Source organism: Glycine max, chromosome 11 (genome assembly GCF_000004515.6).
Source record: "Glycine max cultivar Williams 82 chromosome 11, Glycine_max_v4.0, whole genome shotgun sequence".
NCBI classification, from domain to species: Eukaryota; Viridiplantae; Streptophyta; class Magnoliopsida; order Fabales; family Fabaceae; genus Glycine; species Glycine max.
The window spans coordinates 1,967,349-2,107,624 of NC_038247.2; the positions used below are offsets into that span (position 1 = coordinate 1,967,349).

Here is a 140,276-nt window from a genome sequence, read left to right on the forward strand (position 1 = left end):
TGGGTGATAACTTTTGGATTGTTGTTTCCTTCGCTGTCGTATTATTTCCTGTGTTTTCTATTGCATTTCGAAAACTTCATTCTCATTTATAATGGGAAGAGAAATGCTAGTGATAATTTTTTTTTTTTATATTCTTTGTGATTAATTAAAGTTTATTGAAAATTATTAATTTTGATAAATTTTGTTTCTCATTTAATATAAATCAAGAAAAAGAAACATTAAGAAATAAAATCTACAAAATTAATGATTTTTAATAAATTTTAATCAATGGCCATAAATAATAAAATTGCATAAACCAAGCCCACATTTGAAAAATCATCAAGAGCGCCTGTTTGCATACATCTAAATTAAAAATTCTAGTGAATTTTACATAAGAAACAACAGATTAATTCTTGACATTTCTTATCGTTCCAAAATGTTTTGAATTTTAAAACAATTATTACATGTGCTGAAATCTCACACCCAGCACTTCCACATTAAAATTAGAAGAGTATAAGTCACATTCTCTCTATATTCTTTATGATTGATTATAATTTATTAAAAATCAATCATTTTGATAGACTTTATTTCTTATTTAATATAAATCAGGAAAAAGAAATATTAATTGAGAAACAAAACCTACCAAATGATTTTCAATAGATTCTAATAAATCACATAAAAAGTATCCAAAAGAAAGTATAAAAAAAAATTAAAAACTCAAAATAAAATATTTAGCATCTGTTTTTTTTTTGTATTATGAAGAAATACTTCTAAAGAATAAAAATATACATCCAAAATTATAATAATTATGAAATTTAAAAGAAAAACTCAAAATATATTTTAATACTTTTTTATAAATTAAAAAAAAATTGAAATTTAAAATTTAAAACTTATAAATAAAATTGTTTTTTTTTAAGTTTAAACAAATAATCCAACTGTCGTACCAAAAGAAAAACAAATAAGAAATTATTTTTAACAATATTTCAATGGCCTATGAATTAGTTTTGTGATTACCTACCAATACCATATAATTTCTTTAGAACCCGTGAATGGCATAATAATAATGCACAACAAAGGCCCCGACCAACCGATCTATTTTTCTTTAAAGAAAAGCCTTATGTTTTTCTTTTGAATTCGAAAAGCCACATGTTAAATATAGCCCTTGTTCTGAAATAGTATACGCTCCAATGAAAATTCAGTAGATCATTTACACTTGTAATTAAGGATTAAGGACGAGGAGAATAAAGTATAAAAATAAAAATCTTAAACATAATCATTTCAAGGTATTATTTACTTTATTTTATTTTGACTTGAACATTAAATTGCAAATATCTTTATCCTTTGCAGAACTTATTTGGCCATCATTAAAAGAATCAGCACACTCTCCCGAATCTCCAAGATACGTAATGACTTTCTTCTAAACTGTGCAAAAAAGGGTACTTGAGAAAATTATTTTCCAAATAGATGTAGCTGTTTAAGAGGGATATTTCCATGACACTACTAATTATTAAAATTTTTGTAATATTTTTTAGTGACAAATAAAAAAATGTAAGGTTTGAATGTAGTCAAAATTGTAGAATAAAGTAAACTACTATGATGAAAAATGCATTATTTGCTGCAAACTCGCAATCACCTTTCTACCCATAGTAAATTTTTGAGGAAGACAAGAAGACAGTAGCTGCCATTTTTGAGAGTCTTAAAAATAATTCATAGTTAGTAATAATATAACACGTAATAATAACCACAAAAGAAACGTGTACGAAAAGAAATCTAAATGAATTATCATTTGATTTTCAAGTTGTTAAGCTCCACTTTTTTTTTTGTTTCTTTTTGTTGTAATTACATTTTTTTTATGTATAAAATTCAAAATATGATACTTTAGTTAAAGAGATTAAATTTAATAATACTGAAATCAATTAATTGTTGATTACAAAACTGCACTCTACAAAGGAGATTTTTATCCCTTCCTTGTTCTTGTTCTTGAAAGGAAAATAAAACCAAAAAAGTCTGGTATACCCGGAAATTTGGTGTACCGCCAATTGGGGAAACCAAACCACGTGGGTAGCGCAAAGCATAAAAACGTGTCTATAAGAGGCGGAGCCACCATTACAAGCGAAAGTATCCAAAAATAAATAAATAAAATTGTAGCAATCACAACACAACCAAGGCTACGACTTAAAGCAACCGCAATCTTTTGGCCAAAAGTCACACACACATTACTACACGCATCTAAACACTCCTCCGAACTATAATACAGTTTTCTTATTTTCATTGTTGAAGCTCACAAGCAAAGGCTAAAGTAGATTCTATTCTCCTCAAGCAAAACCTATAGCTCCCCCACACTCCTCCAGTACTTGAATAAAAGCTAAATAAATATTAAAGCCTTTCCTTCATCAAGGTACTGTTTGATCTTTGAATTTCAGTCCTCAAAGATTGGAACAACAGGAACATGTGTACTCTCACAACTGTTCCTGTGCTCCCTTCTAAGCTTAACAAGCCTTCGCTTTCTCCGCACCACAATTCTCTTTTTCCCTACTGTGGAAGACGGGTCGGGAAGAAGAACAAAGCAATGGTTCCTGTATGTGTTTCTTTTCTTTTCTTCTGAGTTTTTTTTTTTATTTTTTATCAACATTTATTGTTGTTGTGTTTGTCTCATGGGTTTGTTTGGAATTGATCAGGTTGCAAGGTTGTTCGGGCCAGCCATATTTGAAGCCTCAAAACTGAAGGTTTTGTTCTTAGGAGTGGACGAAAATAAACACCCAGGAAATCTCCCAAGGACTTATACGCTAACCCATAGTGATATAACCGCTAAGCTCACCTTGGCAATCTCTCAAACCATAAATAATTCTCAGGTATGTGGTTTTGATCTTTCAATTTTGTTTTCCTATTCTTTCGGAATCGTTGTTAAGAAAAAAAATTGGTGGAGGAGAGGATGCAAATTTTGTCACAAAACAGAGGAAATCAGGGTATCTTACATTCTTGCGGTGTAAGAGAACATTTTTTGGGCCAAAAGGGTAGGAACTCATAATAGATGGTAACATGTGAATCATACTGCCGACCAAATTAACATGTTAGATGGGTGTTTGGTTGAATTCATTGAATTTATTCTGGAGAAATAGTCTTATTTTATTTTATTTTCAGTTGTTTGAAAAAATTAAAATAAAACAAAAAAGTGATTATTTTGCATAATCTGATACGAAACACCCACTACGAGAGAGGGGAAATAGGATCGGATTGCCCAACACTCCAATCCGGTAGAAAATGAATCTTTTTAAGTCCAAACTGTGTGTTTGACTTATGATTTGTAACCTCCCAACCTAAAATTGGAAAGTGTAAATTGTGTTTGTTTACCAATTATGATATATTTTAGTGACTCATAATAAAGTTGTATTTGAACTTGAATTTGGGTAAAATCATGGTTTAGAAGTTGTTCCATAAACCCAAATTGTGTTTTTTTGGGTTTTTGCAAAAGACATAATTAAGGAGCGAAGTTGTCATATGATTTAAGGAATGAACATGGGAATTGAATTGCAGCTGCAGGGGTGGTACAACAGATTTCAAAGGGACGAAGTGGTGGCACAGTGGAAAAAGGTGAAGGGAAGGATGTCTCTGCACGTTCACTGCCACATTAGTGGAGGTCATTTTCTCTTGGATATATTAGCAAGGTTAAGATACTTCATCTTCTGCAAGGAGCTACCAGTGGTAAGCTACTTTTGCTTGCAAGCATCAAATTATGGTTTGTTTCACTGACTGGTCAATGAATGAAAAATTAAACGCAACATGTTTCCTATTGCGTGTGTAAATTAGGTGTTGAAGGCCGTCGTTCACGGCGATGAAAACCTATTCAACAGCTACCCAGAATTGCAAGATGCCTTGGTTTGGGTCTACTTTCACTCAAACATTCCAGAATTCAACAAGGTGGAATGTTGGGGCCCACTGAAGGAAGCGTCAGCACCCACAGGTGGGGTCCAGGAGGAGGGGTTGGCAATTCCACAGCCATGCCAAGAAGAATGCCAATGTTGCTTTCCACCGCTTACGTTGAGCCCTATTCAGTGGTCTAAACAAGTTCCCAGCCGCCATTACGAACCTTGTGATGGGATTGGGACCCAACAAAATCTATAAACAGCCAAACTACTACAATTCACAGTTACGGGGATGCTGCCAAATTGGCAAATTCCCTGTATACAAATTAAATATTCGAAACCCATTTCAATGTAAATAAGGAAGCTCGTATTTGCAATTTTTTTTTTTTTATATATTTTTCTTTACTTTCTTTGTTATGATTTTTCTTTCGTAAGAAATTAAATTAGTTCATGTATAATATGTCTGTATGCATGGTTATTTCAAAGAATTAAACAGATTTTTGTAAGGAGTGGAATTTCGTGGTTGTAATATTGTTTTCTCAGTTTCGTTGTTTCTTTTGCGTTATAATTTTTAGAGATTTTAAGTCGAGAAAACTTGGTTGAAAAAGGACAACGACAAATGTTAGACACGCTAAGTTTAAAATATTTAAATTTAAGATTGAGATGTTTGAATTAAGATGCTATTCTGCCGTGGAAGACAACATTCAAAAATGCTGGTGATGATAGTAACCAACAAGGAAGAAAAGGCCAAAACAATGTACAATAACGTTATTTTGCAAGTTATTTTTTTTCCTACATATTTATCTACCTAAATGAAATATTATATTTTTTTCCGGTTTAAAAATATAAAATCAGTTATCTTGAATAAAAGAAAAAGAAATTGAACTAAGGGGTGTGTTCTTAAGACTATAAAGTAGAAACACACAAAAGCCCCTGCCTCGCATTCAGAGATGAGATGAGATAGTCTCATTATTAGTTCCTGACTTGACCAAGAAATGAGTGCATGGATTGACTTCATCAAGAACACGGCTAATGTAAAATTGTAAGGCGAGTGATATATATATATATATATATATATATATATATATATATATATATATATATATATAACATTGTAGATGACTGAAATATTTTTCTATCAAGTAAGGACGTTTAGAAAAACTTATATAACACAATTATATTTTATTTTATAATTAAACAGTTAAGTTGAAGTTTAAAGCTATTTAATTATCGTCATAAAATAATTTATAAGGTTTTTTTTACTTAGGTTTATGATGAAACTTATGAGAATAAATTTATTGAATTAAACAATTTTGACATAAGCTCTCAAGTTCCATTTTTAGAATAAATAAGTTCTTATTAAAATAGTATTTGTTAAGTTGTTTAATTAGGAACAAATTTATATAATCAGCCTTGACAATATGCTAATTAAAGAAAATAAGAAAATATGTATGTGTTTAGTTATGATTAGTTTTTTTTAACAAAAAATGACAGCTTTCTTTCTCAATAAAATTTGATTATAAAATTATTTGGAATACTAAATAAGCTAATTCAAATTCACACGTTATTTTAAAATTGGTATGGCATCATGGTGAAGGATAAATTTGTAGGTCGGTTGAGAGACTTCAATGGGCACTGCCACTCGCTAAGCAAAGACAATGAATTGAAATGTGCAGTCCTGCAGTGTAAACACTTGTGCTTACCACAAAATTGATAGCATATTATTGGTTATTGTTAAATGTATAGATAGATGCGGATATTATCGTTTCAATCGGTGTATATATGTGGCTACCCAGATTATGCTTTTGCTATCTAGAGGAATATGGACAAATTCACACTTACGAGTGTTTCCGTGCAAAAACACTTGCTCCAACTAAAAGAACCACGTTTCAACCGCGTTGAGGAATTCCAATATCAACCAGCAAATCAAGTAGCGATTTTTTTTTCTTTTCCCACTGCAACTGCAAAAATCACAGAGCCAGTTTAGCTGACACAAGTTCATGTTAATCTCTGTTTAACTAACACAGTTTATCTATCGGCATAGCCTATTAAGGCGGTTTGGTTGGTTGAAGCAGAGGATATTATTCTTGGATTGGATTGGATCGAATTTCTCATTCTATTTTGTTTGCTTTTCTATTCTTTTATCGTATTCGGTTGTTCTGTTCTGGGAGAGGCAAAGTGCCAATATTATTGGGCAGACAGAATTACAGGGCTCAACACCAATGACCAAACCACTGGACTAGCTAGTTCTTCAAGTGTGTGGTAGGTAAGTATTAAACAGCACGTTTTAGTTGTGACATTAGCAAAAGTCTCATTCCTTGAAGCAATGAAGAGTCAAGACCACTCTTGCCTCACCAATAATGGTTTACATAAGACACGGTCGAATGATGTCCTCATATTGCTGATGCCCACACTTGACACTTGAGTGAGGGGCAGTAGCCACTTTTCAGTAACTAGTAATTCAAAATTTAGTTTCACCTTCAATTCACAGTGTAGTATTAGAAGAGTACTTTAACCACCTATCAGGATCGGTCTAATGACAAATTTTAATAGTTTACATTAGATTCTAAGTTCAAATTTTATTGTTGCCATAGTACACAACACGAAAAAAAAAAAAAAAGTGGTTTTGAATTTCAACTGTCAATAAGAGCCTCATAATCCGTCGTCCATAGGACTTACTATACACAAAGCCAGCACATGAATTTCAGTTTGTTTGTTTCATTGCACTGTTCCCTGCTGACTGCTGAGCTTCTGCTTCAGAGAATTCAGATTTCAATATAGAGAACGGCATTTAGTTCCTTGTAATTGTTCAGGTTAGCATGCACACACTTACACTTCAATTAATTCACCCTCAATCCAATCAAAGGTGAATTACCAAGGAGCGATAAGGAATCTACAAGGATATTTCTTACATCCTAACAGGTGCTTACCACACTTTACGGGCTGATCAATAAGCAACAAATTAGCCTTGGATCCCCATGGTTTTTCCTCTGAATAAAAGTTTTAACACGTAAAGTCATTAAGTGGTCGAGTGTCAATGAGAAAAATAGCGTCAGTGACTAAGTTAAACTTTGTTGATGTACAAGTAATACTAACAAAATAAAATACCCACTAAATAATAAGAAAAATAATTAACCATATTTAATTATATCAATTTTAATCATAAAATATTTTTTTTAAAACTTATCCTTGATTAAAATTTGATATTAAGAATAAGAAAAAGTCATTAAAACTAACCTCTCTATTAAAAGAAGAATATTTTATAGATAATAACATTAAATAAATTAAAATTATTTGAAATTTTTTATATTTGAAAACAGAAAAAGTAATAAGTAATAAAATGAGAGAAAAACATCATTTTTACAAAAAATTGTAAAAAAGTATGTAGCAGTGACTAGTACAATGATAGTTAGATATCTCTGCTTAAAAATTTCAAATAACGCCTCTACCCATAATCATACTCATTAAAACAGATCACGTATCGAAGTTGGGACGAATTCAGGATTTTTTTGTCATATATCAGCTGTGGATTTATCAATCTTATCACGTATCACTCACTAAGATTTAACCATACGCTTACCACCATATGAATATGACGCATTAAAAAAAACCATATGAATATGATAGTCCACAAATCAATGGGTAAATCTGGGACTTTTGCAGATCTAGAGTTTCAAGCTTTATTTAAGGTTTGTTTGATTTTTTTTTGTTTTAAATACTATTTTGTAAAACAATTTCAGCTTAATTATCAATCGATTTCTCTTTTTAAGTTCTAAAAATTATTTTAAAATAAACATGTTAAAAACAAAACAAAAAAGTTAGAATCTAGATGACATTTATTTATCCTCGTTCTCTATTTTTTTTCAAGTACTTTATCCAAATGCTTAAAACAAATTTAGAAGAACAAAATTGAAATCAATAAACAGCAACGCCTTAGGTATTGTAAATTCTAACTTTAGTAGACAACTACTCACATTAGAATGAGATACACTTGAGTAGAAACACAATTTGGTATCCTTTAAAAAGGAGTGAAAAATTTACTTTAGCTGTTCAAGAATTCTAACTTTAGTAGAAACCTATTTCTCAACACGTACAGATCAAACACAAGTTCATGTAGAATTCATCTCTAAAATTTTTACCTTAATTTGAGGGGACACCAAACTTACCCTTATAAATTAACACCATCTCAAGAAAGTATTTATATACAAACACTATTCCGTTGTTACAGGCAAATTATTCAAATATAACGCAAGTCGCGTTAACTGGAAAGAACAATGGGAGAAAACCAAAAATGCCTCGACTCCCTCAACATGTACATATCAAAGTTCAATTAAAAAAACAGGTGAAAGGCGTGGATTTCCATTGTTGGCAGCTATATTGTAAATCATAGCATCCACGAACTTCCCCAGTTAGAAAAAACAGACCACGCCGATGCTTTTCTTTTACATACACAAAAAAAAAAATCTCCACCGTCTTCTAGCTGTTCTGAAATTTCTTTAGCCACTTGTGCGGCTGTCAAGAAATATGTCAGCTAGAGTCATCTAATGATAGTTCTCCCAAAAGATGCACCAATTTCACTCTCGGTATTCTGCACCATAGTCACGGCCACATATCAATATTCAGTGTGTAAATAAATAATAAAACGAATAAGATTATAGTCCCTTCAAAATATATCTAAAATCTTTAGATGACCTATCTCATGGCAACAACATCAAACATGAGTTTAATGAATAATTACCCGTGATTTCTGCAAAGGGAATACATCCCAAAACCTAAGAGTTTCGTCTCCAGCCCCACTGACGATAGTCTAAAACAATTGAGTAAAAGTCATCAACATAAGGAAAATAACATAAAAATAAAAAAATAGAGAAAAATATCCGTAATAAACTACTCATCATATGAATCATAGAAAGAGTAATAGGCAAAAAACCTGTCCATCAGGAGATATGGCAAGATAAAGAACTCTGTAAGTATGGCCTGTAAGAGTTGCTAGCTGCATCAAAAGAATAAAAATTAATGGTAAAACATGTTAAAATTAATTCTAAAAAACTGTACATCTATTTCGTTAACAGCATATCTTGTGTGTACCTTTGACATGGTGGGGTATTTCCAAACTATTATCTGGTTCTGGGAGTAACCATGTGTGCTTACAAGTTCATTCACATTTTTAGACCAAACAAGGTTACAAACCTGTCAAAGTCAAACATGAAGAAAATCATGTTATTTGTTATCAAAAAGAGAAAAGAGAGATAAAAGCCCTTGAAGACAAATCCGCGGATTCTAAAAGTAATTTATAAAACCAAAAGAAGCTTGAATAATCTAACGATCGTTGGTATGAATGTCGAATGACCACTAGAAGTAACATTTAAATTTAGTGATAGCGATCCATGATTTCATGGAACACTAAACTGATATTACTTTCTGTATAACTACTCATCATTCTTAAATTTAATTCTGATAATTTATTCATCTCATTTTCCATTGAGCATGATCTGAGTATGCTTGGCAGTTTGCTGTACTATCATGCTTTATCTGACGTAACATATTACCCTTCAACAGAGGACATGAATTGTGACAAATAAATTCAATTTTTTCATAGAGCCATCAAATAACATTTGATCGAAAAAATTAAACCAAGGTGAATACCTGACTACCAGTGTCGATACAGTTTAACTGTGTGTTTGTGGTTGTATTCCAAAATCGAATGTTTCGGTCCGCAGTTCCTCCTCCAGATGCAAGAAGTCCACTTACATGAGGAGACCACGCAATAGCTTTAACAGCTGCTGTATGCTCACAGAACTTCAGGACGGGCTGGGTTGACTTTTGATTCCAAACAAGCAACTGCAAACAAACAAAAACAATTAATAGACCCTCATGCCAAGAAGTAAAGACTAAAGAAGTAATGGTTAGTGGGGCAGTTCAAGAGGATGTTGCAATTGCATTGCATACCCTGTTGTCATTTCCTCCGGATGCTAGCTCACGGTTATCACAAGACCACTTCAGTCCACAGACCTATGAAGAAGAAGAGAGAAAAAAGAAATTAATAAATAAATATGCTGAATTCCATGTACTGTATGCTAGCGCAAAATAAAAAAACTAACCTCTGACTTGTGTCCAGACAGTTTACTGATGAAATCCTCCTGTGCACGAATATCTCGTTGATAAATACTTTTATCCCGGCCACCAGAAGACAAAAGAGAAGAACTCCAGGCCAAAGCTCCAACACGTAAACGATGACCCTCCATAGTTCTTATTGACTTGCCTTGAGATACATCCCAAATCTACATAAAGAATGATTAAGAGGCATGGGTCAAATTATGCTGGTCAGCAGCAACCAAAGCATTATCAATTGTATAAAAAATACTAAAAGGAATTGAGCAAGTTTAAAGGATGTGATGCAAAAAAATACTCAACAACACAAGACAAGAAAAAGAAAGTAGAAGTAAAAGATAACACTTCACACTGCCCGTGAAGCTGGTCAAAAGAAGACCAGAGTGTTTATAGTCCCTTCTTACCAACCTATCTTTGGGAGAGTTCTACTCTATTATTTAATTTTAATTGCATTAATTGTATTCAACTTTAATTTTAATCACATCAATTGTATTCAAAAATTGGTTTATTCCATGAATTGTAACATCTAATATTAGCATAATAAAAATCAAACTTGAAATATGAATTACATGACATATATTTGAAAGCAATCCCTTCGTCAACAATTAGTAATAATTTGGTCTCATCATAATTTCATCAATTCGAGCTTTGTACCCGATTAATTGGGTGCTTCGGTCAATAAAACGGAAAAGAAAAGGACCCATCTTATCGCGTGTTTGGTTAATCAAGAATGTACAGACAAAAAACACAAGATACAAAATTATATGCAGGGATATGTGAAGCACACACACATGAAAGCATCATAAATATATCAAAATATGTCTAAAATTGGGCTAGTGTGCGACAAAGTCACAAAACACATTTAGAAGCTAGCAAACAAGCAGAAAACATTAAAATTATCATTTTGTTAATAAGAATACTGTATAAAGGTGTCAGTATTAGCACGTGTCACAAAAGTTAAGGGCATGTTTTATTGCTGTTTGGATGTGTAATAATCAAGAATGTACAGACAGCTGAGCCATAGATATAGGCAACAAACACAAGATACAACATGACATAGATGTATATGTTAAAAATTATAGATACAGGGATATTTGAAGCACACACACATGAAAACACCATAAATATATTAAAAATATGCCTACAATTGGTTGAGTAAGCGACAAAGTCACAAAAAACATTTAGACGCTAAAAAACCATAAATATATTAAAAGCATGCCTACAATTGGCCTAGTATGTGACAAAGTTACAAAACACATTTAGACAATAACAATTGAGCAGAAAGCAATTAAGGTGGTGTTAGTGTTAACACGTGTCGTGAAAGTGTCCAACACAAGCAAAGTGTGCGATACATGTTGGACACAGATAAATGGAGTGAGATGTTCCCCATGAATGCATTTGTACACCAATATAGCTCCCTGACAAGGCTTAGTTGACATACAAGATGTCTATCAGCAAATTGGCTACCTTCATAGCTATTTTCCCATGGCTTCCCATCCACTTTAGCAAGTTCATATTAATTCCTTGAAAATATTTTCCCTAAGACCCCAACAAAATAAAATACAGAATTTCATCGTTTAAAATTAAAAAATGGTTCCTACAATCCACCAATTTTCGTCTTCTTTACTAATGGCATGCTTACCAAAAATACATTGCTATTGGAAAAACAAACCACATCTAGGATTCTTAACGGTTTTGGTGTTGGTCTTAGGTGTATGCTAAATAATGTGATTGGTACACAGACCTTCCCTAATCCCTAAGGTGTAAAAAACGCATGCCTTTGCTTCTTTGAGAATAATAGTACACAGCTAAGTATGGAAGACTCACTGCAGAGGGCACAAGTACTGTCATGAAAGAGGAAAGATACCAGCAAAACATCCTCAAAAGCTACGGTGTCATAAAACTACTAAAACCAAAAATAACTGACAAGAGATAACTAACTGTAGTTAATATTGCAAGAGATAGGTTTGGCACATGAACTCGTACCTGGACTTTACCACTGTTTGATCCAACAGCCAGGTAGGTACCAAGTGGAGCCCAGCCAACCGAACAAACTGAGTTGTCAATCCCCAAATCACATAATTTAGTTACCTGCAACGCATGTTGCATATTAAAACAGAATGACTCACGAGAGAGAATTTTTCAATTTACAGTTACATCACAAGCACATCGTCAAATAACCTATAACCCCCCAAAAAGATAAACAATTCAATCAATGAAACAGAACATCCCAAATGATATCATTGACTAAGGAGAGAGTAAAATATGCAATACATATTGAATGTAAAATTTGCAAGACTAGACATTTGAGGGCAATCCAATAATTAACAATCATTGCAATAGACTCTAATGTCACCTTAGAATTTGGGTTTACCCTTAAGTTAACTCCAAAAGCTATGGTTGTCCCTACTTATATACACTATTTTGACCATATCATTAGTCAATGTGAAATGTACAAGATTTTCATAGAAGAAAAACATTAGAAAAAAAAAGGTTATAAACCTTGCTGCTAGAAGCATTCCACAAATAAACAGAGGTCTCCAGAGCCACAGCCAAGACATTGTTGGAGGACCAATCCACGAGATTCAGATAAAAATCGTCTTGCAGGGCAGGGGCGTCCAAAACCTAACACCACAACACTGAAATTATACATAATATCCACAAACCCAAAACAATATAACCCAAAATAGGAAGAGAAAAACCTTAAAAGACGAAGGAGGAATCTTGCGAGGACGCTTAGGAGGTTTTTGATTGTGGTCATAACCAGGGAGAAGGTCATCCTGGAAAGTAAAGGGGGTGGGTGAGAGAGAATACAAGGACTTTCGAGTCTCCGTTTTGTAACGGAATATATTAGGGCTTTCAAATTTATCGGGAGTGTCTGGTCCGAACAAGGCACTTCGCAGCGCGGTGCTGTAGGGACTGCAACTGCAACTGTCCTCTGACGAGGACGACGGAGGTAGATTGAAGAAATCAAAATTGGAACCGGATCTGCTAGGAATGAACCTGTTGGAGTAGATTGTTTTGGAAGGTGACTTGTAGCGGTTCGACTTTATCAATCGTTGGACGTGGTCATGTTGAAAAGACGACATTGGAGTGAATGATTCGTCCATGATAGCCAAACCAAATTCCTTTCTCTTGAAATCCAAAAAAAGCTCTCAGAATTTTGCCGGGAAATACATACTTTTCGCGGGAAAACCTATCAATGGCGCCTACGCTATATATAATATTCCGGACCCGGACCCGGACCCGGACCCGGACCCGGACCCCTCTGTCTTCTATTTTCGTCCGCATCTCTTGCAATGAACCACACACAAGATTAGGGATATTAACTCAGTTTATCACTTTCCCTTTTGATTCCTTTCATTAATGCGTTATTCATGACAGTTGAAAATAGATTATGTTGGGATATATTATCTCTTTTGACTAATCTTTTTGCTATCTTATATTATAAAGTATTACTATTAAATAAAAAAAGATAAAATATTTTTTCTTTGACACACATATCTAGAAAATAAAACGCTTTTAATCTTTAAAAGAGAAATAAGATGATTAATTAAAATATGATTTTGGAAGATTTATAATTTTTCTTTATTCTATTACGCCATGGTGCGATTTAAAGCTTTATATTTTATGTGGTATTATTTGTAAAATATCTCGGTAATTGAATTACTGTGATGATTATATATTTTTAAAAATATTTCGAAGATATGAATGATTATTAAAAGTTCGTTAAAAATTAAGATTAAAAATTTCATGAAATAAAAAAAATTAATTATGTTTTTAATCTCCAAACTTGTTTATATTTATGATTTTAATTTATAAGCATTTTGACCATCGATCAATGTTTCTTAACTTTTTTATTATTATTTTATTTTATTATGTTTTCTACCTGTTGAAAACTATTAGACATTGTTGACTATATCCTAGATAAAAAAAAATAAAAAATGAGGTGGATGAAATTCAAAATTTGTTCCAGACTTTTAGCGGATTAAGTGACAAATCAAAGAGATTTGCAAAAACCAATCAAGGGTCTTATCGAAAGACATGCAAAGTTTCAGTTTTTGACGGGGACAAGAACGAAGGGGTTAAGGAATAGGTGGGTGGTGGACTGGTGGTTATGGTATGGAGGCGATTGACATTGAAGAAGGATTGATCTGTTGTTGTTGGTTATATTTTTTTATATACTTGAAATTAAAAGTGATCAGATTAATCTTTTTTAAAAAATAAAATATCATTTAAAGAAAATAATATCAAACTTTTATCACATACTTAAAAAAACAAAGTTACTTATCACTTGTGTTGTATCTTATAAGTAGGCATTCCAATATTAGTGTACATGTTACTAATTATGTGTCCATCCATATACCAACTATATGGATGTTGACTTAGGTAAATAATCAATACAAAAATAAAAGTGCTATAATAATTATTAAATAAAAAGTTAATGATTGATATTGTAATTAATTTTAGATTTATTTTTTACCACAATATTATAACAAGTTAAAATCTAAGAGCTCGTGTAAAGTACTCAAATCTCTAATCACTAGCTGAGGCCTAGTGCATTTAATTTTAGAATTTGCAATATATCAATTTAATTTTTGTCACAATTCTCAACTATTAATTTCTAATCAATAAGCATGAAGTCAGTGTAAATATTACTTTACCCTAAAATTGATTGATATAACAAGAGAGAATTAATTTTATGTGAAATAAAAGTCACAAATACCTCTAGAATACAAAAAGTAATAATTATAAATACATTTTATCCTCTAAAATACACCTCAACAAAAATATATTCCATCGATACATCATCCTGTATTTTGATAGTATTTTAATGAAAGTTTCACAATTTAACTTAGTTTTTCTATTATGTATCGAATAGTGTTATACCCTCTTGTAAATCTTGTTACACATCTGTCTATTATTTTATTAAAAAAAGTATTAAATAAAATAAGTATATATTTAATGAATTGAAAATTTTAAATACACTAAATACTTACCATATAAAGATTAATTGGCAACTGGTATCATAAAAACGTATTGAAATGTCTCCTATTTCACTAATTTTTAATTAACGCTCTTTAAACATCATATTTTAACTTGGTATTTTATATTTTGAAAGTGAGACAAAATGATTTTTGTAAAATAAGATCATTTTTAATTTTGAGACATAATTTTAAACCCATTTTTATTTATTAATTTAAGACGTAAAACTTGTATGATTAAATTTTCTCACATAAATATTATGAAACTCAACTCATGTTTAAAAAAAAAAAACAATAAACACAATGAAGTGATGAGCATAACATCATTGAAACAAACACATACATATTGAAGACCAATGAAGTATTATTCATTTGATGGAATTATGCTCATTTGATCGAATTAGTGCGTAAATTATTATAAATTTTTTATACTCACCTTACCTTACCTTTAGTTCTTATAATTTATATAAAAAAATACATTATTATTAAACTCCAGCCCAATGTGTCATTAAGGTGTATGAAAAGATGAACCATATGATGGTCCACTGGTTAGAGTTGGGTGGGCTGCATGACGGCTTGAAGATCATTATAAGTCCTTTTATTACAAAAACAAAACCCCGAAAACCATGCTTTCATCGATCGGTAAGTATTGAAGATATTAATTAAGTCTACTTGATTATACTTTACAAAGAGGTATAATTTATTAAATTGTGTTTCTTTAATTTGAATAAGTTTCGTAATGAAGCTTATGATGAAGTCTACTTTTATTAAGATTTATTATCAAATTTTCGTCTGCTCTTGAAAAACAATATTTTCAGCGAGTAAGAATTACTCTTGCATTGTTATATAATATAATTATGGAAAAACCACCAACAGATGGAATTCCTTGTTACCTTATATATATAATGACGACTACGATTACAATATTTTCAATTAAAAATATTCTACACTACTGTGTCAAATAATCATAAAAGTACACTACAAATTACAAACTGTAACTAACCTATGACACACACTAAAAAATCAACCAAAAAAAACTAGTTCATGCTCAAATATTTATTATAATACAAGGTATATATAATAAGTACTCGTGTTAATTAACTAAGCGTGTAAATTAAGATCGATTAAGCCATTATTGTAAGTTTGTAACTAGTTTTTATTGCAAAAGTTCCAGCTATGTGACAACTTTATGGAAAGATGAACTTAATTCACTGGATACGTTTAAGCTTGCCAAAGTAACAAAAAGTGACAATTTCTTTACATTTAGCTACATGAACCTGCTGCTCGATCTAGCACGAGGAGAACTCATTTGCAGCATACACAATCACTTAGTATTATGGTAGTTTTAGAAAGGAGTGGCCGCCACTGTGGTTGCGGTTGCGCACTAATTCGAATATGTTTAGCGGAAGTTAACGGTGGTGGAATAAGTTAGTCGAACGTTCCAATTGGAAGGAGCAACATTCCATGCAATAATAGTCTCCCTGGTGGTGTATGAAGTGATTCTGAAAGAAAGAGCTTGGCCACCCAGAGTTGCAAATGCTTGATAAGAAGCCCCCCAGTTGTGGCTCATGCTAATCCATCCACTTCTGCTTCCTTTCACAGACATGCTTGATATGTCTCCTCCACCTCCCACGTTCTTCACGTATACCAATAGCCAGTACCCATTTCCTTGGAAAGAGAATCGAAGCCCTCCCTTCCTTATGCATGGCACTCTGCGTTTTATAATTAAAAAGAGAATGAGAAAGAAAGAGACTGTGGTTTCCAATTCTTCACGCTAACAAAATAAAGACCTACCTGCGGTACATAACTGGGACGATGCCAGCTTTCCACTGCGCGATTTTCATGAAGGCGGGTTTTGACATGTCAAAATGCACTCGTGGTGGATTGCACCAGCCACCATTGTTTGAGGGTTGAGACCAATTAGGAGGGCAGAGATTGGTGGCGGTTACTGTGGTGAAAGCCACATTTTTGTAGCATGCGCTGGATTGGTAGCATTTTATCTGATAACAAGTTCCACACGCGTAACCATTGTTGAACAAGGTCGAACTTAAAGCCACTGTATCTGTTCCGTAACCATTTTGAAACAAATTTCCGTATCCGCATGCTCCTCCTATATATATATATATATATATAAAAGTCCATCCAATTTTCACTTTAATTAATTAATGACGACAGGAATGTTGAAATGGCTCAATGACTAGTGGTACTAATTAATAAGAGGAATTGAGATAAAATACGTACCCATAGTGGCAGAAGCAGTCTCATCACCATAAAAGGTGGCATGGGCAAGAGCCCACTGACTGGGTCGAAATATTCCCCCAGCTACTGCTCGCTCTCCCATGAACGTGAACATCATTGTAAAAGAAAGCATCAACAATTGAAGAATGGAGGCCATGCTTAAGTTTTGAATAGCTGATCGATAGTGTATAGCTATGTTCGTTTAATTAATTAGAGGAGAAGGAATGCAATGCGATTCTGATTGACAAGTACATGTATCCTTTATATATGAAGTACACTTCCTACAGCACGTCTTAATTTGCCTTAGTGATCCCCACGATCGACTCCACAGTCAACAATTAATATTGTTGTTTTGTTTTTTGCCCCGCAGCAATATGGTTAGACAAAGGTATATATATGTATGTAGTCGACAAGACAAATCCCTAGGACCAGATCCCTCTCACGATGAATATACTAATATTTTATTTTAGTTTTGTTTATTTTTTGCTTAAGAAACATATATTTAAGCGAGCAGGGGGAAAAGTATATATTTTGGGTGAACGTGCGGACAAGCTAGTTTCATAGTTTCATCCACCGAGCAGCAATTTGAAAATCCATTCAAATTAGTTATTGTAATGAAGAGAGATTTTAACCCTTCTTTCTTACATGTGCTTTCAATATATTGTACTTATTATTTATATTTTGTGGATCATGATATCTGTATTTGTATAAAAAATAATTATGAATCTTTGATGAGATCTATAAAAAAAAAATACCAGAAGTTCATTAATGCTTGTATAGTTCATTAATGCTTGTATACCAGAAGTTCATTATGAATCTTTGATGAGATCTATAAAAAATATACGAAACAATAGTGTGTGAACAATATACCAGAAGTTCATTAATGCTTGTATAGTTGTATGTCGTAGGCTGTTACCCCGCATATAAAGAAGGTTGGAGTTATACCATGTTTGATAAAAAAAAAATCATTAGGTTAAAGATTTCAAATACATATGAACTGAACCAAAAAATTTAATTGAAGTATTTGTTAGATTTTTATTTGATATGAGTTCGATTCAACTAACCTTTGTGGCATTTCTTTTGAAATTGTATTCCTCCCACACTACTTTATAGAAACTGTTTTAAAATACCCGTGTCTCTCTTATTGACTTTCTAAAAATAAGACCATCATCTTTCTAGCTTGTTCGCACTAAGTTCGGTTGTTGAACTTAATTGCCTGAGTTGGTCGGAACATGATACTTCATTTTATGGAAAATTAATAAGATGATTTTTTTTTATACAATAATATGATATTTTTCAAAGTATTTGTTAGAATTAAGTAATGAAAATTAAGTGAACCTTTTAATGTATTACTTTTTCTTTATATGTTTTTTAATAATAATTTTTTATTTTCTTTATCAGTATCCTAAATTAGCATTTGGCTTATTTTTCTGATTAGAATAATGTTGTCTTTACTCATGAGATTACCTTGTTTATTTTTTCTAGTCGAGGTGACATTAATTTCCTGGAGGAAATTATTTGAGTTGAATGTAGAAAATCCGCAATGAATGCAGTAAAGTAACCGCACGCAAAGAAAAGGCGTGTATGTACGTGGACTGAGTATGACTGGATGGAAGCTTGTAAAGGCTTCTCTAGGAGATTTTATTTTAGGTTTTTAATTATGTAGTGCTATATTATTTTTAAGATTTTTTAAATTTTTTATTTCAATAATAAATTTTATTTTGAAATTTTAAATTATTTTTTATAGATCTCAAAAGAGATCTACTTTTTAATATTTATTTATAAATTATTTTAATGAAAACTAAATAATGGAAATCATGGGAAATTAAAGTATGTTGTAATCAGTAATCTAAGCTGGGCTCCTTCTCATGCGACGAGGCCATGCCAATTGGGCTGGTATGACTCTGTTGGCTCAGAGTTGTCAACAATTACTTGGTCAGGTCCAGAAAGGTGTATTAGATTGTCACGTTATGTTTGATCATTTTTCAAATCTTAGGTAAAGACATTACTTCTAACTCTCACAAAATAATACTATAAAATAGTATTAATTGTAAAATAATAGAAAATAAAATAAATATTACAATAAAAAGCACTCTAACTCATAAGCTAGTAGAATTTCAGGTAAGGTTAAAACTACCGCGAGAAGTGAGTGAGTACTTAAAAAAACAGTCTAAAACACAAGCTAGTAGAAATCCCACAAAAAGTAATATGTATTAAATAATTATTTTTCACAATGACATTGATAGTGTATACAAGAGTTAGAGGTGGTATGAATTTCCTAGCACTAGCCCATGGCCTCTCATGGACAATGATATTTTTTTGTTCAAAAGTGTATCTTAGCGTTCCTGCTATGAATTTAATTTCAGTCAACACTGGTGATTTTGAGTTAGTTTTATTATTGGGCTTGGAAAGATCGTTATATAGACTGAACTTAAGCTTTAAAAAAATTGAATACATTTTTTAAAAAATTAATTTATCTTTAACAGTTACATATTAAAAATATTGTAATAAGAAAAATAATATAATTGTAAGATGTAACATACATAAATTTAATAAGAAATTAATTAAAAAAAAACATTGACAATGTAATTCAATAGATAATTTTAAGGTCAGAAACAAATTACTCTACTTCAATATTTGTGAAATTAAGAAAGAAATCCAAGACGCAGTCATTTTTACTTGAATATTAGTTAAAATTAATGGAAAAGAATACTGGTGAATGCTAATAGCATAATCCTCTCTGATTGAAGGAGGCAAAATTGGTTGAATGTAGAATTGATTTGATCGAAGCAAGTAAAATAATGATGAACTCTCGCAATGATCTTTTGTGTTTAAATCCATTTCCATTTTACGCAGTGTTTGAGGGGAAGTTAATTAAGGTTGATAGAATAGAAAAGAAGGGGACGGTTAGGCAGAGTCCTGTGCGGATCATGAGCTTAACCTCCAGTCAACTGAGCTTGAGAAGCTAGGCACGTGATAACCAACACATCACGTTGTGTTACATACTAGTACGTAGTAGTATTATATATACCCTAAGGACTGGAATGGGGTCTTCAGTTGAGAGTTGAAAGACATGGGTACGGTGGCTCCCAGAGTTGAAAGCTTGGCGAGCAGTGGGATAAAGTGTATCCCGAAGGAATACGTGAGGCCTGAAAAAGAGTTGAAGAGCATAGGGAACGTGTTCGAGGAGGAAAAGAAGGAAGGGCCAGAGGTTCCCACAATTGACTTGAGAGAGATAGATTCGGAGGACGAGGTTGTCCGAGGCAAGTGTCGCCAGAAGCTGAAGAAAGCGGCGGAGGAATGGGGTGTGATGAACTTGGTGAACCATGGGATCCAGGATGAGCTGATAGAGCGAGTGAAGAAAGCAGGGGAAGAGTTCTTTGGTCTGGCGGTTGAGGAAAAGGAGAAGTACGCCAATGATCAGGAGTCTGGTAAGATTCAAGGCTATGGAAGCAAGCTGGCCAACAATGCCAGTGGCCAACTCGAGTGGGAAGACTACTTCTTCCACCTTGTTTTCCCTGAGGACAAGCGTGACCTCTCCATCTGGCCCAAGAAACCCGATGATTATATGTAAGTTTACTTGACCCATGTCAATCTCAATCATGTGTAGCCTTTTTCTTAATGATGTTGGTACATGCATGCATGCAGTGAGGTTACAAGCGAGTATGCAAAGAGACTGAGGGGGCTTGCCACCAAGATGTTGGAGGCCCTCTCTATTGGATTGGGTCTGGAAGGAGGGAGGTTGGAGAAGGAAGTTGGTGGGATGGAAGAGCTTCTACTTCAATTGAAGATCAACTACTACCCTATTTGTCCCCAGCCAGAACTTGCTCTTGGAGTTGAAGCCCACACCGATGTCAGTTCACTCACTTTCCTCCTTCATAACATGGTGCCAGGTCTGCAGCTATTCTACCAAGGCCAATGGTTCACAGCAAAATGTGTCCCCAATTCCATTCTCATGCACATTGGTGACACCATTGAGATCCTGAGCAACGGCAAGTACAAGAGCATTCTTCATCGGGGTTTGGTCAACAAGGAAAAGGTTAGAATATCGTGGGCAATGTTCTGTGAACCCCCCAAGGAGAAGATCATCCTGCAGCCACTTCCCGAGCTTGTCACTGAGACAGAGCCAGCACGCTTTCCACCTCGCACTTTTGCTCAGCATATTCACCACAAACTATTCAGGAAGGATCAGGAAGGTCTCCCAAATTGATCACATTTGTATTTGTTTGCTTGTCTTATGAACTTAGTTCTTATGGGTTGTACTAATAAAATAGGTCATGGATGTCGGTGTGGCCTCATCAATCTTCATGCTAAGTTTGTTTTATCCTTTATTAAATACTATTGATATTATTCTTGTTTGAGTTTGTTTCTTGATTTTATCATATAACACGGCGTTCATGATCATTATTCATATCAAGTTGAAGTCCTTTACTCCTTCATGTCTCGTTTTTGTAAATTAAATTTTTGAGTTCATTTAAACTATTTTTTATATTGAGCTAATTCAACTGTATCAATCAAATATATATATCACGATCTCTGAAGGATTTTTTCTAATATGTGTGAATAGACTATTTAGCATTATTTCTTATAATTCTTAGACTACTTAAGTAGTTTTTCTTACTTTAAAGATCATTTAAGAGAGTAATAATTCAAAGATCCATTTGATGGTTTACTCTTTACAAAATACAGACCATTTTAAATTAGCGAAGAGAGGACTTTTTACATCAGTTAAAATGACTTTTTACATTGTACAATTGTTATTAAATACAGGCCGTATAGAATGTCACAACTTTCTACATCAAACACTAACAGATGTAAAAATAACCCTTAAAACTTTCGAAATCAGTCATGAAAATATCAGATGTAAAATCTTAGCTTTCTACATCAATCATAAAAATAACCAATATAAAAAAGTCATGTTTTAAAAATATATGATAAATTTTATCTTTTTCCCTCCCTGTAATTTGAAAAATAGACACACACAACAACCACAGACACAGCATAAACAGGTTGATCATAACCTAATATATTTTCTTAACTTAGTATAAAGACAAATGTTCTATTTGAATCTAAAGTAAACATTCTAAACAAACAACTTTACAAATTACTAATTTGAAGTAAAAATGCTGCCCAACGTTGTTGAATGTCTGCAATATCCTCCTCAGGGAATGGACCCGAACTGTTGAAGATCTGCAAGTTCAAATAACATACAATAAAATATTAGCTCATGAGCTAAAACAAAACATAATGAAGTTAACTCGTTGAAAATTGTATTACCTTCTTCCATGAATCAACAATATCTACTGTGACAACAGTGAGCATTTGCTTCATGACATAATACCCACACTCATAACCCTCAGTTTGTGTTTGACACTACAAATGAATATTGAATTTTATTATAATTAGTAACTATTAAAGTATTATTAATAATAATTGATTTGTTGGGTTATAAATTACTTACACGGGGCAAAATCCATGTAGGCTTCTTCCTTCTAGATCTTGACTGTGAACCCACCAACCTTTGATATTCGTCCATAGCTCTATCATAAAAAAATAATAATGCAAATTACATTTTAGGTTTCAGAGTTATAATACATATCAGAAAACAAATGTATTAGAAATAAAGGCTTACAAATCAACTGTAGTTTTCATTTCTCTGTTGATCGTCTTCTTGTGCAATGAACACAATAACACCACAACATTTTGCTTAGGACAAATAATAAGCAATTGCCAGTGGTCCCTGCATTGGAGAACAATTAGTGACTAGTGACACATAATTTGAAATAACCCTTAAACTTATACTTACGAATGCAAGTAAGGTGCTAGGTAACATTGTTTTTTGCTTTCATGTAACCTACTCTGCAAGTAGCCCTGAACTTCTGTTGCATTATTCCCAACACTTTGAATGGATTGCGGGTCCATGAATCCATAGATATGTGCATTCCCCTTATCAGTACATAAGTTATGCAGATACCTAAGATATTGAAATAAATATTAATTATAATAGTTTGATACTTAATTAGTTGACTGATTTACAAATCAAATGTACTTACATCAACCACAATTGCATAATTGAGATGTTTGGCATCTCGCTACCCATACATAATCTGAAAATATCCCTCCGATAGATATAAAATGGCATGGTAGAGGGCTTGCTTAGTACATCCGGATCCCAAGGTAGTTGTACATGATCCTTCCTAATTTTGCTTACTATTATCAACAAGCGTTCGAGCGGATCAAGTTGAGGTTCCAACCTTTTGTGTGGAGCATCTTTGCTAGATTCGACAACAGCCTAAACAACAAAGATAAAACAATATTAGTAAACACGGTTAGGTCATTGCAATTGTAAATAGAGAAAGCCATAAGTAAACAATTGATTGTGAATACCTTGGCTGACATAGACTTCACAAGTCTTCTTGGCCACTGAATGAATTGATTGGGGGCTTGTCCCACTGTATGAACCTCATCAGTGGGTAGAGGAACTCGAGCCTCTGCATCTCGAACCTCTTCAACCACCACCCTCACATTGTCATCCTCTATTGTCTTGTGGTGTATGGTTGACCCCAAATTGTACACTTTGCCAATTGCCACTAAACGTGGAGGATCAACATCAACATACAACTCACACTGATCACGGATATTAGTGTGATTGTCCTCCACCAATGGATCAGGAGTAGCATCATTTCCCTTTGTGCTCACATGTATAGGAGAATGAGGAGCTGGCTCGATATTTGTATTTTGTTGAAGAAGACCTAGAGATGCCAACTCTTGTCTCACTTGTTGTTGGAACTGTTGTGAAAGATCTGCTTTGAGCTTGTGCTCTAACTGCTCACTAAGCTGCTTAGTAACCTGCTCTTGTATCTTCTGTGTAATGACCTCCAAATCTTCCATGCTAAGAGGATTGCGGGAAGGTGGTCCGAAGTATTGCCTAATGCCCACACCTCGACCAGCACCACGTACACGACCAGGATGCTCTGGTTGTCCAATGGCAACAGTCAAAATATCTTCACGTCCAAGTGGAAGAAAAGATCCTTGCGTGCTCTGTTCAACGAGAGAATCCTACAACATATAATTCATAAGCAGGTGTAAGAATGTGCAAGCATAAGTTACAAGTAGAATAGAATATTTACTCACAATCTTTTCAGCAATAATGCGTGATTCTTCATTAATATAATCTCCCGATTTCTTTTGTCGGGCTCTCTTCCATTTTTCATGGCGTTTGAGTGGAGATGGAGGTTCAACAATAACTAACGAATGATCTAACTGGGATGCTTCTTGAACTTTTTTTGCCTTTTCTTGCATCATGTTCTCCTCAAGCTTCTGATAGCCCCCACAAGACAATGTGTGAGGGTAGAGATTATTTGCTTGGACCTCTTGTGCCTTTTTCCTTTTCTCCTGTTATAAATAATAACAAAACCACTCAATTCAGTAAAAAAAAAATGTTGGCTAAGTAAAAAACTACAAGTCCAAGTAATTAACCTGAAAGGCGGGGTCCAATCGACTCTCAACAAATCTTTGCCACGTATCCTTCTTGAGGAATGTATACTTATCACAAGGAGATTTGTCTTTGTACTTCCCATATATGTAAAAGCTAGAGAGCTGTGTCTTAAATCCCCTCCAACGTTGACCAGCATATGAAATTAGTTTCTTCTTGAGGAACTTGGAATTTGGAACGTCATAATTGTGCTACATTACACGAAAAAATTGAGGAGTTAGTGTTTCATAATTTCATGGTTAAATACAATGATACAAACATGGAGGGTAAAAGTGAAGTACCATGATAGTTTGCCAAATCATATTCTTCTCGCTCTCCTCTACATGATCCCAATCCTCATGTAGAATACTAACCTTGCTTCGAGCAAGGAAAGCCACATAATTGTTGAACTCTCTCCTGTTTGGCCCTTTAGCATTGCCAGTCGATTGATCAAACTCAACTGATATCTTCTGATCTCTAACACGTTTGAGTCTTAACTTCTTCAAGCATGTGGGACCTCTAACCCTTTTTTTTGTAGACTGAGAATTTGACTCAGCTTGTGAAGGAGTGATGTCTAATGAATCATCCATGTGTACCTGATTAGACAAAAATAATTAATTACAGGTTAATATCCTATTTATATAATGGATAAGTAACAAACATAATTTACAACAGCTAGCATGAACATAACATGAGGGAAAGATGCCACTCATTTTTTTATAAGTTATTTCTACTAATGTGCTTTTTTTTAATTGAGGGGCAAAGAAAATGAACAAAAAAACAGGAAATTTTTCTTTTGGTACAGGTAATTTGATTCCAGCAAAGAAAATATAGGATTATGAATAGGCTATTCAGCCACAAGTTATAGCAAAAATTGTATTCCTATATATATTGTTTCTAAAAGTTGGTAACCAGGTTTTTGCAATTTCCAAGGTTTTGTTTGTTAAGCTAGACTTGAAATGTGAGGGGAAAATAAATTCAACAATTCTTTTCACATACTTTTACAATATTTAATCCCTTTTTTATTTCATTATCTTTTATCTATCTTTCTTTCACAGAACATATATCACATTTTTTAAATCACCAAGGCCAAGGAGGACCAAGCAGTTGATAATAGAAAATACATCTAAACTACCCACCTTGCATATCTGTACATCTAAATTCTTCCCTATGATCACAAGTTTTTAAAGCACATTCTGTTTACGAGAGTCTTGTAATGGCTATGCACTGTGACTTCGCCAAAATTTCCAATCCAAAGATCATGGTTGCCAATTAGCCCTTTCTAAGAAGCATGCTGGAATTACCACGTAACCTTATTCTTAATCCTACTCCACACGTGGCCTTAAGAAATAAAACTATATAGCTTGAGAGTTTTGGGGCAGTTAATGATATAGCTAGTATCTAACTGAATTCTTCAATGTAGTAAATTATTTTGCACCTGAGAAATTCAATTTAAAGAAAGTAAAGGCTATCTATAAATCCTAGTCAATATTTTTCTGCTGTGTGAAATTGATTCTCTCCCATGCAAGGCCAAAGAACCTACCCTCCAGGCAGGTATTCAACCCAAAAAATGGATTCGTGTTAATTCACCCAACAAAATATCAGAATTAAAGTACAATTTTAGATCTTAGGTCAAAGAGAAAACGGCCAAAGCAAAGCAAAACAAAGCTTGAGGAAAGAGAGAAAAACACACAGAGCGAGAATGGCCAAATGCCGAGCTTCCCGAGCCCTACGCAACGGTGGTAACGCGGTGACAAACTGAGCCTGCCCCGGGCGCCAATGTGAACTTTGGGAGCGGTTGATAGTTCACTGGGGTTGGGAATGAAGTCATTAACAACGTTGTTACGAACTCAGCTGCGTCGGGCGCCAATGTGAACTTTGGGAGCGGGAGCGATGGATAGTTCGCTAGGGTTTGGAATGAAGTGATGAAAGAACCCCAACTTTTTAATCGGCTCCCTTAATAACCAACGAGATAACATTTTGATTAACAAAAGTTTTGTAAATGAATCAAAAACAATACAATTTTTACAACGGTTGCTAATACGACTAATGTAAAAATGTGACAAAAGGTGAGATTTATACACGAATATCATTTTTACATTGACTTGATGCAAAAATATCTTTTTTTACATCAATTATTAATACAATTGATATAAAAAATTCTTTGTAATCTATTCGTCAATCAAATTAATGAAATTGACATGAATAATATGATTGTAATGTTTTAATAATTTGATGACTCAATTGAACTTTTATAAATAATTAAGAGGATAATTATATAATTAAATCTATTTTAAGATGTCAGTAAATATTAACTTGAATCTAACTAAATCAATTGAATAGTTCGCAAGTTATTATAAACTTTTTAATACTTGAATTTGATTCTTATAAAATAAATATCAACTCTAAGATTTTTATTTTTTTTTATATTCATATCAACACTAACATTACCTAACTACATATATACTATTTAGCTAAAATTTTACGTGCGGGATCATGATATAATATCAGAATAATCCAACTAAGTGAAGTGACTAGGGGTGGACATAGATTTGGATCAATCCAAATTCAATGATATTGATTTGAGTACATAAAACTAGACGGGTTATAGCATGTAGATCCTGCATCATGCAAAAGAATTTTCGAGCGTTGGATATAAGCTCATAAAAATAAAAGGCACAGATTGGATGTGATAAACTGATCCCAACCGTAGGCGAACACTTTTTATAATTAGTTCGTTACTAAACTTTACCATCCGCGACACTGCGCCGCCTCCTTGCACGACGTTCCGGCGGCACCCTCTCCCCTTACCGTCTTGCTTTTCGTCGCAGCGCTCGTGCAGTGACATTCCGCAAATCGACGTCAACATCAAGACCGTTTTCTGAACGGAGTGCGGATCTGACGCGAATCCTGGTCGCGAAACTGAAGAGTTGGGTGTGGCCGCAGATTAGTTGGGTGCGACAACCGTGACCGCACATCCCCATCTTTTGGGTTGGTTATTTTTGGCGGCAACGCAGTGAGATCTCCTTGAACCGAGTTTTTTTTTTAAAGTACAGCACCGTGAAGGCTGACAGCTTGGGCTGCTTGGCCATCGTCACAAACACTGTTACTCAGATTTCACTTTTTAGATTTATTAATTAAAACATGTTCTTTGATGATTTGGTCTTGGTGTTGTCTTTGAAACCCACGGGGTTTGCTGTAACTGGCGTCACAATGACGCCGCATCGCAGTGGCGACCGTCGACTACCGCGACAAATTGAAGCAGCAGAGAGATAGAATCGTTGAGCACCGCAGTGGCTGCGCCAGAACTGCGAGGGAAGTGCTGCCCATTGAGTAACAGATATATCAAAATGCTGAAAAAACTTTCCTATCGTGCAGGACCTATGCCACTTTCCCATGAAACTAAGGACTAACTAGGATATCCCTTATTTAAAAGTTGTAGCTCAAGTAACTTGATCTCAATCCATGTTTGAGTTCATTTTTAAAAAATTATATTTTAAATTATTTATATTAAATAATAATGAAAACTAATATATATATATATATAGAGAGAGAGAGTTACATTCTATTTTTATTTCAAAAAATTAAAACAATCGTAGGTTGATTACAAATAATTCATCACATTTATTATTTGTAACTATAAGTATTTCTTAGAGATTTAAAATATAATAATAATAATACAATCATTTAATTTGGAATAAATGGATAAAGAAATAAAAAAAAAGGAGTGAGAATATATAATCATAAGTTAGACTTCCAAAAAGAAAGGAAAGGCAGTTCAGCATGGGCATTACTCATTTTAGCGATAGATATGGATAACGCGGCAGCTACCCCCACTCACTACCACCAGCGACGCCTCCGATACTCTTCTCTTTTGTGAGTCTTCAAACTTCGAATCCTAATTTTTTCCTCTTTATACCGTAATGAATGTGTTGAATCACGATTCAGTAGCTCTGCTTTCACTTTAAGCATTCATTAGCTTCTCAACTGTTGCTAGGTTATGTTATTCTTCGTTTACTTCACACTGCGGGGATATGTTGCTTATCTTTGCTTCGACTTTTCTAATTCATGCTGTAATTAATTGTAATACCTATTAATTAATTAACTGTGTTCTTGAGTGTGGGGAGAGAAATAACGAGATTATTCAGACAGATTCTCTATCCTCTCTTAAATTAATTATTTTAATACATGTAAATACCTAAGAACATGTATGTGGTTGTTTTGGCAACTTAGGTTAAAGAATATGTTTCTTGGTAAATTTAATCCATACAATTTTCGCCCCCAAACATAATCCTAGTGGTTGTTAAGATGTTGATTTTGCCATGACACCGGCAGAAGCAGAGTGATAGTTTGTTGTTGATTTTACCTACAACAAACATAATCCTAGTCTTTGTTAACATGTGTTATCTGTTTTTTTTTTTTTTTAAAACTATCTTACTAAGTTTAGAAAAACAGTTATTTATCAAAATTGTTGTTGCAATACAGGTTCTCTGCATAATTGTTTTACCGTTTCCTTCCTTTTTTTTTTTGGTATTGGGTGGTTGTAATGTCTACTTGCACTCTGATATTAACTATCATAATTTCATGACAGATCAATTCGGATATGTCTTCTGATAGTGCAAAGGAAAATGCATCAGTAGTTGATTCATCAGTCACTGAATGGAGGAATGACATTGGAAATTCAGATGATCCAGGTTTTGATAATGTTTCTCTTGTCACATGCGTATCATGTGAATTAAGGAGCTTACATTGCGGGGGAAGAAATGGAATTAGAAAAGTTATAAATGCAGAATTACAAAACATTCCAAATAAAGTGATTGGCAAAAAAAAAGTAAAGTCACAATTTTCTAATCAAAACACATTTGTTGGGCATGTATGGAGGGGTAATGCATATCCCTCCAGCCCAGTCCCTCCCTTCTGCTGTTTAGTTTACTTCCAATGGTGAACCACCTTCTCAATCCATCAAATCGCAGAAATTCAAAATGGCAAAACATACCCTTAATTAGCAAAATTTTCTTGTAGTGTGTCCAGATGATCATGACTTCAGCAATGATAGTGGAGCAAGGAATAGGGTGTTGATCACATACTCAAAAACATTTCATAGATGCATGTACATCTCTATTAACATAAATATATGCATGTGAGCTTTTTTCTTTTCATTTTTCTTTTGCATTAAGATTTAATTTTTTTCCTATTTTGATTTCTGACTTTGTTTTAAACCTTTTGTTAGAGAGCTCAGGTTACAAGTTTAAAGAAAACATTAATCCAACTAGGGCAGATAAAGGGGGACATTCTCATGGTCAGATAGGGCATCCAGCAGGAATTGGAGTGGAAAAATGTCACAATACAAAATACTTTGTCATCAAGAGTTTGAACCATCAAAACATCCATTTGTCGATTGAGAAAGGAATTTGGGCTACTCAAATCATGAATGAACCGATTCTACAAGAAGCTTATCATGTAAGAAACCTCTTTTTCTGATCTCAAATTATATTTATATATTCTTGAAACTGTTCTACAATTTAGTGCCTGTCCAGAATTAGGAAATGAATTACAATAAGACAAAAAGAACTTTCTTGAGAATTATTTGCATATTTGCAGAATTCAGGCAGTGTAATCCTTATATTCAGTGTCAACATGAGTGGTTCCTTCCAAGGGTATGCACAAATGATGACCTCCATTGGAAGGGGGAGAGACAATGCTTGGAGTGAGGGAACTGGTAAAAGTAATCCTTGGGGTCGCAGTTTTAAGGTCAAATGGCTGTGTTTGAATGATTTGCCTTTCCACAAGACTCTACATCTCAAGAATCCATTGAATGATTATAAGCCTGTCAAAATTAGCAGAGATTGCCAGGTTTTCTCTTATTTTTCCTCTTGGACCTTTGAAATTTCTGCATATATAATGTGACCGAGTTGAGTGCCTTTTCTAGGAGTTATCTCCAGACATTGGTCTAGCTCTTTGCAAACTTCTTGACGGTAAGAATGACACGGATGGCCTGCTGACCAGGTAAATTTTGCAGAGGTAAAATATTGTGTTTTCATCTGCATTTAGAGGAGGCTTGCTGTGTATTGGTTTTTTCTTTTGCAGTTTATCAAGGGATGAATTTTCTTTGAAAGGGCATTATGTGAGTACTCCAAGTTCAATGGGAGATGAAGACTGTAACTTTCCTCCATTGCATATGCTGTGGCCAATGCCCCTGCCTTATTCTTTCTTGTTTTTACCAAAATCAACCAGAAGTAAATAAATTTCATTCAACAAACCAAAGAATCAGTGGGACAATGTTCACTGAAATATTGCCAACTACTTCTGAGTCATCACAAGTGTCAGGAATTAAGCGTTCTAAGGATGTGGCTTCTCAATCTGATTTTTGGGGTCTGTCTTCTGAAAGCCCTTTAGCTAGTACCCTAACTGAGGATGATTTTCTTGACATGGTACTGGGAATTTATCTTTCCTCCTCTAATCAATTATTTTGTTTTTTGTCCTTTTTTATTTCTAGATGTTGTTTTGTTGCCCTTGAGAATCTTCTTAGGGAATTCCTACAATCATATGATTTGACAAAGTCAGCCAATATTAGAGGTTTTTTGTCCTGAAAAGAGGTGCTATATTTCACATGGTCTTAACCTGGAGGAAACTCTTACTAATGTCTATTTATGCAGTTAGAATGATATATAGAATCGCCATTTAGTCAGCCTCCTGATTTGTGAAGAATATTTAGAAGAAAAAAAATAATATTATGGCTTTGCTCTGTAATTATAATCACAATAAATGAGTATTTCTTAATACTGGTTTTTGAGGATACTGCTCTAATATAGATTGGATCAATTTTTCATTTGGATTGGATCATTGGACAGCTAAAAAGCATGTGAAGGCTGAACAAGCAAGTTCTCCACATTTTACCTGTCCTGCTGCAACCCTCATTATTATACTTGCTTATTTGAATTTTGGTGTGTTTGAGTTCTTTTGTTAAATTGATGTTCTAGAAGTGAGAATTTCCCAGTTTTAATTTCTTATTTATAGGAATCTCTTCTCTGTTGTGGCCCTTCAAATTCTTCCTCCCCTTGTTATCCCGAAGAAGACATGGAAGCCTCCTGCTGCACCTTTACTGGATATCGAATTCCTAGAAAGATTTAGGTCTTGGAGCTATTGATCAAAATTTGTTGCCTGAGGCTTACCATAGAAAGGATTTTTGTTGTTTGAGTTCTGCACACTTATATAATTGGTATAGCTGTATTTGTTTCTGCTGCTAATTTTGATTGTGTGTATGTTGTGTTGGTTGTAGTCCTATGAGGAATACCTGGAGGTTCATAGCAGATGCAGGAAACAGTTATGCACCAGTGTCAGTATTGAGATCAATATCATTTCACAATTTTTTATTTTTTATTTATCTAGACATATATCTATCACAGTCATGGGAAACCATAATCAAGCCATCAAAATTCTTTCAGGCAACTAAATCATCTTGCAAACAACTGGAATTGTTGAGAAGTAATTCACATGATGATGATAGGTGAAGATCTTTCCTTTTACCAAATTCCAAATCGTAAGTAGTGTTCAGTCACTTCAGTGATTTCATAGCTAGGATGTATTTTGCAGGAATATGGAAGACGGGGGTTGATAGAGACAGGAGCAACTCTCATGGGAAGATCCATCATTCATCTTTGCCATGGATATAACTGCTCCTCCAATGAGTGAACATGTTAACTTTTTGTCAGCTAAATTTTGCACTTGTGTTGTGGTGTCATCATCTGCAAGGAGGCCCCTTTCCTGTTATGTATAGCAAAGATGAAATGGAAGTTAATTGTAATTGACTAAAATCAGTACTTCATATTAATGCGATTCAATTCCAGTTAATTTGAGGTTTGTTTACCAATTGTACAAAATTTAGATTTGGATTAGAGTTAGATTGACCAAAACATACTTGTGTGTATATATAATATGCCCCCTATCCCTATGCTAAACTAGCATTTTTCCCCACTGGAAAATTGAAGCAAAGATGCTGATATTGGTTTAATGAGAGTAAGAATTTCTATTGTCTTCAATTTTATTAATGCTTTGAGATTGTTGGGGCCTTGATGATATTGAAATCTGCATTTCATATTTTTATGTGCTGGTGTGGTTTCATTTTTCTGGCATAGAACATTTTCCATCTATGTGCACTGTTTTTGTAGGTTTGATTCGTCTGAAGTTTGTTGAATTGCATGTGATCGTCTATGGGCCAAAATTTGATACTCGAAATCTGTAGAAAAGATGTAAATAACATTAACTAGTCTACTTGTTTCCTGGCTTTATGGTTTGTTATGTTTTCTCAAAACATTGAAACCGGGTTTGAGTCTTACATTTGCACATGATGAAACACCCATTAACTAGCCAACTTTAACAATGCATATATTGTGGATAAATATACTATACCCCTTTTCGAAGTAATTCTATTTGCCATTTACTAGTGTTACAAAATTGAGATGCAAAGTTTGTAAATTTTTGGAAGCTACAATGTGTAGCTAATTAATAGACGAGCATCTATCCTCTAAACTGGTTCAAAGTTCAAACCGGTATGTAACTATTTAAAATCGTTGCTGCAACTCAATAAAGCCTTAATCAGTGTATTTTCCCAGCTAAAGAAGGTACATAGGCTTTGTTGATCTCGCCTTGCTGTGCTGGTGTAAGACCAAAACTCATTTGTCCTACAGAAAAATAATCTCTTCTAAACTTGGTTGAACAAAATAAGACTTGATTGGTTCTACCTAGAGTCTCTTTTTTCTAATTAATTAAACATAAACACTAAAAAAGAGAAAATCAATTAGTTATATGAGCTTTGTTTTTTTTTTTAATGCATGGTGTCTTTGATTGAGATTTCTAAACTAATCTTTTGAAGTATGAGATCTATGTAAGATATTGCTAATAGATGTTATTCCAAACATAAATATGACATGAAATAATTAATTCATGGATAAGGGGACTTCTTTTTTAAGAAAAAGGTAAAAAAAAATTATATGCGTAGCATGAAAACTATTCACATTCCATGAGTGATTCTATTTTATTAACATTGGTTGAAGTTATAATCATTATAAAAAAGTGATTTCTTACATTACAAACATAATCAATATATAAAATTACTTTTTATACATCCGGGTTTAAAATATAACAAATATAAAAAAAATTATCTATGTAAATAATTTTCATACTACACCTTTTAGGTGAGTAATTTTTTATTTTCATCAAAAACTCGGTAAAGGGGCATGAATATCAGTCAACCATACATGTTATTTAAGACTAATAATTTCACATGATTAAGAGAGTTACAGTTGAGATGAACATTTAAGAAAGTAAAACAAGCTCCCAGATGCCATTGTACGGCTCGTTTGGAGAGTTGTGGTTCCAATCTTATTCCTTTAATACAAAACAACATGATGCTCCAACTTGTCCAAATTTTCACAGGAAGATGACAGCTATAGGGATGCTAACAGAATACTTGCCGTTGCTAGATACCCACTTGATAGATCCCTGAGCAAACGGGTGTTTCCTTCTATTGTTTTTCCCTTCAGGATAAAACCCAACCGAGTATGAAACCTTCTGCTTCACCTCCGTGAATGCTATCTCTGCAGGGCTTATGCTTATGCTTACAGCCGAAGGCGCATCAACTTCCACAGAGTAGGTTATGTTGGCGGGTCCAACATTTGTGAGTGTTCTGGTGTAGAACTGTGAACTAGACCCCAACCGAATAGAAAACGAGGGATAATTGAGTTGTGCTTCCGCTATGCTTTTCACCTCCAAGCACTTCACTTTCTGGTTCAAGATGAATCCAACTTCTTTGTCTGTGTAGTTCAAACCACACAAATAAGGAATGTAATCAGTTGGTTGAAGATCATAAACAAGGCCTGGATCATTGGCCTTCAAAGGGTTAACATGTCCAGCACCAGTGGCAAACACATCAGCTGGTAGAAGCCTTTGTTCCAATATAGGCTTCCCTCCAAGATTCACAGTGTTAGCACTTGTCATGATTGCTGATTTTATTGCAGCTGGAGACCAATCTGGATGAGAGTTTTTCAGCAAAGCAGCAATGCCACTGAGATGAGGACAAGACATTGAGGTGCCAGAAATGATGTTGAATGGAGGAAGATTGTTGTCCAATGACAAAGGCCATGCAGCTAGAATGTTCTGTCCCGGTCCAATGATGTCTGGCTTCAGAATTCCGGGGCTTTCCAAACTTGGACCTCTTGAGGAAAAGGAAGTAACTGCGGGTGCATGTGGATTTCCAATAACGGTTCCTTGGAACAAAATTGTAGCTGTTGGCGTTGATGTTGAGTTTATGTAATTTTTGATGGCTAACCCAGCCTTGTAACTCACGTGTGTAGCAGGAAGAACGTGAACATCAGCAAAGGGATTGAAGTCTTCAATTGGTGAGTTCATGAGGATCATGGCTGCACCACCAGCGCTCTTAACTTCTTGTCCTTTGTCTACTCTTCTAACGAATCCACCTATCTCACACAACACTACCTTTCCCTTCACATCCATGCTCTGTAAGGATCCCGGGGCACAAAAGGTAGAAGAGTCATTTCCATTTGCACCTGCATAGACAAGTGGTAGTAACGTGGACGTGAAGTTGTTGGGTTGGAACACCGATTCCCCGTTAAATGCTTCCCCGTTGCCAAGTTTTGCTGCTGCTACTATTCTTCTGTCAATGGTGCTGGCACCAACAGTGAGAATCCACGGAGCCTCATTAGACAAAGAGGAATAAAAAGGGCCAGCGTTAGCAGCTGAACAACTAACAAAAATACCCTTTTGAATTGCACTGAATGCACCAAGTGCAATTGGGTCATCAAAGAAAGGAGCAGGGGGTCCTCCAAGTGAGAGAGAAAGTATATCTACACCATCTTGAATGGCAGTGTCCATTCCAGCTAGTATTGCACTTTCGGAACAACCAAAGAGGTCACAAACCTTGTAAATTGCTAAGTGCGCATCAGGTGCCATGCCAACTGCAGTACCCTTAGCATTGCCAAAGACACTAGCACCCTGGACAAATCTTCCTGCGGCTGTGCTGGCTGTGTGGGTCCCATGACCAACATCATCCAGTGGAAGGGTTGAGTTTGGGTTTTTCACGAAATTTCTTGCACCAATGAGCTTGTTGTTGCAAGTTTTCTCCCCTGTGAATTCACAGTGGCCACTCCATTTTGCCGGTGGAAGTGGCATTCCTTCATCATTGAAGGAAAGGTGGTCAGGGGTTATGCCTGTGTCCAGAATTCCAATTATGATGCCTTTGCCAAAATTGGAATTGGTCCATAGTCCTAGTCCTTGTTGCAACCCCAAGAAGCTTGGAGTGTGAGTTGTGTGCAAAGAAAATGTCCTTTCGGGACGGGCTGACACAACCTCCTCTTTCTCTTGAAGAGCTTTGGCTTCTTCTGGGTTCAATTTCACGGCGAATCCATCCACCACGTTGCGGTATGAGAAAGTAATGCGTTGTTGGTTCTGATCAGTTTTTGTACTAGCTGGTAGAAGTGAATGGTACCAACTATGCAAGTCCTTATACTGAAGAGAATCATCACCCTGACTTTGAGGCTTTTTAACACGAACAATGTAAGTCAATAAGCTGCTTGGAACATCGAGTTCCTCTTTTGCATTCACGAATTCTGTATTTTGGTGTGCTGAAGTTGGGTATATACTAATTAGCACGAAAATAAGAGCAAGAGCAAGAGGCAATGCAAGTTCCATCTTGGTGAATTAAGAAACAGAAAATTGCTGGTTCTTAGATTGCTAGTAACAAGGCTATATCCATTTGGTTATATAGTACTGTGGAGTAGTACATGGGTGGGTGTCAACGATGACTATAGGGATATTATCCTCGACTATATCAAGGTATATATGCAGCTAGTGCCTAGCTGGGTAGAAAATATTATCAAGGTAAAAAATTATCACGTAAATTAAGGTAGTTGCATGGTGATGCCCGCTATCGTCTATTGGTTATTGTGGTCGCCAATATTGATGATATTAGACACAAAGTCAATGAACTTGGTTTAAAAATATTGCTTATGCTCTATTCTACTGCCAGAGATGCTTAGCTTCAGAAAAGCTCACCACAGCAATTAATTATTTGCATTGAGAAATCAGAGACTCTACACTTTCTTGTCAATATCCTCTTGTAAAGAAGGCTAACATAGGATTTCACCAAATAAAGAAATTAAAAGCTTTCAAAGGCATATTTCAGAAACCATAACAGATAAATTAAAATAGGCAAAAAAAGTCTCTTAAAAGTTATAACACTTTTTTTAACTCTTTATCTTTATCTATTCATGCATTGTGTCACTAATTTCATCCCACACTTTTTTATCCTTTTCTTTATAACCTCTCCTCTTGTAGTTGTAAAAAGTTTGGAAGGAGATGTCGTGTCCTCTCCAGACAGTGGTATAACAATTAACCCAAATGCCCGCTAACCGTTGTTGGTTTGGTCGCTAATTTGGTTACATTAGACACAACACACAGACAAGTTCAAGAACATCGTGAAAAAATGGTATCAGGTTACGCTCTATTTTACAACCAGATGTGATTAGTATCTGAGAACTGTCGGTGATTATTTGTATTGAGAAACCAGCTGGGACTGTCTTTAGAAACAAAACACATTTGACATAATCTGTGCGTGAGAATTACCTATACTTTCTATGGCCAATTCATCATAAAGGTACATCTTCAAACATTCACTAGCTAGTACTCGTCTATCTTTCTTGCTCTCGTTAATTAGAGGTTTAGAACGCTTTAATCTCATTAGAATTTATACATGAAGAAGGCCTCGCGATACGACTGTCTCTAGAATCCTTTTAAGTTTTAACCATTGCCTTTGTGACGTACCAAATAAATCTGTCTTCTCATGAGAAATATATGAGCAACGTCGATCTTCTTGTATAGTCATGGGTTTTTCGTCACTAAAATTTCTTTATATTATAATTGAATTTCATGCATGTACTTTTGTCAAAGAAATGTGATTTTGGACAGTTCTAATTAATGGTCAAGAAATCTAGCTAATTAAGAATATCTAAACTTGTGCTAGCTTCTAGGAGAAATTATTATATATGCTTCCGAAAATATAATATTTCCCTACTTAGAGACGACCTTTATGGATGTATTCGATCCAATACATTGGGAAAATCATAATTCTAAACAAATACTATCATATTCGGTGATTTCAAAGAGGTATATATGTTTGACTTATGTACTTAAGAAGATTACGACAAGCATTTGTATTATATCGATCTAAGGAGGGTAGACGACGTTAATTTTGAGTAAACACTATGTATATAATTAGAAAACCATTCCATTAAAAAAAATGTTGGTCGCATTTCAAACCATCTGATAAGATGATCTTAACACAACAAGTTATTTGTTAAGGAATTAATGAACTTTTACTAAGGGACATAACACATAGGACCAGGTAGCTAGCTCTTAAATCTCCGCATATATCTTAATTTATTTCTTGAGCATCACCTCACCTCTTGGCGTATGCATGGATCACTTGAAAATAACAGAGATGGGGATCCTAACAGCGTGTTTGTCAGATACCCTAACCCAGGTGAGAGAACCTTGAGCAAAAGTATGGTTGCCTCTATTTTCTTTTATTTCTGGGATAAACTCCACAGAGAATGTAACCTTCTGGTTCACCTCCGTGAACGTTATCTGACTAGGGTTCACACTTATCCCCAAGGCCAAAGGCACATCAAGTTGCACCGTGTAAGTTGACTGTGCAGGTCCAACATTGGTCAACGTTCTGGTGTAGTACTGTGAACTAGACCCCATCAGAATAGAAAATGAAGGGTAATTGAGTTGTGCTTCTGGTATGGCTTTCCCACCAGAGCATCTCACTCTCCTTTGCACTAGAATTTCAATCTCTCTGTCCTCATAGCCCAAACCACACAAATAGGGAACGTAATCCTCTGGCTGAATATCATAAACAAGCCCTGGATCATTTGCTTTATTAGGGTTAACATGGCCTGCACCAGTGGCAAATATGTCAGCAGGTAAATTCCTTTGGTCAACTATGGGTGTGCCTCCGAGGTTGACCGTGTAAGCAGTGGTCATAATTGCTGACTTTATAGCCGCAGGGGACCAATCAGGGTGTGCACTCTTGAGCAATGCAGCAACGCCACTAAGGTGAGGACACGACATTGATGTTCCTGAAACAACGTTATACGCTGGGATTTTGTTGTCTACGGACACAGCCCATGCAGCTAGAATGTTCACTCCGGGTCCAATGATGTCAGGTTTTAGAATCCCTGGACTTGCTTGGCTTGGACCCCTTGAAGAAAATGAAACAACCGTGGGAGCAAGTTCATCACCAATCACGGTTCCTTTGAAGGATATTGTTGCGGTTGGTGAGTAAGATGAGTTTATGTAAGACTTTATGGCCAAGCCAGCAAAGTAACTCACTTCCACTGTTGGCAAAACATAAGCAACAGCGAAAGTACTGAAGCCAAGAGGTTCTGGGTTGGCGAGGATCATGGCTGCACCACCAGCTTTCAGAACTTCTTGTCCTTTTCCAACACTTGGAAAGCCTCCACCTATGTCGCACACAACAACCTTTCCCTTGACATCAACGTTGTTTAAGGAACCTGGGAGACAGAACTCGGAGTTGTTGTTTCCGTTTGCACCAGAATACACTAGTGGCAACAAACTAGGGCTAAAATCTTGGGGTTGGAACAAAGATTCCCCTTCATATTCTGCACCGTTTCCAAGCACTGCCGATGCTGCTATCTTTCTGTCAATTGTGCTTGCACCAACGGTGAGAATCCACGGTGCTTCGTTGGATAGAGTGCTGTAGTCAGGACCAGAGTTTGCGGCTGAGCAACTAACGAAAACTCCACTCTGAATAGCCACAAATGCACCAATCGCAATAGGGTCTTCGAAGAACGGAAGAGAGCCTAAACCAAGGGAAAGAGAAAGAACATCAACACCATCATCAATGGCTATGTCCATTGCGGCTAAGATGGCACTTTCAGTGCAACCAACTTCGTCATTGCACACTTTGTACATTGCCACGTGAGAATTAGGTGCGATGCCAGATGCAGTACCCTGAGCCATGCCGAAAACGCTAGCGTTCTCCACAAATCTTCCAGCGGCTTCTGCAGCAGTGTGAGTTCCGTGGAAGAAGTTTTCAAAAGGAGGCTCTTCAATAGCGTTTTTTAGCAGGTTCCTTGCACCGATGAGTTTGTTGTTGCATGTCCTTTGCCCTGTGAATTCGCAGTGTCCGTTCCATTTTGCTGGTGGAGGTGGGATCCCTTCATCGTTGAAAGATGGATGGAAAGGGTATATACCTGTGTCTATGACTCCAATTATGACACCTTCGCCAAGGTTGGAGCTATTCCACAATCCAACACCTTGTCGCAGCCCCAAGAAAGATGGAGTGTGTGTTGTGTGCAATGAGAGGGTCCTTTCAGGACGAGCTGATACAATCTCATCTTTCTCTTGAAGAACTTTGGCTTCTTCTGGGGTTAACTTCACGGCAAATCCAGAGGCAACGTTGCGGTAAGAGAAAACCATTCGGTTCTTGTGGGTGGTTTGAGGTAGGAACGAGTAATACCAGTTATGTAACTCTTCTGATTGAAGAAAAGATATGGTTTCGGGCTTTTTGACGTGAACAATGTAAGTTTGCAAGTTGTTGTTGATGTCATGCTCTTCAGCCATTGAAGTCGGGTTGGCGCTAAGCATGAAAATAAGGCCGAGAAGAAAAGCAAGCTCCATCACGTACTTGCTTTTGTCCATAGTTGGAAATTTGGTAAAGAAATGCAAATTAAGTTACTTGGGTTGGGATTGGCCTAGTGCCACATGCATGTGTATATATATATATATATATATATATACATGCAGTGGAAAACAAAATGGGTGTGATTAACGATGCCAATTGGTCATAGTTCTACCACTTGGCAAACAAGGAAATGGCCTGCAATGATTGAGGAACATTATTGGTATAATATTATTTTTGATAACATTATTCTTTTACCTTTGTCTTTCATATTAACTATATTTTATCTCAGCTTCTCTCTGGTACAATATTGTGTATAAAAAAAAATACAAATGTAATTTCTCACAAAAAATTTGCTGGCCTAGGACGGTTTATTGTCCAACTACAACCTACTATATTTAGCCCTAACAAAATATTAAGATAACTAATGAGTACGTAAATTAAGGCACTCACATGCTAATTCCCGCTCTAACTCTTGTGCATTGATTTTTATGGACGAGGCCCGTCCCCAATAGGCGGAAAGGACATTCATTCTTCTTAGCTGTGTTTTATAACATATTGCCCCAACATTATCATATGTTCCTCTCTTGATGAACCAAAATGTTAAAACCAAAAAATTTATAGAGTTCAATGTTAGAATTATTTTTTACCTAGAAAAAGCATCTTATCTCTTCGCTATAAATAAAATTTTAGCCCTAATTATTGCTATTATTTTAGATTTCGATCTTTATATATATATATATATATATATATATATATATATATATATATATATATATATATATATATATATAGTTAACACACCAATCTTTATAAGATATTGGTTCCTGCGTCAATGAGAGATTAAAATCAAAATGAAAGAAAATATAAGGAATTGGAATCCTGATAAAAAATTACAAGGATGAAAGAATTGCAAGGAATCCTTTTAGGATGCTTCATTTATATATATAAAACCTATCCATCTTTTGTAGTACAAAGGTTAGTCTTATTGGAACTATCCTATTCATCCTTCAAAACGTATCACATCTCAAATATGATGAAATGGGATGAATTGAAATGATATTTGACAAGTACATTTATCTTGAATAAATTCATAATTTCTTTATTTAAGATTGTCAAAAATCGTAGGTGTGCTCATTAAATTTTGTATGATTCAAAATATACGGTTTAGTATTCTATGCTATTAATAATAAGTAAAACATAAATTATAATATAAATCAATGCAAACTTTTTTATGATATTTATTCTAAATATTAGAATAGACAATAGTACAGAATACTAAACCGTATATTTTGATTTATACAAATTATTATACTGAGGCTAATTAAAATGCAGAAAATAGGCTTAAAAATTATATATAATACACTTGCCTGCCTATTAACGATTTTATTATTGGATTATGACCCAGAGGGGAGTTGTACAAGATACAAGTGATGCAGAATTTTGTATGCTAACTTCTGTCCTAACAGTAATTTTCTAAGATTCTGTGTACCAATAAAAAAAATCTGAGAAAGTTGTTAGGCGACTGTTAGATTCAGCTATGTTGCTATCGAAGTTCAACTCTGGCAGAGAAACTATTTTCTATGTTGCATATTGGCCTTTGTCTGTATCGTCATCATCGAATTCCCAAGCTCCTGCACCATTTCAGTTGAAAGCAGATAATATAGCCAATGAAATGTACCAAACATGAACAATAGTAGTAGTGTCAATTATGCATACCTCCTTGCTGTCAACATAGTACCAGCGTCACCGTCGCAACCTTCCCTCCCACTGTGAATTTGCCTTCCCCCAAATACGAAAGGTGTTTCCTATTTACAATTTGTGCGATGAATCAGTAAAAGAAACACATTAGAAAATGAATGGGGGAAAAACAAAAATGGATATGAATGAAAATCATAGGCTAAATGTATTCTTCAGGCAATGCTATCTATACCTTCACATCCAGATGAAAAGAACTTCCTATATTTTCTTTTGAATCCTTGCACCCAGAAACAAATAACTCAGTATGATAACAAGACCAATAAAAATAATACGCGATAGCCACATTTAATTCAAAGTTACAGAAGGAAAACCTCTCTGAACACTCTGGAATGCCGAGGCAGTTTCAACTGAGATCCATTATTTGACTGGACTTCGGATGTTAGGGACATCTGCCAACATTTTACGATAGGAGAATGAATGAGAATAGTAGAATTAAATATCTTTTATAAACAGTAACAATACTGATTAAGTGAAGAACCCTCAATGCAAAATATCTCTGGATTAATTTAAAAGAAATTGCAGTTAAGAAAAAAATATGTAAGGAGCAAGAAAAAAGATCGGCATGAATTCACACCTTGCTAAAGAGTTCGCTTGGTGGGTTATGCTGAACCCTCTTTTCCGTATGGAAATTAAATTCCTGTATAAATTGAAGCAAGATGTGATATCATCATATTTTTTTATCCAGATTCCCGATATTATTAAGGTGAGAAAAAACAAGCAAACCAACTCACCATTGGCACCGTGGTTTCCTGCTTTCTGTTCAGGAAAACAGCAATATCTCCTTTACTTGAAAGAATCTGCACCGGCACTTTACAGTTGGTAGTGCAGCAAATAAAAAAAAATAACAGGGGAAAGAAAGGTAGAGCATACTGGATACATATTAGAGTATTGTATAGAGAGGTGCAGTATTCAACTGCACTCTCTCAAGTTAGTAGTTAGCACACTGTGTCAGTTTGTAAAGTTAGTTATTGACAGCTGTTGCATGACTAACTAACTTTTTCCTAACTACCTAACTGTATTGCAACTAACTTCATAACTCTATAAATAGTGTTGTAACTCAGGATTCAATTACCTCAATAATATTTTCTCATTCCTTCTTTGAAGTTTTATCTTCTTTTCTCATTTTCTATGATCTAAACAGAGTTCTAACATGATCTATTAGTTTTCTAATAATACAGATGACAAAATGACAACGAAGTATTGAAATAGAAATCCACCTTTTCATCAGATCAAACTACTTCTATACAGAAAAACCACAAGCAAAAGAATATTTCATAAGCAAATTAGAGTTACCATACTTTCATTCACATTATTTATATCAACTTTTGAGATTAAGTATAATAACTTGAGTTTTACAGGAAATTCTCTTGACAAATTGTTTCAGAAATAATTTTATGTTAATCCTAAGATTGGGTCATAAAAGTAAAATATGTTTTGAGTTCACAAAAATAAAAGCAAGTGAAAATGAAAATAAAAGTCTGAAAACTTGTATACCACGCAACAATTTTAATATGCAACTTCATCATAACTAAAACTGGCCAGTGAATGTATAATACAATGTCAACCAAACCTCCCACAAGGGTATGATGTGGTAGTGTCTGGCATAACTTGTTGCCAAACAGAATTTTAAGAAAAGAAACTTTCAAAAAAAGCAATTAGTTTTCATGAAAAAAACTTTGAAAAGAAAACCTCATTGTTTATGCAATTTGCTTAAATGTATTCATTAAAGTCATACAACTTGTACAAACTATTTTAATTTTAATTGGAGATAGATGCTTGGTTAAAAGTAAGAAATTTGAAAATCTTAACTCATACAACTAGAATATAGTTTAAAGTTCATTGTTTCGTTTCTTCATAAAACTGTAGTCCAGGTATCTTCATACCAAATTTATTGCCAATATCTCGTTACCTTCTTATTAAGAGGACGAGCTTTAAAACAATGAGCAAAATCCAATCCATCATGCTTTGGAGCACCCAGGGCAGATGGCCTATGCAAAGGGAGTATTTTGAAGTTAGTACCATTGTTTCATGATTTATGGGAATAGAATGTTAATTCTAACATTTATCATCGCATTTGCTACCTTCTCAAATCCCTGATTCTATTTTCTTGAGCAGAAACAGCTGTATGTTTGTCCAAATCCTGCAACCAGCAAACTTAAGTTCCCCAGAGATCACTAATCATATGTATCTTGTAACAACAAACTAAAGCAAGAAAATGCAGGTAAAAATCACAAGCATGAATCAGGTACAACCGTACAAGAAAATGAATGACATTTGACAGAATACAATTATGTGAAGAGACATTAATATTACTACTTAAAATTGTATGACCTAAATTAACCTTATCAAAATCATTGCAATGAAGTGAAGACGATGAAGTCGCAGATGTATGCTGCATGGCCCTCTCTTGTGTCCTGAGATGAAATTCCTAAGAAGACATAAAAGAACATGAGCTTCAAGATAACTGATGCATTGTCTGATTAATCATCGTGGTTCAATTCTTATGAAAGCAAGTGTCAAGAGCTTACTAGAAATTCTGGCAATCGTGGAGTGCTCCTCTTGGGAAGTGGAAACGAAGGAGCATTTAGAATCTAGATTATGAGCATAATTAGTTAGGGGAAAGGATGTAAAAGATAAAAATAAGATTAACCCAACAAAATAAATTCTAAAAACAGCAAGTACCGACTTTTCTGTTTAACGGGCGTGCTTTGAATCTGGGGACAGCCACTGTCACAACTTCTGCCTCTGCAGCAGGTTTAGGTCTGGAAAGCACAAGTATAATATGTTGACTTCAATTTTGAGGAAGATGAATCATGTTTGAAGAAAAATCATCTTCATTAAGATTTTACTACACTAAAATAACAAACCTAATCCTTTGTGCTCTGTGAGCTGTTTCTAGGTCAGGCTCTCTAGGAATAGTAATCTTCAGCTTGGAATGTCCAGAATTTTGATCAACAGTTGCAACCTGAAAGAATATGCAAATTTATAGTGCACCATTGTGTGAACCTACTCCCTATCCCTAATTAAAAATGACCCTTTGCCCAATGGAATTTAACTATTTTCTTTTTATTTTTTGCTATTCAAATTTGAAATTTAGATACTTGTCAAGATTCAAGAGTACCCTCTCCTTGGACATTATTTGATATATTTCCACCCATAACAACAGTGCTGTATCAGGAAAACAATAAGGACGGAATTTCTGTTCATTTGTTTATGAAAATCAAATAGGGAAAGCAATAATGAACAACAGAGGTGGGCAAAAATATATGGTACAGAATATGAGCATCATACAAGTCACATGAAGAATATATTTGGCAAATGGCATGTAAAATCTACTCAAGTAATCTGCATTATAATCCTTACCTTTTTAGGTGCCTTGTGGACAAAATTAACTTGCTGCTTCACATCAGCAACCTATCATAGAGAAGATACAGTAAGCAATCCAATTACCCTGTCTAAAAATAAATGGAATGCCAGCAATAGTAAATACACATTTAAATTTTCAGTTCATGGTTTCAAGTACTTCCATGATACCAGCCAAACATGGGGGGAAATTTTATTCTAATAATCTATGATCCATTAAATTGTTAACCTTGAAAAACATCAACTAAATTCTCATAACTACCTTAAACCATTTCTGATACAAAAAAGTGGAACACAATTTTAAGAGCAAATGCATCATTAGCAACTTATTAAGAGCTGCACAAAATTTTAAAGCACTAATGTTCAAATTTTATGATCAATTTCTGCCTTATATCTAAGCATTCAGACAGAGACAAAGAATAACAGTCACTTCTTCTGTTATCAGATAATCACAGGAAGAAGTAGAATAGTCAAATTTACAGACCTTGTGCAAGCTGCCACCTTCTAATTTCTGCCGTTTGGCAGCTTGACACTCTATCCCAGAAGAGGTAGATGAATTCATTTTTTTGTTATGATCTTGTACTTTCTGAAACCTGAGGACAATGGAATAGTTGAGTTGTAGATATATAAGGAAAAGCAGTTTTCTTGACATCCATGGATTAGAAAGCTAGATACAACCATAAAACATCGTAGCACCAAAGAGAAAAAGTAGGGAATAAATGCAGTAATACCACGGCAGTCCTACTTAATAAGAATCCATGACTTCATAAAGAACAGAGTAACCATCCAAGTAAGAGAGCATTTAAGTCAATGTACCATGCCGAGCAAACAGATATCTTATAGTAGAATGCAGTGACATGATTCAATTAAAAAAATGTTTGCCAACTAATCAAGTGTTGCAAGACTGTTTGATTTTCACTAATAATTCATTCCTTGAACCATGACAAAGGACAAGTTTCTTCAATGATCACCTTGAGCTAACAATTTGATGGGGCCGATTTTGCTTAGCCAACAGACTAGCAGTAGGTCTCATTAGTGTTGAACCCTTCATCACAGCAGATTTAACCTTAGAATTCAAATTGCTACCAATTGTCTTACTGCTAAAGGTCATTCCTGGAAAGACATAATTACATATCAGGCTCAGGAAAGAAAAACAAGTTTAGATAGAACGTAAAAGGAAAAATACATAAAGAAAATTGCAAAAACATACTGTTATAAATAATAAAAGCAAAATGTAATGAGTTATAAATTACCAAAAAAACTACAGTTCAGAACAAAAATCACTGTGGCACAAGAGATTAAATTCAACATACATTAGGTTCACAACTCAAACAATGGTATGATTGGGTTTAAAGAGAAACTTTGATGAAGCCAAAGTTGAAACTGTGCAATTAATCAGTTGATTTGTGGGGAAGGATCACAAGATGTATAAGCAAAAAATTTCATTAAAGACTATCCCTCCTTACTCAGCATCATCTATCATCACACTATCTATAAGATTAGTTACCTGAGGTTACTTGTAAAAGTTGCAAATTAAGATCGTACGGAATTCCACTCAGCAAGGCAGAAATGTTCCCACTCCCACCCCCTCCTTTTGAACCTGACAAGTAGAAAGCATCAGTAAGCCAAGAGCCATGCCCCTTCTAACATAACACGTAAATGAAAATTGGGGTAAAATCTCATTCTAGTCCCGAGATTGCAAGTGTAGGTCATTTTAGTCCTTTACAAAATTCACACATTAGTCTCCTAATCTTTTGCATAAAAAAATTAGATGAAAGTAAATGTCGATTTGTAAAATCAGGATTAAGATGAGCCTAATGTTAAGGATTGAGGTGACCAATGCTCACAACATTTGAGTTGAGAGAGTAAAATCAAGAGAACAGTGGAAGAGGATTGCATACCGTCATGGTGAAAAACTGTGCGAGAAAATCCAATCCCGGACGGAACATTAGACTTGGCAGCGTGAACGGTGGTTGCACATTCGCTAACGTCGTCCTCTCTCGCCACTAACTTCGCCACAAAAGCTGAAACAAAAAAAAAAAAACACAGTGATTACAAAATAATGCACGTTTATAGAAAAGAAGGAAAGAATAGAAGAAAAAGAGGGTTAAACGGACGAGAAGGAGGATAGCTTCCGGCGGAATGAAACCAGAGTTCGGCTTGGCGAGCCTGAGCGGGAGTTTCTTGTGCACCGAAATCGAAGAATCGAACTGCGTCGAACTCGTAATCCAAATCAATCTCGTGAGCAACGAACACTTGTGCCTCTACTTCCATATCTTCCTCTTCCATCATCATCATCACCTCTTCTTCCTCACTAAGATAGGTTTCAATTCAAATGCACTATCATTGATTATTATTATTATATTTAATGTAAGTGCAAACAAATATTTTTGTGTGCGTTCAAACTCTTGGCAGTGCCACTGTTGCTTGAAGTAGTGTTGAGTTCAGCGATGAGGTTTTGCAAATAAACGGAATAGAAATAGAAATAACAAATGATTAATTATGAATTACATGAGTAAAATACAAAATTAGTCATGTAATAGTAGGCTTACCGTGCATCGGTCTTCTAATTACTAAAATTGTATTTTTGATCTTTTTAGTTTTTTTTCATTTTGATTTTAATTTCTTTTAAATTTATTCATAAATTTAAATTTCAACATTAAATATGCATTTAAATGGATGATGACCAGAAGAAAATATATTAGAGTTATCCTTGGACGTATATTTTTATGTCTAATCAGAACATAATATCAAATATTTCTTTCTAATCGTCAACATTTAAATCTGTAAACTTAGAGACCAAGTTCATTAAAATCAAAGTTAGAGACAATAAGGAGATAAAAATATTAAAAATATAATTTGACCTTTTGTAATTTTGTTTGTCTGGTTGCAGTGGGACCCGCGAGGAGTAAGTGAGTAACGACCAACGATCTAAAATTTGAATTGTATGGGACAGTGTGTTTGGACGGATTCACCCTTGGGCTCTTTGGATTGGATACAATTTGAAGGGAAGTGGTGCTTTGGACTGCGTTATATTATGTTATGTGTGGTCACTGCTTAGACTCAGACTCTGCGATTTCGGCGCCTCCTCGTTTACCTTTCGCAATCCATTATATTTGCAAAACTCCCCCTAACGTAACGGCTCTCTTTCCTCCCTCTTGGGCTGGGCTTCGCTGGGATGGGCCGCGTAACTGATATTTTAAGGTAACGATAGGTTATATTTTCAAAACGAAATTACTTTTTCTGGTTTACTTTCAAACTCTCTTCGAAAAAATTATACAGAGCACTAAGTAAATAAGTATTCATTAATAAAACATGATATACATATAAAAAATTATATAATTATTATTTTTTATGTCTATCTCTCTATTACTGTGACAAAATAAATAATGTGTAGAAAAAAGATGAACACAAAAAATATTATTATACAAATAACATTTCTTTCCATTGATATACGCGTGCAAATAATCAGAAAAACTAAAAAACATGTTCAGGATTGGAGCTAAGACGAAAATGATCGGGAAGTGAAGGACAAAATCAATAAATATTTTTATCATCTAATGGCTAAAGAGTAAAACGAATTGAGATATTTTTCCATATAGGGGAAAAAACTCATCCTTATCCACCATTAACTTGTTCTTACATTCAGCATTCTTTCAAGAATACATCTTGTCCTTGCTTTCTGTTTATCCTTTTCACCAGAAGAAAAAAAAAATTAAAGTGTTAATGAATTAGATTGATATAAAAAATATCATCTTATGGACGCTTGAAGTTTTCAATAAAAATTAATTTATATCAATATCATCATCATGACAAAAAAGTAATCAACTATCAAGCGGATATCAATTAGGCATTTTATTGTATTTATTAAGTTTTGAAGCAGTTTATTAATTAAGTACTAGTATAATATTTTGTGGATTTCAAGTGTTTATTTTAATTTAAGTAAGTAAAATTAAAAATACATAAGAGACAAAAATATCATTATTGTTAGATAATGAAATTATGTATCTTAAAAATAAGGATGTTATTTTATCCTTTCTTTGATGACACTCTCGGCCATAAGTTGTATTATGTGTGTTTTGTTAGGACTGATTTTTTGCAAGGCTACTCTCCACCCGCTAGAAATGTAATAATACAGAGAGTCTAATCCCGTCGTAGCCTCCAGCCAAATCAGTTCATTTCACTCTCAGCAATCAATCGCTCTTCCTTTCATCTTTCTCCGATCCTGCAAAAAATAACTATTGACATGAAAACTATGCAGATATGTTTTCTGAATCAAGACACTATTTTCATGCCTCTCAAGTTTATATGATGAGTTAAATTTAAAATTTAAGATTAATAAAATACTATTAATATAACATTTAAGATAATTATTATAAAAATTAACAAGTATTTATAATTGGATGGTATTATAAAATACTGCACACTATCAATACATAATCTATTAACCCAAACCAAAATCAATATATAGTTTTTTTTCTTATAAATGAACTAAACCTAATTTAAATCAAACTTATATACACATATATAATTATATTTATGAAGACATTTACTATCTATTATGTATGTGCACTTTTAATATTGGTAGTTAACTTCATTAGCATAATTAAGATTAGTTATTTTCTTGTAAAAGAATTAATTATTTTACTCACTCTAAAAAACTTGGATCTCTTTTAATTTGATTGGGAGATTTAATTTAATATCATATTCAAATTCCCAAAGACATATATTTAATAATTCAAAACTGATATAGCCGACATTTTAAATTCTTTAAAATTAATTTAACAATTTTCTATTAAAAATTTATTTGTGTGGCATAAGAAAATTTAAGATTTCAGTCATGAAATTGGCAATGTTACATGGTTTGTTTGTTAGCATTAATTTTACACGCAACCGGATTCTCATCCAAGCCTCAACCTCAAACGTCCACGTCCCTGTTTTTATATATGAAAAATATAAATAAAAGATCTTATGCATGATTGAATGACTCAGTCTCGGACTCTTAAGTCTTAATATGAAAGTTTATTTTTAAGCTTTCTAATGTATGGAAAAATCGCTTCATAATAGCATATAATAATTTGCTAGTATGAAAGAGTAATCATACATATAATAATTTTTTTATCTCTTTTTTAGTACTTCACATATTTTTAGTCTTGTCGTATGAAAATTGTTGTTAAAAATCATATAAAAGTATCATCACTCAAATTGAAATGATCGAGTACATGAGATTCTGAATTTGATGATTTGAAGAGTTCTTTCCTCCACTCAATCGTGTTTTGTCTCTCTCTCCCATACATAGAATAATCGCATTGATTGTGCTCGAGAACAACCTTAGTCTGGGTCCAAATTTCAGCTTGTGGCCTATCTACTCTCATTTCTGGTTTTTTGTTTCCATTTGTGCTTCATTTTTACCGTTCATTTCGCTCATTGTTCTCATGATAAACTCTTTGACATACATTGTCGCATCTATCAACGTTCAATTGAACGGTGCACAAACCATTTGGCCCCTGCATGAACTGTGCATATGGCAGCAACGATGGGAAGCCACATGTATAATTTTATTTTATTAATTTAGCTTAAAGTATGAGTAATATTATATTACTTTTTCAAAATTTTATAATTTTTTTTATTATATCACTTGTATTAACTCTTCACTGATTATTTATATTTATTGTAAAATTATCGTGGAAAAAATAAAACATCATTTTTATATTATATTGAACAGTGACTTGAGCTTAGGGACACAGCTTGTGTTGAATTTCGTTGAAGTTAGCTTGGCTTAATGCTTTTACGCTATACATTAAATAAGAAACTGTTCTTTATATATGTAAATAAGCATTTGACATGCACGACATTATATTTTAGGACACGAGTTCTTTGTACATAACTTACACGACTTTACATATATTAAATGCAAAATTAAAGGCATAGGTGAAGAGAATTTCCTTTTTTGATCTAAGAAATTGATAAATAACACAAATTTGTCTTTACGAAAATCATAAAAGCTATCAGGTTTTTGGTTTCAAAATAATGATATTGGAATGAGATGAGAGCATTATTAATGATAAAACCTTGTATCCAAGATACATTGGAGGAAGAGTAAGAGAGCGATGAGATGAGAGTGATAGTGCCTCTACAAGGAGTTGTCCAAGGCACAGGGGGTCTTTTCTGGGGTTCTGTCATTCCTTGTGCTCTATTCTACTTTCTTCAGCTCTACTTCAAAACCAAGACACCTCACCACCCTCCACCTTCCCAAAACAACCACAAGGACGATGACTCCACCACCTTCCACCGCTCTCTCTCTTCCAATCACAGGCACTCCACTACCACTGCCTCCGCTTACGTGTCTCCTCGTGCCAATTCCATAACCGCTGCTAACTCCCCTTACTTCCTAGGCTTGCACAAGCTTGCAGATGATCCCTATCACGAGACTCATAATCCTGATGGTGTTATTCAGCTTTCTTTGCATCAAAGCACCGTGAGTTGAGTTTCTTCTCTCTTCACTCTTCTCTTCACAACCATACGTTAAATTGACTTGGTTCATTGTTGGCTGTAGCTGTCTCTCGACTTGATTCAAGATTGGATTCACCACAACGGAAGCACTGCTGTGTTCGGGACACCACTCGGCATTTCTAGGATTGTTCCTTACCAACCTCTCCATGGATTGATGGAGCTCAAAGTGGTAATTCCTATCATTTCCCTTCTCTGTGCTCTGTTTTTTCATATAATAAAGTGATTCTTGCTTGATGAATTCTCTAATCCTGCAGGCTGTGGCTGGTTTCATGTCTCAAGTTTTGGAAAACCTGATTTTCTTCAACACCTCGAGAATGGTACTAACTGCAGGTGCCACTTCTGCCATCGAGATTCTAAGCTTCTGTCTAGCAGATCATGGAAACGCATTCCTTGTTCCCACGCCTCTTAGCCCTGGGTAAAAATCACTTTCCCATCTCCCAACTATCCATTTTATGTTGCACACAAGTTTTTAAACTGCAGTTTCGTTGCAGTCTTTAAATTGCACCCATGCGACTACAATTGTGACCACAAAACACTCCAAAAATCTTCAAGTTGCGATCAAAATTGCAGTTGCAGTTCAAAACTTTTGCAGATTTTAAATTGGGGTTGTAATCACATTTTGTCACAACTGATGTGACTATAATTACAAATTTATAATTAAAAGATTCTAAACACTTGATGCTGTAATCACAATTAAGGTTACAGACTGTTTCTTTAAAACTTTTCCTGCTTTGACAGTTTTGAATACTTTGTGCAGCTTTGACGGGGTTGTAAAATGGCGCACTGGCGTGGAGATAGTACCTGTTCCCTGCCGCAGCACTGATGACTTCAATTTAAGTATAACTTCAATCGAGAGAACCTTCAATCAAGCAAAGATGCGTGGTCAAAAAGTTCGCGGAATTATAATAAACAACCCCTCAAATCCTGCTGGCAAACTATTGGATAGGGAAACACTGTTGGATCTTTTGGACTTTGCTAGAGAGAAGAACATTCACATAATCTCTAATGAAATGTTTGCCAGCTCTTCTTATGGAAACGAAGAGTTTGTGAGCATGGCAGAAATCATGGAGGCAGAAGATCATGACCGGGACAGAGTTCATGTAGTGTTTGGTTTGTCAAATGAGCTCTCGGTTCCAGGTTTAAAGGTGGGTGTTATCTACTCTTATAATGACAATGTCGTGGCTGCTTCTAGCAAATTGGCAAGGTTCTCCACTGTTTCTGCCCCAACCCAAAGATTGCTCATCTCCATGCTCTCAGATACAAGTTTTGTGCAAAATTTTATTGAGGTTAACAGATTGAGGCTGCGGAAAATGTATAATACATTTGTTGCAGGGCTGAAGCAGTTGGGGATTGAGTGCACTAGGAGCAGTGGTGGTTTTTGCTGCTGGGCTGACATGAGCAGGTTGATTCGCTCTTACAGTGAAAAGGGGGAGCTTGAGCTCTGGGATAGATTGTTGAATGTTGCTAAGATCAATGTTACCCCGGGATCATCATGTCACTGCATTGAACCTGGATGGTTTCGTTTTTGTTTTGCTACATCCACTGAAAAGGCTGTTTCTGTAGTAATGGAGCGGCTTCGGAGAATTGTTGAGGCCACAAATGGACATAGTTGATGTGGGGTCAATTAGTTCTGCAAATTTAGTTGGTTTATTGATTTTTTATTCTTTTGGAGAAGGCAGCATCATCCTAGGAGGAATAAATAATCACCAAGGGGTAGTTGGATGACATGGACATGGGTGTTATGCAATGGAGTTGCTTCAAAATGACATGGACAAGGTGGCACCACTGATGCTATCAAGTTAAGTCGCTTACAATGACAAAAGTGTATGAAAAGAAAGGAAAGATAAAAAGAAAAAACTCACTGCAAGAACCTAATTTGGTTATAGGCATGATGGCAGTTTTTATTTTTTATTCTTCACCTTCATTTTTAGCATTTGCTTTTATTTCATAAACTTATATTAGAGATTAGAGAATCACATATCCTTCAAGCTTTGTATATTTCAGCAGGAAGGTCCTATTGTATTATATATAACATTTGGTGTGATAATTGACAAACCCGAGGGCAGAATTTGATAAGTGTTCTTGATTGCTCAGCTGTTGAAGTTTAATGAGCTTTTGGATGACATGCTCTTTCTAAGGAATTCCTGAAGACCCTTTATCAGGGTGCTCCTCCTTCACGAGGATTGATCAAATTTAATGTTGATAGCAACTTCCCTAGACAACACTTTGTAAGAAGAAAAGCCAGTTTTGTGGGGTAGAATATGGGTAATAACAGGCATTCATTTGCTTTTTGGGGGGAAAAGGCAAAGAAAGAAGAAAAAGATAAAGATTAGAAACAGAGCCGTCGTATGGTATCATGCTTTCTCAACGTTTTCTCGTATCATCGTTTGTATTGTACCTCGTGACATTTCTGGAAAGCCAAAAGAGAAAAAAAGTTGGAAATGAATCATAGGAATCTTTTGTATTTCCCTTGTAAACACGCGTAGTAATGGAATAAACAAATGCCTTTATTTGCAAATGTTACAAATTTTATGGAAAAAAAATAATGGCAATGTAAAAATGAATACAAAAGAATTTTTATCCTTCATCTTTTTTACATTTTGAATGCCTAAGTAACATCCTTCCCCCATGCCCTCTTGTATACACAGTCGATCACGATCCAAATCTCCTTCCATGTATGCTTGAATGTCAAAATCTCATACGTCCATTCCATTAAGAATTTAACAAAATAAGCAATCACTTCAATTCTGAACTGTACTGCATGGAAAAGCTCTTACTGTCTAATGGGACTCCAATCCATTTCTAATGGACTCAAGGACCTGGACAACCTCAGCCATGCTTGGTCTCCTTAAAGGATCCTCCGAAGTACAAATTAGCCCCAATCTCATAACCTGAATCAATTCGTTCTCAGCAAAGCCAAGTAAATTTCTGTCAAAGCAATCTGAAGCTGAGCCAGTCTCCAACAAACCTGTTACATATTCACACAGAACCACCACCTCATTTGTGGTTGGACTTTCCACAGGCCTCCTTCCTGTAACCAGCTCCAAAAGAATGACTCCAAAACTGTAAACATCGCACTTCTCACTCTGCCTCAGGCCTTGAGCTAACTCTGGTGCAACATATCCCACAGCATTGTGGAATTTGGTCAGACCATAATTATCCAAAATGGGAAGTAACTTTCCTAAACCATAATCAGACAACTTGGCTTCATAATTGTCATCTAGGAGAATGTTAGAGGATTTAATGTTGAGATGAAGAATTGGAGGTCTACAGTCATGGTGGAGATAAGCAAGGGCTCTCGCGGTTCCCACTGCTATTTGGAACCTTCTAGACCAATATAATTCCCTATTGCCTCTACTAGTACTGGTTCCAGGAAAGCCAAACCCATGTAGATTATCATACAGATTTCCATTTGGGACAAACTCTGATAGAATCAACTGCATTGAAGATGACCAATAGTAACCTTGAAAAGCAACTAAATGAGGGTGTTGAAGGTTGCCTAGTCGACCAATTTCGTGCTCAAATTCCTCTTGGTTTCTGATCCTTCCCAGAGTCTCAAGCTTCTTCACTGCAATTGAGATGCCGCCTTCAAAATCAGTTCGGTAGACTGTACCAATTGATCCACCACCTATCAAAGACTCTTTGTCAAGCAATGCTTTGGTACCTGCCTCCCAATCTTCATATTTTGATGGTAAGCTTTTGCTGAAGAGAACCAGCTTTCCAATTATAACATTTGATTCTGTTGATCCAAGAGGTGTGCTCTCAACAATCATAATCTGATCATCATCTTTTCTTCTTCTACCACGTGCCCTCATATTCATGATGGTCACCAAACAAACCCCAGTGAGAATTACAGCTGCAGCAACAATTGCAACAATTACTGAGGTGCTTAGAACTTTAGCTTTCCCAGGAGCTGAAGACGATCTAGCTCCGTTGCAAGGGGTGTCCAAAGGAGGACCACAGAGAAAAGGATTATTGGAAAATGAAGATGCACCAAAATGCTGTATGGTTGCAACATCAGGAATGCGACCAGAGAGATTATTGAATGAGAGATCAAAATGTGTCAAGTTATTTAAATTTCCAAGGGAAGGAAGGATTGGGCCAGAAAGTGAATTATGTGACAGATCTAGATACTGGATCCTTGATAGGTTTCCTAGGCTTGGGGGAATGCTTCCATTAAGCTGGTTATGGTGTAGGTTAAGAGATTCCAGGTTTGTCAAGTTGTAAAGGGTCTGAGGAATCTCACCTTCTAATTTATTACCAGAAACATCCCTGCAGCAACATAAAAGAATGAACTCAGATTTTATTCAGAGGGTTTAAGATAATGCAGAGAAATTTAAGAAAGTTACAGAACTCACAGCCCAAGAAGAAACTTGCAATTGCTTATATCATCAGGAATTTGGCCAACGAGGTTTAGATTGTGCAAATCCAGCAATTCAAGCAGCTCAACGTTGCCAAAGCCCCTGGGAATCATTCCACCAATGGAATTATTACCCAATTTGATAACTATTAGTCCCCGCAATTCCTGAATATCCACTGGGATAATCCCCTCCAACCTATTCATCTCCAATGCCAAGAGCTTCAAGCTCTTGCATTTAGTTATGCTGGAGGGAATCTCCCCATCTAAAGAATTCCCCGAAGCATCAAAGATTTCCAATCTCCCACTACAGGCACTGATCTCAGGAATGTGTCCTCCAAACCCATTATACGATAGATTGAGATAGGTAAGATTTTGCATTTGAAGGACGCGGAATGGAGCAAAATCAGTGAACCTATTACTACCAAAATCCAAATGTACCAAACTTTGGCATGTGGAAATGAGCTCCTGCACGCTCCCTGACAAGGCATTGCTTCTCAGCGACACATATGACAGCCTTGGAATGTCACAAAGCCGCGAAGGGACAGCCCCACTAAGGTTGTTTAAGGAAAAATCAAACCCTTCAAGGTTGGAGCAATTCACCAAGGAGGCAGGAATTGAACCAGCAAGGTTGTTATGAGAAAGAGAAACGAACTTGGTTTTGTAGCAGTACCTAAACAAAGCCGAAGGTATCTCCCCAGTGAAGTCATTCTTGGACAAATCTAGAAACCGAATGCTAGGCAAATCACCAATGAAGTCAGGGATCGAACCAGATAAAGCATTGGAACTCAAATTGATCTTCCACAACGAGTGAAGATCACCATAGGCTTCTGGAATACTACCTGAGAAACGGTTCCCGAACAACGTCAATATCCTCAACCTCTTCAGCCCCGAAAGTGATGAGGACAACACCCCTCCCAAGCTAGTGTTCCAAAGCACAATTCTCTCCACAAACCCTTCGGAATTACAAGAAACACCCTTGTAATCATGACACAGGTTTCCACTTGAAACCCACGAACTCAAACTGGCGCGTGGATCTTCCGTGATGTTACCCTTGAATTCGAGCAAAATTTCCTTCTCAGTCGCTGCAGAAGCTGCCACAAGCAAACAGAAAACGGTGCACAACAGAGCATGAGAGAGATGAATTTCACGGTGTCTTCTCATGCTCGAAACAATGTGATCACCCCTTTGACATCATCGCTGTCAAAACCGAACTGGATGTGATTCTGAGGTGTTGTTTCCTCAGCTACAACGTTTCAGGTCTCGTAAACGTTGGTCCGATTAGAAACAAAACATCACGATCATCACCGACTGGGAGCATTCTCATTAAGAAGATTGGAATCGAAGGAGAGAGAAACAAAACCCAAACAAATAAAATAAACAAAAGTACTACTAGTAGCCGTTTAATCTCTCTCTTCTATTTCCATCTGGGTTCTCTATGTAGGAATCAAGAACAAAGATTCATTAGTGCCCATCTTGTGTTTTGTGTATTTTAATGGTTTGGGTTTAGTGGGGTGGCATAAAAATGGGAGATTTTGGAGAGGAAGAGAGAGAAGGAATGGAGGGCAGGGTGGAATGGGGGAAGAGAAGAGAACAGAGAGTAAATGTGATGAAATGAAGAAGGTGGAAATGGTGGCTGTACCTTTGCTGGAAAGGAGCAGGTGACACAGTGCGAGGGAATTAAATAAACTTGTTTTAATAGGCTGTGATATATAAATTCAGAGATTGCCACCAACTGAAGGCTGAACCACGTGCATGAGAGAGTGAGTAGTAGAGACTTTCTCTCTCTATAGACTTTCTGAACCAATGATACCCTTTAACTATGAGAACCCAATCTGTGTCTGTGACTACTATAGATTCATGAGTAGTAATGAGTTATTACTACTACTAATAATCTCAGTACTCTATGTCTTGTGTTGTTGTGTAGGGCCTGTTTCTCTTACCCGGCATTTATTCTTCCCTACCAACCAAGCCACCACCACCCCCGTCGCCATCACCAGCACCATCCCAATTAATATGCAAGAAAGAGGAGATAGGTAATATAGGGAAAAGAAAATTGAAGAAAGAAGAGCAAAAGAAAAGAGTTAAGGACTGTGTTTGTTTGTCTGTTGTACCGCTTCCTGGCTTTTATTCTATCTATCCGTTTCGTTCGCGACACTTTTCGTTGGAATTCGTCGTAATTAGCAGCTCATTACTTTATCATCTACAGTGCCAACAAAAGAGATAAATAGTCACGTCAAAGTATTTATAAATTGCATTTGATATCTTGTGTAATTAACCAGCCTTAATTGTTTTATTTTCTTAAGGATTAGGAAAGATATTTTTTAGAAAAAGCTTTTAGTGGACCAAATGTCACAGTTATAAAAATAGAGTATTATATGACATTTTTTGTTTTACTTTATGCCTTAAAAATTGTAGAAAACATTATTTTTTTAAGTAACTAAAAATTATTAAAAAAATTACGAGAATATTCTAACAGTTAACGCAGCCACTGCGATGCGACCACAATGACACCGTGAAAGGCAAAGTAGAAAAATACGTAGGTGATCCGATTCTTGCCACGCAGCGTTCACTTCTTAGGTTAGGTGATTTTGGTCGTCGGATTTAAATAGAAAAAGATTGGTCCTTCCCATTACTTCTTTTAAACGTTTGATTTTTATTTTACTCTTTTGGTTTTTCAATTGTCTGAAAAGTCCTTCTCTTAAACGTTATTCCCTTTTGTTCAAATTTGTCTTTTAGCATTTGACTAGTAAAGAGGGACCAGAATCTCTTCACTTCTGTTACGGAAATTTCTTTCTTTTCCTTTTACGTAAAGGGGGATTTTTCTTACTTAATCAACGGTTAAAAAGCTCAACTTTAGCAGATGACACATTGAGACATGGAATGTAAGCATAAATCAACGTCTCCAAAAGGTAGGTTTCCCTCGTGCCATGGTTTGAAAATGCATTTAATTCAATGCCTTCAATATCTAATAGGGAATAATAAAAGGCATGGCTGGCATAATTGTGGTCCCCGGGGTCCTATCTTTGGATCCTTCTATCTCTTTTGTTTAGCAAAATTATACTTATACAAACTCTGATGATATCATGTTCAATTCAACATTCTATAAATTAAGTATTTAAACTGTAGAAGAGGGAAGCTAATCTAATAGGTTGGTTCTTTTTCGTCCTTGGCTGAGCTACCAGGTATATATGCCCTCCCTCCCACGAAATAGTAGGCACCAATATTGACCCATGTCCCCCAAAAGAAAACAAACATGAGGGCCAACTGACATCAACAGTTCAATTTCATTTATGGGATCCACGTCATATACCCATTTTCATTTGTAATCGAATGTACCTATGTGTTTATGTCACTGTGAAACAGTAGATGAGAGTCTTCAACACATTGAGACAATTGTTAAAGACACATGTAACATATTCAATTCAATACGCGTCATTCTAAGTTCTAACGCTTGTATGAACGGTAAATACAACCAAGGAGAATGGAGAACCAACACAAAATGCTCTACTGAGCTGTGCCGCACTGAATCTGAGATGGATGACAAAACATAGCTCACTCCACAATACTACAAATTAAGTGTATACATATGTTATTTCAGACATCCATGTACCAAACTCAATTATATACATAACCCACTATATATATGTGCGTGTATATATGTATACACACACACAAAAAATAATATAAATACGGTACATTATAAACATGTACCCAATGGTTAATATGCTCCACGGGTCCAAATAACTCTGAGACTCTCTCCACCAAGAGAATCAGCCTTATCCATTGTGACATTAAATTGAACCCTCTTACTATACTTCAGAATGATCGTTGCAAATCAAACCCATTGCATTCTACAACAATACAGGGTGCATAACAAGTGAGATCTTATCATCAAGCCCATACTGCATACATATTCATTCAAACATTGATACAAGTGAGATGTTTTCATCAATCATTGTCCTATGTTTACTATAAAAAAAGGAGCATTTTAAAAAGGAAATTCCACAGACCGCGATAAAAACAAAATAAAAATTGTGTAACTGAGAGATATTAATGAGAACTGTAGCATGAATGTGGAGATAGACAATCTTGACTCTTAGAAAACCCATCTCTAATTCTGTAATTCGTGATTAATTCCTAATATTCCCTACTACATTTTACATGACATTTATGTAGTTAAGCACGTCATGCAGATTACCATTTCCCCGTCGAGCTTTCACTACTCTTTTCTTGTCCTATTTTTGACGCACAATTTCTGAAGTTTTCTTTTAGTAGAATATACTCACAATTTACAACTAAACAAAAAAAAAGGTATGAATGTGATAGCTATATCTATAGGACAAACCAATGAAGATGTCAGATCATTAGTGGACAAGCATGTAGCTGGAAAAAGACAGGAAACATTAATATAACTTGTCAAACTCAAGGAAATCAACAAATTCCATGTGAATCGTACGCAGAAAGTAAATAATAAATTCAATTAAAATTTAGTAACTGAATCCAGTTCATTAAACCTAAAATTGTTGTATACAGAAGAATTTAAAATAGTCTAGCTCTAGCATTAAGGAGTACGAAAAGAAAATCATGGCTCACAGGAACTCATTCCCTGCTCTCCTGGTCATAGTTTTAATCTGATCAGATAAAAAGGTTTAAGTAGGCCGCATTATTCCACCTTCAAGTCATCTATTAATATATTTATCTCTAAACCTAATGAAAAATAACTACTTTAGTTCTCTTTCCTCTCTCTGTTCAGTGATTTAAATTTTACAGGAAATTCAAAGTGTAAATGAAAATAATGTGAGACAAACATTTTTCATAACCAACAAGCCGAAAATAATTCAGATTCGTTGGGTGCGGCGGGGTTGGGAGTAGGGTGGAGATGAACAAGTCACTGTGTCATGTCCATCATTTCTGTATTATTGGTTCTTGTGCTTTCCGTCATAACAAAAGGTTAAAAGAAAAATGCCAAAACGAAGAGGACTAGAACATTGAATCAATCATATGACAAGTCAACAACGACGATACTGGATTTACACAGACGAATCTTGGCATGTTGAAAACGATTACTCCAAAAGTGGGAATTTCATTTAATTAATACACATATGGCGTGTTTGGAAATTCGTTAAGAATAAAAAAATTACATTTAGGATGTAGGAACTATAACTATTAGCTTCTTAAAATCACATCTGTGATGTAGAAAATCACATCCAAAATGTAGAACCAAACATGCTAGTAGTGAAATGAGACGGAAACACCATCAAAGAAAGCAGTTGTTGTAGGCAACATATAGAAAAAAGAGATAGAAATGCTGATGTTAGCCGCGTTAGCTTGTTCTGTGGTAAGCCTTAACATGTGACGTTCAAGATAGTGATAACTGCCTCATGCTGCCAGCAAATAAACCCAGACTAAACCTACTGGATTATTGCAAGAGCAAACCATCCTCTTTCTGTTGTAACTCCTTGAGCTGCCTCTTTGCATAGGCTGTGAAAAAGATTATTGTAGCTCCACTTATGCAGAAACCAACTACATTGAGGGCAATTTGTGGAGTGGATAGAGTGTGATTTTGATGTGAAGCATTAGCCAATGTTTCTATCAAAATTCCCCTGCAGTGGAAGACAAGGAGACAATGAATTCAAGAGGATATTTTGCACCATTAATTCCTAATTCCTATCTTTATAAACAGTATAAAACAAATCAACATTTGAAATGGCTAACATAAAATACATGTCAAAAAGCAACAATAGAAGTATCAGTTAAGTGCTATCATCACTGCTATTTAGCGGATAAAAAGATTTTAGTGGAGATAGATGAAACCGAGCAAAGAAATGGCAGATCAAGTGAATGTGAGTTTTCGGAAACAACCTTGGGGAGGGCAGGGCTAAGAGGAAAAAGAAAAGGTTCAACATAGAATTCACACGGTAATGACGTTTATGGCTGCCAAGTAAAGATGCATTTTCAAAATAAAGAATTTAGAGAGTATTGTATCTGGCTGTTGAGAATCAAACAATCCATCTATACTTACATAGTTGTATTTATTTTCCAACACCCGTTCAAAAATAGGATGACAAATAACATTCATTAATAACATGGCATGCTGAATTTATTTAAATAATAAAATGGCAGCAAACAATCTAAGAAAAGAAAGAACAATCAGATAGAATTTTATTTTCAATTTTTAGCTTAGAGGGTGGGAAAGGGGGGGATTATGAGAACAAGAGGTTCCATAGGTTATGACAGTCTTACATCGCATTATCATGCATGGAAATAGATAATTTGCTTACATATAGACAAAATCATAGAATGGATGGTAAGGCATGATCCAAGTGAATATCTAAATTAGAATAGAAAGACACCACTGCTCTAAGAAAAACAGTCATTTACTTCATGGGTAAGATATCAATTTAATTTACCTGCCCAACATATTTTCCATGGGCGACTTCATGGAGTAGTAAATAGTGAGGATGGAGTGACATACACAATAAAAGATACACTTGTTTCAAAGATGAAAGTGTAAAATTTATGAAGGGAAATGGATCAACAAGTATTGATCTGTTAAATGAACAAACTTTGAAGACCAACCACAAACAATCTTTGAGTTTGGTCTGAAATACAGATTAAGAAATCTTATGATTAAAGACAACCATGAACTGAAAAAAAACTAGAGGTAAGGAAAATCTTGGCATATATGAAATTAAAATAAAAAAAAAAAAAAGCTATGCCAACTTTACCATTATATTATTTTTCGGCGTACAAAGACAGCAATGAGGTTTCAACTTAAGACCTTATGCAAACTACCAAAATCTCTTTCCACTACTAGGCTGATCCTAGTAAGTTGTTAAGATTAATTAATCCACCAAATCATTTCTAGATATATTTATTTGACTTGACTAATCATGAGCAGCAGCATATTACAATGTACAACAAAGAAATATTGTAAAGCAAGTTGGAGAGTCTGCAAGAACCTTGATTATATCAGATCTTAAAAAACCTAAATGAAGCAATTATCACTAAATGATACAAGTCATGATGTAAGCAATTGTCTTTTTCTAAATAACCATACTATGGTGAAATATACTCATGCTGGAGGAGGCAAAGCAAGCTGAACCAATTACACAACCTAAATCCAAAGTATGGTATGAGCACCTAAAATTGAGCAAAGACAGGTCACCTTCTATATTTTCTGATGTACACAACAACTTCTGTATCTATATTCTATACACAATTATTAGGTATTCAAGAAGTAAAAAAAAAATGAAAATGGTCAGGCATAACAAAAGCAAACTCCTAGTATGGAATATAAAGTGTGCATTAGAGAGAGAGAAGAGGTCCCTACGTGTAAATTGAAACAAATATTTCTGGCACCATTCCTACCATGGAACCGAGCAGGTAAGGCCAATACTCAACATTTGTTGCGACGGCACAATAGTTGTAGATTATGTATGGGAATGGAGAAACCCTGATTAAAGCAACTGCCTGAAATTGATGAAACCAATTTCCCCCACCAGCAGATCTTAGAACAGAAGCTCTCTTTGGATACTTTTCTAACCACCCCTGCAAAGAATCATGAAATGTCAGGTCCTAATTAATTAGCAAATGTGAGGCAAACACATGAAAGACAGATAACAACTTATACTAAAGTCACAAGGCATGTACTTCAATTTTACTATAGAAGATTGAACCGATCAAGAAAGGAAGTGATACTCCCACTGCTGCTGCAGAAATGATTAGCAAGAATCCAAAGCCATAACCAAATGTCAACCCAGCCACCCACATAGAAGGCGAGGATGGCAGAATTAGGGTAGGGAATAGCGCTATAGAAGCAAACACCAGAACAGCTAACACTGGAGAACTGAACGTGTTCGTCTCCCAATTTATTATAGGAATAATCACCTGAAAATAAAAATAAAAATAAAAAAGTAATGCCATCCATAAGATAGGTGTTTCAGCATTCAAAATTGTTTTTTTATCCGCAAATGTTAATTGTTAGCAGGGGAATCGGCGACCTTTCCCCCCTTTCAAGTATAAAACTCAAGTGCAATTTTTAAGTATTCTGGTAGCTGTTCTCCAATCATAATTGAAGTTTCGCCTCAGTAACCTATATTGATCTTTAATGCAAATATAGATTATCGAAGTGAAATTCTAATTCTGATTGGAGATCATTACCAAACGCACCTAATAAACTAGATGTCCAATTTACAAATGAAGTCACATTGCATGAAAAGAAAAAAAAAATTAAGATCATATGCAAATTAAAATGCATGAGACATTTGAAAGGAAGAATAAGAGGAAACCTTTTCTGTGAAGAGTGGGACAACCCATTTGAAAGCAACGAGAGCCAAGAGGCCCAGACATAAGAAACAGAGAACCAACTTAACCCAATACCAGAGACGCGACGATCCTCTCCGGTTAGTGTTCGGGGCCTCCGGTTGTGGGTCCCACCTCAAATTGACGTATAATTCTCCTCCGCCGTCGTGATTGCGATTGACGTCCCTCGTTCGATCACCGTCGCCGTTAATGGCATCCTCTTCGAAATACGTCATCGCAATTTGAAAGGCTGAAAAGGATTGGACGGCGTCGGTGGTTGGTACGGTGGCTTCGCCGCCACCGGCAATGAAAGTGAACACAGTATCGGCGATTTGTGGGCCCCAAAAGGACGGTTAAGATTCGGCGCAACGAAACCGAAACCGCAACCGCTAACACCCGCCAAGGAATGAAGGTAGATGCGGAAAGTAATAAATTCCTTTGCTTACTTCCAACTGATTGAACGCTGTCGTTTCGGCTGTGTGGACCGTGGACCTCACCTCTCTCTGCTTCTTTTCTTTTGTTGTTTTCCACAATAATAATACAATTAATTTGTATCTCAGCAATTGGCTTCTTTTTATGATTACTATTTTTATGTTTGCTTCTTATTTAACTAATGTAGTGTAATAATTCATGCCACTATCCCTTATATATTTATTTATATTAAATGATATCTTTAAATATAATTCATACATGATATAAGCATGACTCTTTTTTTATCATTTAGATACTAATAATTTTATCATTTTTTTTATTTACCATATAATAAAAACATTTATTTATATGATTTATATACTAATATGTTTATTAAAAAAAATTGATGTATAATGTAAATGTGTATTTTATAATTTATATATTCATGTGCATACATATATCCTGCAATATAGGTTATTCAATAATTTAATATTAGCACAATTTTATATGGAGTTTTTTTATCTAGATTGATACAAATAATTTCTGTTAGAAACTCCCTTTGATAAATACTACTTTTGTGTTTTTTTATAATGAAAAATAGTTTTCCAAAATATTAAAACAAACAAGCTCTTACCTCATATTTTTTTTTTTGGGTGGTAAACGGAAACTAAAAACAGAAAAACAAAGCTAAAAAGCTGATCTTTCCTCAACACCTCCAGGCTCCAGTTACCTTTATATTTGAATTAACGAATTTGAGAAGAAAGAAATAACATAAAGTAAATAATTTGGATTAGAGTTTTGTTATTTATTTAAAGAGAAAATAGACCAAAGGCTTTTTTTTATTTTAGTTGCCTTGTGACATAAAATAAAATAATAAGTAAAAAAAAATAGATTGAGAAAAAACAATATAGCCAAAAAAATATTTTTAATTTAAGAATTTTTGTATAATTTATTTATTTATTTCTACTTTTTCATTTATTCAATTAAAAAGAAAGATTTTTTTACTTCTTTTTTTATGTATCTAAATAGTAAGTAATATTTATTCTATTTTACTTTTATTTTTATTCATGGACGGATCTATTTTGTGAAGTAAGGAGACAATTGCTCCATTAATTATTTTTTTCTTGATACGACATAAATGTGTAGTTATAAATTATCTCTATAATTTAAAAGTTAGTTCAGCGAATAAGTTATAATATGAGTTAGTCCCCACTATTTATATATGTGAGCCTTTTGCTATCACAGCTAAAATATTCTACATTCGTCACTGTTTTATTTACTATATTTTTTCTTCTTTCTTTTTCCCAATTTTTTTTTATTTCATTCATCTTCCAATAGAACATCATTAATATTATTACCAAGATATTCTCAAACAATAGTCAAAAATTAGTTTTTTTTTTTCAAAATGTAAAGATTATCAAAATAAATTTTCTTTTTCTAATAAAGTATTTTTTTATACACCCCAGTGATCAAACCTCTAAAAAAACCTATCTATCTACTACTTGTTGTATTGTTGATTAGAACATTATTTTCTTATCTTTGGTTTGGGCAACATTATAACAAAATAGGCTGTTACAAGTCAACCTCTTAAGGTTAAAAAGACTTACTTATTTTTCATGGAGCACATGTATCAACCGGTGTTGAGTTATTATAATTTATTTAGTTTTATCTCTATAATTGTTATATCAGGCTCAGACATGATTAAACTTACATGTTTTAAGAAATTTTTTAAATTAAAAAATAGCAGAAAAAATGTGGAAAATATATTACAACAAATAAATGAAGTTTTTCAAAAATCATATAAATATAAAACCATTTTTGTCAAGAAATATAAATTCTTCTATCACAGAATTTAAGATCAAGGAAGAAGTACAGATATATAGTTTGATTACAAATGAAAATGGTTTTATGTTCACCAATCACCATGCAAATAATGAATAAGTTTGATTACGAATAAAATACTTATTATTCATTCCGTGCGTCAATATAACAAATTCGTACAAATATTAGTTTAACATCATCAGGGATTTTGGTTGGGAAAAACTAATTTTAATTTATTTTACTAGTTAAAAATTTTATTTACTTATTCGGTAAATAAGTTTTTTTTATAATTTTTATTATTTTTTAAACGTTATTTGAAATAACATTTTTTATATTAACTTTTAGTTTTTAATTTTATTTTTTTATTTTTAATATATTTATCAAATTTTTTGTTTACTCTTTTGTTATTATATTTTATATTTTTTATGTTACTATAATATTTAATTTATTATTTTAATATTATATTTTGTCTATTATTTTTGAATAATTTTATATTACATGATTTACTTTAACTATTACATTAATTAACATAATAAAAGTATAATATCTACTTAAATATATTTTCTTATATTATTTTAAATTTGATTAAAATTATTTTAAGAAATAATATAAGATTAATAATAAAATACATAACATAAAAAAATGCAACATAAAATAAGTATAATATAAATATGTCTATTTTTATCATTTTAAATTTTATAACTATTTGAACATTTAATTTTATTAAACACTTTTAATTTAATAAGTTAATTTTTGAATTTTTAATTTTCATTTAACTTTTTAGTGAATTTTAAAAAATTCCTTTTATTCTATCTTCTTCATCCTGTACTCAATGCTATGAATAATAATATTCAACCCCCACCCTTTTTATTTACTTACTTGTTTTGGTAAAGGGTTAAAATAATAAAAACCGGAACCAAAATACATGATTAATGGGGGTTAGGTCGAACGAAAATGGTTAGTTTTTTATGTCATAACTCAAGGTTTAAAATTTTGTTAATAGAGGTATTTATATTTAATTTTAACTTTATTTTGGACAAAATCTCTTTAAAAAAATACATGTGAAAAATTGGAAAAACTAAAATTGACAAGTCCATTGGTTCTCTATTTGTCTTTTAAAACATTTATGCACGTACAAAACACATGGAAGAAACAAGTTCAACAATTTAGTTGCTTAATTGTAAGTATACAAAATTTTATATTGGTAACTAATGAAATTATTTTAGTACAACATTCAAGTAATTACTATAAATGTCGATAGCAAACATGAATTGACACAACTGGTTTGTGATCATAAAACAAAAATGATTTCTCAAATTCCTAATAGACATGGGTTTGATTAATAATTTTTATTCATATGAAACAGTAAATAAATATATAATTTTTTATGTTATCTTTTCATCATTATTAAAGACAAAATATTAAAATAAAATCATAAATAAAAAAGAAAAAAATATATAAAAATTTGAATGAATTATAATTTAAATTTAAATTATATTTTATTCCTATAATTAATGAATTCTAATACCTCCTCCAAACTATTAAATTACTTAATGGACAACCTTCCTTACAGAAATCTCCTGCTATTCAAGGATGTGTTGCGCAGTTGCCATGACTAATGAAAACAACATATAATTTAGTTGTGTAATAATTTATGGATAAGCCTTTGGTGGTAATCTCATCATGCCATAAAGCCCATTTTAATATTGAGTAAATCATACTCATACTTCTTGAGTTTTTCTTTCTTTCTAATTGTATATAATACCACTTTTTTTTTTTCATTTTTACATTAATCTTCTTTAATAGTGTTTGAAAATATTATACCAATATTCCCTTTTATATTACGCTAACCCGTATAAGAGAGATTATTTTCCATTTTATATTACGCTAACCCGTATAAGAGAGATTATTGTAAACATTAAATAAATAAAATTATTGTATATAATTCAGAAAGATCTAAAAAAAATATTAATTTAATATGCTCTTTAGTATTTTACCTCTTTTGTCACTAAAAAAATCGACAAACATATCACGTAAGAATAGATGTATTCATGTATACATAATTTATTCATAAAATATACTCATTGTGTATTACATTGTATATTTCTTTAAATGATTTTTAAAATAAAAAATAATTACTTATTTTTATATGATAATTATTATGAGAAAAAGAGAATAAATGAAAAGAGTAAAATGATGGGTTTTATTCATATTTATTAAGTAACATATTTAATGTTGTTTAATAAATTAACTAACTTTTAAATTAGTCAAAAGAAATGAGCAGAAAGTCAACCCAATTTCATTGGGCATTGCCGGAAAATAATAAAAAAGAAGAAGGTCGGGTAAGTATGAGTGACATGGCGTTTTGAAGAAGAAGAAAGAAAGAAAATTGGGTGATTTGAAGAATCAGAATCAGTTGTCAGGAGGTATAAAAGGAGTCCCCATCCCAATAGTAGCTGTGTGTTGTGCTCACCAATACAGTACTATGATTTCAAGTGGACTGAAACCGAAGCACTTCAACAACGTTCATTCGCTCTTCAATCTTTCCAAATCCCAACAACCCCCAAATCCAATTATAGTCCCATGCTGCCGAACCAACACCAACAATAACATCTCTTCTCCATTCTCCATTCGTTTCAATTCGCCTTTCCCATGTACTCTACTCTCTTGCTCCCTTTTTAACTCTTTTCAAATACAACATAGTAGTTTGTATTTTATTTGTGTTTTGTTTGCATAGACCGGAGCCCCAAGATTCCCCTAAAATGTGCACCGCTGCACTCTTCAGATTCCCTGCCACCCGATCCTTCCTCTGCCTCGACCCAGGTATTTTTTATTCTTTGATACCACAATTCAAAAAAAATAAAAAAAAATAAAGTGTTTGGTACCGGCAACTAACCCAGGAATAGTTGTTTTTCAATTAGAATTAGAGTTTCCTTACCTCCGTAAAATTCCAATTCTAATTAGAGAAAGCACCGACAATACTGCGTTTGTACAATATGACAATGACAATTAATTCAAATTGCCACAGATCTCGTTTTGGGTCTGTCCTAATAAAATAGTAGACACTTGTAGTTTGCACTTTGCACTCACTATATATAGTCCAGCAACATCGTCAATTTCGACTTTGCACATTTTAATCTTAATCAATCCAGCATGGCCTGATTATAACCTAGGGCTGCCAATGGAGCGGCTAAGATCTCTATTTGTCTACTGCACTACAGTACTAGATGCATGAAATCTTTTAGCTCAGAGAGTGGCCGGAGGATAATTCAGATATCAAAAGAGTGACAATGGATTAGTTGAAATTGTTCATGGTTGCCATCCTTAACTGTTTACATGATATTATATGTAGTTCCTCTTTGTTTCATATGTTAAAGTAGTTGCTCACCTGGTCTAGACTTTTACAGTTTACTTAATCAGATTTTTTTTAAATGCTAGCAATTGAGTGAAATTCATGTGCAAGTGCAACCTACTAAATCATTTAGGTTCCACTTCCTATTTGATGACACTCATAAAATTTCCCCAACAAAAAAAAAAGTGTGTTAAAATTCATGTAATCAAGTTTGACTTCTGAAATTTCTGCCACGCACATAATCAAAACAAAATAACGTAGGGCATCTTCATTTTTGGTTATTTTGTTTCTTTCCTCAGATGGAGCAAAATTCAATGTCAATTCTGGAGATTCTTAAGCAATCAAATTCATATCTGCCTCATGCACTCATTGCAAGTATACTGCTAGCTCTAATCTACCCACGTTCTTTAACGTGGTTTACCAGCAGGTCTGTGGATGTTCTGATGAATTGATAGATAACAAGATTGTTTTGCAATTATTTGCAATTTTGTGAACACAACTAGTGAGATGATTGGCAGTTAATGAAGGAACAATAATTAGCTCTGGCATAGAATTTCATGCTGTATATCTTTCAAGTTTGAACTGCAAATGCAAAATGGAACGTAACGCTGCAAACTAGTGATATCTGAAATCCAGAATGGAAAACAGACAAATAACTTCTTTTTATAAATATCACAGCCATAGTTTTTTATTATTATTATTAAATGATTTACTTGCAGATTCTATGCACCTGCACTAGGTTTTTTGATGTTTGCTGTTGGGGTTAATTCAAATGAAAATGACTTCCTTGAGGCATTCAAGAGGCCAGCAGAAATTGTCACTGGTTATTTTGGCCAGTTTGCTGTGAAGCCTCTTCTTGGATATCTGTTTTGCATGATTGCAGTAACTGTTTTAGGCCTACCAACAACAGTAGGTGAGGATGGTTCGTCTTAATGTTAAAAAGTGCTGCTCAGATGAACTTTCTAATTTTTGGCAGTAAAATGAATCAGGCGCAGGAATTGTATTGGTGGCTTGTGTTAGTGGTGCTCAGCTTTCAAGTTATGCTACTTTCCTGACTGATCCACAAATGGCACCTTTAAGCATAGTTATGACATCACTGTCCACTGCTTCTGCAGTTTTTGTCACGCCACTCTTATTACTGTTGCTCATTGGGAAGAAATTGCCTATAGATGTAAAAGGAATGGTGTATAACATTACACAGATTGTGGTTGTGCCTATTGCAGCTGGCCTGCTTCTAAATCGGTAATACTATGGTCTCAATAAATGTTAATATTAGTGTTTTGTTTTTAATGGTTTCATCTTCTTACCCATTCATTTTTTACAGATTCTTTCCTCGTATTTGTAATGTTATTCGACCATTTTTGCCTCCGCTATCTGTACTGGTGGCATCTATCTGTGCCGGAGCGCCACTTGCCTTAAATGTTGAGACTATGAAATCCCCCTTGGGAGTCGCTATCTTGTTGCTTGTTGTTGCTTTTCATTTGTCATCTTTTATAGCTGGTTATATCCTCAGTGGGTTTGTCTTCCGCGATTCTCTTGATGTGAAGGCACTGCAACGAACAATTTCCTTTGAGACAGGTACAAAGTTTCTCCATTTTCATACATCAAATGCCTGTAATAGCATGTTGCTTCAATAACCTCATTTATCTGATGCCAGGCATGCAAAGTAGCCTGCTTGCCCTGGCTCTTGCTAATAAGTTCTTCGAAGATCCAAAAGTGGCTATTCCTCCAGCAATTTCTGTAAGTTCCCCCTCCACTTAGACTTCAATTTCAGTCATATGTCTGGCAATATAAATCCTGTCTCTTTTCTGTCACATGTATGTGTGACGCTGTGTACATATGTTCTGCTTGATATATGATTTTAAATCTATAAAAAATGGGATAGAATGGTATATTATTTAAATTCCTTCACTGCATACTTATATCAACACAGCTGATTGGTTCGATGTTTTGGAAAATGCAAACTTTTGTTTTTGGTCAACAAAATAGAAGGCACTGAAGTATCTAATTATCTATATTGATAAGACAATTATGTCACTTATGTGAACAGTGGAATGTGTTAAAGCAAACAATATATTGATAGGACAGTTATGTGAAGTGTAAACAGCATGTAATTTTTTATGCATTTAGTAACTATTGGACAGTTTTGTGCTTAGTAACTATTTTATAGTTATATATGCGAGTTTTTTTTTTCTTTTTCTTCTATGTATGGTATATCAGTTTCTGCATTTAGTGTGGGGATTGTATTTTGAGGAAGATTTTTAAAATTGGACCGGTCAGTCATTCGATAAAGGCACTGATTCAAAAGGATTGAATTGATTTTAATAAAATAATATTTTTAAAAAATTAATATAATAGACTAAGTAATATTAAACAAAAAATAACTTAATATATATAAATTTATAATATTAATAATTAAATTTCACTCAAGTGTTACTCAATGATAATTGTAGGAAGTATGAAAAATAGTTAAAGGATAAAAAATGATCATTCGTCCCATACTGTATTTCTAAGTATTTTATAAATTAATTATGAATATAAAATATAATATATACTACAACTTCTTGTAACTTATATCAATTTTATTATGAAATATTATAAATTATTATCAATAAGCAAATAAAGTGCAAAACATTTTAAACTATTTATATTTAAATTATTAAAATACTAATATTATATGTTGTTGGCAATTACTATTTACAACTACGTGTGGATCAGTGCTTTAGTCTTTAATTTAATCTTAAATTAAATATGATTATACGTACTGCTTTAATTTTGGTGGCGGTTACCGATGGTCTTATCAAACAGTGCACTACAACTCTTTTATTGAAACCATCACTTTTTTTCTGAGAAACAATAAAATATAACCCTTTTCATCTTCTCTCTTCTTTTTTGCTCATTCTTATTCTTTTTCACTGTTCTTCTCTTTCGGTAGAGCATTTCTTCCTTTTTGTAGAGCTCTGCAAATGGTGTTCTTCTGGTTATTCTTTCCTTTCTGGTTCGCCGGATAAGGTGAGAGAGACTGATCATGAGAAGCTGCCTTGTGAGAAGAGTCGTGACAAAGAAGAACGTTTTGAGCCTTTTTTTTAAAAAAAAAAAAAACTGTTTTCACGAAACCACTCAAACCGCCGGTTTTCCCGGTTCTTCACCGGTTCCAACGATTCTTCAGCGGTTCATTCACAGAACGGTTCTAAGGAACATCCGGACAGGACAGGCAACCGGTTGAACCGGCCGATCCGGTCCGGTTTTGAAAACCTTGATTTTGAGTGTGATCCAGAGAGGAGGACTTGCACTGGGGGGTTAGGCCTGTTTTTGTGTATTTAAAGATTTTACTCTGTGAGGGACCTTGTCCTGTGTTCTTTTACTCTCTGAAATCTGTTGTTACCTCTTTTCTGGTTTAATTCAAAAGATATATAAACAAAACTACCTAGTTTGTGTGTGTAAGTGTTGAGTATAACATATATTATTGCATGACTAGACTACCTAGAGAAGTAGGAGGGCGTAGTGCTGTTTAAGAATTATTATGCTATCGCAATATAAGTTGCCAAATTTGCTTGCAGACTTCAATTATGTCTTTGATGGGATTTGTTCTGGTGCTGATTTGGACCAGAAGAGGGAAGAGCGAGATAAAAAACAGCTCCTGAAAGGTATGGATATCGGGATATATGTTACTGCTAATTGGTCCATCTTTTGTTCTAGTGAGCATCGGTTCTGCTTACTAGGAGGGAACAATGGCAGTCATAGTGATAATGTATTAATATCATATTATCTATTCATGACTAGTAGCCTGTTTCTTTTAGATTTTAGGAACCTCAAATAAGAAGTTTGTTGTGATCAATGAAATTCAGTTCATCAGTAACTTCTGTGGTTTAATTTTTACTTTGTTGAAAGAACAAACCAAGGTGGTATGGTATGTAACGTACGCCAGTTCCTCAAGTTTTAGTTGCCGTTGGATTTAATAAATGTTTAATTGAAGGCTGCTGAGGTTCGTTACCTGCAAGTACTTAGTGGGTTCGGTGATAGGCACCTTTCAGAAAGTATGTAGATGATCTAATTTAAAAAGTGCCTTTTCTTTATCAAAACACAAATAAATCATTCACATTTTACTTTAGAAAAACCAGAAAATTCCGATTACAATTAGGAACTTTATTTGATATTTTATTTTAATGTTTTCTCTTGAGGAAGTTTGGCAAAAGAAAAGTTTTATAATATCCCAAAATCATAATTTATTTGAATGATTAAAATCTATTTGATTCGTCATAAATATTGTTGAGATATAAGTTTAATGTGCATCAAAGAGTAACATCATATTTTTATTAGGATTTTTAATTATTTATTATATTAAATAATTTAATAAAAGTAATATAATATTTTTATTATAGTAAAACTTTTTTTTAACTTAGAAAAGTTAGGTTATAACATTTTTTTGGGAAACATAAATAAAAATATATGAAAATATTTTTTCTTATAAATTTTATTTTTTTTTAAATAATCAAACATGAGAAACAAACATATCTAACTGTAAAAAAAAATTATTGTATCAAGCATCTTCTAAAAATTAAATTTAAACGCTAAATCCCAATCTATATATTTTAGGTGCATTTAATTAAATTTATTTGTTAAAAAATATTTTTTTAATAAAATAAGTAATTTTATTTTTTTGATGTATTTGCTTAAACTGTTTTTGTTTTAAAAAGAAATTCTTGCTTTAAAAAAAATCCTATTAGTTTCTTCAAAAATCACTTTTTAAAAAAAATACTTTTATGGGTTTTGAACCCTACACTCCCTTTAAGCATCATGTACCTTCTCTTTTTTTCTGAAAAGTAAAAAATACATTTAATGAGATACACCTCCCTTCCCCAAATAATCATTTTGAAAGTGTAAATTATGGTTACAAAATAGTCATTCTGAAAGCATAAATTATGCTTACGGAACAACCATTTTGGAACACATTGATTTTTGAAAACTATAAATTATACTTCTGGATTAGAGATTCCATTAAATGCTTTTAACATTCTGGAATAAGGAATACATAATCAATAAACATGTTTTCAGAATAGACACACTAAAAGCATATTTTATGTATTCCAAAATGCATATTTTGGAAGCCAATTTGTGTTCTATAATTGTCATTTGGTAAGTACAAATTTGGACTTCCAAAATACCTATTATAGATACAATTCGCATTATTTCTCTTTCGGAATAGGTGGTCCATAAATCAAAAAGTTTCACAAAAATGGGAGAAGATGACGTAATTGCACGTGGACTACCTCACCGGAGTTGTCCAGCTGCATGTGGACAACACTTTTGTTGCCTCTCTCGTGGAAGAGAATCGTTGCGTATGGCGGAGAAATGAAAAGGAAGCTTGTGGAGTTGAATGCAAAGGAGGAAGAAAAACCTCATGGAGTTCAATGCTAAGCTAGTGGCGGCATCTCGTGGGCGTGAAGAGGAAGCTCGTTGGTGGTGGAGTTGAATGATGAGGAGAAAGATGAAGGTATAATTTGAAAAGGATGGTTTGAGATTATTTTATAAAAGGGAGATGTAGGATGCAAAAAGGGAGGTGTAGGATATAAATGTCTACTTTTAAAAGCACTTTTGCTTTATTTTATACAAAAAGTCCTTTACGGCAATTGAATTCTACACCTCCCAAAATGTATCTTGCACCTCCTATTTTTTGAAAACCCTCAACCTACCCCTTCTATCTTCTTCTTCTTTCTCCTGCAGCCGCATCCCGTTCCCGTTCTTCTTTTCTTCCCACAACACAATCTAGACTCCCTTTCCAATTCTTTTTTTCTTCTCTAACTCTTCTTATTGCAGCCATCAAGGGTATAAAGCAAGTCCAACTCAACGTCGCAAAAGTCCATCTCCACTCTGTAGGTGCATTTTAACACATTCACATTCACATTGTGGACCTATTTTCTGAACAGGCGTTCCGTGATAGTATAAATACTCTTACAGAATGACTCTTTTGGAAGTATAATTGTTATAGAACAACTTTTTTGTAAGCAAAAAAGTGTTATCTAGATCGAACATTCTGAAAAGTACAAATTGGACTTTTGGAAAAACTATTATAAATTGCTATTTTTGCTTTGGGAATGGGTCATTCCATAAGACAAAATAGTACTTTATGGAATGACCTTTTCAGAAGTTGCAAAATACACTTTCAAAAAGACTACTCCAGATTGTAATTCTTGCTTATGGAATGGACTTTTTGTAAGCTCAATACTGATTTTTAAAACCCCTTTTCAAAATATGTAAAATACACTTTTGAAAAAGGTTGTTTCAAATTTTAAAAAAATCTTCTGGAATCATCTTTTCTTAAGCAAAAATACTTTTAGAACAACCATTTTTGGAAGTTTTTTTTGCTTACTGAAAGGCCATTCTAGAAGCGTTTTTTGTTTATGGAAAGGTCATTCTAAAAGGTTTTTTTGCTTATGAAATTTTCATTTTGGAAACTATTTTATAGTTAATTAAATTTGATTAGAGAAATCAATTACCTTCCTAGGAGGAGGAACGAGAGGGAGATGCTGTCGTGGGTGGTGGCCGTTGAGGGGGGTGGCCATTGAGGGAGGGAGATGCTGTCACAGGAGGTGTTAGGGTTGGAAGATAGAAGGTGAAAATTTTATTAGAGGTATAATGATCTTTAGACTAAATAATGGAAGGTGCAGGATCCAAGAAGGAAGGTGTAGGATTCAAGTCCTGCCCTTTACATACATGGACACACGCTCACAAGCCCATTACCTGTTTTTGTTGTATAGACTTCCGCAATTGTTTTTTGTTTTCTCTTTGTGGGTACTCATGCATTTTGATGTTTGGACTTGAGTAACTTCGGGCTTCCTCTTATTTCTTAGCCTACGAGCCTTGTTTTACATTATTTAATTTTATTAAAGTTTTTACACTTATTTATTTTATTTGACATAATAAAATTAAAAAATATATAATTTTAAAATAAAAAATGATTTGAAATAAATTTTAAAAATAATATTTTCTGCTCACTGGGTAAAAAAATCGTTGTTTCCTGATCTATTATATTAAATTAGTCTTTTAAATTATGAACGTCCATTAATTTAGTTTTTAAAATTTTTAAGGATAAAATTTTAATTTTTAAAATGATCAAATAATGATTATTGGAGGAGTTCTTAAAATTACAATGACCACTGTTTAGAATTAGAAGTTTAAAATAGGCGTGGAAATGAAAGAAGGAGAAAAGGGTGTTATGTTATCCGAAGCAGGGTGGATTGAAAAGCACGAACAGGAGCGATGGCCGCGGCAACGTTGTACTTGGCAAAACCGCCTTCGTCTTTTACTCCCAAAATTCCGTTTCCAAGAGTGAGGGACAGTGGAATTGGAACTGTAAAGTGTCAAGTTAAAACCCAAGTGAAAGCGGGTATCCTGGGACTGGGTCTGGGTCTGTTCCACTTCCTTAACTTCGTCGAACCCGGTTCATGTCTCCAACTGCAATTCCACGAACCCCCCAATGCCCTCTCTTTGCCCACATGGGCCATTCACGTGTCCAGTGTCGCTGAATGGATTATAGCTATGGCTTTGGTGTGGCAATACGGAGAAAAATCTGGATACCCAGCTTGGAAGGGCCTTTCTTGGGGAATGGTCAGTCACTCACTTCGCTTTCTTCACTCCATTTTTCATTCCTCCATCTCTTATTTTCTTGATTGTTCTGTTCTAGGTACCTCTACTTGGTGGAGCTTTTTGTGCGTGCACATGGCATTTCTTTTATAACTCTGAGTCCCTCGAGGTAAGACGGCTTTCCATCCTTCATATTATTGTTACTTTGAACAATCTTAATTAACATGTTTGGATGGTTTAAAATAGTATGAAATATCCAATTAATGAAATGATAATTTTGCTCCATTCCACTCACCATTATATATCTTAACTTATCCTTGGAACCCCCGAGAGTTGTATGCTTATTTTAAAATGTAATTAAGAATATTTCAAAACTCAACATTGGCGTTGCACCGTTCCTTGTGGAAACTTTCTTATTACAGATAATTTGAGAATTACATACTTTAGACTGCAGAGTACTTTTGCTATTCAATATTTAGATTATAAATCACGTATAATTAATTTCCTTGAAAGCAATTTGTTGTCTAGGAATAAACAAACTAACAAAACATTAAATATGTTCTTTGTTTGTGTTGGGGTGGGGGTTGGGGGGTAAAGGTTGCCAACCCTTTTTCTAGCCCAGCAAAGCTCTGCCTGTTTCTGTTTCATAAACTGAAATCTAATTTCATTTCATTTATTACAACAGCATGGCATTAGTTTTTTGTTTTTAAAATTAGAACCTGAATAAAAACCTGCTTTAAATTGAAACATGAAAAAAATTACTATTTAAAGAAAAGTTTCAGGAAAGTAGGAAGTGAGTGTTAATGGTGGACTTCTATGGTTAACATGCAATGTCAATTTTCTCTACTTTTAGTTTGTTAAAACTTAAAACAGAATACTAGCTTGTTGAAAAAAGTAAGACTTAGAGACGAAGTAGGAGAATCCTTTCCTGTCATAGTGTAGATTGTAGAATTAGATATTACTAATTTACTAGTTACTTCAATCTGAACACTTACCCAAAATTTGCTATTTTCCCTTAAACTGAACATGTGTACTAAGTTACCACTAATCCACTACCATTACCATCTTTTTTTTACACAACACTACCATTGCCATCTATACTTGTCAGAATACAGCAAAGTATAATATTTGGATTACCAAGTTGCACTGTGAGATCCATTCTTATACATTACATGCTGTCATCTATGTTAGTGTGACACTGTTGAGAATATTGTCATGTTGGATTACAATAGTAGACATACGGTCTTTCCGTCTTGTAATAAAACTGATTGACTGCGAATTATGCTGAAGATTTGAAATGATTGGGGTTCCTTAATGGGTTGTAGGTATTGGTGGCTCTTCAAGCGGCACTGACTGTTATAGGTAATGCCACAATGTGCATAGCTGCATATCGGATTTACAAATCATCCCAAGGCTCCTAGAACTTTTGAATTGCATGAAAATGAGAATCTGGAAGCATGTATATAGGCCTCAATGAAAATCAAAGGCTTTTGCTGATTGGTAAATTATCCTTCATGGGCTGCATGAATGTGAAAAGTGTCTGCTGACATACCAAAATATTTTAGTGACGAAGATGGAATCCATGTGTCCTGAATTCAGTCTCTAATGTTTCCCATTGTCTTCCATTTTCTGTGACAGGATAAACATGCTAGCAGGTGCTCATTCTTTCTGAATTTTATGCACAGTAGGTTCATTGATTTTATGTAAGGTAGCTTTAAGTGTATGGTCTGTACTAAAGAGCACATATTTATTGTGTAAATTTTTAACAATAGGAAGAGGTAAGTATATCTGGTTGTACATAGTGGGATGATTTCAAACATTTTATGTTGTCTACATTCCGGTTAAAAGCAATAGTTTAATTTCTGTTTGAATAAGCCACAACACCGATGTGGTGAATGCGAAATTTGGATGGGGACAAAGGGCCAATGCGGCAATGCTAATACAGGAATATTAGTACTCGTGAAATTGTGTTGGGGCTAGGGACACCAATGTATTATAGTATATGTCTTCAGCTCTTCATGTCTGTGTTTTAAGAAATAAGCAGTGCTAAACGGTACGAATTAATCTGGTACGAGAGTTTGACAAATGGCATGTTAATATTTGATTTGTTGAAAAATAAGTTTTAAAAATACAAAAATCTAGATTTTACATAAATCACGGTACTTGTGTTGTTTTTACTGTTTATGTAATTGAGTAATAATTTTGAGTTTAATGATCATGCATTAATAATATAAAATAATAAATCATTGTTAATATGACTATCTTATATTGTTAATGCATATTATATTTTTTTCAACAATTTTAGCATTCTTTTTCATATCATCTAGGTATCTAAATACTTATATTTGGACTTATTACTTACAATTAAGTTAAATGAAAATTTCATTTTACAATTTTTGTTGGGCTTTGGACTACTTGCAAGTAGATTTTTTTTAATAAACTTGCAAGTATCTTCTGTCTAGGAAACAAACTTGTTTGCATTGTGGACTTTCGCATGCCTCATGCCATCATGGTGCGGTTAACCTTCTCAATAGGATTTTTAATGCATGTATATAAGTTTCGCATATGATATTTTGTTCAAGGAAATGAGATGTATCACATGAATTAACCACTCATTAGTAATATAATTTTATATTTTAATTATAAACACAAAAAACATTTAACTAAATTTAAATTCAATATAATAAATAAATTACAAAACATGGTGTACATCTAGTGCTTATAATAAACAGAATAATTACAAAACGTGATAACTGATCTCACTTTCTCCATATTATAGTTGAAGTTTTACTCCTCAACTGTATATTACTATTTTCTTTAAACAACTTTCCTTTCGTTAATTTTATGTTTTGTTTTAAAAAAAATGATGTAGAGAGAGGAAAAAAATGTCTCTATTTCCTACTTTTGCTTTTTTGTCAAGTAAACTACACTCACTCTGAAGAGTTAAATTGGAAAAATAGATTGTCCTTTGGACTCAATTATAAAAAGAAAAAAAAAGTTTGGTGAAGTCAAATATAAACAAAATTAAACTACTTTTATCTTATTCAATAATATCATCTAAAAAATAACTTTCAATTAATTGAGATTCTATGTAATTCTGCTTTTACTTGAAAACTCATTTGTATAGTTCCTCTCAAGGAGCAACAAATTATGACACCATCGGTATTGGACAGTATAGGTCCAACAATCTAAGAATGACCTTATACTTTTAATTAGGATTTGTGCCTAATTTTTTTTATAGGGAAGAGACATTTATTGGAAGGATTTAATTAGTGACTAGATTGGCTGGTATAATGTATTAAGATGTCAAGACTCCTGTAGTACGTACGTAGTTGTAGCCATACGTTTGCTGCTTAATTATACGACACTGTAACTATCCAATGGTGATTTATTTAAGATTTAAATATCTTTTTAATTTTTATAATTTTATTATTTTTTTGTTTTTATTCTTGTAAATTATTTTTTATTTTTAGTCTTTCTAAATTATATTTTTTATTTTTTCGTCTTTGTAACGTTTTAGATAACACATTTTTTTTATCATTCTAAGTGCTATATAAAATACTTTAAGGGCTAAAATTAAAACAAATATAATTCACAAGAACTAAAAATAAAAATAAAATTGGAAGGACAAATTTTTTTAGAAAAATTATAAGGACCGAAAAAATATTTAAATCTTTATTTAAATAATAAATACTATGACAAAAAAGTTGTTATTATCATTGAATTGGAGATCGATAATTGTGAATATAATCATATCATTAGAACCTAAATGTTTATTACATTGTACATGTATTCAACCTAGTTGAATATCAAATATACCCCTAAGACCTTTAAGGCATTGAAGTATGATGGTCTTGTGACAGGTATTTAGTCAAGCCAAATACTCGAGCACCATCACATCGATATAAAAGTATCCAATCAAGTCGAAACCAAGCCAAATAACTAAGTACTTAAAAGCATTCTCAATAAAGATGTTCAAGTATTTGACCAAGCCACATACTTGAGCACCATATCAAATCCTATGAACATGTTCTAATGAGATATTCAGATACTCAATCAAATTGAATATCTCAATACCTTGCATGAACATATATGCATTCTTTATAAAAGTATTCAAGTACTCGGCCTAATTGAGTACTCAAATACCTTCAGCATCACATGATCACTCTAGGAGTATTTTCAGGTACTCGGTTAAGCTGAGTACTTGAACACTTCAACTTGTAAATCATGATTAGAAGATATGAAACCATATTATCTTAAGAAAGAACTTTTAAAGATTATCAATAAGGTCTTTAATGATAATTATGAAAGTATTACCTAATATGGTAATGACATACAAAGGCCCATAAAATTCAAAGTCCATTAAGATATGTATAAACAAATGTAAAAATTGAGATAAGATATTGTTCATTGCATTAAATATTCATTTATTACTCTTATTTGAGATCTGACTTAACCGTTAGAATATCTTTGACAAGTATCTTGTCTTTCCGATTATCGAACACCAAATACTAATAGAAGAAGACATTGGAGAAGAAGTTAGCTAAGAGAAATATTATATGTTCACCCTTTTGTAGGTACATTTATCTTCTTTTAGCAATTGGCAATTCCATCTGAGTTTAGATTGTCATATGATCAACCGGTGCATTTTCTTGGTAGCTACGTAAATCATGGAAAACTGGAATGGCTCGTTTGTACATAAATTGAAACTCTGTAATTTCAAAGGATGATCCCAATTTATTAGGTAATGGATGTGTTTTTTTTTTGTTTTTTTTATCAAAATTAAAAATCATAGCTACTGAGATCCAACTTTGAAGAGGCCTACATAATATTTTTTAGCGATGCTAGATATAGATCTGAAGGAATTGAACAATCTTTTTTTTTTCTTTTGATCTCCCATGTAATCCTGAAATTCAACCACATGCACAATAGACCAGACAAGTACTACAAATCATTTCAAGTTGTGGTCCAATCCATAATTAGCGATGTGATTCTTCAGATGTCCTACTTCTTTTTCAAGTTAGCAAAAGCTGTTCCATCTTATCTCTACGTAAAGTCTTTTTTGCTATCCTTATCGATCGATGATAAGAGACTTCACAGCTTGTGTCACCACTCACCACTCTCAATCTAAAGTTGCTCTGATCACTGCCCTTTTTCCTGAACAAAGCTAGTTGTTGTTCATGTACAATGTTGCCACCGACTGTGGACTCTCATTCATAACATACATGCTCGTTATTATTTGGTGATGCCTATGCCTTGTGTGAGTCATGCTATTGAATCTCGAACGTATTATTTATTCCTCTAATCTCTTTTTGGCTTTTCCTTTGTTAGAATTTTGCATTCTAGCTAGCTTGGAAATTTAACGAGTTGGCGCTGTGATTGCTCACATAAATCTGATAATGTTCCAAATTGAAGCTGAAGGATTGAATATATGATATATGCTAGGAAAAGTGTTTAAGGTGCGGGGTTAATTTCACCACACCCCACGTCCCAAATTTCCCAATTCTCCACTAATTAGATTCCACCGCAACTCCCTTTCCGGAAATAAAAAAAGACAGACTTACACAAATAAAAAAGAAAAAAGAAAGTCTACGGAAAGGAAAATAATCAGAAAAAACAAAGGTAAAAAAAGTTAAAATGGAGAATAATTTCTTAAGTATGTATGAAAAAAAAAAGTAGAAATAGAACGTGATAAGCGGAGGAAGAAATGAGATAAACATTAGGAATTAAATGTGGTAGCGGACAAAGTGTATTATGAAGAAGTTGTGTGTTTCAATTATTCAGTGGCTGTCACGTGAGTTGGCTTATTGATGCTTGGAGTTAGAGAGTGCTATTGTAGTTTGGTTCGTGAGAAATAATGAGGGATAGGGCAAGGCTGGGAAATATAATATGCACGAAAACTGTTTGATAAACACATGTTATTCAAGATTCATAGATAAAGAAAATATAAATACGATGAGATTTATAATATAATAAAAAAATGAGAAGTATTAAAAAAATAATAAGGTGTTTAAAATAAATTAAAAATGATAATGATTTATGTATATTACTTCACATGCACATTCACTTCGGACATCATTAAGTGGGGACCACATACCTCACTCTCAACGTTGAACTTTTGAAACTCTTTATTGATGAGTCTTCATCGCGTGATCAATCCAAGTTGGATAGTCATAAGGCCTGCATTGGTGGTGGAGCACACCCTCCTCCAACTCGATCTTGAAATCTCCGTCACCAAGTTTTTTAGCCTTCCGAACTAAGAATAAAAAAGATAAAGCATATATATATATATATAAGGTCCACTCTATGCCTTTAGCTTAGACATATCCCACTGCCAAAACTAGCTAGCTAGGGCCATCTCTTCGTGTGTGTTATGTCCTTCTTGCTAAAGTGATTGTTCGGACCAGGTTGAAAGATTCTTTATTTCATAAAATAAAGACATTAGTGGGGATCCTAATGAGACAATAGCATTTGAATTAATTTGGAGGGCGAATAGCCAAGAGAAGAAATGTAGAGCTAGAACAACTGGATTGCATAATCTAAAATTACTATAGACTCAATCAATCTTCACACGATATAATTAAAAATTATAGTTATATGTTGCATGAAAATTTATTGGGACCATAATATACTAGAACTTTAGATTGTTGGTTAAATTATTGTCCAAGGTCAGCACTTGTCACCACCTATCATCTGGTTGAAGGAAGACATTTCTAATAATTGGTTTCATTGTTGCTGGCCTTCAACAATATTGGATTTTATGTTGAGTAACCTCATCGAATATGATGGCCCTAACTCAGCCCCAGCTGTAATGGACATGATAACTAGAATGCTATTGGTTGCTTGTATGTTGAATCATACTTGTCCTTCGCTACAAAAATTAAAAAGAAAAAAACTTTGGTAGGTGAGAATATATGATGCAACCTCCGACAAACTGCCAAAATGCATATCACCATCTTTTCGTATTCTTTCTATTTTTGTTACAGCAAATTGATCACCTTCATATAGACCTGCACGTTCATGCAAGGTAACAATTCGGTATGCTAGACCATGTATATATATACCTTACGAGGTTTTTCTTTTTGATATGTTACTGCAGCATTGCAACTTAGGCATATATGTAACAAAGATGTACAGATAATTTGGATGTTGACAGTTGTAGACTTGCGGCTATTTTTACTTTAATTAATATTTAATACATACATTATGGTTGTGTTATTTAAATATTAAGATAGAGTAAATTTACCATTACAATTGCAATCATGTCTCTGTATAGGAGTTTCTCACTTTCTATATGATACCCGTAAAGGTATCATATACTAAAAATAGCTGTTAATATTATTAGATGATAAAAGTTTAATAATTATTTAGTAATCGGCAAGCAATAAATATTCATGAATAATTAGATTAGTTCTATTAATGAAAATTAAACTGATAATAATATTATAAGTTTATATGGAGAGAGGTGTGTAAAATACAGAGAAGAGAAAGAGCAAGTGAGAAATGTATAAGAGAAAGAGACCATCCTTTAGAAAATGAAGGGAGAAATTAAGGAAAATCGAGGAAGAAAATGAAGGATAAATTAAGGGATTTGACTCTCCTTTAGAAGAAAGTAATAAGTGAGTAACTCACTTTTAAAGAGAGTAACAAATCTTAATTGTTAGTACTTAGAGAGAAAATCAATGATTGAAACTCTAATACATTAATGATTTGTTATATATATATATATATATATATATATATGTGTATGTATACCGTTGATGTTTTCATCAATAATTGAAATTTGTTATTATACTCTTTGGAATGAGTTGTTCACTTTTGAGGAATCAAAACAAATTAAGTAAGGAAAAGAGGGAGAAGGATGAGAAATTGTTAAATATATAGGTGCAAAATAGAAAGACGAAGGGAGAAATAAAAGGAAAATTGAAGAAGCTGAGAGGAAGATATGCAATAGAGAGAGGGGAGGAAAGAGAAAAACTTGATATAGAATACAAAATGGCTAACCTAGCTAATAAATACAAAATCACATAAAAATACGTTTAATTATATATTTGACCATAACTTGAAATTTGATGATTATATGTACTTTCAAGCAATTATATATCACTTTTTATATTTTTATTTATTTTAGTAGTAATTTATCACCTTAAAATTAAGATATATTTTTCAATTTTATTATCATTTTTATTAAATTAAATGACATAATATAAATGAATTTATATTATACATTTGATAATTTTATTTTATAAAAGATGACATTTGATTAGTGTGAGAGGATGCACTAATTTGGTCATAGGAGAGGTAAAGGATTTTTTTAATAAAATAATGAGGATAAAATGAAAACGAAAAGTAAGAAGCTTAGAGCAATTCTAATTCTAATGGGGAGTTGTTTGTTTTGATTCTTAAAGTTAATTAGCTAGCTTGAGAATATCATTGGAGAAAACGTGCTTTATAGAGATCTTGTAGAATGATATTTATATATATAGTTACAATGAATATGTAACCTTTAAAAAATAATTTTCTAAGTCAAAATGAGGGTGTTTTTGAAAGTGGAGAGATAAAATGACACTATATAAAGATATATGTTAAGACTCAAGTTAGATTTTACCACCAGAATTTAAAATAATGACTGTTCTTAAATCTTATGTGATAGAAAGCAACCTACTAAAAAAGATTTAAGAACCTAAATTAAATTCTTGCATTGAAAACACTCTTATAAACTCAAATACTACATTAAGTAGCATTTAAAAAAAATGTTACAACCTTGTAAAATAAACTCCTTTACCAAATGATTCCATTTCAGTCCAACAAGCTTTAAAGCAAATTACACAAGTAAAAAACAATTTCAATAACTAATTTTATCAAAACATTGATAATTTAATAAGTTAACTTAACATTCTTTGCTAACTCCAATAGTCTTTTAGCTTTTCGGTTAACTTATAATTTTTCCATATACTGTATTTAACTTTTATCATACACATTCAATTCAATCAAAGCTTATAGTCACGTTTTCCACTTTCAACTAGCTTGAAAACTTGTGATTTTACCATTTATAACCTTAATCAAACGCATTCAATTCAATTAAAAGCTTATAATTAACTTTTCAACTTTTAGAGAGTTTATATATTTTCCCTTTTAAAAAAAAGAGAGTTTATATTTATTATTTTAAAAGTAAAGATCTATTATTTTAATTGGTCCACTCAAAATTAATGTGTCATTATATCGCTTTTAAAATTTATTCTTTAAAGATCTTATGAATAAATTAATTTAAACGATTAACGTTGTATAATCCTTTTTTTAAAGCTCTTAAGTATTCAAGATGTATTTGAAAGGTGAATAAGATTCTGAAACTTCCCACTATTCGTTTTGGAAGGAGCGTTATTAAATAAGTTCACGAATATTAAGAATTTTATTCGCTGAAAATACTGGAAACATCAAATTTAAGTTTTATTGTAGGCTCTTGCCGCAAAGTTTCCAACAATCACACTCAATTGAATGAATTCATAAGTTTGTAATCAAGAACGTCATGGCAACTAGAACTCAGCGTTGGACCAATTGATCAGAAGGGGAAAAAACAAAAAAAAAAGTGTAGGACAAAAAGTTGCATATTATATTTTCAAAGCTTAATGGAGGTTGATGCTTCTTCCCTCCATAGTTTATTCAATTTGAATATCTACATACATTTGTATAGATTTAAAGGGATCTCTATCTTTATTCACTTGTTGCCCCTTTTTGTGACAACTGCATAGTCTGCAGTCCCTCTTTGCCTCTCCATGGCATTCTTTAGGAATTTGTCAAATCCTTGCATTTGTTCCTCAACGTTGTTTGGATACCACTTCAAAAATAATTTCATAAATTTACATTTAATTCTAAATTTTAAAAATATTTTTCAAAGATTTTTATGTTTCACTTTCTTTTTTTGCTGCATATTATGATGTTTTACAAACAAATCTTGATTTCATCTTACTTAATTAAAAATTATTACAAACAGTAAATTTGATATCACTTTTCAATAGATATCAATAATTTCATACGAATAAATAATTTGAAGTAATTATTTTTGTAATATTTTTGTAACAATACATGTAGAGTGACTTAAGATAAAGGTAGAAAGGGTGTAAATTGCTTTTAGAAAGAAAGGAAAAAAAAAGTGTACGTAACAGTTTGAAGGATTATGCGATACCTGAATTGAATAAACATTGATTTTATGATTAGCTTAGTTGAACCCTCAAGCACTATTAAATTTTAGGAAACTTGAATGTTCTTCGATTTTGGACGTATTTGACATTGGTAAGTAAGTAGCAATGGCTCTTCTGAGTTTGAAATGTGTTCGCAAATCAGCATGCAAAATGGACAAAAACACACATCTAGGAAACGGCACAACAGACAGTTTACGTGTAACAAAGCTATTCTTTCGAGAGAAAAAAAACACCAAGACCTTTCATGCGCTACATTTGACCTTTATTCTTTTATATTAACCTTAATTGCTCGTAATTATCATTTTCATGTCTATTAAACAAACGGTAATACACCGAACATAAATTTATTTAATTGAGGCAACTGTAGAATATTAAGATTGAATAATTCGTGGTACATAGTAGTACTATGGAAAATAAAAATAGCAGTAATCCGTAATTAGAAGGTGAATAGAGCGGTTGGGGGAGTTGAAAGAAATTGAATGCTGCCGGCCTACGATTCATTGCGGGTGCGAGGTGACACTTCTTTTTCTATTGAAAAAGAAAAGCAAATTAAAATTCATTCCGATTTTGCCCATGTTTAAGGAGCTTTAATTTGAATTAAGCAAGGGCGTGCTGGTACTTTAGACAATTCATCTGAAGAATTAGAAATGGACCATTATTAGGCCCAGTCTCAGGTTGCGATTGCTAATTTTGATGCCCGAAACGCAACTACGTATGAGGAAATAGCAAGTTAAAAATACTAAGGTGGAAGCAGAATTAATGTGATTCAACAAGTCCAGTGCCAGTGGTGCAATGCAACAAACAGCATGAATATTGTTTGTTTCTTTTTCTTTACTTCAGTGAGCAACATAACATAAAATACAACAAACGCTCTTCTTATCTTGAAAACAATGGCCACCTCTCAGGGTGGTAACAGTTACAGAAATGCCAGAACCTCTCTCAAACCACACGTCAAGTCAAAGCCTTCCCAACAACGCCGTAATAGCACCGGCTCCGTCAACGGCAAGGAACACGCTGCTGCTGGTAAGCTCTTTCATCATCTCTCTCTCTCTCTCTTTGAGATCTTCGTTTCGTATTTTCCCTTTTCTGATTATTTGTATGCATTTCGGTGATCGATAATTATCAGCCACGCGTTAGTTTCGTGATTGTTTGATAAGTTCGAATTCCTAGTTCGGAATTAATTGTTTTTCTTCTTCTGGAGGAAAAATAATCTTTCAGGATCCGTTAATTTGGTAAGAGAAATCCGTAAATAAATGCATGAACAGACGCGCGAGTGTTTATTGAAGCTTAATTAAAAGTAATGTTAGTGTTCTCACTTTGGTTTGGTCCTAACATTCACGTGCTTATTATGTTTGGATGAAGTTCCCGGAAGAGTTAGAGTGGCTGTTAGATTGCGGCCACGGAATGCAGAGGAATCGGTGGCGGATGCTGACTTTGCTGACTGTGTTGAATTGCAGCCAGAGGTATAGTAAATATATCCCGTAACTTTCTTAACATCTTGTTGCTTGTTTCAGAACTCTCTTCTGGCTGCTGTTCGTATCTTTATGCGGTTGTTGGATTGTTAATCGAACTTGTTTATCTGGCTCAATTGCAGCTCAAGAGGTTGAAACTTCGGAAAAACAATTGGGATGCGGATACTTATGAATTTGATGAGGTGCTCACTGAATTTTCATCACAAAAACGCGTTTATGAAGTTGTGGCAAGGCCTGTTGTGGAGGTGGGTATTCATCCGCCAGTGCTTTGGGTTCAAGCTCTAGTTATTTGTTAATCAGGTCCGTTAATGTGTGAGGGTGCAAGAGCAAGTGGTTTCAGGATCTCTGGTGGAAATTTAATTGCGTTTTTGTTATCAAATTGATCGAATATGCTTTCATGTTCAGCAATTAAAAGCTAGTTTAAGTGATGTGGGTTCGTTGTGTGAATTCTTGCTTGGGTTTCCCTACTTTCTGGAGTTCATCATTATTGATTTCCTCAAGAATCAATCTGAAGGCTTTATATTTATTTTGGTGCATGCATTTTTATCACTGGAAAATTTGGAAGAGTATTCATATTTAAACAAATGTGAATTTGGGAAACAATGCTCTTACTGTGGAACTTCCTTTTATTTCATGATGACTTACTTTGACCTTCTGCAGAGTGTACTGGATGGCTACAATGGGACAATTATGGCGTATGGGCAGACTGGTACTGGTAAGACTTATACTCTTGGACGACTTGGAGAGGAAGACAATGCTGCACGTGGAATAATGGTGCGGGCCATGGAGGATATTCTTGCAGATGTTTCTTTGGACACTGATTCAGTCTCAGTCTCTTATTTGCAGGTACTTTGCAATGAAAAAGATTTTGCTATATCTTTCTAATTTAGTTTCAATGTCTATGATGTATGAGGTTTCTTAAACTCGTTGTTCAGCTTTATATGGAGACTATACAAGATCTGCTTGACCCTGCCAATGATAACATAACCATCGTAGAAGATCCCAAAACTGGTGATGTTTCATTACCTGGAGCTAGCCTAGTTGACATTAGGGACAAGCAGAGTTTTGTAGAACTATTAAGATTAGGAGAGGCTCACCGCTTTGCTGCAAATACAAAACTGAATACAGAATCTTCTCGAAGTCATGCTATTCTGATGGTAAATCGATTTGCATATCTTGCTAATGGGGCTCATGTTATTGTCTTAGGAGTTATTGTTCACTGTTCAATATTCCTATTTTTAATGTTGTTGGAGGATTGAATATAACTTTGATACTATAGGTGCATGTAAAGAGATCCGTGAAAGGAAGAGATGCGGCTCTTTCAAGTGAAAATGGCAATCATTCACACGTGGTTAAATCAATAAAGCCGCCTCTTGTTCGGAAAGGCAAGTTGGTTGTTGTAGATCTTGCTGGTTCAGAGCGAATTGACAAGTCAGGTATTTAATAAAGTGAATTTTGTGATCTCCCTAATTCATCTGTTTTTAGTGACTTTATATTATGAGAGGCTTTACTTTCAGGAAACAATCCATATTTCTCTCCCATCTTTTTCCTTTACATTTTATACATCTTGACATACAAATGCTTTGAGGCAACATGAAATCTTTCTAATTGCTGATTGATATAATTCAAACTTCCATGCTCAAGGTAAATATTGATTACCCAAGATGGAAAGCTATACAGTACTGATTCTGCTATTTTCTTGTTTTATGGTTATAAAAATGACAAAAGGTTATCAGGGAATTTGGAAAGGAAATATGAAATCTTGTCAAAATAAACTTGAATGGATACTTAAGAACTAAGCCTGGTAAAATCACCAGTTGCCAGTAACCTATTAGTTAGGCAATCCGGCTTGTTTTGCTTGGTACAACATCTATGCTGCTTAATGAGATCCTTACATTATTTGTCTTAATAGGAAGTGAAGGACATACATTAGAGGAAGCCAAATCTATCAATCTATCCTTGAGTGCATTGGGGAAGTGTATTAATGCACTTGCAGAGAATAGTGCACATGTGCCATTTCGTGACTCAAAGCTTACTAGATTGTTACGTGATTCATTTGGAGGTAAGATTCAGTGAGTATAAGAATTCATATTTTATCTTTGTTTATTTATTTTATAACTATAAAGCAGTAAGATTCTCAATTATGGCATGGTATGTAGCGGATGCTGACAGGTAAAACACTCTGGTAACCTGGATCAGTCACCTTTTTCTGCATGCAAGAATAAAAAATACCCCAATAAATAAATAATTATTCCGGGAGACATTCAATTTGTACATAGAGAACACATGGTGAAGTTTGGAACACTTTCGGTGTAGTAATCTTACATTTAAGAATAAATTCCTGACTCATAGTTAATGTTTGTAGATATACTTGCAGATAAATCTTTAAAAAGGGTTTGTGCTTAATGACTCATAAGTCACCTCTTTTTGAAGTACCATTGATATTAGAGGGAAATCTTGGGTTAGAAAATTCATAGATAAATCATTCCATTCTTGATTAGAGATATTACTACTAAATACATATTTTGTTGAAGTTGTCAATCATCTTTAAATTTTATGAACCACATCTATGTGGTGTATGTTTCTTGAAATCTAAAAGTTTTAACAGGTACAGCAAGAACTTCACTAGTCATTACTATTGGGCCATCTCCACGGCATAGGGGAGAGACTGCCAGTACTATAATGTTTGGGCAGAGGGTAGGTTCCAAATTCAGTAGTATTTTCTTGTTTCTCCCCCTACTTTTAAGATTATTGTGCTGAAATGCCCTATGTTCCTTTTGTTGGTTGGCTTAACCTCCTGTTCTTCTATTAAATTTTAAGTCCTCCCAGGCAATTTATCTTTGAGTTGTGAGAATATTGCATAGAATAATAAATGACTGGGTGCCTTGTAACCATTATGAAAATGCTGAACATTTGTGCCTCTTGTAGGCTATGAAGGTGGAAAACATGGTAAAGCTAAAGGAGGAATTTGATTACAAAAGCTTATCTAGGAGGTTAGATATAGAATTAGATAAACTCATTGTGGAACATGAAAGGCAACAGAAGACATTTGAGGATGAGATTGAAAGGTTAGCCACTGAAGCACAACATCGGATATCTGAGGCTGAAAGAAACTATGTAGATTCATTGGAGGTTGGCTCCATATCAATTTTATATATCTATGTTATTAGTATTGTGGTTTGTATGAAAGATTTTCTCTAACACAGTATCCAATTACATAGTTTCTGCTACAGGTGAATCCATAGTATCAAATTTAATTAGTCTTTTGAGATTATATTGCCTATATTGACAAAATATGTCAATGATTTGATGTTGATGATGTTCTGATACTCATTTTCCTTTCTCAGAAGGAGAGATCAAAATATCAGAAAGACTATATGGAGTCAATTAAGAAGCTTGAAGAGCAGTTTGTGATGAATCAACGAAAGAATGAGGAATCTCATATGAAATCGAGTGGAGAGGTAGTGGTTTTTACTATACTATATTTGTCTCAAGCTTATTGCAATAGATAAAAATTACTAAGACCTACAGAGTAGTGGACAATTTCTCTGGAAAACATAAAAGGAGGACAGATATGACCTGGGAAAAAGTATCATGTAAAGTTAAATCAGGATAAGGACTTTTGTAGCCTAACTTGTTAATTTAATGATTTTTCCCCCAGTAAGTTTATGATATGAATTTGCCTCTTGAGTTATGCTTAGGGCATTTTTTTCTCATAGATTTAAGGACAAATATTCCAATGAAGCCTAACTAAACTGCAACTTGTGAATTTGAAAACTGATATTAGCTCTATATGAAATAGTAAAGTTTGCCCATTTAGTTATTAGGGATTTTCTTCAATTGAGCATTGGAGCTCACTGGAATTATCTTTTCCTAGATTCCCAGAGTGTCTGCTGAGGAACTGGCTGATTTGAAAAAAATGCTTCAGAAAGAGACTCATCTAAGAAAAGCTGCTGAAGGGGAAGTAAACAATCTGAAGAATCAAGTGGCTGAACTAAAAAAGTCAGAGGTTTGTTTTCGTGCCTCCAATATTTATATTTTTCATTTGCATGTCCTCTTCTCTCCTTGTTGGTATCTGGATTAATTTTACACTGAAATGTTTATTGTAATAGGCATCAGGAAAATCAGAGATCTTAAAACTTCATAACATGTTGGAAGATAAGGAAGGTCAAAAAGAGAAACTTGAAGGAGAAATAGCAATATTACAAAGTCAATTGTTGCAGTTAAATCTTCAAGCTGATGAGGTAGGCTATATCAAAAGTGTACAAATGCCTCAGTTTATGGATTTTATCTAGCAGATTTTTCATAAAAAGATTATCACTTCTGCATTATATTTTTCTTCCCCCTTATTCTCATGGTTTTCAATGTGGAGAACTTTTGAATTTTTTGAATTTAACCAGTTAGTCAATTATGCATTTATTTGCCATGCATATTCATTTTGATTCACAAAAAAAATATCTGATCTCATTCCCAAAGTTTTTTTTTATAACAAAAAATGACCTAATATTTTTGTCATCTTTACTTTCTAAAATTTGTTTACAAGTTTTTATTTGAAATCCAGCAACTGAAATTATTAAATTACTGTACTATTTAATATCTTCAATTCAGCTTGGGCTCGATATGACTATGTCAAACAAGTGTCTATCTCCTTTTTTATATCTATTATTTTTGCCAATGGGATTATGGGAGACAATGGCATCTTCAGGCACTTGGCTTTGGGCTATATTTTTTGTAAGCTGAACTGAGGGCTAAACATGTTGGTTTCCTCATCTGTCATAAGTCATGATTTATGTCCATTTTCATCTGTGGGATGACTATTCGTTGGTTTATGGACCAATAAAGAAACCATGAATGAACTGTTTGTGTCCTTATGATAGCTATCTGCTGGAAACGTTTACATTGATATTGCAGAAGTTGATACTGCAGAATGTGAATGCAACTAGGTGAAAAGCTTTAGCATAGTTTACCTGTCCACCCCCCCCCCCCCCCACCCCCCACCCCACACACCCATTTTCTCACCAGCAGGTTTCGTTTCTTTCTTTGATGGTGGAATTGGAAAATTGACCAGCTTAAATAAAATTGTATTGAGACCATGTAAAAAACCAACATCATTGTTCTTTGCCATTTTTTTATCATTATGTGCACTTCTCATGAATCTTCATGTATGATCCTGTTCCAGAATTATATTTGGCTGATCTAATTGAAATTTATCCTGTAGACAAGACGACAACTTGACAGAGATGGGCTTGAAAAAGAAATGGGTGGTCTTAATTCTCTCACTTCTCAAGTTAAACATCAACAGCAAGCTTCAGGAAATGGAGAGAAACCCTCAATAGCCAAGCTCTTTGAGCAAGGTAGTAATTAATTAGAATATATCACTTGTCTTGACACAACTTATATTTTGTTAATGAGGAATTCTAGCGATATTCTTTCTGACTGAAATTTATTGGAAATCACCAATTTTGGTGAATCCCATATCTCATTTAATGATTTTCTCTTGATTTAGAAGGGGAACGCACCAAAATTTGTGATTTCTAATAAATTTCAGCCAATCAAAGAAAGTGTTGGGAGAGTGTCACTAGCACCCCTCTTTTGTTGATATTTAATAGATTATTGTGTCTATTTTGGACTTATTTCTTCCTGATAAAATAAATATTTTTACAGTGGGATTGCAGAAAATTTTGTCTTTGCTTGAAGCAGAAGATGCTGATGTGCGAATCCATGCTGTGAAAGTTGTAGCAAATCTAGCTGCTGAAGGTTGTTTTACCTGCTTTTTTTGAAATTCCTCATCATGCAAATGAATGGGGAAAAAAGTGAAAAAATAATGACCTGTAAATATTAAATCTTCTTTTCCTTCCTCCTCCTTTGATACATATCATATATTTGGCTTGGTTTATTGATGCACTTATTCAAAGAAGGAAATCATCTCCTTCTCAACTATGTTTAATTTATAGAACTTGGTGTTATAAGACTCATTGGCCCTTACATCTATCCAACTTGTTACAGAAACAAATCAAGGGAAAATTGTGGAAGCAGGAGGGCTCACATCCTTGCTTAACCTGCTTAAGAGCTCCCATGATGAGACCATACATAGAGTTGCTGCAGGTGCAATTGCAAATTTGGCAATGAATGGTAAACTTGTGTTTCCTTTTCTTTTCAACTAGTATTTTTATGAAATAAAAATATTTATTACTTAGTTATCTTTTTCCTGGCCTCTGCACCTTTATTTTGTCTTAACAGAAACCAACCAAGAACTCATTATGGCCCAAGGGGGCATTAGCTTGCTGTCAATGACTGCAGCCAATGCTGAAGATCCTCAAACCCTTCGAATGGTTGCTGGAGCCATTGCTAATCTTTGCGGCAATGGTAAACTGCTGATTTTATTCTATTTTTAAATTGTTTTTAATTGTCTGTGATTGCAATCAATCTCTGAGACTCGTTAATTATGAAAGATCCTTCTGGTCTGGTGAGGTGTAGGATAGGAATCATGGACAACAAATTTGTTGAGCCACCTGCTTTACTGCGTGTTTCCATCTTTTCTATTTTGGATGAGTAATATGACAAACTATAGAAAGAATCATTTGCTTTATTCTACCTATAGTATAGATCATACAACCATATTTCATTGTTGGTAACTTCTAGTAAAACTTTCCTCTTAGTTGATATTCCTGTTTTTGAAAGTAGTATGAATTTATGAAGCCATCTGTTGAACAAATATATTTCAATAATTAGAATCACTGTCAAACTAAATCTTTGAATGTTACATGAATATTTTTTTAAAAATCCAGCTGCTTGTCTTCTATAATATTTTTTGCCCTAGTTATGCCTGGTGAATGCTCTGAAAAATTTCATGTTGAAGAGTAAAGGAAAAATAAATATATGTTTGGTTGCCTATTTTGAAAATGCCATACAGTTGCTTTGTGAAGGGTCTCATTAGGCTGTACTGGATCATGGATATAGTTAAGTTAATTGATCTGTGGAGGCTGGGAGTAATTCTAGTCTAGGCATCATTTACTTGAAACAAAATAACCTGCTGCCACTAAAAGTTTGGTGTCCCTGCACTTAGATAAACTACAAACAAAACTAAGGTCCGAAGGTGGTATCAAGGCACTGCTGGGAATGGTCAGATGCAGACATCCTGATGTACATGCACAAGTTGCTCGTGGAATAGCAAATTTTGCGAAGTGCGAGTCAAGAGCATCTAGTCAAGGTAACCTATGTAAGCAGATTGCCAAGTCACATATTTTCATTGTGATAACATCAATATGTTCATTGAAATGAGACTTTTGCATTTAGCCGCAATGAAGGCTGTTTTGGGTTTAGACGTGGAAGCAAATTTTCCCACATTAGTTGTTCTGAACCAACTAGAAATATGAAGAAACAATATTAATCTCAGATGACCAAATTTTACAAGGCTGATCACAATATGTACATGTTAGGGAATTGTTATAACTTAGGAATTACAAGCCACAAATCTGGTCCAATTACAAGAAATAAGGAGATTTGTCCACATTATAATATACATGCTGCACTAAAATGATACAGTTTCCTCCCCTCTCATTTGTCCATAACTTTCGTATATCACTTTTCATTATTGCACCTTGGCATATTTTGGCTTTGCAAAATCATGCTCCATCGAGTATCAATTATTTCCTGAGTTAAAGTATTGCCACATCGTAATAGGGACAAAGAGTGGAAGATCTTTCCTTATTGAGGATGGTGCCCTTCCATGGATTGTTCAAAATGCAAACAACGAAGCTGCATCAGTTAGGCGTCATATTGAGCTTGCACTCTGTCACTTAGCACAACATGGTAAGTACTAACTATCTGTGAACTAGAAACTAAACTTTCACTGGGGTATGGCCGTAAGAGACTCTGATTGATGCATTCCAGAAATAAATGCAAGAGACATGATTAGTGGGGGTGCATTGTGGGAGCTAGTTCGTATCTCCCGAGATTGTTCAAGAGAAGATATAAAGACTCTTGCTCATCGAACACTAGTCTCCAGCCCCACTTTCCAAGCTGAAATGAGACGTTTGCGGGTAAATTACTGAAGAATTCTGTAGAGTAAACTAAAGTGGGGTGAAAGATCTGAAGACAAACAGGACTTTTCAATATTTTGGATGTATACTCTATAAGTATTCAAGCAGGGAGGCTTTTTTGTTCAGTGTTCTAGCTGAAATTCTAGACGAGCGTAACTGCGTAAGTGAGTTCTTGTATGTGGTTGATCCATCATTGAATGACCATAATTTAATCAAGTCAAAGTGGTGTCTTTCTTTCCGCTTGCTAGTGTCCAGCGACTGGGATGTAAATTGATTTGTATATTAAATAAATAGAGGTAAGGGTAGTTAAAGTTTTGAATTTCTTCCATGCAATAGCTTGTTGCCATTGATAGGGACAATAGTTGATTTGTTGATTAGTGATATGATTTGAATTGTTTTAACATAATTATGTTTATTAAAAAGTGTGAACCCTGTGAACATTTTTTTTCCATAACGAGTGCCCCTGCCAAGTTGCGAAATTCAATGTATTATTATACTATTCAATGCCTTTGATAATTTGGAATGACTTGAGTTGGTATGACAATAAAGGCATATGCGCCTCGAACATATTTTGGTTTAACAAAAGACAATGAAAAAGTAGTCTTTTAGGTAATACCGTAATAGTATATTATTATGGGTAAATACCAATAATTTAACTCAATTAATTAAATAGAATGTGTAAATATTATAAGTTTTTTTTATATTATTTTTAATTTTTAAGGATATAATACTATTACGGGTAAACTATATTCATTCTTTTTGAGATTAAAAAAAATTTCATTAATACTCTTATTGTTTACTATAATCGGACAAAATCTTCCTTAATTTATATAACAATATAGAGTGAATTTGTTTAAACCTTAAAAAAATTAAAATAAGTATATTTTATATAAGTATTTTTTAAAAAAAAAATAGATATGATTCGCTTCTTAAAATAAGTAAAAAAAAATATTTTTTAAGAAGAAATAATTTAGACAAACACAATAAAAAATAAAATACTTATTTTATTAAAATAAATATTTATTTCAACAAATAAATTTAAACAAACTACTCATAATATTGTATATCCCTTTTCATTAATAACTGTTTGATTTCTTGCCTAGTTTATAGATTGAGAGGTCATAATAATATAAAAATTAAAAAGAGAATGATATCAAATATTTCTTTTCGTAGAAGTAAAAAGAATATCAATACAATTTCATTAAATTTCAAGAAATATGAGTATAATTTGTCATGTTAGTTTTGGATTTGGCTTTGTCACTTGCGCAAAAGTTGAGTGTTTCCAATATTTTTTTTCTTTCCCTTTCAAAAAACAATTGCCATGTTAGTGGATGATGATGTCTGGCTCGGGACTGTGCCTGCTTTCATCAGATTGTTATCTGAACATGATATTTGTTCAGACTACATAAGGGTTTGCATCTGAATTTGATTGGTGTTTGCCAAAATCAAATTTGGTCCAATGGATGTTGAAATAACAACGAAAATATATATAATATTACTATTGTTGTCAAATGGGAAAAGGTAATGAAGACGTTGATGATCCTCAACCTGAGCGAATTAATCTATTGTTAGTCTATTAGATGGTAATGATAGACTAACAGGAGCTGTGAGTTGCAAGAATAGCATATCTTATCTGACAGCTGGTAGCTTTAGTATAATTATAATACGATCAATGGAGGGAGAAAATTTATCAATCAGAACAAAATACATCCCTTTTTAAAAGGAAACGTAATTTTCAAATTAATCACTTGTTATAATAACCTATGGTATACAAAAATGGATTCTTGATAATTATTTTGTCATTACATAATAGTTTTACATTAAAATCATGCATGTTAGTTCATGTGCGGGATTTACTGATTCAGGCATATGTGCATCCCTCTATGGCTCTATCCCTATGTATTGAAAAGAACGGGGAAAAAAACGCAAGGCCCGTGATATACATTTGGTCAATCTAGTGCGGGAAGTCAGCCAGATTTCACGTAGTGATTATTATTTTTAGAGTGTTGCTGAAAAGTATTTTTTAGAGTATTGATTAATAAATTAAAAAAAAAGTGTAAAAAAAATTATAAATAATACAATTTTTTATGTATCTATATTTGCTACGTCACAAATTCTAACATATATATATATATATATATATATATATATATATATATTATTTTTATTTCTCTTTAGAAGTGTTGTATATATTAATGAGTCTCCATCAAACATTTTTATATATTTTTTTGTTTCGCGGGCTGCTTATTTTATTACAAGTTTTCAAATAGTGAATGATTAAAAAATCAAAGTCAGAGGCAGTTTCTTTTCTTTTCTTTTTTGTCTCCATTAAAACAACTAGTTGATTGGCCCTTCAATGTGCTTACCAACTAGTTAGTAGTTAGGGATGCAATAATTAATAGATCCCTATAGATGAATTCTGTCACCCGGACACTGTTAAATGCTGTTAATCTGTTTACTATAATGTCAGGGTTTAGATTTTTTTAGAGGATTTTAGATTATTTTTTAAGATTATAATTTAACTGAAAAAAATATTGATATACTATTTAAATATGTTTGATAATTTGAATTTAATAAAAAATTATAATCTCAATAAAGGAGATAATTTTAATAATAAATATTTTTTTAGAGTTTATAATTAAAAGTAATAATACAATTTTTAATTCACTAGTATTTTCCTTTTTTATTTCTAATAATTGATTAAGTATAAAATTAATTATTGCAAACAAAATTTTATTTATAATTGAGTATATATATAAAAATTAATTTCTTTTACGATTCATTCCAAATTTCCAATATACACTAATATTATCTCTTCTCTAATGCTTTTGAATTAGGAGTGAAATAGAGATCGAGGAAAGAAATTTAGAAGGATAAAAATATAAGAGATACGTAAAAGACATGTTGTGACAAATAAAATTTAAAAGGAAAAAGTGGAGAAAATTTTCTGCACTTATATAAGTATAAATAATTAAAAATATTTTTTTAATCTATTATTTCTTCTTAATGTAAAATTAATTTATTATTTTTAAGAAATTAAAACAAAAACAATTAAAATAAAGGTATTATTTCCCTTCCATATCAAGTTAGGAGAATTTTTTTGGTCGCAGGTCTTATATAAAAATAACTTGCTTCTTCCTTTTTTTGCTTTAAAACAAATGATGGAAATTTTATATTTTATTTTATTTATATCATTTTATTTTCTTTCATTCCGTTTCTACACATGTACAAATAGAGATGGCAGGTCAGTTTACAACTAATTTAAACAATATCCCAAAACAATTAAGATAAGCTTACTGCCGAAAAGAAAAGATATGTTTTTCTTTCCCTAACAGTGTGGATGGAGAAATTTAAAATTATGAGAAATTTTAAATTTTAAGAATTTCAAATACTTCAATTGAAATTCTTTTATTTTCAAATTTTTGTATTTGGATAAAAAAAATTAAAATTATGAGGATGAAAAATATGTGAAAAAAAAAAGAAGATATGATTGGTGTGCTAGTTATACGTGCTTTTCTATGCTCACACCCAATCCATATTTTAGGAGCTCAGACGATGTTTCTTGAAGAAGACTGAAGACGGTAATAAGAGAATTTCAATTTCTCATCTTTTAAAAGAAAATTAAAATTCCAGATTTTTAGTTATTTAAAATTCTATTTTAAAATTTCAAAATTTTATATTCTTCATCAAAAATATCCAAATAATGAATTCTAAATTACAGAAATTTAAATTTTCTGATAAATTATTTTACTCATTATATCAGAACAAAGAGAGGGTTCCCAGCATGATTTGGATAGAGACCTGAAAACAGTGGTTAGAGAATAGAGGCTCAACAAGGACAAATAATTCGTTTAGATTAGACAAGCCAGCCTTTTTTTAGGGGAAGTGAGTTTCTTCGGTGCATGGAATCTTATTCTTTCTTAACGGGGTTTGGGTTTGGCTTCAACTTGAGCCTTGAGATGGGGTGAGAGGGTTTCAACATGAACGTCAGAGAGACAACGAGGGCGTGAGAGGGAGACAGGCTATATACTACGTTCGGGAACCCTGTTGGTTGTCTTGGTTATCGTTGCCTTTTTAATGAAAGTGTAGGTGAATTAATGCCTCGAAAAAGAGCTCTGATCAGACATTGCATGTGTGAACCAGTTGCCAAACTTTCATGTTTATCTTCTCCTTCTACTACTCCTACTATGTATGAGAACGATGTACTCTAACATGAAGAAAAAAATATCAATATAATAATGTTCTCTTTTTCTTTGTCTTACAGTATGTCTTAGGCGCATACGCTAAGAAGTTAAAGAAATCATTTTTTTTATAAAAATAATTTATTGCGTAAAAACTACAAAGAAACTTATTTTATGAAAAACATTCTATTTTTATCTTGTTACTAACTTGTACTATCATGCATGAGATACTGATAAAAATAAAGTCACATTAAATAGTTTTAGAATGTCTTAGAATCTGAATGAGAGATGTTGTAAGAATGGTAGTTAATATTTATCACTTAATATCGTACATTAAACCCTAATATTTTTATTCAATGAAGGCAATTACAATATTTTTTAACTTATATTAAAATACTTTATATATTAAGAGAAAAAAAATACTATACATTAATTACCATTATAAAAAATTTATTAATTTTTAAAATAATTATCTTAAAATAATTTAAATGATAATTTATGATTGAAAGAGTTTTATGTCCTAAAATGTATAGATATAAACATTAAATTTATATATATATATATATATATATATATATATATATATATGTATGTTAATTCGAAAATAACCTAACTAAGATCATATATACATATGCTCTTTATCAACTGCAATTCGTCAAGAAATTAAACCACTTCCACTATTCACTAAATCCATCACACAGTGCGCGCACATGTATTAATACATCTACCATAACCTCAAAGTGAAACAACAAAAAAGAGACGTTACCTTTCAATTCAGAAATATGAGCAACCCAAAACGCTGTTCTTCGGTTTCTAAACCTGATAGAAGACGCCCATATAACAACGAACAGAAAACAACGAGAACAAGGAATGCAACGAATACCAACCTGCAAATGTAAGTTTTCAAACACTTACATTAAGTGTTGAATCGAAGACACAACATGCAGTAGAGAATATCTTCCCCCACTGCGTGGTTCTCTTAAATCTTCCTCCTCATTCTCCTTTGCATTCGTTCCGCGTACAAACTATTACTGCTGCTGCTACCCAGTAAATAACTAGTACTGCATTTATTCACCCATTCTTGTTTTCTCATAAATAGAATAAAACTAGCCCACGATTCATCCATGAATTTAATTACAGTCTCAAAATACACGTAAACATATGCCAAGTGACTCACCTAATAATCAAAACGACAAACAATAGAAGCTGAATGGCACGTTGGTTCGTTCAACTTAATATGGATCCACTATTCATTCCCTACTAACTAGCTTTTTCGCAACACGACAGTACAGTTTGGTGAATCTCTTGCTACGTAGTACGTACGTACCCGATCCACCCCCAAAAAGCTAAAAACAAGAGGCATTAATCAAGGAAATTAACCAGGCAACAGCGATTGATGGATAGATAGCGTTTCACTTACACCAATGAAATGATCCACAGTCACAGTATTGTTACTGTTGCATCATCGATCAGCAGTAAGGAGAGCGACCCGTTGCCCAGAACGTCTCCGTCGACGGCATCTGAACCGAATTCAGAAGATTCGGATTCAAACCATGGAAAAGAGGCGCTGTAGTAGAATCCCCCATAAGCTGATGAGGTGCCTGCGATTGACCAACGCCACCGCCACCGCCAGGTGACCCAATCGAACCTCCTCCCTGAAGCCCAATCGACGGCTCCTCATCTTCCAAAGGAAGCCTCTCATACGCAGCGTTGCTAAACGAAGCTGACATGATAACCACAGGCCCCGAAGCAATCAGCGCGCCAACCACGCTTCCTCCGACGACTTGTCCTTGTCCTCCGGCTAGGTATATGGTCAAACCGGAGGCTTCGGGAGGCGCCGGAGGTGGGAGGAAGGATCCGGCGAGGGACAAGATCTCGAACCTGCCGTGGAGAGTGACGACGGCGCCGGAAGAAGCAGGTTGCCTCAGGGTGACGTTGGTGACGGTTCCAGTGCCGCTCATGATGCAAACCCCTCTCTGGCGGCGGCGGGCGAAGGCGGAGACGCTCTCGACGATGTCGCAGCCGTCGGCGACTTCCATGACGTGCGTTTTGAGGGCGTTGGCGCTGTCACGCGTGATGATGATGGGGGGCTTGGGCTTGTTCTTGGATCCGGCGGGTCTTCCTCGAGGTCTTCTTGAAATTTCGGTTTCGGCGGAGCCAGCACCACCTTCTTTGCCATCGCTGTTGTTGTTTTCTTCGCGTTCCCTTTTGTGAGCTGCGAGGTTTAGGCCTCCGCTGCTTCCACTTTGCTCGTCTTCTTGTAAGGAGTGGAACTGGTGTTGTTGCTGTTGGTGGTGGAGGTGGAGATCTCTTGCTGTGTGGAAAGGAGGTGGAAGAGAGTGACCATGTGCTGTAATAGGATCCATTTCTTCTTTTTTTTTGTCTATGAGTAATATACAAGAACTAAAGGAAGTGAATTCAATTGGAGAATTCCAATATATATCTTTATATATGTGTAATTGCAATAATTTTGATGGGCTTAAGTTTGTTGCTAATTTGAAGTGATGCAAGCAGTAGAGGACTAACAGCTAGCTTCCTATATATTAAGTTGAGTAGTAGTGATGAAAGGAAGGAAGACAAGATATGAGATTGAAATTCGCGAGGGAGGTGAATTGGAGGGTGATAAAATTCAAGTTCCTCTTCAGGAACTGCAAGAATGGTGACCGAGGAAAAAACAAAGTAGAATCAGATGTTGTGTGATAGGTTAGGGTTAGATTGAGAAAATAAATCCAAGGTTTCCCCAAGACTGCGAACTTATGGGCGGTGCATGGTCCCCACATCTGCACTACACTTGTATTTCTTTATTAGACTTTTTTTTTTTATTCATCATATTCGTGTCAACTATTAACTATTTGATGATATCACATATTTATTAGAGAATTTGATTGATTATTTTTAATATTTTTTAAAATCATATTATTTTTATTCTTATAATTTAAATTTAAAATCTTATTTAAGAGGAATAAATTTAATACTAAAAACTTATTAGTTTATTAGAGTCATTGTGCATTTTACCTTTTAACACTTTATTTCCATAAAAAAATTCCTTCAATTTCTCTACAGTTTTTTTTATCATATATATCACATTTCATATTTTGTTGTTTTCTTTCTTCTTTTTTCTTGTCTCCTTTGACCTCAAAATACAATGTACATTTATAATTTTTCTTTCTATTAAAAATTGATATTTAGACACTCAAAAATATTACTTGACATCCACTGAAAGAGATAAAAGAAAAATATACAAATACAATAAATAATATAATATGGAGACAAATAGAGAGAAATGATGAATGTTAATTAAGTGTCTAAAAAAATAGATATTAAAAAATATTATTCATTATTATTATTATTATTATTATTATTATTATTATTATTATTATTATTATTATATATAGGGGAATACTAATGCACACACACCATTTTTTTAGTATGAGTGTATCAACACCATAAATATTTATAAAAAAAAAAATCATTGAAATCACTTATGTTATTAAGTTTAATGTAATAATATTATAATAATTTATGATTTAATTTTAAAATAATAATTTCTCTCTTCTCTTCCAATTCTATCAACAATAAATTTTCAAACACTTTCATATGTTCTCTCTCATAAATATTAAATTATCAATCTCTCTCATCTCTCATCTATCATCATGATATAAATGTATTATGAAAATTTTGTATTATAAATATATATATATATATATATATATATATATATATATATATTAATTTATAATATTTTTTTATAATTTCTGGAACATAATAAACATAAATAAACCAAATTGTATATGAAATGGTTAATTTTTATATAATCTACAATAAACATACAATTGAATATAAAGAAATATAAAAAAATGATAATGTAAATTTTTTATAGAAATGATTATCTTTTTTAACAAAGTAATAAAAAATAACTGTTTCATTAATATTACAAAAATGTTCTTCATAAAAAAAAATCATTATAAGAGAAGAACATTATAAATTGTTTCGCTAACATTAAAAAAAACAACATAATTTACCATTATTTTTTACTATAAATTATTTTTGGAAAAATATTTATTTTTTCAAATTCATTTAAATAGAATAAATATTATTATTTTTAAATAAATCTGAATCAGTCACACTTATTATTTTTTAAATAATTATATAATTTAAATTAATATTTATAAGAGAAAAAAATATTAATAATTTAATGTTTATGAGAGAAGAAAGATGAGAATGTTTGAAAATTTAATACAAAGAAGTTCAATGATTTTTTTTTCAAATATTTATGATATTCATTTTTAATACACTCATACTAAAAATTATGTGATTGAGGAGAATAACATATAAACCTTTATATATTAAATATTTTATTAATATTTATCATTTTTTTTCTATTTGTATTGCGTCAAGTTACTTGTCGTAGTTAAATAGTATCGGGACATGTATTGCTCATTTTCCCTTCTTAAATTCAATTTTTCAATTTAAGGACAGTTGATGTTAGTGATGCCTGCTTTATTTACTTTAAATAATGTTAATTTTAAATTCAAATTTTGTGTAATTTTTTTAATTAAAATAGATGATTCTATTATACCACTTTTAAGTAAGAAATACTTGAAGTCTTGTTTGACAAAAAAAAATTCTTCAGCATTAAAAATCTAAAATTTTTAGTAATCAAGCTGGCAAAATTATATTAACTACAAAAACACTAACAAGATTCGGCAGATAATTATATCTGTTAATTATATTAATTAGGGGATGAAATTAAACTGTACATGTAAATTGCGTTCACTCTTACATTATTTAATGATTTTTTAATTGTATAATTTTATCTCAAAATCTATCGTTAAATCAAAAGTTACTTCCATATATAAATTACATTTTTACTTAGGATCCATATTAGACAAATCCTTACAAAATTTTATATCCCATATATAATGATTGATAATATAACAGTTGATGTAAATTATATCGGTTTAATTTAAGCTTAATATTCTTTAAAAAAATTCTCTATTAAGTTCAAAATATGTACCAGTCAAAGAAAAAAATTTCAAAATATGTTGACGTAAATGAAAAAAATAACCTTATCATATAGTGCCTCAAACTTATGTATATGAACAAATTAAGCATCTATTATATTATGAAATATCAACTCCTTATATAGAGATGAATGTCTCCCGAATTGGTTTTTCATTTTACGCTAAGACATGTGTTGAAAACACACACACACACAATCAGTAAGATCCAACTAATTAAATTATCAAGGGCCCTTTTTCTAACTCTATTAATCAACATCAAACTCTATCGTATCTAAAAAGAAGATATATCTGGTGAAGACACACAGACTAACAACCATAAATCAAGCTCAATTAATTAGAAACCCATCAACCAATAGAAGAATTCTTTCATGTGCAAAGTTGAGGCCAATTTATATCTTATTTTATGATTGAACCTTAATTTCCGATATACTAATTTATTAAATTTTATGAATAGATTAATTCTCAATTAGAATACGCAACTACATAAGGTCCTAGTAATTAGGACCGTTTACAAAGGTCTGAATTTGATTTCATGTTGTTCACAGACACGGAGCTATTATTAAACTAATGGAAAGATCAAAAGATTAAGATCTTTCTCAATATTAATTTTTATATTAATGTTAGGAAGAAAACACAAAATAATTATATATAAATTCATGTAATCAAGTTTTATATGTTTCTGAGTAGCTTTCTTGTCGTTTGCGGAGAATATCCACATCACAAACGGGAACTACGGCCATATATATGTGGCAGAATTGATTATATTAATGAAACCATAGCTGGAACAATTAAAACTTAACTGGACTAGTGTCATGCACACAAAGAGTCTGAGGGTGTTTGTTTGTGCTTCAATTTTCTATGAATCGCCACATGCACCACTTGGGTCGTCTGCAAATTCCATCTTTATGAGTATATCTTAATTAACTAAGTCTAACCTTAAGGTTGAGCTAGCTAGGTCCACCTGCTCCAACCATTACGCGTGCCTCTTCCCCCGCTTTTCTCGGGTCTATTCCTCTGGACTCCATCCTTTCTTCCCGGGGACTCTCGCGCTAGTTTAATTTTACCTTTGATTTCAACTTTGAAGGTTTAAGTGAAATTAAATTTTATATTGATAATTAATTTGATAGTCGACCTAAGAGTCAAAATCTTGTAAAAATATCTTAAGATTTTACTTGAAAAATCAAATATTTTCGAATTATGATGGTTATAATATAATTTATATCTCTAGTCTAGTCATAGTGATTTAAACATAGAAAGGTTTGCATGAATTCCTAATTATTAAGGATTGAGGGAATTGGATTAAAATATTAAGAGAACAATAATCAATACTTTTTTTATATATAAACCAAAAAGATAAACGCTTTAACTTATATTAATTGGAGTAGTAGGTTCTAACATAATTTAATTGATGTAGTTCGGAAATTGATTTATTTATCTAGTAGGATATATATCTGTGAACTAGTGCTAGAACAAGAGGTAGCAATAGAAAGATTTACGATATGGGAAAGAGTTGCATGTTGTTGGAAATACGATGAGATTGAGAATGAGAAGGAAGGTACATGCCTATGGGTTGTTTCGTGGGAAGGGGCAGATAGAGGTAGTGACCCACATGCACCACACTTTGGGACAATCGGCGGCTTAAAGCCCTTTAAGGAGAGTGGAAGCAATCTCGATCGAGTTTATTATAATTAATTACTTGAAAATCGAGATTAACAAGACATCAAACATTGGGTGCACTGCCACTACCAGGAAATGATGAGTCTTACGAAAAGAAAGATAATGTAGATAATTGCAGATTTGCAGTTGCAACAAGGTGGGCTGTTGTCGAACTTGAAAAGGATGGACCAGGAGTACACTCACCCCTTTCACTTTTTTTTATCATGCAACAAGAATATAAAATAACTGTGTAACCAAAGATCGCTCACAAGTACGTACCTTGAGAAATTATTATATATGGGCATGATATATGTATAAAAAAAGAGAAAGTCATTTACTAACATAAGAAAATCTTATATATAAGGATTGTTTTCATTATAATTTTTATATAATAAGAATATTATAAATTTATACTGGTGTATCATATAATAATTTATTAATTATACTATTAATATAAACTCACAATATTTAATTAAATAGTCTAATCCAATATTAAACTGATGGTGTATAGTAAGGGTTTTTTTTTTTAAATAGTGTACAAGTGTGACCATATGTTTAGATAATTTTTTTATATACCAGTGAATCCAAAAATAAACCCGTTCTTCGTAATCACGCAGTACATAGGATATAACTGACAACTGCAACTTAATTAGGGGATACTTAGTATATTTATAGTTCTTAAGATGAGTAGTGTATAGCTTATACTATAGTTGGCCAGGGAATGAAATTGTGCATTTGAAGGTAACATATAAGGAATATAGTGTTAGGGGAGTAGAAAGTTGCAAACGTAGGTTTGTAGAAATATCAATCATATCATTCTTATTTTTATTTTTAATTTACTTTTATTCGTTAGATTTGTATAAAATTAAATCCAGTGTAGATAGAGTACAGGGTGTAAGGGGGAGGTGGAAGGCACGGGGTTGACCGCATAATCCAGAGTGCTAAGTTGGAGTTAAAGACGTACGCATGGGTGTCGCTGGCAGGCAGATACAAAAGACAATGGAAAGCGCCCGAGAGTTTGCTCAAACTCAAAACAAACACAAACTCAAACTCGAATGAACAAAATAAATATACAAAGACATTGATGGCACCTTAATTAAGAGAGAAAGAGATAAAGAATAGATATGATAAGTGACATAATCTCATAGAAAGATATATATACATATATAAAAGATGTCAACTAAATGTTTAAAATTTATGAATATCTAAATATAAACACTAGATCAACTATTAAAATTAAAGCAGAAAAAGGCAGCTGAGGTGCTCGATCTCACATACTCAATTCACAGCTCACAAGTGTAAGTAAGTAACATACATACATACGTCTCGTAAATAAAAACCCATGCATCCAAAGATGCTCTTTGTCGAACCTTTCTTTAACCAAACTCGTGGTGGACCCCCCACTCCTCCATCTATGCCTCTGTGCCTCTGTCAGATTCTTACTCGCGTGCTAGCTCTCTTCAAATCCAAGTTTAATCCACTAACCATTTCTCAAATGACAATCATCATGTCTACCTTTCTGCATAATCTACCCATGCTCTCCAGTAGTCAAATTTTTATCACTGACTTGTGAACCAAATTCTGCAGAATCTCGATGGTTTTTATTTATTAATTGTTTCAAAATATAATACTATGGTTGTTCCCACATTCTTTAGGTGTAGAATTAACTCATATATTAAAGTACCGTGATTAAGTATGTGGCAAAAAAACATACCTGCTGGAAAAGTACACTTGCACACACGCGCGCATATATATATATATATATATATATATATATATATATATAGTAATTCCTATTTAAACTTTAAAGTACCTTAACTATGTATAACTACTTTTCTTAACTTTTTATCACGTCTCCATTAAAATAGGTTAAAATATAGATTTTGGTTTCTCATCTTGTTTTTGTTTCAGTGTCATCTCTTAGGTTTAAAAAGTTCACCATAATATCTTAAAAGTGTATTAAGTTGATTTTTCCATCAATCTATCGTACTAATTTGATTAACTCAATCACACATGACAAACTAAGAAATGTCATCTCAATCTCATAATTTTTTTTTGTTACAACTCCATATAGATATAGGCATTTGTCACGTCAATTAAAATTATCATCGTTAGTAAAAAAATTGACAGAAATACCAATTGAATCAAATAAAAATACTTTAAAAAAATTAAAATGACTTTTTTATATTTAAGAGACTAAACTGAAATAAAATAAAATGAACTCTGAAAATATATTTTAACATTTAATAATATCTTGAGCATAAAACAAATTCATGTGTTACTATACATCTCATTTTAACTTGATTAATTAGCCTATATATAATTTTACCATTTAAATACAATTTAATGTTTTAATTATATCTATAATTCTCTTTTTAATTATAATTGCAAATTAACTAGATAAACCACTCATTAGATGTCTGAGGATTATACATATATATTGAAATCCAAAACAGCAAGCCTCCCTTGTATCCATATTTATCAATTGATATAGAAAATTTGGCAATGTTTTTGGACCGGCCAATTCTAATAGTCATGATAAGCATCTTTCCTCGTAAACACATAAACATGTAAGATAGTCAAATTTTATAATTGGGTCAATAACGAAATAATTAAATTATTGTTCTTGTCTTTCTCTACATATTTTTTTGTTCGTTATTTACCAGACAATCACATGAAATAATTTAATCCGAATGACTCCAAAATCTTTATATATAATTAAGATTGTTCAGCAGCATTACGAGCCAATTAGTATATAAATCACGTAGAGAGAGGATGATATTTGATTCGGACGAAGGTCTTGAATTCAATTACCATCATCATATGAACACAGGCCAAGAATCAATTAAAATAAAGGGTTGTTAGTGTTTTCATCTCCCTTTCTAGAGTAAGTCATATATACCTTCATAGCTAGCGAATAAACATGATAGCCCTAAACTGAAAATTTCATATATTGACTCCCGAATTAAAAATACAGATCAACAGACATATGAGGATGTCATGTGGGGTACATCCATGTGAATAAGATAGTCGATGGATTAATGATAAGAACAACTTCAATCATCCTATCCCTATCCGAGGTGCACGGGGCAGGCAAACGCTACCTACAGGAAACCTTTGACCATTTTCTTGTCCACTGTATTATATTTATTTAAGATTGACCTTGCAACATTGATTTCTCTGTCTCACCAGTTATCTGAATGGATCCCAGGCCAGTCGTATTCATTCATGTAGGTTTGTTATTAGAGTTTGGTTTTGCTTTATTATCAATGTGAATATAAATAGTTACATTATTGTTTATTTATTTGGTAAAACATGTAAAAAAAAAAATTCAAGTAAACCCTTATAATTCCTGAATGCCAAATGCTCGATCAAATGAAAGAAATAAGAAAAAATCTTAATGAAAAATAATAATAAAGAAAGAAGTTAGCAAAGTTTTAATACGTACATTTACATAATTCATAATTGTGACTTGTCACATGTAAGACAATGTTCACAACCAACCTTTTCTCCAGTATAGCAATCTAATATACTTTGAAAGTAATAGATGATCATAGTTGTTCTGTTATTTGTTTATGAATTGATAGAACATATAGTCACGTTGAAATCCATTGTTATTTTCCAATGTTCACATCATAGTTGAGAAATTTAATGATATATTATATTTTTATTTTAATAATTTATTATTTTTAATTTTAACATGCTAGTTATTATCTATTGTTGTTCTGAAATTCTCACATGAAATAATATTCTCTCATAAATCATATTATATATATTATAAGTGAACACATAACCTCAAATTTCAATCATTCTCAAATATAATTGCGTGAGACAAATTAATAACTCATAAAAATAGTCATTTCAGACGTATGCCTCCACACATAACAGTTTTGTGTGTATTTCCCATATACATTATCTATCATGTGAAACTTAACTAATATGTTGCTTTTATCTTTCATACGTAAAACTAACTTTCGTGCAGAGATTTATTTTTTCTCCTAGCTTAATAGTGTTCTCTTAGCTCACAATAATATTTTGAGGCCCCCACTAAATTTTTAAATTTTACCAATACTTACAATTTAAAAATAATTTTATCTTATCATAAGACTCTAATCCTTATAAAGTTACTTTTAAAATATCATTTACAAATAAAATACATATTAAATTTGTAACTTGAATTCTTTCAACACCTAAGTCTTTCAAATTTAATTCAAAATCTAAATCAAAGGAATTCCAATTTGACTCGAAGTTTCTTTGATGCTTCTAATTCAATTATTTATTATCACTAGTCACAGCTCATTTGTAACAATCTTAGATTTTACTGTGTGCGTGAGTGAATAAATGTACCAATGTTTTTTTAACAGCTCAGTAGTACGTGAAATGGGTTGGTAAAGATTCGTTTAGTCCATCTCCCTTAAGTCGCTAGCCCATTATTCTTGGGTTTAATGTTATTTTCGAATGTTATATATATATATATATATATATTATACAATTAATGTTGAATGTTAAACTTTTTTAATTTTTATCACTTAACAACCTTTTCTACTAAATTAATCATTTGAACGGTTTTAATATTTAATTTCACATAATTTAAACATTTTCTAGTATTTTATCTAATAATGGATAATTATGACATTGATGTGAAATATTCATAAACTTTGCAAATAATTAATCTTTATTGAAAAATTTAGTATCATTTTTCTTCTCTATTATGTTTTTTTTTCATCTATAAATCTCAAATTTAAAATCTTATTTGAAAAGGCTGAATCTAATCCTACTCGAACTAACAATTTCTTAGTAGTGGATACACATGTTTTATTCACTACATTGCTATCTTTGTGTTTTCTAACCTCAGGAATTAATTGGGTGATCTTCAAGGAAAGATGTCCCAACTGTTTGTGCCACAGGTCCATGGAATGCAAACCATCATTTTTGTAAGTTCTCACATTTAGAACCATTTTGAGGAAATAGAGTTCATCCCTCCGTTCACCTGCTCCAATCAGCGTCCTCAAAATATGGTCTTGCACAACACATAACTTATCAGTGAATTGAACAACACATCTCAATTTATCCATCATTTGTGAAACAGATATCAAATTGCAATTTAATATAGGCACATAGAGAACATTAGTAAGCTTTAAGCCTCCATCTAGCACCACGCTTCCTTCTTTAATCGTTGATGTATGTTGTCCATTAGGAAGTCCAACTGGACAACTTTGAATATCTCGTAATTCATGCATATGACTCAGATTTCTAGTCATGTGGTTGGAGGCCCGTGTGTCAATTATCCATGTATTGGTATCACGTTCATCTGTCATCTTGTCATTAGAGTTTATTTTTTGAGCATTTAGTAATTCTACCCGTGTCTGTTATTGCACTTTAGTAAGCCCAGTCAAACCTGAACTGTCTCCTTATGAGATCCTGGTGTTTGTACTTGTTTCACCACTGTGCACAACATTTGTATGCATTGTTCCTCCTTTTCCTCGTCCAGTTCCTGGGTCGTCATTGGAATTCAATTCATATGGTGATAAAGTCTTCTTCACCATCTTATGTTCTTTTTGCATATGAGACTCACTATTAGGAGCCTCTTCTTCATGATGACTCATTGTCACCAAATTTCAACAAAACCTATTGGCTCTGATACCATAAAAGATTCTATGACAGAATAAATTTTGTTCTGTATTTTATACTTTGTTAAGACATAAATATATACAAGAGAGTTACATCAAAATCTCCTAAGATTGAGCTATACAGATTGATTCTCCAAATAAAACTTCTAGGATTATGTCTAGACTATACATGATCACAGACTAATAATACGGAATAATTATTACACACAAATTCTCTTATATGATCATGATTTTATTAATACTTGTATATGCTTCAAAGTTGTGTAGCAGATTTATGATTAAAAACTTTATGAGACGAAAATAATTAGTGGTAATGGAAGGGACAGGTTAGATGATTAGCCTTGGTAAGCTTTTGTTCTGCATATGGACCAACCCTCCACTAACTACTTTATAGAATCGTGAGTATCTATCATTAGTGGGAAAAGGAAGATGGAGAAAAATAAGTTAAAATAAAAAGGGTTCAGTCCTGAATGAAGCATCTGCTTCCTCCTTTCGGTTCTCTTTTCCCCTCTATGCTCGCGGGTATATTACAATTTCTCCAATCTGATTATGTGTATGTATATGTTAAATTCGCACTCCATGGTTAAGATTCCTTAGCCTTAACGTTGCATTTATATCCTCCTAGTACCTACAGTTCTTTTATATTAAATTACGTGTCCAAGTAGCTCGGAAAAAGCTAGGACCTTGTATTGTAGTCTTTCATTGATTCTCATCCTTGCATGCTTTGAAATAGCCAAATATATAGGAGCATATATGCATTTTTTTTGTCACAAAATACAAGCATATATATATACAACATTAATTTGGCACATGAATATTACTTTCAGCCTAACAGGGTATCAACCGACGTAATTAATCAGCCCGAATCAATGTATACTGGACTGAAACCGGTTTTGATTCTTCATTAATTCTTCAACGTCTCAAAGATTATATTCGCCAATATACCTCGAATGGGATTTTGATCGAGCTAAGATTATTTCATTTGTCACATGCTCGCATGCAGCCTGTAGAAATAAATATTGACGTACTGTAGTATCTAGTCTACTAATTTAAGATGACTGTAGTTGTTTTTTAATTGTATTTTACTAAAGATATATCCAACCCATTGTTAGATGTAATGAGCATATAATCAAAGTGAGCTTTAACTCTCTCAACAAAATTTCATATTCGGGTTTAATATATGACTTTTTTTTATAAATAAAAAATAGTATTTGACTCATTTAAGTTTTGCTTTAGTTCTCGAATGTTTTTATAGTTTAATTTGATTCTTTAACTTTTATTTCAAGTTTATTCTTTTATCATAACGGTGTTAGATGATTAGATCTTATTACGCTGTTAGTTTGCTGTTGGAAGTTTCCTTATCAAAAATTAAGTTTTGATCATCTTGTTCTCTCCACCCGTACCACCATCAAACAACTCCATTCCCCCTTCTCGATTCCATTTGGTTTTTTTTCCATATCTACATTATTTTGAGAATTTAAATTTAACTTAAAATTATTATTTTAATGTGCGCGTGGGAAGATGAACGTGCCCATATTACCACCAATTTGGTTAAATATTTTCTTTTTGGGTAAATAATCATTTTTGTTCCTAAATGTGTAATTGGCTGATAAATGCATCCTTGAAAGATAAAAATAAAAAATTTAGTCCTCAACGTGTAAAAAGTGAGACAACTATAGTCGACCATCACCGTTAATAAAATAGCTTACGTGATATAGAGGGACAATTGTCAACGTGGTCATCTATAATTGTCAGCATAAGAATATATTTGTCATATAATATTTTTTTTATTTTTCGTCTTCTCACTTCATTGATAAATACGTCATTGAAAGATGAAAATATAAAATTTAATCTCCGAAAATATAAAAAGTGCGACAAATATATCCAAACATTAATAGTAGACTGTGACTAATTATAATAATTTAGAAAAAATATAATGATTGCGATAATTTTTTTAACAAACTCGTAAATTAAATTGAGTCTAAAAGAAAAAAGAATACATGTTTTATAAACTATAAATAATTTTTTTACACTCTCATGTTTGATGAAAGGTTCAAGTAAAAAAATATTTATGTAAAGCATTATAGTTAAATTAGATCCATGAATAATTTTTAGAAAAAATTACAATGACACTTTTAATTTGTGAAAAAACTCATCTCTTTTCGAATGATTTTTTTAAAGTTATGATTTTTTAAACGATCAGTCAATAAAAAATAATTGCATATGATTTTTTAAAAAATTAAAAATCAACAAACTTTTATTATAATTTGTAATTTGATGTCATTGCATATACTAATAGACATTTATATTTTATTATGAAAAATTTATTTAAAAAATTAAATAAATAATGTTTGATTAAATAGAAACAATGATTTTCTTATCGTTCTACGGTAAAAAAAATTCTTTTTATTTGTGTGTTGATAGCATTTATTCAAGAGTTAATAAGCAAATGATTGATTTTTTTTTTTTGTAGTTGAAGAAAAATAAGAAGAACTCGTCAAAGCAATCAAAATTCACTTACATTGGTAATATTTTATGCATATCTCAACTGCTGATGAAGCTTAAAAATTATATAACGGAAACAGACACTTACCGATGTAATGTAGCACTCCCAAAATTTTGTTACAATTATTATAAATTTTTCAAAATTATAATAATTAGTCACAATTCATTATTAACGTTCAGATATATTTGTCACATTTTTTACACTTTCGGGAACTAAATTTTACATTTTCATCTTTCAAGAACACATTTGTCAGCGAAATGGGAAGACGAAAAGTCAAAAAAATATTATATGATAAATATTTTCCTATGCTGGCAATTAGAAATGACTACGTTGACAATTATTTCAGTGACAAATTTGTCTCTCTGTCTCACATAGGATATTTTATTAACGGTGAAGGACGGGAGTTAACGGTCAAATATATTTGTCATACTTTTTACACTTTTGGAAACTAAATTTTATATTTTCATCTTTCAAGGACACATTTATCAATAAATTACACATTTAGAAATAAAAGTGTTGTTTACCCTTTCTTTTTCGTTGAAAAGAATAGTTTTGTTTACAGGAGAAAAGTTCTCTTATCTTCAAATTCGAGTGGCATAAGACGGTGAAGGAATTTTCATTTTTTGCACTTTAGAACTTATCCGCTTGGTTTGGGCTTGGGGGAAAATATCTGTTAAATACTAGATCAGTTTTAAAAAGAAAACATATGTGTTTAGATGATAAATTTTAACTCGTTATGTTTTCACGTCATGTATAATTCACATTTGATGTCTCAAAGTCAAACACAAAGTTAATATAAAATGCTTTTTTAACAAATAGTAACAATTGAAGTGCTTAAGTTTAAATATAAAAAAATTGCAATAATATTATTGCTTTTGGTACCGTTTTGATCAAATTGATAACTTATCTCTTTATCACATCTTACTGATATTTAATGCTATTATTTATTGCATAAACTATGAAATAAAAGCATGAGGTACAGGAGATATTGCACTAAGTTTTGTCTAAATTTTAATTTATTTTGCAAACCAGTTAAAAAAAATCTATTGCAAATCTTCTCCTGAACGTAGGGACATACTATGTCTTGGTTCTTGCAATAACCGAAGTGCTAGCATGGCTCATCACGCACTATTATAAATGTTTCACCAACCGCTTCTTCTATTGGCACGCAAAAAAAGCTTAATACCACCAATCTATTCCGCCTTAAAAAACTACTACTACAAGTCCCCCACGATTAAGAAACTCGTGCATTCAACCAATCCCAAGACACAACAGCAACAATGTCAGCAACATTAACATGTAAACTAGGAGACAAGAACCTAAGCTTAAACGATAAAACCAACCAACCCCCTTCACCACCTGAGCCACTACAAACCCAAAAATGGGCTTCCGATCTGGTTTCGATGAGCTAAGAGTTCAACGAGGAATAGCCCTTCCAATGGTGGCCATGAATTTGGCTTGGTTTGCCAAGACAGCCATCACAACAGCATTTTTAGGCCGTCTTGGGGAGCTTAGTTTAGCAGGTGGAGCTCTCGGCTTCACTTTTGCTAATGTCACTGGCTTCTCTGTCCTCAATGGTCTATGTGGTGCCATGGAGCCCATATATGTGGACAGGCTCATGGTGCCAAAAACTTCAGACTCCTTCACAAGACTCTTCTCATGACAATCTCATTGTTGCTATTGGTATCACTTCCCATCACTTTCTTGTGGCTTAATGTTGACAAAATCTTGATCCTTTTTGGCCAACAACAAGACATCTCCACTGTGGCCAGGACCTATGTTTCATGTCTCATACCTGACTTGTTTGTTGCCTCACTCTTCTGTCCCTTAAAAGCCTACTTGAGCTCTCAAACCATAACTCTTCCCACCATGTTTAGTTCTGCTGTGGCACTAGCCTTCCACATACCAATTAACATAGTGCTCTCAAGGACTATGGGCCTCAGAGGAATTTCGATGGCAGTTTGGATAACTGATCTTATTGTTGTTGTCTTGTTAGCCATTTATGTTTTAATTCTTGAGAGGAAAAAGGAAAGCATGTGGAAGGAAGGAGGGTGGTGGGATCAGAGCATTGAAGATTGGATAAGGCTGCTCAAGCTTTGTGGATCATGCTGCCTCAACACATGCCTTGAGTGGTGGTGCTATGAGATTCTAGTTTTGCTTACTGGCCACCTCACAAATGCTAAGCAAGCAGTGGGAGTTTTGGCCATTGTGCTAAACTTCGACTACTTGCTTTTCTCAGTGATGCTGTCACTAGCCACTTGTGTTTGCACACGTGTCTCGAACGAGCTTGGTGCCAACCAAGCTGGCCTTGCTTACCGATCAGCGTGTGTGTCTCTGGCATTAGGTTTTATCTCTGGTTGCATAGGTAGCTTGGTGATGGTTGCTGCGAGGGGAATTTGGGGGCCACTGTTTAGCCATGATGTGGGAATTATAAAGGGAGTAAAGAAGACAATGTTGCTGATGGGTCTGGTGGAAGTGTTTAATTTTCCGTTGGCAGTTTGTGGAGGCATAGTTAGAGGGACAGCACGACCCTGGTTGGGAATGTACGCGAATCTAGGTGGATTTTATTTCCTGGCCCTACCACTTGGTGTTGTTTCTGCCTTCAAGCTCCGTCTTGGTCTTGTTGGACTCTTCATTGGACTTCTTACTGGTATTGTTACCTGCCTGACATTGTTATTGGTATTTATTGCGCGGTTAAATTGGGTGGAAGAAGCTGCCCAGGCACAAACACTAACAGGCCAAGAGCAGGTTAAGGAACTTTCAAAATATGACGCAGAAGAACTAATTGACGCCCATAAAAAAGATGTAGTGTAAAATGAATATTAGAATTTAGAAGTTATTATCATCTTCATCTAACCAAGTTTATACGTATCTCCAAACACCAGGGCACGATGAAAAAGACATGGCTTAACCGTGTGCACAAATTGAAAGCAGGAGGGAGGTCATACATATAATAGGTTAGAGTGTGTTTGGTTTGCATTTTTATTTTCTGTTTTTATTTTTTGTTTTCATTTTTCAAAAACTATTTTCATTTTTAAAAAATTAAAATTCTGAAAATATGTTTGGTTTGATTTTTTGTTTTCTGTTTTCATTAAATAAAAATACTGAAAATTTATGATATATTGACTTCTTGTCTTTTTGTATTTTTAGATTTGTTTAAAATTACATTTATTGTCACCACAATTTCATTTTACCCGAAATGAGATTTATGTTCTCAATTGAAAATGAGATTTTATTGTTTTCATTTTCTGATTGTTTCCTGTTTTCATTTTCACTAAAAATATTTTCAGAAATCCAACCAAACACATTTTCATCACCGTTTTCTATTTTCAGTGAAAATAAAAACAGAAAACAACTAAACCAAACCCTCCCTTAATTGTTTCTGCTTTTCGTCTGTCAAACCCATTTTGTGTTTCATTGCTCAAGGACTATTCCGCAAAATCACTTAAAAAGCAACCACATGGTTTATCTGTCGTTTTAGATCACTTTCTATTGCTTTGCTTTTGCTTGTTTATAAGTATCTTTCTTTTTCTTTCTTTCTTTGGTTTGAGAGAGTAAGGGGCACTTCACATTTGAAAAGATGATTTATTCATTCCAAATCAATAGGCGGAAAAGAACAGCCTGTTGATCTATCAATTGTACAAACAATGGCATCAACGACCAATATGCAATTAAAGCAAAACTCTTGCTAATACATATTAAAGCAGGCATCAATCATCCGAACAACCAGGTTTAAAAATTGAGGACTCAAGAAGCTCTTTAGCTTTTTTTCTTCATTAAAGCCAAGAGTCGACAGAATCTTGTGACCAGGAGAATCCACTTCAGACCAAATGCCAAGAAGTACGTGTGCAGTGGTAATTTTCCCGCCATCACCTGCAAGTCACGAGTGGGTTTATAAAAAGGATTAATCTTTGCTTGGAGCATAGAACATTTGATAAGAATCATCATTTGCAAAACAAAACGTAATGATTATGCACAAAGTGAATGAGTAATATACTGCGAGGAACTTGAGGAAACTATTAAATTAACACTAGCTACCCAAAAATGGCCTTTCTACATATATTGAGAACAACTGTCCCACAAAACAAAATCAATTGTGACATTCCTACCAATAAATTTTCTTTAAATAATAATTAAACAAGGGGATATTACAAAGGATCATCACACACGATCATTCTAAGAAACAAAAACCATCTAATCAGTAGCAGGAAGCATAATGCCAAAAAATGCCTTCGGAAATCACAAATGACTCTTCTGTTTGGCTATAGAACCAATATGCCTTCAAATCTACAATAAAAGCATTTCAAACTCTATCAGAGAACTCTAAATAAATTCTTCCATTTATTTTTAAAACTAATTGCCTCAGCGCTTTATTTTTGGAATTCCTAGTTTAATTTTAATCATATATCATGATTTCCAAAAGCAGAATTGGGTCTTTTTTACAGTTAAAATTTGAATGGAAGTCATGAACTAACAAAACAATCATCAACTAGAATGTAGGTTTGACAATCATTTTTGCTACAAGCTTCAGGACCAAAAGACAATAATACATCATTCGCACACCCAAATAACACAAATTCTTGTAAACATGTTACGTAACCAAAAATAAGTAACTAGAAGCATGGGCAATAAGAGCCCAGGTACATCAACATATGTAAATTCCATACATGTTATGCTATTTCCATAGAAATTTTCATACAGCATTCATTACAAAATAATGTCTTCTTGGCATAAGCTCAAATGTAAAGTGTTTGAATGCATAGGTCCTACAAAATACAAATATTGTGTTCCATCATTCCATGTATAGTAACAGTGGCCCATCGCTTACTTTTAGATGAACCCTTCATGACACATTATACTATAAACAAAATTCTATCAAACTTTGTATGTTTTCAAATTATTAAAAAACAATTTAGAGGGAGAGAAGAGAGACTCGGAAAAAATCAGAGAGAATTTAAACCACTAGCAAAAACATTAAGAAATGCATAAAGTCATGTAAGCTTTGCAATCAGCCTTCCACTCCTCTTCAATTGGTGATAAACAATAGTAAATGAGAAAAATGACAACAACCAACCATATTTTATTTTTTTATCAAGGGCCCTCTGAGCTTCATCAGTCAGTGGAGGATGCTCTGTGCTGAAGATATAGATTAGCACAATGCTTAAACTTAGAGATTCAGAACTTTCATTGGAAGAAATGCATTAAACAAGGGACATATGTAATCAACTAAAAGCATCCCAAATATGATAAAGGCATAAATTTTCAACTTGAAATAACTAAAAAAGATGTTGTCTTTAAGTTAAGTTGCATGATTTTATCCATTTTTTCCAAGTGGAAAAAACAAAGCCTTTCTTGCCTTGAATTATTTGTAAGGAGAGATAATCAACTCCATACGAGAGTTCTGGTCAAATTTATGAAGTGGGTTGACAATTTGATGAGCCAAGTGAATTCTAGTTGTCGTCTAAGCAGAGGTAATCAACTTCCTCTTTGGATACTCTTTACATTTCTTTCGTTGATGCATATAGCAAATATACATTGATATACTTTTTCAAACAAAAACCTGAAGCATTATCCATCTTCAAAAAATTTAAGGCCTCTACCAAACTTCAATAAAATACAATAATCAAAGCCCTTCAAACTGATTCTGAGTTCAGTCTTTATCAAGAGAACTCCAAGTTGCAGCACCCACTCCGGTAATTTAATGTGACAAGTCAACCAAAACCTAAAGCCCAGTAACCCTCACGCATAATCATGTTCTTCACTTGAACACAACGCATATGGAGAACTTCAGAAATCTTATTCTATCTCTCTCTCCTTTTCTCTTGATATACAAACACTAACACAAATAAGAAAAATAGGCTATTGAACCAGAGAATTTTCCATAAAAACTTAACGGGAAACTAAGATCTATCATTACCAAGGACTGTCACTAAGTTCCCATGAAAATAATATTCAGATGTTTGTCCATTCATGCTGTACATACAAACTAAGTCACATTACAACATAAAACCTCAATTTTTCGAAAATAAATCCATCTAACACCAATCCCATCAAAATCTAAAGCAAACATAAAGGTTTCAAAAACAGCAATAGAGCAAAGAAGTTAGTTAGTTAACCTCAATGAGAACCCCCATGAGAAGGGCTTCAGTGCCAGGAGTCAGATACTTAAGTCAGGCATTGCAAATGATTTAATAGCCTTGGAAGACCATCTTGCTTTTATCAAACAAAATTAGCAGGGGACCAACGAGAAAAAAGTAGAGACTGCATGGCGAAACCCAAACTTTAGTTCCAAGCCATGAATTCTCGAAGCTCCTTAGCGTCAAAGTGTGTGGGACTGCAATATCAGACTCGCAGGGCAATGGTACTGCGCAGCAGCCATTTCACAACAAAAAATAAATTAAATGCGAGTTTGGAACTGGATAAAGATGTTTTAACCGGAAATTGTTGACGTCTTTTTTTTTGGGACCGGTTGAGAAGTAGTTGGGCTTACAAGGCCTCCAAAACTTACTAGTTGGGCTGGACTCTAATACAGAAGGCGAATAGGAACAAATGATGCGTTAAAGCATAGAATTAGAAGATAACCACATGTAGGTTGCTGAAGGCAAGAAAGACAATTTAGTTATCGTAGCTGGATCCAAAGTTCACTTTCCAACAAACAATGAAAATTCGATGATGCTTCTTCCACAGTACCAAATTTTTATTGACGTGAAACCTGAGTAGGCCACGCTTGAAGGGGGAGGTGATATCTTTTACCCCCACTAAGGCCAATGTATTGTGTTTATTTATGGTCCTCTTTTTTTCTCTACTTTTCGGTACAATATCTTCTTGCCAGCTTCGTGGCTGCTTCAACAAATGTCTCCATTATTCTAGTTAAATTGTTTGGTCCATCCTAATATGGTTTGGTCCAACTTTATAGCATGGCTTCCCATATGTCATTTAAGACAAATTGTTGTGTACAGAAAAAAGAAGGATAAATTGCTGTACATATTTGTTGCCGGTAAAAGGCCAGTTTGCACAATTGACAATACGGGCTATGCCTATGGTATGTTAGTTGACTTGTTTAACCTTACGTCTGCGCAATTTTAAATTTAGTGTTGCTCTTTTTATGGAAAAAAATAGTGTTACTTAACTTATTTAAACCAATGCATGTACCCGTAATTATGTGTGGGAAAGTAATTTTTTATCATTTAAAAAAATTAAAAGTTAAAAGGAATAATAAAAGATAAATATATTTTTATAAAAGTTATATTGTAGTGATTTTTTAAGTCATATAATATATTCAAAATTGATTTAACTCCTAATTTTGTAGATAAACGAATTAAAATCACAATTAAATATAATACAAAAAATATATATTGTCACCCCCCCCCCAAAAAAAAATTCTATATGACATATAGCAAAAAAAATGCACAAGATAAAAACAAAACCCTCAAATGTATGTTTTTTTAATTAGGTCAATATTACAAGTGTTCTCAAATTTACTAGGTTAGAGATTAATTTGCTCATGGTGCATATTGTCGCTAGCTCAAAAAAGTTTTACATACGGTATGAATTGAACATGGGTTATTCCACAAAATAGATTGTTTTCACTCATGAACTCAACAGAATTTTACATCACTACGTCAACTTTTTGGGATATTGATAGAGACAAAAAAATTAAAGAAAAAAAATGTTAAAAGTAAATTAATGAACCATATATTAGCTTTGGCTTAGTTTGATTAGAATAAAGTAGCTAAAACAATAATCAAAACAGATATACAAAGTGTTGTTGATGTGTTTTGATTCTTCTTTTATTTTATGTATTAGAAAGAAAAAACATGAAATTAAATTAAATTTTAAAGAAAAATATTTAAAATTACAATAAGCTAACATATTTTAATTAAACAGAACTCTTATAAAAAAATTACATAAATAATATATATTTTTCAAAATGAAATGAATTCTCTTATTTAGTAGACTTTGTATTATTTTCATAATAGATATTTCATTTGCTCTCAAAAAAAAAAAAAATATATATATATATATAAACACATCTCATGCTAACTAAGAAAATTAATTAATCATATTTAATGCACCAATTTTAATTAATTTTTTTAAATTTATCTTTCATTGAAATTTGATATCAAAAATAAAAAATTAATTAAAATTTGTATCTCAGATAAAGAAATGATATTTTAGAAATAAGATAAAGTTAGTTAAAATTTTCTTACATTTTAGATTGAAAAAAATATATTTTTTTCTTCTATGTGGAAGCAGTCTTATTTTAGTTTGAGAGAATTATTACATATCATAAATTTTTTTGAAAAATATTTAATGCAATTATATGTCTAAATCTCAAACTTAAAATTATTGAAAATGTTAGTATAATACCACATGAATTGATACACATTTTCCACAATAAATAAAACGAATTCTTACTTCTTCAGGAATTTATTTTTTATCTGTACTTCATCAAGAGTATATAAAATATCATAATTATATTTTATCTTTTTCTTTAATATAAATTATTATTCCTAAATTATCCTTTAATATACTTAATTATTTTTATTTCTTTTATAAACTTTCAAAATTTAATTACTGTTATTATAAATGTTTCTAACTATTTTTTTTATTTTAAAAATACAAATAAAGACACAAATACCTCTCTTTTTTCGACTAGTATAATCTAAAGCAAACTAATGGTAGGAGAGACGTGAAGTAGTTAAAATGATTAACCTTATGTTTGGATAAAGTAATTTAAATGTCTTGTATTTTAATTTTTTGTTTGGATATAATAATTTAATTTTCACCAATACAAAACTTCATTTTAAAATATTATTTAAATTTAATAATTTAAATCTTAACTCTAAACATTAAGGAAAAATAAATATTAATCAATTTTTAAACATTTAGTAATTCAAAAATAATTTTAATACTAGACAGATTTGTACAAAAATATTAAATGACTAAATAAATAGTTTATTTCAACCTAATTTATGATTATAAAAATATAAATATCAATGACTTTAACATAAATATTGACTCATTTAATGCTGACCAGAATGTATAATATTATTCACTTGCAACTCAATCTATTTACAAAAATAAATATAATATTATTTATTACTTGGTCCATTCCACAAAAATAAAGTCAACCTGGTAATTACAAATCCAAATAGTGTGTCCATAACTTCTAATACCTATATTTACAAATCCAAACTCGACATATATTTGTCGTTGCCCGTCCTCCAATTATATAATTTCTTTTATCCATTTGATGTTCTCTTCAAAATTACTTTTAGTAAAAATGAAACAATACATGTAATTAAAAATGCTAACAATGTTAATCGAAGAATGTTTTGAATATAGATTGAAACATTCAAACAATTTAATTATACAAATAGAAAAAATACAGGAAGAAAAAATATGACTTTCTCTGTTGACAACAAAATGATACATGAAGACAAAAGATCAATTACAACAATTGATTTCTACAATTATGTCTTGGCAAGCTTTTTTGTTGTCAGCTTTGCAAGTTGTGTTAGTCTAACAAAATTATGGCAAAAATCACCATGTTTAGCCAGCTTCCCTAATTTATTAATATTATCCTAGTCAACATTTTGAAAAGTATAAACCCAAAAAACAGGCTAAAAGTTGGAATTAAAGACATACTACTACTTAGTGAGATCACAATGTACTCTAGGTGCATAGCAATACTTTGTTGGAAATGGAAACGTTGGAGGCAATTACAAAGCTAATATTTATTAATTTACAACATTAGGAAAGTTCTAAGTTCTGACCTTCAGATTATGCAGACTTTGACAAACTAATTGGTGATGGGGGACAAAATTAAAGAAAGTGCCAAAAAGGTAGCTAATTTGACTAGGGAGGTTGAACTTCATTCTACCTTGCCCTGTAAATGAAATTGTTGCACCTTGCTACTGTATAAAATAAGTGAAAGAGTGGCTAAACTGTTAGGTGTTTATGCTGCATTGGAAAGTGAAAATGAATTTGAAGGGAAGCATTAATTTACCAAAAGGACAAAGAAAGCGAAAGGCAGATTAATATTAGTTTTGTCGTTGTAAAGGACACTTCTTCCTTATCTCAATTCTTAAAGCCAATCCAAGTGAAGAGTGTTATCTGCATCATGTGTCCTTAAGCCAAAAAAACTGGTGACTATGAAACTATCCTATTAGTGTTGCATAAAATGTTTTCCTGGGAAATAGATCCTGATAGTTTAGACATAAAAGTTAAACACGCAATTAACATTCATGTGAAAATAGACACTATATACATGGCTTACCATGTACTGTCATTTTTTCACTATAAACACAAACAAGGTGCTAAGAAAAATCCAAAAGATGGTGTACTAAATATCATCTTTTGATCACATGACAAAACAGAGAAAAAAGAAAACAAGAGTCACAGAATGATCAATTTTCAGGTTGCAATGATGTGATACATTTTTTGTTGCCTATGCCAACTGGTGCAGCAATCTTGTAGATTGTAAATAATATAAAGCTCTGTCTCACAGCACCACTTGCACACAACATCAATTGCTTTCAAAAAACCATAGCCATAGCCATTTAACCAATTGATATCTCATTTATTTAATTCAAAATCACCTAGAAACATCTTTTATTCCATAAACATAAACCAATAGATATCAATAAAATACACGGGAAGTAGAAATGTAAAAGTGTGTTAATTTATTGACAAATGTATCAAATTGTCACAAGTAGTAAAGTAAAACAAAAGTTCGAGTGTTGAGACTTAGGGACTTTGTTTGTACTTAGATTGGTGTAAATCCAATTTTCAAGCAATTGATAGAAAAGATAAGGAATATTAGGTGGGGAATTTGAAAGAAAGAAATAGAATATAAAAGATCAGAAAAGTAAACAAGTTTGAATACAAAAGAAGACTTCAAAATTTAAATATGTTGGGATCTAACATGACTAACTACCCTTGATCCAATGTTAATGTGTTTCTCTATTTAATATTATTCTAATTTTTACCCACATCTACTATGATACTTAAGTCTGATCTCTCACGATGAAGAGCCTAATTTATCTATTCTCTCTCCCAAATCCCTTTGTAGAGATAAAATAATAAATTGCATGAAGTTTAAAGATGTATGCATAGACTAAACAATATCACCCTATCCCTAACAATGATTTATTTAGATGCCCTTTCCCAGTTCTTTAAAAATTGAACACTTCCAAATACCTAATTCCTAAACAGATGTATGGATGATCAGACCATAATAAAGACAATAAGAAACAATAAAAATTGGCATTGCATTTAATAGATAGTAAGAAAAGATTACATTACAAGGGCATAGGCTGATAGACTTCTAATAATGAGGTTTAGTCTCTCATTGTCATGAGAGACTTTACACTTTAAGGGGGTTGATGTGGATGAAAGAAGAAAATGAATGGATAAAGGAAGAAAATGAGATAATGACTATAGAAGGAAGATTTTTCCTATTAGAGATGCTCATATTTTTTAATACATTCATTAGAGAGTTCTGAGTCACGGCGTGTCTTTCTCATTTGCTTCTTACTCTTTTTATAGGCCTAAGGTAGCTTAAAATCCTCGTGACCTTGCGCTAAGCGGCCTTCTGGGCTTAGCGGGTATGGCGGTGATCACGCGCTTAGCGCGGGATTCGCGCTAAGTGCGCCTTTGGGCTTCTACGTGGGTCTTCTTTGCGTTAAGCTTGGGCTGATCACTAAGCGAGGCGACACGTTGTGCCTGTTTTGTGCGTTAAGCGAGCTGTCTCAATCTTCAACTTTTTCTTCAAGACATTTTTTTCAAGTTTTTGCATCAATTTTCCTTCAAAGCACTTATAATTTTCTTTTGTTGAATCCTGCTGGTCAAAAATTAACATGATACTAAATTCTTCATTATTTCATTAAAAACAACAGTAAAGTAAATAAATTCTAATCATTCTTAGACAAAATTGACTATCAATTAAACTCAAATTTCACAGTTATCAAAGTGAAATCATAACATTAAACATTAGATCATACTCTACACCAGAGGCATAATATATAAAAAGTGAAGTCAAACACCTTTAAATTATTATTCATTTAAACAGATTGAAGCATAAAGGCTAAAATTTTTGTAATGATCACAAATGAAATTTAGACTGGTTAATTATTGAGTACAAGTTCTAGAAAACATAGACAAAAACATTAGAAATTGAAAACTCAAGCAAAAGTGTTATAAATCATACAATTAGTTTGAGTATTATCCTTATTCTTTTACATTATCATATACACTAACTTTAAGTTTGACCAATCTCAGTATACTCACAAATTGCATATCAATAATAAAATCAAACAAACACAAATCCAACATAGTTTGGTGGAAATGCAACATATAACCCCTAGATTATAGACACAAAATGCAAATTAATGAAATCAAAATAGTAAAAACAAGATTGAGATGAAAATGAACAAAAAAAAAATATACAATTATTGGATGAGAGTGTGGGAGAGACGAGCGAGAGAACGATCATTGTTGGGAGAGAGAGGAGTGAGAGAATGATTGCAATAGATGAAGAGAGATTGAAAACGCGAATCTACATTGCCACAATGGTGTGCATGTGTCGCGAGAGAAGTGGAGCAAGTGAGTTTGCATAAAAAATTTCAATTTTTTTAATTTTTGAAGAAATTCGAAATCAAAATATTTAAGTTAATTAAAATACTATGACAAAACAGTGAAATTTCACATTCTTCTCAAATTCTTTATTCAAATATCTTATTTTACTAAAAATAAACAATTAAAATCCTTTAAAAAAAATTAAATTATCCTATTAAATGTCTCTATTCAAATACATAGGAAAGGAATATATGCTTTACAACTTACAAGTGACAAACCCAACATATACTGTAGCAAAATAAGTTAAGAAGCGACAGTCAAATTAGGAAATGCGGGGTGTCATGCAAGAAAGTCGGAAGCCATTGTTGTCTAAACTCAAAGGTAAATAGAGATTTTGCATGGTTGATTCGGTGGTGCGTTAGATTAATTGCGTTAATTATTTATTGAAACATGTTGATGCACGGTGGAGCAAAACATGCGTCGAGTGTCCCACGGAAAGACATGCGGCGCCGTTGGGTTGAATCCCGCCTCAAAATGGTAAGCAACAATTTCGAATTTCTCGCTACAGGTACAGGGTCTTAACGGTAAAAAGCACTACTGCGAACGAAGAAGATATAAAAGGCGGGATTTACGAAAAATTGAAAGAACAGGTGGGGTCCATACAACAATTGTTGAGTTGTCAACCACGTGGCACTGCTCCTCGTACATTGCCCCTTCGTCTTTGTAAAAAGACAAGCTGACAAACCCAATGCACTGTGGATTGTGGTGTGGTGTGCCCCACACACACATCGATGTGGATACAACAATGACCAAACAACCGCCCCTTTGGCGGAAACCACGTCTCTTTCCGCCACACCTTCATTTCAACAACACTTTCTTAACTAACCCACCTCATCAAAATACTTAAATGTATATTTGTATTGTTTACAGGTAAGTTGTATTTGAAGGCAACGACACTAGCAAAACCCGTCGAACGTGTTTTCTGATGGGCCTGCATCTCGCAATAGACAACCAGGGTCCTCTTTCCATGGGTCCCAACCCAACTTACTCCTTTCGGAATTTATTAGGATATGCATTTCTATTGTTTGACTTTATTAAGCTCTAAACAAATACTATCAACAAATATGGTTATGTTTCATAAAATTAAATAAAAAATTAGTCTTAATTTTTTTAGGTAGCGGTTAACTGTTAAAATAATTAAAAAATATAAAATAACCTATTTTAAAAAAATAAAAAAAAAACTAAATAAATATTTTATACATAAAAAGAGAATAAAATATAAAAATTAACATTTTAAAAAATATTGTTTCAAATAACGTTTAAAAAACACGAAAAATTATTAAAAAAAAGTTTAAAACTATTTAAAAAAACTTATTTTGTAAACAGTAAAATAAATTTTTTAACTAATGAAAATAAAACTACAAACTAACTAAAATAACTTATGTATATCTTTTATCGTAATTCTGACTTGTTTTAAAAACACCTAATTAAGATCTCTGACCCCCTTCTGTGATTTAGTAGATTCTATTGTCGTTAAAAATGGAAATAAGCAAAGTTGAATGTTAGCGTCGGGGGAATAAGCAAAGGTGAATATCAAAGATTGAAGAAAAGGCGAAACAAGCAGTGTTATCACGTGCGGACGTAATAATGATTCGGTTCCACCCCTCTCCTAGCTGTTGAGTCCAGAGCAAGCAAAGCAACATCTGGAGATCCCACGTGTCGTCCAATGTGGATTGGTCCAAGGAACACGTGTCGTCGAAGATTAAGAATAAGAATTATTCGGTGTGGCATGGGGCAGGCGTGACAGTGCTGTGCCCCTCTTTCTCCTTTGCTAGGGTAGGGGCTACCCTATACTAATTAAAAAAAGCATAACTAGAAAATATATATATGGGTGTTTGTAAACACGGAAGGCAGGCAAATAATACTACTTACTTGTCAAGAACAAACAAGGCGTGCCTGCTTTGTGCTTTGGTCTTAGGATCAGGGGAAAACCGCATATAGAAAAGATACTCACTCGCTACGACACTGCCAAGGTCCAAACAGAGGTTTCTTCTACTCTCAATCCATACACTATTCTTTCTTCTCTCCCTAACTGCAAAAGATAAATGGAGTGGCCTGCGTCTACGGACGAATACGAAAAGCTCATAATACGGATGAGCACTCCCAGGTTCTTTAACTATCCTCCCTCTCTTCATCTGTTACTGTGTTTCCTCACCTCTCTTCCGTTTCTATTACTTGAACATATGTTTTGAACCTTTCTATAAATTTCGCAGCTGATTTTATGCAAATCTAACATACAGTATTATTTTGTTTATTCTTGTTTTTGCATCGTCTCATGGACACACTATTTCATTTCCTACCAATTTTATTTACTCTTTAATCTATCGGTGGTAACCCCCTACCCTGTTAATTTGAAAACAATTGCTATTCTTTATGTTAGTTTTTGTTCCAGCGAAATCCCTTTTTGTCAGACAAGAATTTTTCGTGTCTATGACCACTGCCTTTGCTCCTCCTTGCATCCTATCCAGTTGCAATAATTCAGTTTCAAAACGTGAATACATTTCAAAGGACAATCACTTTTTTTCCCCCAAGTCACACCGACTTTTGAATGTGATTTGTCCGCTGCTAATATTTTAACGATTTTTTTTTACTTTTCTTTCCTTATTGCGTCCAGCTTTCTCCTCCTCTGGAAAGTCTGTGTTCCCATTAGTTTATTCTTTATATTTTGATGTTTGGAAGAGAATTCGGGAGACAAGGCAATTTTGCTAACTTTGACCTTTTTTCTATGAAACAGGGTTGTCATTGATAATTCCGTTTGCTCCTCAGCTACGCTAGTCAAGGTAACTTGCCACAAAATTCTTGCCCATATGGGAACAATTTGTTTAAAAAATATTCAGAAAATAATAATAATTAAAGTTAACAATAGTCTCTGCTTCCATGAATTTCACAGGTTGACAGCGCCAGAAGGCATGGTATTCTATTGGATGCAGTACAAGTGCTAACTGACCTCAACCTTTCAATTAAGAAAGCCTATATTTCAGCTGATGGCAAGTGGTTCATGGATGGTAAGCCAATTGGCATTTACCATTTTAATAATTGGTTTGGTTCTGGTTTCTTATGCTAAATGTTGGTAATGCCCCAAGCACTTCTAACCTTTGGTTTTTCAATGGACAGTTTTTCATGTCACTGATCAAAATGGAAACAAGATAATGGACGAGAGTGTTTTAAAATATATTGAACAGGTATTTTATTGTGGCCTCACAAGTTCTAATTTAATTACAATGTTACCTGTTAGAATTTATTTTCTTTTCAAATCGTGTACTTATTGTTTATCTAACTCTAAATTTTCTGATGACAGTCACTTGGGAACATTCACTATGGGAGAACCAACCGCTCTAACGGTCTCACTGCGCTGGAATTAACAGGATCTGATCGAGTTGGTCTTTTATCGGAGGTGTTTGCTGTACTGGCTGATCTCCAATGCGATGTGGCTGATGCCAAGGTTTGGACACACAATGGCCGTATTGCCTCCTTAATCTATGTAAAAGATTGTAGTTCTGGGTCTGCTATTGAGGACTCTCAGAAAATTAATAAGATTGAATTGCGCTTAAGAAATGTTTTGAAGGGAGACAATGACATTAGAAGTGCAAAAATGTCTGTCTCTATGGCCGTGATGCACACTGAAAGAAGGCTACACCAATTGATGTTTGTTGACCGTGATTATGAGAGGACTCCAATTCTTAAATTGACTTCTGATAACCCATTGGTGACTGTCCAGAATTGGGAAGGAAGGGGTTATTCAGTTGTGAATGTTCAGTGCAAAGATCGAACCAAGCTGTTATTTGACATTGTATGCAATTTGACAGACATGGAATATGTTGTATTCCATGCAACTATTAACACTAGTGGTGACCGAGCTTACCTGGTAATTATTCAACTTACTTCCATCCAATGTAGTTATTCCCCCTTTTGCTTAGTTGCTTTGTTTATGCTCATAATTACTTAATGTTGTTCAAATCTTAATTTCAGGAATTTTATATAAGACACAAGGATGGGACTCCAATTAGTTCAGAACCAGAACGTCAACGTGTAATTCAATGCTTAAAAGCTGCTGTAGAGAGAAGGGCATCTGAGGTATATAGGCTTCCCTCCATCTCACTTGTATTTGTTGTTTAATCGTTTGTGACTTCTGATATGAAGTGGTGAAAATTAATTTAATTGTTAATGATTTGATTTGATTACAGGGTGTTCGATTAGAGTTATGCACAGAAGACAGGCAGGGGCTTCTAGCGGAAGTAATGAGAACTTTCCGAGAGAATGGACTCAATGTGACCAGGGCTGAGATATCTACCATAGGGAATATGGCTACAAATATATTCTATGTAACGGATGCGATTGGAATTCCAGCTGATTCGAAAATTATCGAATCTGTTAGGCAGAAAATTGGGTTAAGCAATTTAGAAGTGAAGGAGTTGCCATTGATAAATCACCAGGAGGCAGAGGGAGAGGATCAAGCGGTTGGAATTGGTGGGGCAGTGCTGTTGTCCATTGGGAGCCTTTTGAGAAGGAATCTGTACCATTTGGGACTAATCAAATCATGTTCTTAAATCAGAGGGTAGAGCACATGAATTTAGGAGTGAGTTTGTTCTATGCAACATGTGTAGCATAATATTCTTTGCTTCAGATTTGGGGTTTGTGTACATAAAAATTTAAAGGTGGAATTTGGTGATAGTTGTTGTTCTAGTTGGTTGGGTTGGGTTTGGTTTGGTAGGTGGAAACGGATAGTTAGATGTACAGCTATAGCATTGGGGTACCCCACCATTTTAAATGCTCCTTTCAATCGGAACAGATTTTGGTTATTGCAGAAAGATGTTTCACGTCGGTGGGAAGGGTGTGATCAAAATAGTATGGAATTGGATTCTTGGTGGCAGAGGCACAAGTTTGGGTAAAAGACAGAACAAATTGGGTTCATTGTTCATTTGTTCGTTTAGCATTTAGCTCATGTGTACATATTCACTTTTCTCCCACGTTTATAAATATTAATTTTAGCGGTTGACTAATTGTTAATTTCAACTCTCCCTTTTTCTTGCGTTTCAACTCTTTTTCTGGGCTCCACCTTTTGCCACTGCTAGAAGTCACTGGTCCATTAAAGTTGTGGCCTAAACGAAAGATCTTTATATTTTGATGTATCACTTCTAAAAATAGCTTAAATATGCAGGATATTTCAACTTAAATTAAAGAATTTATGTTTTGATGGTTTAAGAAGTTATCGATCTTTTCTATTTCTATATATAAAAAAAAAAGTTATCGATCTGTTCTTTGATGGTTTTTGAAGATATCAGCAAATCATAAACTCCTGGATTCGTTTATTTGTTGTAGAAGCTAATAAGCACAGAAAATAATTGTTTTTTTATTTGGTGAAAATCATACCTACTAAATAAGGGTATTACTAACGAAAGGTATCAAAAAATAATTAATATGTTGTTAATATTTAAAAATGACAAATAAGTTGAAACCGAAAATATTCTAAAACTATACAATCAAATAAAATGGGGAGGAAGTGAAATTTTTTGTTTACACAAAAACGCTGGTTAAATTCATCTTGATTGCTTTAAAAAGAATTAATCTAGATGATTATAGTTGGGCAGGTGGGGCTTTCGGCTTACAATTGCAAAGGGGAAGAATTGGGTCTTTAATCTTCAAGACTGGTTGATTAACTTAGAAGACAAACAAAACTTAGTCTAATCATGCAACGGTTTAGATTAAAATTCAGAGAAGCTGTCACATCAGCTTGATAGAGACACACCCGATCACGTGGAAATAACATGGGTTATGTGTTGATAAAGATGCGAGGGGTCGGAACATCAAATTCAAATGCCAGATAATGTGATTGAGAGACCAAAAGGCATATACAGTAGATCTTAGTGCCATACTGTATATCTGCACTCTAGACTGAGAATACCACCGAAAAGCCAGCATGTTATTGGTGGTTGTTGGTTTCTTTCGTAATAACTCTTAATTACCTAATTACTTTGTCTGTTTCAATTTCTTAATGTGATCATAATGGCATTAATCTACAACAAACTCGAATCCGAAAACAGGAACAACCCTAGTTCATCCACTTGTTTGGTGGTAAGGTGTCTATTCTTTTGCTAATTAAAGTTGGCTGTTAAAAAGACTTTAGCGCCAAAATAGAAAGTAATTCACACACGCATTCTGGTGTTCTATTGAGAATAGAAAGCTTCACTGAAAACTGAAAAAATTGAGGATAAAAAGGTTGGTTGGAATTGAAAAATAAACAAATTGGATCAGTAGATATTCACCCTATAACCGTGAGTTTTAACATATATAAGACAATTTTAGGAAGAAATATAACTATTTAAGATATTAGAAATCACAAATCTGAAAAAAGCTTTACCTAATTAAACACTAACTTGGGTTGTGAGTAAAGTTAATCTCACATCTTTTGTAGTATTTGAAGATTCCCCATCTAACACAAAAAATTAAGTTCCTCGGGTCGGTGATGGTCCATAGTCGATATCACAGCAATGGGAATACATGGGTGACAAGTGGTACTCTGTGAGCGATTAGTCAAAATGAAAGCATGTGAAAAAGGAGGTAGCAAATTGCCGCTTATTGTAAGTCAGCTGGTTTTGTTTGTGTTTCTACAATTTTCACATAAATTTTCTCTTTCACTTCCTCTGTAATAATGAGGTTGCAACACACTCTTTTTATTATTTTTTATTGTTGATATGAATTTTAAACTTTTTATTATAAAATTAATAAATTTATCATGATTTATGAATGATGGTATTAAAATTTTTTACATTGTTAATTTATAAGCTATTTATTCACTAAACTGATATTACATCAAAATCAAATTGATAAACTGAACTATTAGAACTTAAAAAGTTATGATAATTGTCTTGACTCTTTTTTTTTTTTTTGAACGAATTGTCTTAAGTCTTATTCACTATCGACCGGCTAATACTTAATATATAAGGCATATATCCACCCAAAAACCAATCAATTGATGCGTCATCTCAAAGGTGAATTAGTGACAAAGACGAAAATAAAAACAAACGAAATGTTGATTATTAAAAAATAGGACAAAAAGTAAACAAAAAAGGACAAAAGAAACAAATGAAATGGCAACAATGAAACCTCCACAAAATATTTTTTAAGGGATTTATTAACCTTTGTTTTCTATTATTAGTTGGAAAGAAAGCAGAAAAAACAAAGGATCAATGACTAAAAATAAATAAAACAAACTTTTTTTCACAATATATATATATATATATATATATATATATATATATATATATATATATATATATATATATATATATACACGATATAGTCTTTCTTAATTTGCCATGACTCATTATCTTTTATATAAAGAGGTATAGCACAATCCACAATGGTTGATTGAAGTATAAGTGACACAAACTGCGTTGAATTAGTCTTAATTCAAATTTAACTAGATAATGTTATTGTTACAAGTGATAACAAAAAGCAGAAAAAGCTAAAGACAGAAAAGATAGAAACTAAAAGAATGAAAGAACTAAACAGCACGAGGGAAGCAAGTTTCCATCTCATCCCCTAACAACGGATTCAGCATGCCATGCGGGACTTCATGAGTGACAGTAAAGTTGGCATCTTCATTTGCACCAAGCTTAGCGATTAAATCAGCACACTGGTTCCCTTCACGCAGGGTATGACAAAGCTGAAAAGTCCAAGGAAGAAGGAAATTCTATTTCTTATTTCAGAACAATAAGCTTATAAATAGCTACAACAATTGAAGAATTAAAAAATTGTAGTAACAAATAACAAACATGATAATTGATTCAAATCAACTCTTTTTTTTTTTTTTTAATTTCAACTTGAGATTATCCTTTCTTATAAAAAAAAGTTAATAAAAAATAATGAAATAAAGTAAAAAAAAAAATAGTTTTCTAAGAAAACATTCCGAAAGACCTTAAAAATAGCCATAGAAAAATAGTAAAAATATAACAAAACACAACACACGTATCCCCCAAATATGTCCTTTCTGGCAATCACGCATGCTAAGCAGATACCCAGCATAAAGTTGAGAGTAAGAGCAAAAAATAAAACATATACCCTGAAGTAAATATCGTACGTTATCTCTTAAGGAATATTAATATTATCGGTTTATCATGCATATATCGAATTCATAAAATCCGGCACCTTTGAATATATTCAACTTGCATCCACCTAAGGAAATAAAGAAAGAAAATGTTCTAGAGCCTGCCAGGCCTACTTGATGCCTTGAATTGATGGATACGGACGACTATGCATTATTTATTTTTTCAAAAGGAAAAAAGAAATAAAGGAACACTTGCTTATTTATAGTCGGATTATCATAAAATAGAAACCAACAAATAATATATATTCATCGGTATTAAGATTAAGAATATTTGGGATGCTACCAAATCCTGCCATATAATTGGATCGGATATTGCTTCATTAGAGATAAGTGTTCATGGAGTTAAGAATATACTATTTATAATTTTGTCGGAAAAAAATATATACTATTTAAAATCAAATCATTATAATTGGCTTCTTCGAAAATTTTAAATATTTACAATAGCTCGACCATGCTGAGTTATAATATTTATATAGTCAACTAGTTATATCTGTAACCAAACTTTGATCATTGTTCATATATATGGCTATTTATTCATTTTCTTTAGCGGCAAGTTAGCCGTCTTTGACCCTTTTGAAGACAAGTGTGTAGTTCCATAATTCAATCTCCAGAAAAGAACCACTCTGGAGTATGAACAATGATACGAAGCCAAGGAATTAAGATTTATAAAGGAGAAGAAAACGATATATGTCAGTGTTTTATTAGGTATATATAGGGACGCTAAAAAAAACTAGTTTTAAAAAAATAACTAGCTAGTAATATAAAAATAGGTATAAAATTATAATCAATTTTATAGTTATAGATTTTTTAAATATTTTTCTATTTAATAATAGTTATAGTAATAAAATTATAACTAGTTTTATAGAAATGATTATTTTAAATTTTTATTTTTATTTATCCATAACTATAATTGATTTTAGATATAACTTATTATATGATTGATAATATAACTAGTTTCTTCATAAGTAATTATATATGCATATTTTAAATATCAAATTATATTCATATTTTGAAAACTAATTATAATTATAGTTATAATATTTACTTATAATCTAATTACTTGTTAGATATAATTATAGGTATATAAATACTCAAATGATGAGCATTCCTATGTATATGTCGTTTTCCTTTGCATATCAATGACCGGATATAATCTGATTAACGATAATCACAACTCACCAAGTTGCACAGATAAATTAGGCTCTCACCTTTGCAATTATATATCGAACAAGTTACGATCCAAGTGGCATATATACTGGCTTGTCTTTGATTTCAATGTTATTTTTAGTTGTTTGTACAAAAGATGATTGTTGGCTGCTTCTCTGAAGAATCTTGAACCACTATGTGCCTGCCCACGTAAGAGTGAAATCCAGCGCAATTTCGAATGAGATTGCAACTGTAGAAGTCTAGAAGCTGTATAAGGAAACAGAGAAACTCCTTGAACTAAAAAATAAATACAAAAGTGTCATATTTTCAGAAACCTCTAAACATATATTTAAGTCATGGTTTTAATGCTATAAAATATTGTGAAAGAATCTACAGATGCCAACGGCAAGCATCTTCTTTGTAATTTTGGGGTTTTCTGGCCGACCCAAACTTTATTGCTTTGATATGTTATGTGGATGGAATTGTTATTGCCTTGGAGGCTTCGAATCTTTTTGTTCTTTTTTTTAATTACTTGTTTAATCTCCCACTTCCAAAGGCAAAGGGTGCTAATAAGTAACAAATAAGTACGATCAGTTAAGGGTTTTTAAAAGGAACATTGCCAGAAGAATAATTGCATTCTTTTTTCGAAAGATGATAAAGTTAGCCTTTTCATACTTTGATGTTAACCCTTGTTAATTAATGTTGTGATTAATGTTTCAGATAAATACGAACTAAATCATGTGGTAGACCTTTAAGAAATAAACCATTGTTAAGTATCAACATCTAAATTTCTAACTACTTTTGGATTTTGATAAGATATACGCGCATTAAGAAATTAAAATAACATTATTTATTTATTTAATTATTTAAAAATAAATTACTTGTCACCCAAAGTCACAATATTTTTTTGATTCAAGAACTAATTTAGATGAGCATGTGATAGAATTACCCTTTTTTACAAGATTCAATTTTAAAAAGTTGAAATACAAAAGCATAGTTTAGAAAATATAGTTTGTATTATTTAAAATGTTTCTATTTTATTTTAAAATTTTAATTTTCATGCTCTATCAATATAAAGATTTTTATAATTTCAACTAACTGAAGTCGCCGTAGATATAATTTGTTTAGTATTTTTTATAAATATATTTTTTCTATTGAGTGAGGCAACTAGTTTTAAATATATTTTTTTCAACTAGTTTTCATTGTTTTCTTCATTGTATTTGAAAGAAAATTTCATATGCAATAGTATAATATATACTTTAAACCAATATTTAGAAGACACTAGAGGCACACAAGTCAATGTTAAACCAGAGTCTTTTAGATGTGTAAGTTGTATACATTTCAATTTGAGACCTTGCTGGTTAGTAGCTATCATACATGAAATTTGAGACCTTGCTGGTTAGTAGCTATCATACATGAAAAAGTGAAAATGTATGCAGCCTGCATCAGTCTATTTGTTCAATGATATAGCTAACCCCTGCAGCATAATCTTGTATCCAACATTCCCGTAATCCAACATAGCGCCGTTCCAGCAGGTTCAATCTGTTTTTTGAGACCTAAAGAGACAGACGGAAAGACAGATTAAACCAAAATGCATGATGCAGAACAGAACCAATCACCATTTGAGGTATACAAATGTATAATGAGGATGGAAATTAAGAGAGGAAACAATAATGTGTAGTAGATAGGTAAAAAAACACGAACCTACTTCTGTCCTGATTCTAAGAATGAACATGAATTGCATTTGGATGCTGATTCAATCTTCCTTCAAAACACAATCTCTCCCTTGAATTTACCCCCCTAAAACATGCAAAGTATAAATTATTATTCT

The 140,276-nt window shown here is 33.1% G+C and overlaps 19 protein-coding genes across 28 annotated transcripts in view; 9 read left to right on the plus strand and 10 right to left on the minus strand.

Annotated features, from left to right (window-relative positions):
- Positions 1 to 2,185: 2,185 nt before the first annotated feature.
- Positions 2,186 to 4,348, plus strand: SGR1 (senescence-inducible chloroplast stay-green protein 1). Its single transcript, NM_001251428.2, has 4 exons — positions 2,186 to 2,557; positions 2,658 to 2,831; positions 3,514 to 3,681; positions 3,787 to 4,348. Exons 1-4 carry the CDS (start codon positions 2,429 to 2,431, stop codon positions 4,099 to 4,101), a joined length of 786 nt encoding a protein of 261 aa, NP_001238357.1. The 5' UTR covers positions 2,186 to 2,428; the 3' UTR covers positions 4,102 to 4,348.
- A 3,680-nt stretch (positions 4,349 to 8,028) lies between these two features.
- Positions 8,029 to 13,179, minus strand: LOC100797791 (protein FIZZY-RELATED 2). Its single transcript, XM_003538666.5, has 10 exons — positions 12,656 to 13,179; positions 12,456 to 12,578; positions 11,940 to 12,044; positions 9,944 to 10,123; positions 9,792 to 9,854; positions 9,489 to 9,683; positions 8,931 to 9,032; positions 8,773 to 8,835; positions 8,581 to 8,649; positions 8,029 to 8,430 (listed from the first exon to the last, which is right to left on the minus strand). The coding sequence occupies exons 1-10, from the start codon at positions 13,061 to 13,063 to the stop codon at positions 8,380 to 8,382; spliced, it is 1,359 nt and encodes a 452-aa protein (XP_003538714.1). The 5' UTR covers positions 13,064 to 13,179; the 3' UTR covers positions 8,029 to 8,379.
- A 2,861-nt stretch (positions 13,180 to 16,040) lies between these two features.
- LOC100798322 (expansin-A7) lies at positions 16,041 to 17,415 on the minus strand. The gene is made up of 3 exons (XM_003538667.4): positions 17,180 to 17,415; positions 16,733 to 17,048; positions 16,041 to 16,650 (listed from the first exon to the last, which is right to left on the minus strand). Exons 1-3 carry the CDS (start codon positions 17,331 to 17,333, stop codon positions 16,338 to 16,340), a joined length of 783 nt encoding a protein of 260 aa, XP_003538715.2. The 5' UTR covers positions 17,334 to 17,415; the 3' UTR covers positions 16,041 to 16,337.
- A 2,816-nt stretch (positions 17,416 to 20,231) lies between these two features.
- Positions 20,232 to 21,534, plus strand: ANS3 (leucoanthocyanidin dioxygenase). Its single transcript, NM_001253955.2, has 2 exons — positions 20,232 to 20,746; positions 20,825 to 21,534. The coding sequence occupies exons 1-2, from the start codon at positions 20,250 to 20,252 to the stop codon at positions 21,384 to 21,386; spliced, it is 1,059 nt and encodes a 352-aa protein (NP_001240884.1). The 5' UTR covers positions 20,232 to 20,249; the 3' UTR covers positions 21,387 to 21,534.
- Positions 21,535 to 22,095: 561 nt separating this feature from the next.
- On the minus strand, positions 22,096 to 26,665 carry LOC100798851 (uncharacterized). The gene is made up of 11 exons (XM_003538668.5): positions 26,344 to 26,665; positions 24,953 to 25,246; positions 24,656 to 24,862; positions 24,311 to 24,571; positions 23,564 to 24,235; positions 23,230 to 23,468; positions 22,983 to 23,150; positions 22,809 to 22,916; positions 22,638 to 22,716; positions 22,454 to 22,549; positions 22,096 to 22,366 (listed from the first exon to the last, which is right to left on the minus strand). The coding sequence occupies exons 2-11, from the start codon at positions 25,238 to 25,240 to the stop codon at positions 22,274 to 22,276; spliced, it is 2,211 nt and encodes a 736-aa protein (XP_003538716.1). The 5' UTR covers positions 25,241 to 25,246; positions 26,344 to 26,665; the 3' UTR covers positions 22,096 to 22,273.
- Positions 26,666 to 27,346: 681 nt separating this feature from the next.
- Positions 27,347 to 32,501, plus strand: LOC100799369 (30-kDa cleavage and polyadenylation specificity factor 30). Of its 4 annotated transcripts, XM_006590475.4 has the most exons (10): positions 27,352 to 28,526; positions 29,242 to 29,344; positions 29,881 to 30,110; positions 30,252 to 30,503; positions 30,580 to 30,656; positions 30,738 to 31,081; positions 31,668 to 31,781; positions 31,930 to 31,986; positions 32,096 to 32,157; positions 32,244 to 32,501. In XM_006590475.4, the coding sequence occupies exons 2-6, from the start codon at positions 29,254 to 29,256 to the stop codon at positions 30,892 to 30,894; spliced, it is 807 nt and encodes a 268-aa protein (XP_006590538.1). In that variant the 5' UTR covers positions 27,352 to 28,526; positions 29,242 to 29,253; the 3' UTR covers positions 30,895 to 31,081; positions 31,668 to 31,781; positions 31,930 to 31,986; positions 32,096 to 32,157; positions 32,244 to 32,501. The 4 variants fall into 4 exon arrangements, with proteins under 4 accessions (XP_040862494.1, XP_006590538.1, XP_006590537.1 ...); XM_041006560.1 differs by lacking the exon at positions 31,668 to 31,781 and having other exon boundaries at positions 27,347 to 28,526; positions 29,890 to 30,110; XM_006590474.4 differs by having other exon boundaries at positions 31,668 to 31,986.
- A 1,578-nt stretch (positions 32,502 to 34,079) lies between these two features.
- Positions 34,080 to 36,356, minus strand: LOC100799902 (subtilisin-like protease 3). Its single transcript, XM_003538670.3, has one exon. It carries the CDS (start codon positions 36,354 to 36,356, stop codon positions 34,080 to 34,082), a length of 2,277 nt encoding a protein of 758 aa, XP_003538718.1.
- A 1,788-nt stretch (positions 36,357 to 38,144) lies between these two features.
- Positions 38,145 to 40,391, minus strand: LOC100777577 (subtilisin-like protease). The gene has a single exon (XM_003538462.3). It carries the CDS (start codon positions 40,389 to 40,391, stop codon positions 38,145 to 38,147), a length of 2,247 nt encoding a protein of 748 aa, XP_003538510.1.
- Positions 40,392 to 41,742: 1,351 nt separating this feature from the next.
- LOC100800432 (protein TPX2) lies at positions 41,743 to 47,956 on the minus strand. The gene is made up of 18 exons (XM_003538671.5): positions 47,613 to 47,956; positions 47,397 to 47,519; positions 47,003 to 47,095; positions 46,467 to 46,608; positions 45,980 to 46,088; positions 45,496 to 45,546; positions 45,000 to 45,097; positions 44,819 to 44,894; positions 44,661 to 44,723; positions 44,474 to 44,560; positions 44,214 to 44,272; positions 44,042 to 44,120; positions 42,864 to 42,929; positions 42,707 to 42,769; positions 42,444 to 42,521; positions 42,305 to 42,349; positions 42,091 to 42,179; positions 41,743 to 42,005 (listed from the first exon to the last, which is right to left on the minus strand). Exons 1-18 carry the CDS (start codon positions 47,791 to 47,793, stop codon positions 41,987 to 41,989), a joined length of 1,521 nt encoding a protein of 506 aa, XP_003538719.1. The 5' UTR covers positions 47,794 to 47,956; the 3' UTR covers positions 41,743 to 41,986.
- Positions 47,957 to 50,874: 2,918 nt separating this feature from the next.
- On the plus strand, positions 50,875 to 54,076 carry LOC100783490 (probable aminotransferase ACS12). Its single transcript, XM_003538473.5, has 4 exons — positions 50,875 to 51,973; positions 52,052 to 52,177; positions 52,263 to 52,423; positions 52,766 to 54,076. Exons 1-4 carry the CDS (start codon positions 51,611 to 51,613, stop codon positions 53,619 to 53,621), a joined length of 1,506 nt encoding a protein of 501 aa, XP_003538521.1. The 5' UTR covers positions 50,875 to 51,610; the 3' UTR covers positions 53,622 to 54,076.
- Positions 54,077 to 54,497: 421 nt separating this feature from the next.
- Positions 54,498 to 58,615, minus strand: LOC100800970 (probable LRR receptor-like serine/threonine-protein kinase At1g12460). The gene is made up of 2 exons (XM_003538672.5): positions 56,367 to 58,615; positions 54,498 to 56,280 (listed from the first exon to the last, which is right to left on the minus strand). The coding sequence occupies exons 1-2, from the start codon at positions 57,527 to 57,529 to the stop codon at positions 54,789 to 54,791; spliced, it is 2,655 nt and encodes an 884-aa protein (XP_003538720.1). The 5' UTR covers positions 57,530 to 58,615; the 3' UTR covers positions 54,498 to 54,788.
- Positions 58,616 to 61,431: 2,816 nt separating this feature from the next.
- Positions 61,432 to 65,193, minus strand: LOC100788805 (TVP38/TMEM64 family membrane protein YdjX). The gene is made up of 4 exons (XM_041006561.1): positions 64,660 to 65,193; positions 64,022 to 64,258; positions 63,702 to 63,919; positions 61,432 to 61,971 (listed from the first exon to the last, which is right to left on the minus strand). Exons 1-4 carry the CDS (start codon positions 64,906 to 64,908, stop codon positions 61,788 to 61,790), a joined length of 888 nt encoding a protein of 295 aa, XP_040862495.1. The 5' UTR covers positions 64,909 to 65,193; the 3' UTR covers positions 61,432 to 61,787.
- Positions 65,194 to 69,257: 4,064 nt separating this feature from the next.
- Positions 69,258 to 74,115, plus strand: LOC100791277 (probable sodium/metabolite cotransporter BASS5, chloroplastic). Of its 2 annotated transcripts, XM_003538487.5 has the most exons (8): positions 69,258 to 69,558; positions 69,642 to 69,727; positions 70,556 to 70,683; positions 70,976 to 71,169; positions 71,246 to 71,498; positions 71,581 to 71,834; positions 71,914 to 71,996; positions 73,817 to 74,115. In XM_003538487.5, the coding sequence occupies exons 1-8, from the start codon at positions 69,390 to 69,392 to the stop codon at positions 73,898 to 73,900; spliced, it is 1,251 nt and encodes a 416-aa protein (XP_003538535.1). In that variant the 5' UTR covers positions 69,258 to 69,389; the 3' UTR covers positions 73,901 to 74,115. The 2 variants fall into 2 exon arrangements, with proteins under 2 accessions (XP_003538535.1, XP_040862496.1); XM_041006562.1 differs by lacking the exons at positions 69,258 to 69,558; positions 69,642 to 69,727 and having other exon boundaries at positions 70,572 to 70,683; positions 70,996 to 71,169.
- Positions 74,116 to 77,440: 3,325 nt separating this feature from the next.
- Positions 77,441 to 79,714, plus strand: LOC100306551 (uncharacterized). Of its 2 annotated transcripts, XM_041006379.1 has the most exons (4): positions 77,441 to 77,864; positions 77,941 to 78,009; positions 79,166 to 79,202; positions 79,479 to 79,691. In XM_041006379.1, the coding sequence occupies exons 1-4, from the start codon at positions 77,517 to 77,519 to the stop codon at positions 79,481 to 79,483; spliced, it is 459 nt and encodes a 152-aa protein (XP_040862313.1). In that variant the 5' UTR covers positions 77,441 to 77,516; the 3' UTR covers positions 79,484 to 79,691. The 2 variants fall into 2 exon arrangements, with proteins under 2 accessions (XP_040862313.1, NP_001236611.2); NM_001249682.3 differs by having other exon boundaries at positions 77,463 to 77,864; positions 79,166 to 79,714.
- Positions 79,715 to 88,523: 8,809 nt separating this feature from the next.
- On the plus strand, positions 88,524 to 97,872 carry LOC100801510 (kinesin-like protein KIN-UA). Of its 3 annotated transcripts, none has more exons than XM_006590478.4 (19): positions 88,524 to 89,062; positions 89,402 to 89,502; positions 89,634 to 89,756; positions 90,172 to 90,357; positions 90,447 to 90,668; positions 90,791 to 90,947; positions 91,424 to 91,573; positions 92,120 to 92,208; positions 92,440 to 92,643; positions 92,859 to 92,972; positions 93,389 to 93,520; positions 93,624 to 93,755; positions 94,730 to 94,865; positions 95,176 to 95,268; positions 95,518 to 95,643; positions 95,752 to 95,877; positions 96,578 to 96,730; positions 97,195 to 97,323; positions 97,405 to 97,872. In XM_006590478.4, exons 1-19 carry the CDS (start codon positions 88,930 to 88,932, stop codon positions 97,563 to 97,565), a joined length of 2,667 nt encoding a protein of 888 aa, XP_006590541.1. In that variant the 5' UTR covers positions 88,524 to 88,929; the 3' UTR covers positions 97,566 to 97,872. The 3 variants fall into 3 exon arrangements, with proteins under 3 accessions (XP_006590541.1, XP_006590542.1, XP_040862497.1); XM_006590479.4 differs by having other exon boundaries at positions 88,529 to 89,062; positions 96,578 to 96,721; XM_041006563.1 differs by lacking the exons at positions 88,524 to 89,062; positions 89,402 to 89,502 and having other exon boundaries at positions 89,681 to 89,811.
- Positions 97,873 to 102,447: 4,575 nt separating this feature from the next.
- On the minus strand, positions 102,448 to 104,603 carry LOC100802044 (AT-hook motif nuclear-localized protein 24). The gene has a single exon (XM_041006564.1). It carries the CDS (start codon positions 104,098 to 104,100, stop codon positions 103,204 to 103,206), a length of 897 nt encoding a protein of 298 aa, XP_040862498.1. The 5' UTR covers positions 104,101 to 104,603; the 3' UTR covers positions 102,448 to 103,203.
- A 13,030-nt stretch (positions 104,604 to 117,633) lies between these two features.
- Positions 117,634 to 120,272, plus strand: LOC100802568 (protein DETOXIFICATION 56-like). Its single transcript, XM_014763539.2, is given in 2 exon segments — positions 117,634 to 118,150; positions 118,153 to 120,272. Coding segments are annotated over 2 exon segments (1,431 nt in total). The 5' UTR covers positions 117,634 to 117,931; the 3' UTR covers positions 119,365 to 120,272.
- A 10,762-nt stretch (positions 120,273 to 131,034) lies between these two features.
- On the plus strand, positions 131,035 to 134,192 carry LOC100806283 (ACT domain-containing protein ACR8). The gene is made up of 7 exons (XM_003538515.5): positions 131,035 to 131,299; positions 131,927 to 131,972; positions 132,083 to 132,197; positions 132,307 to 132,374; positions 132,491 to 133,057; positions 133,162 to 133,266; positions 133,377 to 134,192. The coding sequence occupies exons 1-7, from the start codon at positions 131,238 to 131,240 to the stop codon at positions 133,737 to 133,739; spliced, it is 1,326 nt and encodes a 441-aa protein (XP_003538563.1). The 5' UTR covers positions 131,035 to 131,237; the 3' UTR covers positions 133,740 to 134,192.
- Positions 134,193 to 139,736: 5,544 nt separating this feature from the next.
- The window catches only part of LOC100813058 (probable protein cornichon homolog 2), a 4,919-nt gene continuing 4,379 nt past the window's right edge, over positions 139,737 to 140,276 (minus strand). For 2 of the 3 annotated variants that reach the window (XR_005887072.1, XR_005887071.1), the window contains exons 3-4: positions 140,150 to 140,245; positions 139,737 to 140,001 (exon numbers count right to left, since the gene is read on the minus strand). The gene's annotated coding sequence lies outside the window, so the exon portion shown is untranslated. Of the gene's footprint in view, positions 140,002 to 140,149 lie in introns of those variants that run through there. The other variant, XM_041006565.1, reaches the window with a different exon arrangement.

Bases quoted from the DNA above. Each gene is read 5' to 3' on its own strand.
- SGR1 (NM_001251428.2), top strand. From the start codon at position 2,429: ATGTGTACTCTCACAACTGTTCCTGTGCTCCCTTCTAAGCTTAACAAG. The intron at 2,832-3,513 runs GTATGTGGTTTT...ATTGAATTGCAG, and splicing joins AAACCATAAATAATTCTCAG to CTGCAGGGGTGGTACAACAG. The intron at 3,682-3,786 runs GTAAGCTACTTT...TGTGTAAATTAG, and splicing joins TCTGCAAGGAGCTACCAGTG to GTGTTGAAGGCCGTCGTTCA.
- LOC100797791 (XM_003538666.5), bottom strand. From the start codon at position 13,063: ATGGACGAATCATTCACTCCAATGTCGTCTTTTCAACATGACCACGTC. The intron at 12,579-12,655 runs GTTTTTCTCTTC...TTGTGGTGTTAG, and splicing joins TTCCTCCTTCGTCTTTTAAG to GTTTTGGACGCCCCTGCCCT. The intron at 8,836-8,930 runs GTACACACAAGA...CTTTTGATGCAG, and splicing joins AATACCCCACCATGTCAAAG to CTAGCAACTCTTACAGGCCA.
- LOC100798322 (XM_003538667.4), bottom strand. From the start codon at position 17,333: ATGGCCTCCATTCTTCAATTGTTGATGCTTTCTTTTACAATGATGTTC. The intron at 17,049-17,179 runs GTACGTATTTTA...ATATATATATAG, and splicing joins GACTGCTTCTGCCACTATGG to GAGGAGCATGCGGATACGGA. The intron at 16,651-16,732 runs GTAGGTCTTTAT...TATAAAACGCAG, and splicing joins GTCCCAGTTATGTACCGCAG to AGTGCCATGCATAAGGAAGG.
- ANS3 (NM_001253955.2), top strand. From the start codon at position 20,250: ATGGGTACGGTGGCTCCCAGAGTTGAAAGCTTGGCGAGCAGTGGGATA. The intron at 20,747-20,824 runs GTAAGTTTACTT...GCATGCATGCAG, and splicing joins AAGAAACCCGATGATTATAT to TGAGGTTACAAGCGAGTATG.
- LOC100798851 (XM_003538668.5), bottom strand. From the start codon at position 25,240: ATGGATGATTCATTAGACATCACTCCTTCACAAGCTGAGTCAAATTCT. The intron at 22,917-22,982 runs GTAAGTATAAGT...TCTCCAATGCAG, and splicing joins CTAGCACCTTACTTGCATTC to GGACCACTGGCAATTGCTTA. The intron at 22,550-22,637 runs GTAAGTAATTTA...ATTCATTTGTAG, and splicing joins CTACATGGATTTTGCCCCGT to TGTCAAACACAAACTGAGGG.
- LOC100799369 (XM_006590474.4), top strand. From the start codon at position 29,254: ATGTCTTCTGATAGTGCAAAGGAAAATGCATCAGTAGTTGATTCATCA. The intron at 30,111-30,251 runs GTAAGAAACCTC...GCATATTTGCAG, and splicing joins TTCTACAAGAAGCTTATCAT to AATTCAGGCAGTGTAATCCT. The intron at 30,504-30,579 runs GTTTTCTCTTAT...TGCCTTTTCTAG, and splicing joins AAATTAGCAGAGATTGCCAG to GAGTTATCTCCAGACATTGG.
- LOC100799902 (XM_003538670.3), bottom strand. From the start codon at position 36,356: ATGGAACTTGCATTGCCTCTTGCTCTTGCTCTTATTTTCGTGCTAATT.
- LOC100777577 (XM_003538462.3), bottom strand. From the start codon at position 40,391: ATGGACAAAAGCAAGTACGTGATGGAGCTTGCTTTTCTTCTCGGCCTT.
- LOC100800432 (XM_003538671.5), bottom strand. From the start codon at position 47,793: ATGATGATGATGGAAGAGGAAGATATGGAAGTAGAGGCACAAGTGTTC. The intron at 44,724-44,818 runs GTCGGTACTTGC...CTCATAATCTAG, and splicing joins CACGCCCGTTAAACAGAAAA to ATTCTAAATGCTCCTTCGTT. The intron at 42,522-42,706 runs GTGTGAATTCAT...AAATGTTGGCAG, and splicing joins CAAGCGAACTCTTTAGCAAG to ATGTCCCTAACATCCGAAGT.
- LOC100783490 (XM_003538473.5), top strand. From the start codon at position 51,611: ATGAGAGTGATAGTGCCTCTACAAGGAGTTGTCCAAGGCACAGGGGGT. The intron at 51,974-52,051 runs GTGAGTTGAGTT...TGTTGGCTGTAG, and splicing joins TTTCTTTGCATCAAAGCACC to CTGTCTCTCGACTTGATTCA. The intron at 52,178-52,262 runs GTAATTCCTATC...CTAATCCTGCAG, and splicing joins GATTGATGGAGCTCAAAGTG to GCTGTGGCTGGTTTCATGTC.
- LOC100800970 (XM_003538672.5), bottom strand. From the start codon at position 57,529: ATGAGAAGACACCGTGAAATTCATCTCTCTCATGCTCTGTTGTGCACC. The intron at 56,281-56,366 runs GTGAGTTCTGTA...ATGTTGCTGCAG, and splicing joins TGCAAGTTTCTTCTTGGGCT to GGATGTTTCTGGTAATAAAT.
- LOC100788805 (XM_041006561.1), bottom strand. From the start codon at position 64,908: ATGACGTATTTCGAAGAGGATGCCATTAACGGCGACGGTGATCGAACG. The intron at 63,920-64,021 runs GTACATGCCTTG...GATTCTTTGCAG, and splicing joins TCTTCTATAGTAAAATTGAA to GGGTGGTTAGAAAAGTATCC. The intron at 61,972-63,701 runs GTAGGGACCTCT...CTTCCACTGCAG, and splicing joins ATATTTGTTTCAATTTACAC to GGGAATTTTGATAGAAACAT.
- LOC100791277 (XM_003538487.5), top strand. From the start codon at position 69,390: ATGATTTCAAGTGGACTGAAACCGAAGCACTTCAACAACGTTCATTCG. The intron at 69,559-69,641 runs GTACTCTACTCT...TTGTTTGCATAG, and splicing joins TTTCAATTCGCCTTTCCCAT to ACCGGAGCCCCAAGATTCCC. The intron at 71,499-71,580 runs GTAATACTATGG...CATTTTTTACAG, and splicing joins GCTGGCCTGCTTCTAAATCG to ATTCTTTCCTCGTATTTGTA.
- LOC100306551 (NM_001249682.3), top strand. From the start codon at position 77,517: ATGGCCGCGGCAACGTTGTACTTGGCAAAACCGCCTTCGTCTTTTACT. The intron at 77,865-77,940 runs GTCAGTCACTCA...GTTCTGTTCTAG, and splicing joins AGGGCCTTTCTTGGGGAATG to GTACCTCTACTTGGTGGAGC. The intron at 78,010-79,165 runs GTAAGACGGCTT...AATGGGTTGTAG, and splicing joins ATAACTCTGAGTCCCTCGAG to GTATTGGTGGCTCTTCAAGC.
- LOC100801510 (XM_006590478.4), top strand. From the start codon at position 88,930: ATGGCCACCTCTCAGGGTGGTAACAGTTACAGAAATGCCAGAACCTCT. The intron at 92,644-92,858 runs GTTGGCTCCATA...TTCCTTTCTCAG, and splicing joins ACTATGTAGATTCATTGGAG to AAGGAGAGATCAAAATATCA. The intron at 96,731-97,194 runs GTAAGCAGATTG...ACATCGTAATAG, and splicing joins ATCTAGTCAAGGTAACCTAT to GGACAAAGAGTGGAAGATCT.
- LOC100802044 (XM_041006564.1), bottom strand. From the start codon at position 104,100: ATGGATCCTATTACAGCACATGGTCACTCTCTTCCACCTCCTTTCCAC.
- LOC100806283 (XM_003538515.5), top strand. From the start codon at position 131,238: ATGGAGTGGCCTGCGTCTACGGACGAATACGAAAAGCTCATAATACGG. The intron at 132,198-132,306 runs GTAAGCCAATTG...TTCAATGGACAG, and splicing joins TGGCAAGTGGTTCATGGATG to TTTTTCATGTCACTGATCAA. The intron at 133,267-133,376 runs GTATATAGGCTT...ATTTGATTACAG, and splicing joins TAGAGAGAAGGGCATCTGAG to GGTGTTCGATTAGAGTTATG.